We start from the raw sequence: 140,929 nt of genomic DNA, 5'->3' as shown, positions 1-140,929 counted from the left end.
CATATTGGGATACTCAATATCCCTTTCCCCCATTGCCTCACAAGAAAAAGTCTAACGGGGTCAAATCGCACGATCTCGATGGCTAGTTCACGTCATCTACACGTGATATGACCATGCCCTCAAATCGCTCATGCAGAATATCCAATATGGCATGAGCTATGTAGCACGTAGCGCCGTCTTGTTCGAACCACATGTCGTTGGTGTCCAGATCGTCCAATTCAGGCCAAAAGAAATAGACCCATAGTGTTCGCCCTTGACAGTGATGGCCTGGCCAACGTCGTTTCAAAGAAATATGGACCGATGACGCCGCCAGCCCAAAATCCACAACAAACAGGGACTGTTTCGAGATGCATTGGACGCTCTTGGGTCTTATGTCGATTGAAATCGTACTAAATTCAATAAATTTGTTTGTTCACATACCCATTCATTCAGAAATGGGCCTCACTGCTAAAGATGGTTTATCGACGAAAATTAGGGTCAGTTGCCAACTGCTCCAGATACATTCAGCGAACATACATCGTTGTCTATGGTCGTTTACCTACTGTTCCTGGGCCAGTTGGGTTCTGTACGGGTGCAGGCCCAAGTCACGATGCAAAGTTCGCCGAATTGTAGTGGTCTGCAAAAGGCCGTTGAGAAGGATATCGTGCTGTTGTAATGTAATTTCTCATTATTATCATTATTATTTCCTTGTTTCATTACTAAGAATCTAGTTCACGATTTATTTATGTTCATCTTGTAATTACTTGGTTGAGTTTAGAAATGTATGAATTATATTTTTGCTGACAATACTTTATGAAGTTCGTTGTCGTTAACACCTCATTCAACTTGTTTAATTTTTATTGGCTAGAATATGAAACGTAAAACAGTAATTAGCGTCTATGATCACGTGACAAGGAACTTCATAAAAAGCGAGCGTTTTATTGTTTTGGGGACACTTGCACGAACATTTTAGAACAGACAACATGTAAATTGTTTATCAAAACCTGTACTCTATTTTATCAATTCCGGCGACTTGTTGTGTTTTTATGGTTAATAGAAACGTTTTTTTGCATTGAAGTTTTTCATTCTAATCATCTCCAACAGTGCCACTTAGCTGAAGATGTAATTTTATATTCCAACTTGAATTTTCATGGTTTCATTCGAAATTCTCAACTAGAATCCACATTATATTGTTTTTCGACAACCGTCCGGAAGTACCCATTTTCCGGATCCTTTTTTTTTTCGAAAAGTTTTCCGGCCTAGTCCTGGAAGTACCTACTACTTACATCGTTGTTGGCATCGTTAATATGAAAATCTTGGTAGGTATGGTTTCAATCAGCGAAATAATGACTATCAGTTATTCGACATAAAATTGGTTGAAAATTCGATTTTTGAAAGTTTGTGTAGTTTTTTCGCAATTATTTCAATAAACTATGGAAAGCAGCAGCGATAGTGAGTTTTAAATTTTCAATGCAGCAATTGCTACTATAGCATAATTATTGCCCGAAAAGTCAGAATCCAAATACGAAAACGTTCATGATTTGTTCTCGAAATGAATGGATATGAAGAAATGCAAAACTACTACGGACATAATTTTTTGTTCGATTCATTTTGTAGAATTCCATATTGAATACAGGGTAAAGAAAATAACTTTTGTATAATTTCTACCGTTTTTTTTATAACGTCCAGTTTCGTTTTGTAAACTGGTCGTAACAAGTTGAAAACTCAGTAGAAATCAGACAAAAGTTATTTTCTTCATCCTATATTATTACAAACGATATAATTTTGGCTTAGTAGGCGCTAAAATCTAGAATTGTCGAATCCCCTACCTTGTGACGCTTGTACTCTTTGTTGAAAAAGAAAAACGTAAACATAATCTCTTTCCCAAAGGTTATCGCATGTTGGTAGAGTAAAGAAATGGAAAGTCTTCATCAGCGAGCAGATCAACAAATTCATTAGGAAAGCAAATAATAAAACATATCTAATACTGTAGGTAATTTTGAACATTATATTATGATTGCAGGATATGAAAGTATTAACTTATTTTGCTTTATTTTCAGGTAGCAACAGTTATTGGGCTAGTCGGTTCGTGTAGACGGAAAGAACAAAAATGTCAATTCATCTGATGAATGAAAAGACAGACAAGTTGCTTTTTCACCAGATTCCAGAACACAGACTGAGATAACTTTTGCTGTAATTGGACAAGAAAACCTGCTGTTGTATAGGTAATATTTACCTTAACAGCCATCCCATACTGAACATAATTGATTATATGTATAATTGTGAATTATAGAAAAAAAATCGATGCAGTCTGTTTGTATCCACAGTTTTGGGAATCTCGGATTAAGAATCGCAGAATTTTCAAAGTAACCCAATCCTAGAAATTAGCGACGTTATTTGCTGATAATAGTGAAAACATCATAAATTTGAAGAGACACGGTGGCTGGAAGTCTACTAATGTCGCTGAAGGTTATATAGATAATTCACCTACAAAAAAAATTCAAATTGCCCGGACCATTCAAAAGATATCAGATGAAAAAAATCTGTGTGAATCGAAAAATTCACCTTCTTGTTCTGACTTCAACAAGAGGCATTTATATATACACCAAACGTTTCAAACAAATCGTGAAATGCGTCTCATTGATTTGTTATTCTCCACGGTTGCTGAAAAATAGTTTGTTGGACTCGCGTATAGCTCGTCCTAGAATGTTGTCTACTCGTCCTGAAAGTGCAGTATTTTCCTAACTTTTTGGGGAAGAAAGTTTTTGGCTTCTTACTACTCCATCTTGATACAAAAAAAATGAGAGAATCTTCCAAAGAAAGGAAGGAAGTAATCCATATAAAAATAAGTAACTCTATACATGGATGTGTAGATGATGCAAAAAAGTAACTTTCAGACACAAACTGAAAGAAAGTCCTCCTGATACAGCTACTTTCATATAAACATTGAATTACACGAAAGAAAAAAAAATCTTTCGAAACAGATACTTCTATATGAACACTGAATTATACAGAAGATACTTTTCTCTACTCAGTTTGTATTTCAAACATTCGTTGTGGAATAAAATCAGATATCATTCACATAAGTTCTACTTTGGTAACAATTGCACTCACATGGAACATTGTCATCCTCACTGGTATATATCAATGTTTCGCCATAAGACACTTGCCCAAAGGCTCTTCCATACCAACTTGGATAACATTATAGAAAATACACACTTGTTACATAAACTACTATTTATTGTTGCAAATCAAATAGGTATGCTTTCAAATTCCAAACTTACAAACAAAAGAAAAGTGTCATCTACTGTTATCCATATGTGACCAGGTTTAGGCTTACAGATAATTGAATTCATGGGAATAAAAAACTAGAGTTTATCAAACTCAATATGAAATGATTATCTACTAAATACAAGCTGAAAAGGAGCATACATTTTAACAACAGACACAAAATGATGCACAATAACATAAATTTTGAAGTTTCATAATACCGATTCTATTACAGCTGCACACTTCTCTGCCATCTACATGTCACTTCTCAAACTTGAATATAGTCGTCGGTACCTTTTATGTGAGTGTAGATTTCTTGAAATAGTTCAGCGTCATGTCGTTGGCGCTGTCAGTCGATGGTTATCCTTGCTGTTTCGTCAGGAAAATATGAGAGGGACAACTGTAGCGCCCCATATTTCAATAAAGAACCCTTCTCGATGTAAAAAAATGGTCGTTCCAGATGCGCTGATGATATATTTGTTATTATTTTAAATAGATGTCTTTGTTAGCGGACTTGAACAGTGAGAGCTATTTTTATTCATAATAATAGTATATCATTCAACAAGCGTATAATTATTATGACTATTGTTTACGAGAGTAAATTACTGCTGTTTCAAAAACGTAGCAATATCTTCTAATAACATATAAACAGAAAATTAATTGTTACATGAGTGAGGCATTTCTTGATTTTTTAGTTAGTTTTTTCTTGGTTTATTGTATGTATCTCACAATAGAGAAGTGTAACAAATGGGAAACGAAGTTTTTGGCTTTCTACTATTCCATCTTGAAACAAAAAAATGTGGGAATCATCCAAAGAAAGAATTTTTCTTTCGTGTAATTCAATGTTTATAAGAAAGTAACTGTTTCAGGAGGGCTCTTCCAGTTTGTGTTTGAAAGTTACTTCTTTGCATGATCTACACATCTATGTATAGAGTTTCTTCTTTAAAATTAGGCTTTCTTCCTTTATTTGAAAGATCCCACATTTTTAGTTTCAAGATTCAATTTATTAAATTCAAATTTAGTAACGAATGTACAATATAAAATGAATGTCTATAAATATTAAAATAATTGTTAGTACACGCATAATGTTTTAACACAGTCTGTTAAGTGTTTGACTTTAGCCAAAACTTCCTTCTAAAAATATAACCCTTTCAATTTAAAGTGTAACTTACTTTTAAAATAATGTCTTTCACGTAACATTGACCTTTTCGTGTATGTGCAGAATAATAAAAATAACATTGCAGGTGTAGAAAAGAAATGTTTCAAATTTACTCTCAAAAATCACTGCATCAACATGAAAATCTTTTTCAAAAAAAGTGTATCTATACTTGATTAAGTGAACTTGATTAAGTTATATTTTTAGGAGTGATTAATTTTTGGGAAAGAAAGTTTTTGGCTTTGTGAATGATATCTGATTCTTATTCCTCAACAAATGTTTGATATACAAACTGAATAGAGAAAAGTATCTTCTGTATAATTCAGTGTTCATATAGAAGTATTTGTTTCGAAAGAATTTTTTTTCTTTCGTGTAATTCAATGTTTATATGAAAGTAGCTGTTTCAGGAGGACTTTCTTTTAGTTTGTGTCTGAAAGTTACTTCTTTGCATGATCTACACATCCATGTATAGCGTTACTTATTTTCAAATTGATTACTTCCTTCCTTTCTTTGGAAGATTCTCTCATCCATTTTTTTGTATCAGATGGAGTAGTAGAAAGCCAAAAACGTTCTTTCCCAAAAATTAATCACTTCTAAAAATATAACCCCTTTCAATTCAAATAAGATTCCTCATGGCTGGGATTAAATCAAATAGGTGAATGAATGTCATTACGATGTCATCGATGACATAAGCAGATCAAGCTTATTCCGTGACATTTAAAATCGTAATTCATGAATGAAGTGTGTGTATTGTCTATAATGTTATCTAATTTGGTACTGAAGAGCCTTAGGGCAAGTGTCTTAAGGCGAAACACCGGTGTATATCAGTTAGGGTGACAGTGTTCCATGTGAGTACAATTTATTACCATTTATTCAAAGTAGAACTCATGTGAATGATATCTGATTCTTATTCCTCAACAAATGTTTGATATACAAACTGAATAGAGAAAAGTATCTTCTGTATAATTCAGTGTTCATATAGAAGTATTTGTTTCGAAAGAATGTTTTTCTTTTGTGTAATTCAATGTTTACATGAAAGTAGCTGTTTCAGGAGGACTTTCTTTCAGTTTGTGTCTGAAAGTTACTTCTTTGCATGATCTACACATCCATGTATAGCGTTACTTATTTTCAAATTGATTACTTCCTTCCTTTCTTTGGAAGATTTTCTCATCCATTTTTTTTGTATCAGATGGAGTAGTAGAAAGCCAAAAACTTTCTTTCCCAAAAACTTGATTGAGTATTGTGGTGAACCAGAACTTTTTCTATGTTTTTATAAAGTTCACGATCATGATAAAGATTTTGTCTGTCTGTGGAAGGTAAAGATATTCAAAGAAGTCATAAAATCTATATCTCCTGAAAAAATATTTCTGTTATAACTTATTTCCTTCATTTTAATAATGAAATATTTGCACAGAGCAGAATTCAATGATATATTCACTATTTTTCCATCGAATTTCCTGACGATTTTCACTTTTCACAGTATGCAATTTAGACATATAGTCAGTGGGCATACTTGAAGACTGGCTTCACATTAGGTTAATGGACTGACACCCATCAGAAAACAACTACTCCCCTGGTTAATACCAGGAAGGGCGTTGAATTATATCCGACAGGTGTCAGTGCAGGATTCTTCACAGAAGTTATTCCTGCATATGCTGTTGGCGATACAACTCCCGCAATAGATTTTCAATTATTGGAACACACTTGCAGACCGGTTTCGGGCTGTTTGCCACTCGTCAGTGCAAGGTAGTGTCTATCATCAACATGAAGTCGATGATTTCCAATAATTGAAAATCAAATTCCTTCAGAGTATCATTCTGTGTAGGGAGTTGAGACTAGCCTGAACGAATTGTTCTTTTAGATGATTTGGTATACATTTTACGTTTGATTTTCACAATCCTGAAGATTGAAGCAGATTTAGCCTCTGAAACGTTGAGATAAGGGTAAACGCACAAAATAAATCATTTACAAAGAGAGGACATAAATCTGTTAAAATCTGTTGTTATTTCAATCAGCTGTCACCTCTACACGAACGATAATCCTCAGAAGTCGAATCTAGGTATGCAGGAAAAATCCCAAATAACATATTGGAACTCAAATCAACTTTCACATAGCGGTTGATTGAATGTGTAGAATAAAAACGCTCTTGCTGATCAACCGGCTATCGACCGACAATCTGCTCAGAATAACCGTACTTCTAGATATATTGATCTACATAATAATTTAACAATTTTCAAGAAATGCAATAATGTTATCAGTTAAATATTCTAGTAATTCGAATGACTGATATTTAGAAAGGTTTGTTGAGCAACAGGATCAAACTATTTCAGAAAAACAATTGTTTTCTTTCCAACGTTTCGAATTTTATTCAAATTATTCTTCAGTGATCGAAAAGGAGTTTTTCCATGTTGAAACTATTCATATTTCGAAAACGGTGACAGATAGGTATAGGAAAATATCAGGTAAAGTCGAGTAATTATTGTAGATTCCAAAAATAATATAATACACAGGGTAAACTATCTGAAAAATCAAAGTTGCTGCTACTACTTTCTAATAGAAGTAGCAACACCGCAGGGTCGAAAATATTTCAGTTAGGTAAAGAATGTCCAAAAATGCTCTGCGTTGGATTTCAAATGTAACCCGTTTTCTGGTTCACCAGAAACGTCTAATGTCCAATCCACCGTGAATCAGCCTGTACATGATTAATTAAAAACACTGTAGCGAACAAATATTTAAAACCAACACAACATAATGACATGAAGCCAACAAACCTTTCTAAATTTATTAACATAACATTCATATGTTTTCTTTGAAAGTTTAAGAAAAACTGAAAGTACTGAAATTGGTAGACCGTTGTTATGTCACCTTTCTTACTATCTTCATGAGTTGGTGAATTCTCTCCCACATTCAACATTTCATAGAAAACATTCTGAATCAAATGACACATACAATCAATATGCGATTCAAAATTTGAATAGTTTGAGTCTTTTCTCTTTGTCTTCTCTATACGTTTAGATGGCCAGATATTCAGATCCATATAACCCAATATTTATATTCAAATGAAAGGTTACTTAGCTATAGCTTCACAGAATGTCAAACCACACATTTCAGAGAATTTGAAAATTGATGATGAAAACATGAACTACATTAGTAACAGTTATCAATTAGCAGATATAACGTCTAAGGCTCTCTATTCCAGTGAATTTCAAAACTTTTTCGAAAGGTTATTTATAGTATTTATATTTATGAGGAAGAGAAAAAATAACCAGAATGAAAACTAATTGTCCACCAGTAAATTAAAAGTTTCTTTCAGATACAAACTCAATTTCGAAAGACAGAGTAGAGAAAATGAGATCCCGCGCAGGGACGAAGTAAAAGAAATCGAAAACCAGGTCGAAGAGAAGTACGCAGAGGGTACGAATGATAAGACGACAACGAAGGAACAACGCGCAACCCCTGGCACCAACATCTCACAAGGAAGTGAAAGGCTTCGTAAGAGGCCTAGCCACTCGGAAAATCCCAGGCCTGGACAATATTCCAAACCGTCTCCAAGGCGTTCAACAGAGTTTGGCACGACGGACTACTAGCAAAAATGATCAATTTTGACTACTCGAAACAAATGGTGAGACTAATCGAATGCCGCTGCAAAGTAGGACAATAAATCTCCATCATGCGACTTCTGGAAGCAGGGGTCCCACAAGGTGCAGTCCTTTCTTCACACCTATTTTCGGTATATACAGCAGACGTGCCTAGGCCAGAGAACAATTTTAACAAGTTGGCACTCTACGCGGATGACACAGCTCTACTGGCGAGATCAAATAGCCACGCGCAAGTTACTAGATACTTGCAACAGCAAGATTAGAGAAATGGGCCAACCTTTGGGAAATCAGTATGAACCCTGTTCATCCGGATGCTGGTACACCTGTAAGGAAACGTCATCTTCAACGGACAAGAGATTCCGTGGCGAAGCGAAATACCTGGGGGTCACCCTCGATAGGAGACTGACGCTTAGGACCCACATACGGCAGAGACTAGGGCTGGCGAGAGCCGCCCGACAAAACGGATCGGATCATAGATCGCATAAGTAACATAGGACTCCACGTAAAATTGCTACTAATCAAGATTGTTACACTGTCAATCATTCTGTATGCTCGCACTGCCTGGGGCCAGTGCGCAGCGACATACAGACGCAATATCCTGACGTTTATGAACGCTTGCGTGAGAGCTGCCTAACAGATTCAGCTACCGGGACCTGGACCTTAACATCCACTACGTAGACGCATACATGAGAGAGTACGCCGAAAACTTATTCGAAAGAAGGTGAACACACGCCAGTCCAGCGCTGCGTCATCTAAATGAAACGCTCAACAAGGAGGACCCCAGATTTCGCGGAAGGGACAAATAACACATGACGCCCACAAAACAGAACCAACGACAACATCCGAGATTCGTTGTCAGGCGGCTCCGATAAGTATAAAAACTTTATAAAGAGATTACTAACATACACTTTTTTCAGATACACAAACAACAAATAATTTGCGATCAAAAGACACTTGTCTCCAGTTAGTTTTAGGGAGCCCCATGCAAAAATTAGTTACACTAAAGTGACGATAAATAAAAACAACAGAAGCCGAAACTTCCGACCGCAGTAGGTCAGATGTCAATCTTGCTGAAGTGCCCATCAGTAGGTTTAGGTCCATTCAGAAATGAGTGGGGGTGGATGGATGAGTAACCGTGTGGATTCTATCTCAGGGCACTCAACCCAGGGGGCATGGGGGGGTCAGATGCAAAATGAAAGATATAACCTTCTGAAACAACTACTTTCACATGAACATTTATGCACACAAAAGAAAAAGTACTTTCATACGAACTTTTTCCATTCAGTTTGTACTACAAACATCCGTAATCAAATAGAAATGAAAATAATTTATGTGAACGCTAAACTATGTAATTTATTCAAAAGAGTATTTATATGAAATGTCATTCAGAGGAAACACTACCAATCTCAGCGGGCAACTTCGAAGTTTAGGGACTCAGTAACGTTTTGGATAATATCACAAGAGCAATTCATCTCTCTTGAAATTTCCTTATTCAATTCATATATATGTATGTTCTGTATCTTTTTGTCATTTTCATGTACTTGTGCAATGATCTTATTTTTTTGAGTTCAAACGTTGTTGAAAAAAAACTATGGCAGAACAGGGGGATTATCTATAACAGCGTGTCCTATCTTTCTGACTTTCCAAAATGAACATCGTTGTTTATCATTTTTATGATATACGTAGAAAAGAACGATCCAGGAATAAAATCGATAGTAATAACATTTTTAGGTCTTCATAACCCAAACACAAATTATCCCAAGTCTTTACCGACAGTAAAATCTCTCCTTTTTATGAAGCCGTTAGAAATGTTTTATGAACCCACATTTTTATGGTTTCATTCCCTACATAGGAACCGTGTTGAATACCAAAACAAAATAGGTGCTATTCAAAATAAGCTTATTAGGATTTCTGAATCAACAATTTGAAAATTTTCTGTGTACGTGCGTTTTGGCACGTATATGTGATCATATTTACAATTCCTTCTTGAATGGATCATTAATTTGTAATTTGCAACGTTTCAGATCCAAGCTGTCCAACTGAAGTATTTTGAAGGAAAGCAAAAAATTGGAATTTTTCAGTTCTCGGTATTTTTCTTGGGTTCTACGTATTCTACGTATTTGTTTCTTTTATGCGAATCATTCAAGGGGTTGTTTTTCAATATCTGTTGAATGAAGTTATATGTGATAACTAATGAAAAAAATGTATTCGAAATTTTTATGAAAAGTTATTTGAGAAACCTTATATTTTTTTTGCAAATCGATTAATAACTTTAAGAAACACAGATCTTTTTTGAGCCGTAGAAATACCGGTAAATAACACAAACCTGGATGTGTTCAAATGATTTCTATGTATTTAGGTTTTCTGAAGACTGAAAAGTACTCCGAAAATTTCAGAACGTTGGGTTATTTTTGGGGCTAACTTGAAGTCATAAATGAGTAGGTACAATTTCATGTCTATTACTGTTTTCCAATGTAGACAGGCTATAACTATCATTACTTTCCTAATAAAGAACGCCCTCTGCCCTACTTTGCCCAAGAGGACGAATTGGTTTATTCTATCAATATTGAAGGTTAGATGGATAAATTTAATATCTCATATGACCCAGCTCAGTGACATCCCAACTAGCAATTTCGTATTTTATAATAGCTGCGGAAACGTTTCGGAGAAAAAAATTACAAAACTATATTTCTCCCAGAAATGTTTTCAATGTGTTCATAAAACTGCTATAAATAGGAAATTGGCTAAATTGGCACCATTTTATAAAACATTATAGTTATTATCAATATTTTGTAAGGCCTTTTACAAACACTACAAAACAGTTTTATAAACATTTTGGCAGTTACTATAAAATTTGTCTAACACTCTTAAAAAGTAGTTTTGTAAAGACTTCCCTCACTGCACTTTTGCAACATATTTAAGCGATACCTATAAAATAATCAGAAGACAGTTTTATAAGAGTTTTTTAGTAGTTCCAAGTAGGCGTTATAAAATATAATACAGCCGAAAACGATAACAATAAAATAAAAAAGTGTTAAAAATGTTTTCTTGAAGACGCAAGAAGTAATTTTGTATTGGACACTAGGAAAATATGATTGATATGTCACCAGCTGAAAACTAAGAAACAGAAAGGTTGAAGTCATTTTAAAATTTCACTTCTGCACTCATAAAACTGTTAAAAACATTGTTTGTGTTTCGAAGATTGATATTTTTACTGCAAATGAAATTTTATTGACAAATATATAGCCTATTATTAGCAAAATTTAGGCGCGCCACGCATTTATGAATGTTTTCGGTAAAATTATTAATTATACAAAACTTCACTGAGTCGACGTATTAATTTTCTAGTCACAAACTTAACTCCCTTTAATCTAAATAATATGTTATAATATTCATGTACTTTTCAGCTGTAAATATCACTATATGTGCGGTATTTCATATTTTCAACTCATCTAATTTCAGTATCCCGGATCGTTATCATTTAAAATGGCGTCGTTCTATAAAATAAATTGGTATCAGTAACAAGCAATTCAACGCAGCTACTATGTTACCCCTATAAAACTGTTAAGAAACACTTAGTTCTGGGAGTGATGGTATTGCGGCAGAGTCGGACTACTTTTGAAGCTGTAGGTTTCTACAAAAGTGCTTGTATGAATGAAAAATTTCTCACATACAGTTTGGATAAATATTATCTGTCGGGGTGTTTGGCTAAAAAGTTTCTTTCATCGATTATAAAGGCAAAACGACGGGTTTTAACCATTATAATAACCTTTTCCTGTTTTTCGCAAAAAAAAATTGAAGCACTAGGTTAGGTGGGACAGTTTCAAGTGTTTTTTTAGTATTTCCAATGTACAGAGAGACTCAAAGCTTCCAGAAAGTTTTTTTATGGAACACCAAGTCATTTCTTCGTCTATTTGAAGCACTTCGAACTGAATCTAAAACTATTATATACCCATCAATAAATGTTCAAAATGGCCGCCATTGAGTTATTATTTATTTTTATTTATATATTCGGGATATAAACAGAAAAATTCACTACAGTATCCACTCAATGGAATTATTATCAAATTGAGAGTATAACATATATATACACACACATATATGCATATCATAGTGTCTAAAATCAAGGATGAATTAAAAATATTGAATTTACTTATGGGGTGCTTATACTCAATAAAAATCAAATATTTAGAAGTGGCTGAAGAACTAATTTCCACCACAATATCGATGGTGTCCCAGTTGAATAACTAAACAAAAATATTCTTACTAAACATAACTAAAATTCTGAAGAATTTTTCAAAGCTGTGATTAGGAATCGATGTCAGCTGGTTGTTCTCAAATGCTGCATTTTATTCTTGGTGACAGCAAATATATATTAGCAAAAGCAATTTGATTTTATAACAGTTATATTAGTGTATCATTGAAGTGACAATATGGTAATGAAAATAAAATAGTATCTGAAAGCATTCCAATAAAATAATTTCATTAAAGCTACAGGAAAGAGTTATAAAATAAGCTTAAAATAGTTTTATAACTATCATAAAATATCGCAGAAAATTGTTATAAAACTGCTACATAACAATTTACTTTTATAGGAAAATAAGTTTTATAAGTTAGTTGCAAAAACGTTTCTGTGATAATTTCCTGACTATTTTATAATGTTTTTTTAATTTTATTTCATAAACGTTTCTATGACAAATTCATATAACACTTTTATTGCCTACAATTGTATTGTGTTCCCAATCATCTAATATAATCAATTAGCATTTTGGAAGTAATTATAAAATACTAATGAAATAAAACTGTTGCAACACCATGAAACTATAAAACAACTTTGCTGGTTGGGATATTTTCATTGATGCTTAAAAATAAGCCTCATAACAGTTCTGCTTCTAAATGGTGGTTTCTCCATTTCTATCGGTCACTCCGCATACCTCAAGAAAACTTACAAGAACCTAGGATTAGGTTTTTGTATAGAAAAGTATATCCTGCATGAAACTTCAGTGGTACCTCATGAAATTCTTCTACCACTGCTTCACATGTAGCTAGAATCAACGGATCAATTTGTGAAGTCGCTTCCAAGAAATGGAAATGGCTTCAATACTCAATATCAAAGTTTCCTGGCCTCTCAGAGGCAAAGTTGAAGGAAGGTGTTTTCGTTGGACCAGATATTAGATGGCTTATGACTGATCCAATTCATCTCAACCGTGACGGATCTTCGAAAAGAAAGGTGGATTGCCTCTAAAGAAACAACAAAGAAATTTTTAAGCAACAAAAAAAATCTAACTACAAACAAGTCGTCAAAAGGAACAAGATATTTGAACAAATCATTCACAAATTTCACAGCGTTTCACCAAACAGCTTCATAACGACCCTATGGAAGATATTGAACCTATCACTATCTAATTTGAATGTTTCACAACAAAGATACAAGCAAGAAAAATCTATAGTACCACCTGAATTTATTTTGGAACAAAACTGCACAATTTCTTACCAGAGGACAAGAAAACTTTCGGCATGCTATTACAACTTACTGAAAATTCTTATCCTTTATTTTGCAGAACAGAATAAAATAATTTTATGAAATATTTTTTTTACACATAAAGGATGTCCCAAAATCGAGAGTGTCCATTGGGATCTTGGAAACCATGTGAGAAACAGGACTGGTTGAATCAAGGCAAAGTTGTGTAATTGGGTACTCTTCAAAGTCACGTTTTGAAATGTAAAATTTCGAAAACCTTCGGAGATACCTTGAAAAAACTGAAAGTCTGCGATTCCGTTCGTTTTGTTCTACAGCTTGCAGTGAGCCCCTCCTCATTGGTCACAGCTGAGTTGAATTAAAGGTTCCCAAAAAAGTGGATTGAATAGGAATCTGCGAAATGGCCTGCTAGAAGTCCAGACCTGAAACCTCCGGATTATTATCTATGGGTTTACCAAAAATATTGTCTATACTATGAGATACTAGATGATATCAATCAATTAAGGCACAAATCAGGTCAACTTCCGTCAGGTTAATTCAATTTTCTATATTAAAATTAGCTCGGCTGAGTGCAAAATGTATCGAAGCAGTAGGTTTATAGTTTGAGATATTTCACAAATAAGTGTTGATGATTTGTTATTACAAATTGTAATGGAGAACTTCATACACGTGTAGGAAGGGCAAACTTTTTAGCCTACACCGATAAGTTTCTGCGAAAACTCAAAGTATTTTTCACAAAAAGAAATGTGCTGTTTATGAGTCCTAACATGTATTTAATAATTCTGCCTACCAAAAAAAAGAGCTAAGAAATGATACAATCCCTATCTAAACGCTTCGGAGGCTAAAATCTGCTTCCGTCTTCAGAAATGGACTAAGTCTATACGCAGCTCTTCCTTTGCTGATTATTTTCATTTCTCAACTTCTTCCACAGATGTCAAAAAACTTTTGAAACGCGAATAATGTCAGTGTCGCTGATTCAATGTAGAAAATTTGTTCTCTGAGATCACTTTGTTTCTAATTTGCCACTATCCATATTTTTCTTCAAGACGGGTACCAAGTACGATCCATTTCCAAGGAGGTGTTCGAAATACACTTCTCTCGAGATATGAGAATATACGCTGATTCTTTTAGTATACGTTTCTTAGAGTGAGGTTCATTAGCAATCACTTTCGCCTTGTTCCATTCAATTTGATGGTCACCAATGTTCAAAATGTGTTCTGACAATTTTGATCTTGTAAATTGTCTATTTATAATGTGAACTCGATGTTCAATCTCACGCAATTTCAATGGTCTTAAAGTTTCACCAATATAACTTGTACCACAAGAACCAGGTATCTCATTAATGCAATTTTTTGATTCCTTTTCTGTTTTGTTGGGTTTTGTATATATGAGTACAGATCTCATTGTATTTTTTGTTCTAACATCATATCGCCAAGTAAATGAATATAGAAATTTGAGAAAATTCATTTCCAGCAGTCTATATTTCTATTTTCTATCAAAACGATCCGAACAATTCCAACGGTCCTCATTATGTAAGTCTGAATACGTTTTTTATATGACAACGTCGTTTTTTCAACATAAAAATATGTAAATTCCCGTAATATCGTAATCAAATGTATATCGATTTCAAACTTGTATTGTCTCTACCGAACAGGCAGAACTTTCTGGAACTCTAACCCATAATAGTAATACGGCCATTATAAAAAAGGCGGCGTTAAATTTGATCCCTTGACAGGTCAGGATCTGGACCGGGATCACTTTTGACAGCTGCTTGAAAGATCATGTAGTGACGTCATCGTAAAACTGTTCACTGAATTGTTTGTTAGGGGAGGATAGTTTGTACATCAAAGCGTTCTAAACTGAAGAGACGTATGAAGGGGTGATCAAATATAGCGAAAAAATTAGGGTTGTTTATAAACTAAAGTCTAACTGCATATGAAGCTACAACTTCAACTATTCTGCTGTCATGAATAAATTTCAGGCCAAAGGAACTTAAGTTCGAAGAATTTAACCTTAACCCTAATTTGTACGGCGAAAATGATCTACGTTATGGTGAAAAATCGTGATGGGATTTAGTGTTTTCAACAAAATTGTTAATATGCAGTGTCATCCCCAAAGTATGCACCATATGGAAAACTTATTTATTAAGTGATTTTCGACAAAAAGTTATTCTTGATAAAAGTTTGTGTGTCAACTACAAAAACCAAGATAAATACATCTCCTTTTCATACCACCAATATACGAAGAACTTTGGAAAGATTTTCAAGGAACTAGGTATGAAGGTGGTTTTTAAAACAAGTCATACACTGCAGAGCCTTTGGGGAAGTCCAAAAGACAAAGTCGAGAATTCGGAAAAGTCTGGAATTTATGAAATCGAAAGTAAGGACTGCGATGCAAAATATTATGGACAGACAAAAAGATCTATTAAAGTGAGATATAAGGAACACATAGCACACTTAAAATATGGAAGACCTGAAAATTCATCAGTCGCCCCATAAACTTCAGTTCTTTAAGATTAGTTAGACAAGTTAACAACAGCAGGCAACTAGATGCCTATGAGAGTGTAGAAATAAGTAAACATAATAATATTATGAATAACGATAACGGACCAATACCAAATAGCATACTATATAGCTTGTTGGAATAATATTGTTGGGTTTATTGGTTACTACAAAAAGACAATATAAATATATTTAGATAGGCAATATTGTGAAACTAATTTTGTATAGCTGAAAATTGTTCTATATATAGCTGTAACATTTAAACATACATAAGGACATATTGTAAAATAATAGAAAGGCCAATTGTAAAATTAATTTAGGGTGGTACACTTGTATGGGTGGTATTACTGATTACCTACCTGTATGATGTACCTCAATAACATAAATAGCTTTAGTTTTGAGTAGTTTCTAGTTTTATCTTCCTCTTGAAGATGATCACTTGGTGATCGAAACACGTGTCGTGGTGTAAAAATAACGATTTGGTGTTGGGAAAAAACTCCAGTAATATTGTCCCCTAAAACTAAACATGCACTTACAAAATACAGTAAAACACACGTAATATACGAGGAGCCTTCAAATATTTTATTTTGAGACAAACGAATAAAGTACTTCTATTTTGAAAAATCTCCGGAGATGTAATTCAGAAACGTTGTTCAGCTATTAAAAAATACATTTAGATTTAAAGTCATGTCCGTCTAAGTGGAGTTTTATTTTTTTACCCATTTTTTTTTAAATGGGGACTACGAAAACAAAATTTGCTAAGACGAATGATAGACAGCAATATTATAAATTACTCAACTATGGTGTTACCCACGGTAAATTTTTTTGAAAAGTAAAATAATTTTTGAAATTTTTGGTGCAAAGTTATTATTTTTTGTGAACATCAAAAATTACTCAAAATTATACTGTATTGTAACAAGAAATTAATATTCAATAATATCAAATCACAAAACATCACAAAATCAAAGAGTCACTTTGCTGTTTTCATCTTCCATGAATCCTCGAAGAGCTCTATTACTGCTTCTCTTTCAAAAATATGTCTTTTCGAAGATATGGAGCAATGAAATTTCCAACATAGACTTTCAGAAAAATGCGAAAATAGCCGCGGCAGGAAAAGTGGCTTCATTTTTTTTATTAAACTAGGTGTTGAAATTGCATATAGAATAGATGATACATTGGAAAAGTTAGTTAAAAATAATAAAGACAAACCATCAAAATTCAAGAAATCAAATTGTGGAACTTGTCCAAAGGTATACAGTGGTCAAACCGGCAGAAAATTTAGGAATCGTATCCAGGAACATTATATGAGCTATATGAATAAGAAAACAAATCCAACTTGTTAAAATCATCATTTAACGGAGATTTTGAAATTTCATACAGAGAAAGTAATAGTTTGAAGCAATGGAAATAATTAAACTCAAAAATTCAAACAGATCACTGAATGACCAACTGTATTTTGAATAGATCACCATCACTGAACTTGTTTTCTTAGAAACCGATATCATCCTTAGTCTTGGTAGACATATTATCCATAAATCCAAATCCAAATGATATCGTCCAAAGATTCCCACATTTTTTTCTGTATCAAGATGGAGTAGTAAAAATCTAAAAACTCACTTTCCCAAAAATTAGTCACTCCTGAAAATGAAACCCTTTCAAATTGAACAAGATTTCTTTTGGTTGGAATTTAATCAAAAAGGTGAATGAACGTCATTACAATGTCATCGAAGACATAACTAGATCAAACTTATTCCGTGACATAGAAGTCGTAATTTATGACCGAAATGTGTGTTTTTCTTTTAACATTATCTAAATTGGTACTGAAGAGCCCTAAAGCAAATGTCTTACGGCGAAACATCGATGTCTACCAGGGAGCAAGACATGTAAGTAAAATTTTTATTTTCATTTAGCACATTGTGTAGAAACCCTATGAATGATATCTGATTTCATTTCATAAGGAATGTTTGGAATATAAACTGAGTAGGAAAGAGTATACTCTATGGGAAAGAAAGTTTTTGGCTTTCTACTACTCCATCTTGATACCATAAAAGGGATGAGGGAATCTTCCAAAGAAAGGAAGAAAATAACCAATTTGAAAATAAGTAACTCTATACATGGATGTGTAGATCATGCAAAGAAGTAACTTTCAGACACAAACTGAAAGAAAGTATATTCTATTTCGAAAGAATGTTTCTTTCGTGTAATTCAATGTTTATATGAAAGTAGCTGTTTTAGGTAGGCTTTTCTTCCAGAGTTTTGCCTGAAAGTTACTTCTTTGCATGATCTATACTGTTACTTCTTTTAAAATTGATTACTTCCTTCATTTCTTTGGAAGATTCCCACATTTTTCTGTATCAGATGGAGTAGTAGAAAGCCAAAAACTTTCTTTCCCAAAAGTTAGTTACTCCTAAAAATAAAACCCTTCCAAATTATGTCGTAATATTTTCGAAAATAAAGTTTGTGAAGATTAGATTACCACTTCTAGGAAACTATTTGAGATAATCTAACACAATGTGATTTTCTGAAAGAATCATTGACCATTGAATTCACAGAATCTCAAATTAGCAACGTGAACATAAAAAAACAATGTGAATTTGTCAACAGAAAAAAAGTTTGGGGAGGATAATGACGATATTTTTTTGAAAAATTTTTAGATTCAGTAAATCAAATAAATCTAAATTGACCTGAAAATATATTTGTTCTGCAGTTTGATTTCAGTTTACTCAATGTTGTATTTTGTAATGTAATGCTTGATTTTTCATCAATATGTTTCAATAAATTGATACTACGTGGTAGGAAATCATAACGAAGAAAAGAGAAATTATACTTTTTATGTTTTTTACCACTTTTATTTGTTACTAACGTTACTGCAGTTTTATCCTATACGGACATTTTCAAACTTATACAATTATTTCTTGCATTATTGCTTTTCACTCCCCTGAAATACAAAAAATTCGAAATTTTACAATTGATTACAATTTTCAGAGCTTTCTTCAGAGCTTTAAAAAATGAAACTGAAGTATTTGGTTTCCTTAAGCCATTCATAGCTTTTTCATATTTCTGGTTTGAAATGTATATGCAAACTTTATAATAGAAAGTGTTACTATTGAGTGAATTCCAGTTTTTGTTCTCCAACTATGGTTTATTTCAATTAGTTTTCATTTCAAGGTTTACGATAACAACTTTCAATCTTCAATCCGAATTAGACATTGTCCATACTTAAAAATTCGATATTCGATTTACCGAAGAAATAAATATCTGAATGCAACGCTACTGAATATTAGTCCAAAACTAACTCGAAATTTTCACAAACCGATTCTCCAGGTAAAATAATCGTTTTTTGTATAACATTCCCAAATATTTCTGCAGAAAATAGCACAGAGACCCGTCGAAAAGACCCTAGATTTCAAAGCCCCGGAAGGTTTATGACCCAATATTCACTGTCTCCTAATAATTTATGTTAATGGCTTTCGAACCAGCTTGCTCTCAACTCAGAGTAGGGAACTGAGAACGAACAGTTGGTAATGAAACACTGTGAAATGTAGTGGTGCCGCGCATAGGTATAACAGCGGACCGTTGAATTCTCTAAAAATCGAGCAATTTTCAAGAAGCGAATTTGAAACGATCCTGAAACGCCATCTTTGAGGTTAGTTCTTCCATTAGTTGATTTCTTTGTTTTATTTTGAAAGAAATATCTTGAATTTTGTTATTCAGAGGAAGTATTACATACATTTTTGGGTAACAGAATTAAAATTGATTAGAAATAAACGAAAATTTCTGAACTTGGTTCAACTTTTTTATTCGTTGGTTCATCCATTGCTTTCGTTATCAATTACTTATTCTACAATCTCTAATTTTGTTTATTATCTAGAAGAGGGGTTGATTTTGGAGAAATATCATCGATTGGCGCCATAATGGCCCATTGTTTACAGTTTTTGACGCGCGCAAATTTCATAAAACGCATGTGCTGTGATTTCCGGTAATCAATACTGTGGATTTGCATCTGCATTTTTTATACATGCATTTAGCCTTGCGATTGGGAGAGCATTATTCAGTTCTCCTCTGAAATACCGGCATATGAACATTATTTTTTAACGTTAATTTTGTTGATTCGTTAGTTTTAGAAATGTTTTTTCATGTTGTACTTTAGTTTCGAAAGGAACGGAAAATTAAAAAATTCTGGATTTCAAGGAGCATTTGGAATACGATCACAATGGACCATTATTTATGGTGAAAACCAAATTTTGCTTAACAGATCAGCACTTGATATAAAGTATGTAAGTGTCCAGCATATTTGGCCAATCCCTTTCATCATTCAGTAAAACCAAATATTAAATTAATTTAGCCTCTCTACTTTACTATCACGGCTAATTTAGCTTTGGCCAGTCCCATTCATTATTTAGTAGAACAAAATCTAAAGTTAAATCAGCCTCTCTATTTTACTATCACGGCTAATCTAGCTTTGGCCAGTTCCTTTCATCATTCAATAGAACCAAATAGTAAGTCGAATCAGCCTCTCTACTTTACTATCATGACTACAACATTTGGTAGGACCAAAAATTGAGTTAAATTAGCCTCTTTACTTTACTATCACTAATCTAGCTTTGACCAGTCTCTTTCATCATTCAATAGAACCAAATATTAATTTGAATCGGCCTCTCTACTTTACTATCACGGCTAATCTAGCTTTGACCAGTCTCTTTCATCATTTAGTAGAACCAAATATTCAGTTAAATTATTCTCTCTACTTTACCATCACGTCTAATCTAGCTTTGTCCCTTTCACCATTTAATAGAACCAGATATTAAGTTGCCAGTCCGTTTCATCATTTAGTAGAACCAAATATCAAGTTAGGTAAATCAGACTCTTTACTTTACTATTACGGCTAATCTAGCTTTGGCCAGTCCCATGCATTATTTAGTAGAACCAAATATTAAGTTAAATCAGTCTTTCTACTTCACTATGACGGCTAATCTAGAAAATATTAAGGTGCCAGTTTGTTTCATCATTTAGTAGAACCAAATATTAAGTTAAATCAGCCTCTCTACTTTACCATCACGACTAATCTAACTTTAGCCAGTCTCATTCATTATTTATTAGAACCAAATATTAAGTTGCCAGTCTGTTTCATCATTTAGTAGAACCAAATACTAAGTTAAATCAGCCTCTCTACTTAACTATCACGACTAATCTATCTATGGCCAATCCCTTTCATAATTTAGTAGAACCAAATATTAAGATAAATCAGCCTCTCTACAATCACGGCTGATCTAGCTTTGGCCAGTTCCTTTCATCATTTAATAGAACCAAATATTAAGTTAAATCAGCCCCTCTACTTTCCTATCACGGCTAATCTAGCTTTGGCCAGTCTCTTTAATAATTTAATAGAACCAAATATCAAGTTACCAGTCCGTTTCATCATTAAGTAGAACCAAATATTAAGTTAAATCAGCCTCTCTACTTTACTGTCACGGCCAGTCTAGCTTTTAGTATCCTATGTCTTACCTTCCATTTTATAATTTTATTTGATCACTACATCACTGATATCACTGTCGCGTCTGTGTGTCTGTAGCAATTCATTGGAACTACTTAACTGATTTTCAAACGGTTTTTGCCAAAAGGCAAAGTGATTCAAAAAGAAGGTTTATGTGTTTGAATTATTAATATTTTGGGTTAATTGGTTGAGAAAAGATGATGGTATCCATTGGAAGTTGAGTAGTGGTGCTACCCGGGAAGCTTTCCCGAAAAATGCTACGTAATTCTAAAATAATTCTCTTTTTATAGGTCTACAAAAACGTCCATGATGGCATATGTCTCTGTTCTTAGAGTAGCTCACTTAACTCATTTCAATGTTTGAAATCTTGGTTACAAATATCTAAGGAGTTATACCTAAATTAGTGAAATAAACTGTTGCACAAGAAAATAAATTCAAGTGGCCTCAAAAACACGGCTCGCGTTATAAAAAAGGGTTGCATTTGGGTTGATTTTCTTAAGTAGTGAATCACTCTGAAGGTTGAGGTCGGATCTTTTTATTGTGTTGTCTGCAAGTAGATAGTTACGAGTATCTAAAGTGTCCATTACCAAAATAAACTCATGAAGTCGGCTTCAGACTGTTGATACAGTTCCAAGATAAGTGTATTTGTGTCATAATAGAGCAAAACAGATTTGAATAATAAAATTTTCAGTGGATGCTAGACCAAAGATATGGAAGTTAATAGACTGATACTGAAATGATATGAAAAATGATCTGCATGAAATCAGTTTTTCCATGAAAAATTTTGAATCGACTAGGCAAATTCTAAAAAGTACCAAGCAATTTTCCGTATTGAGTGAGTTCATTAATGAAATTCAAAACTGTAACCTCTGGCGTAGAAAAGATTTAAAACAAGCCCCTTTTCCAATCGCCAGAAATGCAATACTCTTCTCGCAGGCGTTTCGTCAACCAAGTTAGCTTCTCATCTCCAGTTGAGGTGTTTGGGAAAACTGCTTGTTTTGGAAGTGGTTCGTTGATTAAACCACTTAAATTTATTGACACAACCACCAGCACATTTCATGAAGGCTGAATTTTTTTTATAAAATTGCGGCAGGGTGGATTATACTCAAATAAGTCTGATGACTATATCGTAAAAAAAACAAATGTATTGAAAAAGTTAATATGTAACTATCTACAATAATTTGTAGCTTTCTTCCATTCAATAGTTTATTCAGAAGAGAAATCGGATTTCAGTAGTTATTGGAGCTGTCGATTACAAAAATAGACAACGCCTCAGGCATCAGAAAGTCCTGCTTCTCAGTAGAGTGAGGCCAGGTTACAAGTAAATTGGAGGAAATAAGGAAGCTGATATACTCGTGAAGGTGGGAGAAATTACCCATTTCACTTGAAACTCCCTATTGAATAGCCACATAAAATCCTTCAATGGTAGATAGGTACGTAGATCCAAAATGGGTGGGGCTCCACCCCACTTAATATGGCTCACACTTATTCGAACTAGATCAAATGCATCCAGATTTTCAACGAAGCCAATTATTTCATTTTGTCAGGTCACCTGATTATAGTAAGATACTACTTGATCAGGTCTGCAGCAGGCGTAGAGCGGCCCTGCTATCAGGGTCTGAATTTTCTTGGATATCATAGGTAGAAAAATAGACCCCAAGTTTGATCATGGTACATTTTTCTCAGTCTAATGAAAACCTCATCGGCGATAAGTCTGCGATTACATTTGTCAGGAAAGTAAACAACACAACTTCTTGCCTTGGGTAGTAGATCTTCTATTACACATTTCGGGGAGACACCTTCTTATGGCTGCAGTGTACTAACTACACTCACCAGCTAGAAGACGCTCTTCTGATCCTCTCAGGCAATCTGTAGCCACCCAATCCGGTATGTGCTGTTCTGGAATCGTACCTGGACCTTTTCGAATATTCTCCAGCCATAATGTCGAACTGGAGAGATTCTAGTTTTGTGTTTGATATTGAGGTTGTTGAATAATAACGGTGCAAGGCTCCGGTCTAAAGGACCGCTGAAACCTTCCTATGAAAGCATTTGTGAGGTTTGGGAGAATCATCGTTTGAGTGTGGTTGCTGCTCTGCTCAGGGGGAGTTCGTTTTTCTTCCGATGCAGAGTCTGCTTCTGCTGATCGAGAATTTGGTGCAGATATTCTGCTGTAGAGCAGGGGAACTGAGAAACTACTCTTGATCCGCTGTTTAAGGGTAGGTAGGTCAAAGAAGCCCAGTTTCTTAACGAAGCCGATTAGTTTGTATGGTGAGTGGTCTTTCAGGTCAGATGATGAGAGTACGGATCTGCCGAACTCAAAGAACCTGATTCAGTCCCCAGCGGGGCAGGCACAAAGTATATGCTCTGCAGTTTCATAATTTTCCAGACAGAGGCGACACACACTGTCTTCCGACAGTCCAAGTCTCTGGATGTGATGATTCAAATGACAGTGACAGTAAGAAGGCCTGTTAGACATCGTAGTTCGTCCCTACTGTAGTCCAACAACTGTTTGGAATCAAGCTTCGGAGGGTGAATAAATGCCTTGGAGTGAGTCAATCCTGGAAGATTCTGCCAGAAGTCCATAACTCTTCTTGCCATTCAGGTGTTCAGTGTTTGTTTGGCGTTGCCAATGACAGGTTCTGGTCCGATGAAGCCGCTTGCAGCACCCTCCATTGCAAGAGAGTCAGTAGCTTCATTGCCTTCCAGGCCAGTATGGCCAGGAATCCAGACCAGAGACAATCTGTTTAGTCTTCCTATCGAGGAGAGTCTTTTATAGCGGTTTGCTACCAATTTAGACGTTGCTCAGTAGGACCCACGAGCTTCCAACGCCGCTTGACTGTCTGAGAATATTTTTATTGACTTGTGAGTGAGGTTGGATTTATCCAATCTCTCCGCACACAATTCAATAGCGTAAATTTCCGCTTGAAATACAGTCGCATAAGTTCCTAGGCAGGTAGATAACTCTGTCCTGGGTCTGCGACTGAAAACACCTGCACCAGAACCGGAATGTGTTTTTGATCCATCTGTGAACCAACAACTATCTGCTCTTAATATTTCCTTCTCCCGCAGGATCCAGTCCTCTCTACTCGGGAATAGTACTTTATAAGGCAGTTCGTAGCTGACAGTTGGAGGCATAAAGTCACAGGTCATTTCCAGAATGCTGTGACTTCCAATGTCAACCAACAGTCTGTTGCACTCTGCATTGAATTGATTTGTTCAATTGGCAATGTGCACAACTCTGTATGCAGTCCATCTATCCTCTCTTTCCAGAAAAATGTGGAGAGGAGTTAGATCTGGAAGGATCTCCATGGCCGCTGACGGTATGGTACTGATGGCATCACTGATAGCCAGACAAGCCTGTCTCTGTAAGCCAGAGAGCTTCGCTTGGGCCGTTTTCTGTAAAGCCTTCGGCCACCAAGCAATTGCACCATAAGTGATCATTGGTCTGACAATCATCACATAAATCCAATGGATTTGTTCGGGACCTAAACCACAAGTTTTACCACAAATCCTTCGACATGTCCATAGAGACAGTCTGGCTTTGTGTAAAACTTTTTCCAAGTGAGCGTTCCAGGACAATGCCAAGATATTTCACCTCCGTTCCAAATGGAATGACCACACCACTGAGGGAAAGTGACGTTAGATCGTCCAATTTCCTTCTCTTGGTGAAGGGAATCACCACAGTTTTGCTAAGGTTCACAGACATCTGCTCTCTCAGGCACCAACTGTGAACAACGTCCAACGCGCTTTGGAGGATATTACAAGACGTGGACCTTGCCGGGATGGCAAGGTCATCTGCATAAGCTTGCAGATCAACTTTTCTACTCTAGAGGGCATCAAGCAGACTATCCACCAAGAGCGACCACAGAAGGGGAAATAGTACCCCGGGTGACCCTGAACCTGATAGCCTCGCCTTGAAAAGTCGTAGTTGCAGTTCTGTTTACTAGCATGGCATAGATTCAGCCAGTTATGGTCGATTCTATACCCTTTCTAGCCAGAGACAATCCTATAGATTTAGGTAGTGCATTGTCAAATGCTCCTTCAATATCAGCAACCGCAATCTCCTTGTTGTCAAGGAATTGGGACATTTCCTCAACGAGGTTGTTTAATGCTGAATCTGTCGATTTGCCGGTTTGATGAGCATACTGGTGGTTATTCAGGGGGGATGCATATAATGCTACCCTCCTGATATGTTTGTCCAGTATCCTCTCAAGTCCTTTCAGCAGGAAGGATGTAAGGCTGATTGGTCGTACCGATTTGGGGTGTGGGTTTCTCCGGCCCACTTTGGGCATATATACCACCCTTGCTGCCAACCAACTGGGTGGTATATAGTTCCACGCCAGACTAGCTCTTTATAATTTTGTGAGAATAGGTAAAATTATTTCCACTCCGTTTTGAAGAAGAGCTGGAAATATACCATCCTCTCCGGGAGATTCGAAGGGCTGGAAAGACTTGATAGCCAATTCAACTGCAGGTGCTGTGATAACATTTTTGCGACATCCCAGTCGAAGGTGGGCGGTTTGTTGTTATCAAGAGTCAGATTTCAAGGAAAGTGGTTTTCTATCAAAAGCTCTGACGTTTCTTTACTAGAGGTCGTAAATGTTCCATCGGGTCGTTTAAGCGACCCAATTTCAGTAGTCGGGTCTCCAGAGAGAATCTTGTGAATTCTTGCACTGCGAGGTAAATCAGAACTTCCTCTAAGACTCCCGGATGTTTAAGGGACACCTGAGAGAGTTCAAATAAATTAGTACCAAGTACCAAAGATCTTATAGGGCGCAGTACAGGACCTTGCAATCCATCACAGTGGTGTAGAATCCAAAATACTATTGTTGATATCGTTGAATTTATTAGCTTCAAATAAAACACTCTGTACACTTGCTTGTCTATTATGACCTAATTCACTTTATTATTTTCGTTTAACTGAAGTTGAAATCAAGCGACAATGATTTTTGTAGGTGGTGACATATTTTATACGATTTAAATTGTTATTTATCTTCTTGCCAAATACTTAGACTATGATGTCAGTTTTATTTTTGTGGGTGTGCTCTGGAATACATTCGTCGCGGCAAGTGTCAACTTCATTGTTTTAAATAAGACTGGCGACGGCACAGTTTTACTGAAAAAAATTGACGGAGAACCCGGCTAGTTGGAAGTATTTTAATTCGCGAATATAGCGAGAGTTATTTATAGAGAAGGTTACTTAACCTAATTGTAATATTATCACAGTTTCCATTTCATTTCGAGTACCTACAGCATAAGTCAATTAGGAAAACACATTATTCTGTGCTAGCATGTTAAATAGAAATTTACAGAAAAAAATCGATAAGGTTTCGTGGTAATGTGCAAATTGGCATGTTGGTTTTTCATTTGAGTGGCTTGGCAAAACGAAGCCACACCTGGTGAATATTTTATTTGCAAAATATCAGTAATTTGATGGTGATTAAAATATCTGATTTAGGGTCTTCCAACAGAAACTTCCGAAATTTGACAATTACAAAGACCATCTTTTTGAAGCTACATCTGTCAAATTAGTTGTCATTCAATCAGTTTGTTTTGCCAAATCACCATGGGCGGAAATATCATTCAACAACACGTGCAACTAATAAAATTGTTTTATCAAAATGGGTGTTCTGTTCGAGCAACTTACCGCGCGCTTCGCCCATTTAAAGGTAACCTTAATCGTCCTACCGAGAGAAATGTGGTGGATACATTTAGGTCCACTGGTTCAGTAAACGATCGACTAACCTCCGTACGTCGACGAAACGCAAGATCTGCCTAAAACATAACCGCTGTCTCCCGACAATTGGGAGGCCGCAGACTTTTGAGTTTGGAGTGTCTACATGACAGAATGGTACTGGATACAGCCTGTAAAGTCGTCAGGAGTTCGGATCTCCTTCTCTGCTTGGTCCGTGACCATGAGAGAGCAGGAATTGGAGCATTTCTCTTCAGGGCAGCTGCCCGAGCAGCTGATGAACTCGGTGTAGTTTTCGACACTGAACGAGGTGACCACAACTCTGTCACCGAGTTGGAACCCGTTCAGCAAAAAGCTCATATAAAAGCCGCAGAGGTCACCTCACTTCTGCGGAAACACAAGGATAAGACAATGCATGGGGTCTTCTTCAATAACATTGAAGACCTTGGCTTATCAAAGCGCCTGACATTCGCTTTCCGCAGGTCGAGTGGGCTGAAGTCGGAAACTGAGGGGTTCATTATGGCTAGCCAGAATGGTGTCCTGGCTTGGCGCGGCAAGCCGGTATGATTATGAGATTCGAGAGTAGAGATTGCATCATTCCACCAAGGACTCCAATAATCAGAACAACCATCTTGACAAAGTGGTCTGGATAGATTATGTGGAGTTTGTTTTTCCTCCTCTTTTTGGACGATATTCGCCAGGAACTGAAAACTCACCGACAAATATCGTCTTGCTCTGGTGGTCGAGAAGTACTACATCATACTTATTAGCTTGTATAAGAATGGGGGTGGGGAACGAATAGTTCTAATAAATTCGGCACTTCTCGTTCCCCACAACGGATTCAATATCCCCCGGAGCGTAGGGCAACACCGGTATCTCGTCAATACCGTAAGAGTGCCGTAGATGGTAATTTAGCATTCTCAGGGCCGCGTTATGTCGATGGATATAGTCCTAGACCGCATATGCTGGACATGCTGATAGCAAGTGCATTAGGGTCCCGGGCGCCTTGCGGCAGGCACTGCACCTTGTGTCTGGAACCTCTTTACCCACCACGCGAATGCGGTAGACTGAATATCATTATTATTATTTTTTTTCCGAAGTACGCGCTGGTCAGGCCCTATCTCTCGAAGCCCCGATACCTTCAGGAGGGCGCGCCAGCATTATCAACTAACGACTACTCCTCACACCGTGGGGTAAGTGATCATTGGGTCTGATAAACATGTGCCTTGAGCACATTATTATTATTATCAGAAAAATTGGACGTTTAGGCTGCGCTCCACCCAGAGTAGCCGTGGCGGACATTTAAAGGATATTCCACACATTATGGCGTCAATAAGTCTTTCAAACGATTAAAAAAATTCAATGATATCTCAGACATACTCTGTTTTATTTCAATTTATATATAGGAATTGCTTAATGAAAGATTCTATATATGAAACAAAGTCACAAATTTGTGTTAGTTACATCACTCATAATTCGAGAATGGCTGGAACAAGTTTTATTGATTTTTGACGTCTTGGATTTGTCTCTGTCCGTAAGAGCAGAATAACTATTGAAGTATTTGATAAATTTTGAAAAACAATTCAAGTTCGAATATATTGACGACGTTCGGTTTGTAAGGTTATGACAGTTCTCATAGTGCGCACAAATATAATTGAGGTTATGACATTTTTGAGTGTCATAATCGAAACAAAGCCTGTAATATTGATGACAGTGTTATCTACAATGCCATGAGCGAGAAGTTTGAATTCCTTACATAGAAGCCGTAATGTACTCAGACTGCGAAATCAATCCACTGCAGATGAAAAAGAAGTAGCACAAAAGGAGCGCTCTGTTCAGTGTTGTCAGTTTTACTGATTTCGACTACAAACTCAAACTTACGAGATTAAGGTCGAAATTCAGAGTTCAGAGTGGATTTTTCAAGATTGAAGTCGAGTTTAAAAATAGTAATTTTAAACAAACAAATAATAAAAACATATCGTGGTTCTGCGCTCCTGTAATAACATGGATTGAAATTGAAATATTTCTGTACTGAAAATATCGCGAAAGCCAACGAAAATATTTTTTGTGGGCCAAACTAATCATGAACATTTTTATAATGCCATTTGAGAATTCTATTATCGCGACTGCATATGAAAATGTGTTGTCGTTTCTTAAAAAAAGTTGCTCGTGTTTTTAGCAACGAGCACGAGCAACTCGTTAATGCTTTATGTGAGCCAATTTTAATTTTACACCCCCATTAAAGTTTCATACCCTTCATCAACGGTGTCGCGATGCTTTTAACACACAATATGTTATGATAAACAGCTGTGGAAATAATTTGTCGCAACACCATGTATCAACGTATAACCAGGATGAATTTCACATGCCGAAAGAAGTGTGAATAATTCTTTCAACGTTTTGTTTGTAATTCTTTATATTTCGACGGTTTGGTGCCCATACAAATGAAGTGACATCATAATACTGTTATCGTTAATCCGTAATTCCGGTCCACGTCTTGAATATATTATAGAAATTAATTGGATAAACAGCTGTTACTTTTGTACTAGTTGACGCTTTGTAGGACATTAATGCTAACAGTGTAAATTATCCGTCTAGTCTAGTCTATCGGTGTATGTGTAACCAAATTGTGTTGTTCAGTAAAATGACTAAAATCAGGGTAGAAAAGAAGATCATCTTTATAAGGCTTTATTTACTTTTTCATTAATATTCTAGCCCAGTTGAATTAGCTCAGAAAAATGGCCAGCAGCACAAACAATTTTACTGGCCATTTTTTTTTCATTTGGAATCCTTTGGGGGGTTAGGTTGTGTTAGGTGAAAAGTGAGTGGGTCTATTCGACCCTCTGCCGCAACCCGCAAGAGTTTATTATGGCTCACACCTATTCACAATCGATCAAATAAACCCAGCTTCTTAACGAAACTGATTAGTTTGTATGGTGAGTGGTCTTTCAGTTCAGATTCTAAGAGTACGACAGAGCCAACACACACTGTCTTCCGAAAGTCCAAGTATTTGCATATGATGACTCAAATGGCAGTGACCTGTGAGAAGGCCTGTTAGAGATCGTAGTTCATCCCTACTGTAGCCAAACAACTGTTTGGTATCAAGCTTCGAAGAGTGACTAAATGCCTTGGAGTGAGCCAATCCTGGAAGATTCTACCAGAATCATATAATTCTTCTTGTCATTCAGGTGTTTGATGTTAGTGTTTGGCAAAGCTCAAAGCGATGGCAATGACAGGTTCTGGTCTAATGAAGCTGCTTGCAAGACCCTCCTTTGCAAGGGAGTCAGCAGCCTCATTACCTTCCAGGCCAGTATGGCCAGAAATCCAGACCAGAGATAACCTGTTTAGTCTTCCTATCAATGAGAGTGGGTTTGTGGCTATATGTTACCGATTTAGACGTTGCTCGGTAGGAGCCAAGAGCTTCCAACGTCACTTGACTGTTCGAGAATCATTTTATTGACTTGTGTATGAGGTTACATTCTTTCAATCTTTCCGCACATAATTCAATAGCGTATATTTCCGCATGAAATACGGTCGCATAGGTTCCTAGGTTCCTGGATTTGCAACTGAAAACACCTGCACCAGAACCTTGAGGTGTTTTTGGTCCATCTGTGAACCAACAACTATCTGCTCTTAATATTTTCAGTTCTCTCTACTCGGGAACAGTACTTTATAAGCAGTTCATAGTCGACAGTTGGAGGCATGAAGTCGGAGGTCATTTTCAGAATGCTGTGACTTTAAGTGTCAAACAGCAGCCTATTGCAGCCTGCATTAAATTTATTTGTGCAACTGGCAATGTGCACAAGTCTATATGCAGTCTACAAAGCCGCTCCAAAAGAGGAACTGTATTTATTATGTCAGATCAAAAACTCTGCAAATGATAAATTACTTTTCAAAATCACCTGAGCTGACCATCTTGTATTGCTGTCAATCTCGCTGAACTTTCTCGAGATATCGATAGTATCCAATCCCATCGAGGCACCTTGACGTAGCCAAAAGTAAAAGTCTTCTAATATCAGATTAAAACCTCTGCAAAAATAAATTACTTTTCAAAATTACCTAAGCCAGTCATCCTGTACTTGCATCAATCACGCTGAACTTAGTCATAGAAACTTAGTCATAGAGAGTATTTCCTTGACACACTTTGACCTACCCAAAAGTTGAATTCTTCTGCACAAAATGAATTACTTTGTAACGTGTTTTAATGAATTATAAAAGGTTTTAAAATACTAGGGTACCGCCGCGAAACAACACTCGGTATGTATAGTGAATTTCCTCACACATGCGAATTCATTTATTTCGTTCGCCGGTCAAAATGAGCGATTTCAATTGGGAATGCGAATTTTATGGGAAAAAAAAGTAGGTACGGAAAAAAAAAACCGTATCGGATGTTTCGGTCGACCGAACAGTGACTGTGTGTATTTTGGATAGATTGGATGAATAGTGCATATTATGTATCGTTATTAACGGATTTTTCACTATTGCATTCCAAATTGGCGAAGTTCGTTTTGGATTATAGTATTTTCTGGATATCGCCGAATTTTCTTTAGTAATAGAGGATAAGTCTATAGAATATTAATATTCAACGTCTCAGGGTTGCGTCGGGTTTTTGCACATGAGGCGTTTTATGATACTGTTTCAACTTGTATTTCCAATTCTCCCGAGGAATAGGATTTTGTGGTAGTCTTCGAGGTGATAAAAGGATTGGATAATTTTTCCTTTGTCTGGGATCAAACATAAGACAGCTGATACGGGAACGGAGGAAGTCTCACCCTATCTCGTGGAACGTCCCGATAGAATTCGCTTGAGGATCCATTGATAAGTACCACCCAGTGGATGTTTCTTTATTTTTTGTCTATTCGCGCACATAAGGAAAACACTTGCTGTGTGGGAACAAGCCGAGTATTTTTTCTTAAAGCCTCCTAGAATTTATATATATATATGTATATATACCTATATTTGGTTACCTTGATTTAGTTTTACGAATAAGTAGTTGCGTTCTGAAATAAAGGTTGATTTTTATCGACTTTATTCTGGAACCTTTCTCTCGAGAGTTTTTTTTGGCCTTTAACCTCTAAATTTTGTATAATTTGTGTTACAAAATATTTACTGTGCTATTATAGAGACATATTTATACCATTCACCTATTTTTATTTCAACTAACATATAGGTTGGCAAGTAAGCCAATTGGATTTAGTGATTTCAACTCTAAGAGAGGTGTATGTTATATTTTTTCAAATCACTTGGCGCCCTCTCATACCATTTTTTGTGTCTAATACTAATAATAAGACCCACACCCGACTCCACTGAGATATTAGTCGGTGCATACACCTAAACTGTTTTATCGCTTACTAAGAAAAGCCAAAAATCACGTAACAGTTTTATTGGCGCTCAACTTTGGGGGCCCGATTTTTGAGTTCTGTATTGAATTAATTTCTAGTGAATTTTATGTTAGTTGAATTTTTGGAATATTTCATGAATTGTATTTGAAATCATTTTTTTATTTTTTTCGAAACTGTATATGATATATCGACTGTATTTTGTAGGTTGGGAAAAAAAAACTTGGCACATTTTCAATTTTTTTCCGAGTTTCTATCAGCCTTCAGCTTGTTTTTGTCCACAAAGCATTTTTATTTATCGAGAATCGGGATAATAGTAATAATATTTAGTAAAATTTAAGGACACTCACATTTTATATTGTTTTACGGTTATAGTTATAGTCATTTTGTTCAATATTTAGTTCACATAATGGATCCTTATCGTTTGGCTAGGGATGAGTTGATTTACGAACTCAAGGTTAGGGGTTTGGTGAATACTCAGGCTCTCACGGTTGAGGTTATGAGGAAAAAACTAAAAGAGAACCTGAACAATGAAACTTGGGGAGACTTGGTCACTGATGAGAATTTGACTTTAGATCCTGTTTCTGAAGTAGATTGTTGTAATAGAAAGGTTGTCAATTTATTGGAATATTTTGAGGAAAAAAATATTTCAGTTGGGAGCACAGAACAGAAATATGTCAATACTAAGTTACTTCACTTGTACGGCAGGTTAACGAGATTAACTAATGTAGGAGGAACCAATGATACAATTAGAAGTTCTATTACTAATTTGTTCGAACAATTAAATGAGTTGGAAACAAAATTAGATGATAAAATTTTTATTAGCAAACCTCAGGGTGATAGTACTAGTAGACAGAATAATGATAATAACTTAGTGATTACGCCATCTTCATCCACTAGTTTAAGTAATAATCAAACTACTCACAGAGCATATGTTCCGGTACACAAATGGGGGATTCAGTTTAGTGGAAATTCAAAAGATAAATTAGGTTTGGGAGTGAATGCTTTTCTTGAGAGGGTGGAAGAATACAAGATATCACGAGGAGTGTCGGAGGAGGAACTGAAATACTCTATTACAGATTTACTCTTTGGGGATGCATTAATTTGGTATCGTTTAGTGAAAGATAATGTTAATTCTTGGTCTGATTTTGTTAAACTTTTGAAAGAAGAATTTTTGCCATTTTCATTCGAAGGAGATCTCAAAGAGGAGATTCGTACTAGTGTACAGGGAGCTATCGAAGGGGTTGGTACTTATTTTGCTCGAATGATGAATTTATTCAAGAGACTGCCACATTCTCCAACTGAATCGGAAAAATTGGAAATTTTGCGTCAAAATATAGATTTTTATTATATTCACGGTTTAGGTTCACGTCTACACGATATCAATTCGGTTGATTCTTTATTACAAGAATGTAAAAAATTAGAGAAAACTAAACACTTAGCCGAAAGTCGTCCTGTACCCAATCGAAGGTTATGTGTCCTTGAAACCGATTTGGCCGGTCCTAGTTCAAGACCATTGCTTTCAATAAATAATATTTCCAGTACTAATGTTGCCAACTTGACGTGTTGGAATTGCAAAGAGGTAGGACATAGTTTTTCTAAATGTTCAAAATCTCGTTCGCGAAAATTTTGCTTTCGCTGCGGAAAACCGAATGTAACTAAGTTTCAATGTACTTGTAATCCTCGGGGAAACGGCTCAGGAGGTCATTAAGTATCCGGTCTTCTAGGACCTCCTCATTGAATAAACCGGAAAACGATTCTTGGGGGGCATGGTTAAATTTTATAAGTGTTCAATATCGGAAAAGTAAAATAGATGCAATATTTTGTACATCTAAAGATGATCCCCGTCCATATATTAATGTGAAGATCCATGGAATCAATTTTTATGGACTTTTAGATACAGGGGCAGCGCAAACGATTATAGGTAATAAAGGCTGGCCTAAATTATTGAAGTTAGGCAATCTTGTTAGGTTAGAAAAAAATAATTTTAAAGTCAGGGTTGCGAATGGAGACGAATGTAAAGTTTTGGGGTCTATCCTACTTCCAATAGACTTAGAAGGTAAAGTAAGAATTATTAGAGCTTTAGTCGTAGAAGATATTGAGGTTGATATCATTTTAGGAATAGATTTTTGTAAACAGATGGACATTGTCGGTTCTTTTTCAAATAATTCGTGGGAATTTGGGGATAATGGAAATCTGTTAGGTTTATGTCTGGTTGGAGTGGAGGACAGGTCGAAGTTAAATGAGCTAGTTACCGATTTTTTCAGTAAAATGAAAAGCGATTTAGGTTGTGCCAAGGGAGTTTGTCATGTGATCGATACAGGGGATGCTCTACCTATAAAGCAGCGATATTATCCAGTTTCTCCGTATATTCAGGAATTGATAAATAAGGAGGTTGATAAATTGTTACAGCTTGGGGTTATTGAGCCTTCAAAGTCTGCTTGGTCCAGTCCAGTGGTGATGGTGAAAAAACCGAACAATGAATATCGTTTTTGTATAGATTTCAGGAAGGTCAATCAGGTATCAAAAAAAGATGCTTATCCACTTCCGTACATCAATAGTATACTCGATAAATTACGAGATGCTAGGGTTTTGAGTTCAATTGATCTGAACAGTGCATATCATCAAATTTTGTTGGATCCTTCCAGTAAAGAAAAAACCGCGTTCACAGTTCCAGGAAAGGGTTTATTTCATTTCAATAGAATGCCTTTCGGGCTTCATAATGCTCCTGCAACTATGCAACGTTTTGTAGATACTATTTTTGGGGCCGAATTGGAAAACTCAGTTTTTGTTTATATGGATGATATCATTGTAGCTACCAAGGATTTCTCTTCACATCTTGAAGTTTTACGAAAAGTTTTTGATAAACTTTTACAAGCGGGGTTGACAGTTAACAGAAACAAATGTGAGTTTGTGAAGAGTCAGTTGAGATTTTTGGGATATCTTGTCGACGAACATGGTCTCCGAACAGATCCGCAGAAAGTTGAGTCGATGCTGAACTATCCAACTCCGAAGACAGTCAAAGAGGTTCGTCGTTTTATTGGAATGGTCAGTTGGTACAGGCGGTTTATTCCAAATTTCGCTTCTCTAGTTTCGCCCATCAGTCAACTAACTCGCAAACACCAAAAATTTGTCTGGTCTGAGGAAGCCGATTCTGCTTTCTTGAGAATTAAGGAGTTGCTGATTTCTACGCCCATACTCAGTTGTCCGGATTTTTCGAAGGAATTCATTTTGCAGTGTGACGCTTCACAGGTGGGAATAGGTTGCGTGTTGACACAGAATTTGGAGGACGGTGAACACGTGATTGCTTATGCCAGCAGAGCCTTGACTTCTCAGGAATCCAAATTTTCAACCACGGAACTGGAATGTTTAGCAGTCTTATGGGGAATTCAGAAGCACCGTTGTTACGTTGAAGGAGTTAAATTCAAGGTCATTACGGATCACTTTTCACTTCTATGGCTTCATAAACTTCAAAATCCTTCAGGTCGCTTAGCTAGGTGGTCTCTCCAATTACAGAATTTTGATTTTGAAATAATTCATCGTAAGGGTAAATTGAACGTGGTACCCGATGCCTTATCAAGAGCGGTAGCGTATATTGACGTTACTCAAGATGATTATGATCCATGGTATGAAAAACTTCTATACAAAATCCGTTCCGTGCCAGAAAAATATGTTAAGTGGTGTGAACGGGAGGGAAAACTTTACAAGCTGGTGAAGTCGACTTCATCTTCTGATCCTGACCATGATTGGAAATTACTGGTACCCAAATCTCTTCGGAAGAAAGTTTTCATGGAATGTCATGATGCTCCAACTTCAGGACACCTAGGGTATTTCAAAACAAAAAATCGAGTTGCATCATTATATTACTGGCCTAAACTGAACGTTGATATAGCAAAATATATAAAGAATTGTCAAGTCTGCAAGTCTCAGAAGCCTGAGCAAAAACTACCATTTGGTCAAATGAGTGCCCGAGTAGTATCTCGTCCATGGGAAGTAATCTGCTCTGATCTTATAGGTCCACTTCCACTCAGTAAGAAGAAAAATCGTTTCATTTTTGTTGTGGCAGATTTATTTACCAAATATGTTTTACTTTTTCCTATCAAGTCCGCTACTAGTCAAGCCATAGTAAATCATATGGAAAAAGATATTTTCATGATATATGGTGTACCTGAGCGAATAATTTGCGATAACGGTCGCCAATACGTAAGTAATCATTTTAAAAAGCTAGTTTCCTCTTACGACTCTCACATACAGTTCAATGCTCATTACCATCCGCAAGCAAATCCAACTGAAAGAGTTAACCGTGTTGTGAAAACCATGATCAGGTCATTTATAAAGGATAATCATCGCACTTGGGATGAAGATCTTCACAAATTCGGATTTGCTTTACGAACCGCAGTGCACGAAGTCACGAAATATAGTCCTGCTTACTTAAATTTTGGACGTGAGTTATATCTTTCGGGAAAAGTTCATAATAAATTGGGTCCAAATATCGAAAATACCGAATTTGAATTTGCAGATAGGCAATGTTTAGCTGACCATGTCAAAGGTTTAAGGGAAATTAATGATTTAGTCAAGTCCCGGTTAACTAGTGCCTACGAAAAGAGTGCGAATCGTTATAATTTCAGGAGACGACCACTCAATTTGGAAATTGGTCAAATAGTTTGGAAGAAAAACTATCAATTGTCCGATAAGGCGGCTTATTTTGCGTCAAAATTAGCGCCTAAGTTTATAAAGTGCAAGGTAGCCCGGAAAGTTTCTCCTAATGTATATTCACTGACTGATTTTGTATCGGGTGCTTTTTTAGGTAATTGGCATATTAAAGATATCAAGTTAGATTAAAAAAAAAAAAAAAAAAAAAAAAAAAAAAAAAAAAAAAAGAAAAAGAGTATATATGTAAATATATTTTTTTTTTTTTTTGGGGAAGTAAAAGGGGAGTTTGTAACGTGTTTTAATGAATTATAAAAGGTTTTAAAATACTAGGGTACCGCCGCGAAACAACACTCGGTATGTATAGTGAATTTCCTCACACATGCGAATTCATTTATTTCGTTCGCCGGTCAAAATGAGCGATTTCAATTGGGAATGCGAATTTTATGGGAAAAAAAAGTAGGTACGGAAAAAAAAAACCGTATCGGATGTTTCGGTCGACCGAACAGTGACTGTGTGTATTTTGGATAGATTGGATGAATAGTGCATATTATGTATCGTTATTAACGGATTTTTCACTATTGCATTCCAAATTGGCGAAGTTCGTTTTGGATTATAGTATTTTCTGGATATCGCCGAATTTTCTTTAGTAATAGAGGATAAGTCTATAGAATATTAATATTCAACGTCTCAGGGTTGCGTCGGGTTTTTGCACATGAGGCGTTTTATGATACTGTTTCAACTTGTATTTCCAATTCTCCCGAGGAATAGGATTTTGTGGTAGTCTTCGAGGTGATAAAAGGATTGGATAATTTTTCCTTTGTCTGGGATCAAACATAAGACAGCTGATACGGGAACGGAGGAAGTCTCACCCTATCTCGTGGAACGTCCCGATAGAATTCGCTTAAGGATCCATTGATAAGTACCACCCAGTGGATGTTTCTTTATTTTTTGTCTATTCGCGCACATAAGGAAAACACTTGCTGTGTGGGAACAAGCCGAGTATTTTTTCTTAAAGCCTCCTAGAATTTATATATATATATATGTATATATACCTATATTTGGTTACCTTGATTTAGTTTTACGAATAAGTAGTTGCGTTCTGAAATAAAGGTTGATTTTTATCGACTTTATTCTGGAACCTTTCTCTCGAGAGTTTTTTTTGGCCTTTAACCTCTAAATTTTGTATAATTTGTGTTACAAAATATTTACTGTGCTATTATAGAGACATATTTATACCATTCACCTATTTTTATTTCAACTAACATATAGGTTGGCAAGTAAGCCAATTGGATTTAGTGATTTCAACTCTAAGAGAGGTGTATGTTATATTTTTTCAAATCACTTGGCGCCCTCTCATACCATTTTTTGTGTCTAATACTAATAATAAGACCCACACCCGACTCCACTGAGATATTAGTCGGTGCATACACCTAAACTGTTTTATCGCTTACTAAGAAAAGCCAAAAATCACGTAACAACTTTTTGAAAATATCTGAGTCGATCATCCAAAGAATCTCATTGAGATACTTCGACTTAGTCAAAAGAGGAACTGTCTTTCTAATGTCAGATCAAAACCTCTTCAAAAAGTAAATTACTTTTTAAAATTACCTGAGCCATTCAATCACGCAGAACTTTCTCGAGACATCGAAAGTGTCCCCTCGAGACACCTTGACCTATCCAAAAGTGGAATTGTGCCTGTAATAGAACACAGATAGTGCATGTCATGACACAGCGCAATTCCAATCTTGACCTACCTTACCAACCCGCTAAGATTAATGACATTGCGTTTCCTAAACACAAATATACTTCACACCGTAGCTCCGTAGTGTCTTCATGTAAATCGTAAACACCGTTGAAATCGATTAAATCTTTCAGTCAATGTACTCCTTGTTGTTGTAGCCATTCACGTTCATCTCAAACGGCTTTCTATATTTTTATTACTCAATCTGGGTCAGTCTGGTTTATGACTTGCTGAGTTGAGGAGGAAGTTTGGTTCATTTTGAATTTCATTGTCACTCAATTTTTAAATTGGTATTGTCCTGCAAGAAGAGTTTGGTGGCGAATTTTCAATTCAAGTTTTCATATGGCGAAAGTATATGATATGAGATTCTTCTATGTTGAGTCTGAACTATAGTAGTAAATATAATACATGAAAGCTCTGAAATGGCGACGTGTCATTTTTGAAGCCTAATGGTATGCGATAAAAGTTCTTGTCAATTTTTGTGAATTTCTGACAAGAAAATCAAGCGCGCTGTCTTGGAATTTCCAAGTCAAAAATGATGAAACTAATACTTTCAGGAATAGCTAGTAGATGAAAAAAATAGTAATCCATGTATAACACGGCAGTATTTGAGCATATATGGTATACGTAATATATTTTAGTCGATCACGGGACGAGATTACGTCTAATTCCCAAGTGATCTATTATGTCCTTACGGCATAACTCAAATGTTTATTAATTTTTATGGTGAACATTTTTATCGAATCAATTAGGGATTTTACCTTTTCAAGAAGGTTCCTCAGCCCCTAAATTTCTGAAGCTACGTCCAAACATCGATCATAACCTGAAATAAGTTTTCCCAACAGTGTGTATTTTAATATTTTTCTAAACTATGATTTGAAATTGATATGTCCGAACCTAAATAGTATAGCACAATATTTCAAAAGTTATATTCAGAGATCAATGTGAGCACCTTCTTGAATTCTGAACATATTTATGCCAAATCATCGATTTACAGGTTGAATTAGGCTGAAACAATTTTACCGTTTCTGTCGATGAAAAATTCTTATAATAGAAAGCATGTTCTTAAAAATCGCTTTCACCGGTATATCCTATTTTATTGAAGTTTTGTACCGCTTCTTTAATTTGCATAAGTTACGACTTTCAGCCATCAGAATCTTCCTTGAATACTCAAGATTGTTAACCTTCAAACAATGCAAAACAAGAAATGTCAACGTACCATTTATTAACAATTCTGCCATAGCGCTGCACAATTCTATCTGTATGAAGACAGTGGATGAGATATTTTGAAATGAAAGAGATAGCGAAGGTTGACTACTTTTTTGTGATTTGAGAAGTGAAAAAATCAGTTCAGACTTTTGAGAAATACATTTGATTTTTGAGAATGTCAAAGAGGAATAGAAATGATGATTAAAAAAAAACGTTCTTTAATATTCACATTTAGTAGCAAAACAAAATTGTTAATCAACAAATGCATTTTTGAGCAAAAACATTTTTTTTAGAAATCATAATATTCATTACTGATAAAAATTCCCTCAAAAAAATTACAAATATATTTATAACAATTTTTCAAACAGATAGAGCTGAAAATTATAAAAAATCATTTTTATGTATCTTCAAATAATAAGAATACGAATAAATTTGAATATTAGGAAAAAAAAATTTTTATTGCTTCAATTGAAGTTTTAATTCTGAAACGTTTTTGATTAATAATAACAGAGTAGAAAATAATTTTTTTTTATTTTTTCAACGGAAATCTTTTTTGAAGGCTTTCAAAAAAGCTCCAAGAAGTGAACAAAATTTGAGGTATTCAGTTTAAAAATTTTCAGGGTTTTTATGTAAATATAAAAGTTGTAAAAATTAGTTAATTGACTAAAGTATATCTACTTAAATAATCACGGGAAAAATGTTTTTCCATGGATTTCCGTTTATTAAAGTATCTTGAAGGTATGAGAATTTTTTTTCTCAATAATGATATTTTATGGGTTAAAATATAATAATTTTAATAATTTCAATTGTTCAAAGGTCCGTATCAGTCAGCGATTGCAGGACGCGCATCGCCCGCTTTTAGCCCTATTTTCGCCTCTAAATTAAAATTATAAATATTGGTGATAGAGTTCCGGAAGGTGGGACTTTTTTTTTTTAAATTTCCTCGTCTTTGAGGATCTCTTTTCAAATTTCCGATATTTTCAATATATTTCGAGATATTTGCAAAAAAACCACACCCTCATTTTTTTTACTAAATTTTTTCATAACTTTTGTAATTTTCTCGAGCCCCTCTTGAAATTTTTCAAAATGTTGCTAGAGGTCATTCCGAATCGAATGAGCGCTAGATAATAATTTTCAGTGCCTTTGGGCAGAAGTTTCAAAACCAAACAGTTGACGTAATATAGAAATTTATGCTTACACTTCTGGCGTCAATATTTTGATCGGTTCCAGGGTTATGCCATGGTCTTCTTTAGTAATAATCTCCAAATGTTTCAACTGCAACTGCAGCGGTTATCTTCAGTGGCGTGCTCAAAGTACTCTTCTTACGTTACAGTTGACACGTCCTCACCACCTGTGAGGTAGAGTCTGGAGGCGCGTTTTTTGCGTGGTACCCCCCTTAATCTACGAACAATTTCTAGGCGAGATAATATTGAGCATAATTATATTCTTAAAATGTTGTTTTCCAGCCATTAAATTAATATTACTGGAGTTTTTTTCCAACACCAAACCGTTATTTCAACACCTCGACACGTTTTTCGATCACCAAGTGATCATCTTCAAGAGGAAGATGAAACTAAACATACTTACAAAGTTATCCTGATTCATACCACAGACACCTCTTCTGAGTACCTGCGTCTGAAGTGTCTTGAAATAATTTCACAATATTGCCTTATTAATTAGTCTCCAATTAATTTTACAGCCATTGCTTTTTCATTTTTTTTTTTGATGGTCCAGGCTGCGGTGCAGGATCTAATTCAGTATCGAAGGTGAATGTTTGCGGAATTACGGGAGTTATAATTGTCATCATTATGGGTAATTTATCTTCGATTTAATTTTCTTCTTCGATTATTTTGATATTTTCAAAATTACTGCAGGTTTCACCAGAACAATTGAGGCACACAACAGAACATTTGAGATCTGCTTTCCGGCAACCACACATACTTCCACAGTTTCCCTCGCATCTGCAGAAAATAATTTCAGAAGATCGGGTGGTGCTGGAGGCCTGGAAGTTTGGATTAGTATCCGAATTTTTCAATGCATTTGCAGGCCCAATCTTCAAGATCATAGTGTTAACCGAGCCACGACTGAACCTGAAGATGCACTCAGAGACTGTGGAAACGGGCTGCATCTTCTGTTGGAGGGAGCGATGATAAGTTGAATATATTTTTGTTTACTGTCTTGGCTAATCGTTTGTATTTCATGCTGTCCAGAAAATATCTTTATTTCCAACATATAAAGAGACAAGGAAACATCGTTCTCCACCGATAGTGAGCAACCCGGCTTTCTCACTGAGGAATAATACTTACTCAGAAAGTTTCTGCAAAATTTTGATCAATTTAAAATTGCCTGTATTATAAGCTGGTGATGTTGTGTCGCATCCTGAAAAAGTATGGAGAAACAGCAAATTCTCTGCAATGACGTTCCAGTAAATAAAATCTGGATATTGGGACTGAAAAAAGCATGGAAAAACTTGGATTTCAATCCAAACTTCCAAGCCTCCAGCACCCCCCAAACTTCTAGAATTAACTTTCTGCAGATGCAAGGGAAACTGTGGAAGTATGTGTGGTTTCCAAAAAGCACCCCTTTTTCCAAGATGGCAGTCAGGGGACAAGAGTTGCAACCCCACACACTTGAACTTGAGCCTTATTAATCCCCCCACACATAAAAAATAATGAGTCCTCCAAAAAACGGAACCCTAAATGTAACTATTCAATGAACTGATTGTAAGACACAGCTGTCAATATTTATCTCACTCTTCTCGAACAAATATGTTTGTTAGACATGTAAGTCTCATACACATGTGTTCTTTATGAGACAGTCATCTTCTAGTTAGAATCTAATCTAAGTTGTGAGTAAAAGAGAATACAAATGATCAACATTGAATAATTGCCATTCTGCTTAGATCTCCCAAACGAAAGTATATTTCTCATGACCTTTTCGTTGATATGACTCCGAGAATTTTTGCAATTTGATATTGAATTTTGTCACTATTATATCATTTGAGATCTCGAAACCTCACCACTTTCGAATTTTAAGAGTATCTGCTACTTTGGTCACCTCAAACTCTGCTTACCTACTAACTATTTTGATTAATTTCGACGCTGTTTTTTCTGTAGCATATGAACCAATTTTGTTTTTTCATATTTCATGTTTACTCCACTCCAGGTATTGAACTAGCTATACCTCTAACCTCTGTTTTATTTACAGCCGAATTTCACACCGATCATTGCGGCCAACCTTGATGTCATGATCGGGCCGATATCGGACAGAGGACCAGACGGTGCCAAACTGGTTTCAGATTCAATTTGACTTGACCGAAGAAGAATCCAACACATCCGGCCAATGTATGCTGTCCACCTAATCCAAATAAGGTTTGGCGAATTCATTCAATATACTAGCGTATGAAATCTAATGCAGAAATTTTAAATATGTAGGGTGATTCACGTGAGCTGTTCTGGCACTCCTATAAGTTTTTTATTTTCTAGAAGGAGTGGTTTCAATAATTTCTTGTGAAATCAACTACTGCAATGTGTATACCATTCAAAGGCGTTTGAAATCTTTTAAATGTGTCGCCCCCGGTGAAATTCTGCATTGCCAATGCAGCTATATGAAGTGATACAAGATGCTTGCTATTTTGCTATATATAATTACTAGTTGAGCCTGCAAACGTTGTTCTGTTATCTACATTATTTCTATGCGATATCAAATTTGATGCCAGATAAAAAAAAACTAAAAAGAAAATCTGAATAGGGACACTCTAATCACCTAGCGGTGATCAATGCTCATGCCTTCAAAATAAAAACAAAATATTTCATAAAAATCGTTTTGGAGTGCGACCACAAACATCGCAATACGAGATTTTTTATATATTATGTATTAGATTTATATGATGGTGCTGGGAAATGTATATGACTTTGGGTTTCAAATGAATGAAAATTGTTCAATTGTTATAAAATTCGAGTCAACCTTCTTCAGGAAAATGTCGTAATGAAGAAATTGACATTATTTCCTTAGTTTTGTCGGGACTGGTGATGGGTGAATTATTAATCAGACGGACACAGCATTTATAAATAATAAAATTTGTTAATAACACCAACAAAACGACAAACAGAAAAATAACAGTGTAACTTCGTGGCGAGGAGATTGAGAATTCGAATTAGTTCCCGGCCGAACTCTCAGAACAGAATGAATGCCTGCATCAGCTAAATAAAATATCTTCCCAGTAACTCTTGAAAAATCACCACTGGTCGGGGTCATAAATAGTCAAAAGGGCCAACCACTTGTGCCCGAATTCTTTGTCTAACTTGATAAGAGTGTTAACGTTTAGTACCTACTCAAAAAATCGGAAATGTTTTGGTTCTAAATATTCATCTGTTTTTCGGCAATAAGCTATCGTCTGGTGAGAAAAAAACATTCCAATGATATGTGATGAAAAAAAATACGAAACTGATAAGTGAAAATGAAAATAAAAGAATTAACATAAAAACCCTAGCAGATGGATATTTTGTACGACTGCTCGATAATTCAAGTATAGAAAGTTAATTTTCTAACAAAAAATTATAATACAGAATTAAAAATCATTAACGAAATAAAATGTTTCGAAAGTAAATAGTTGTAGAAAAAATCCTACATTTTTTTGAGTTTGTAATGAAGGAAAAGAAAAACTATTACATTATAGTTGATTTGTTTTACTCGTAGTTGTTCAGAAACTACACCTACAGTAAGTGGGTATACTTGAAGACTGGATGTGAATCGAATCAACTAAAAAAAATTCGAGAGGCCAAATAGCCCGAAACCGGTCTGCAAGTGTGCCCGTTCCAATAATTGATAATCGATTCCGGCAGTCGTATCGCCAGAAACATAAAGTGCATAAATCCTGCACTGACACCTGTCGGATATAATCCAACGCCCTTCGTGGTATTAGCCAGGGAAGTAGTTGCTTTCTGATAGGTGTCAGTCCATGAACCTACTGTGTAGGAAATGAAAGACTGGCCTGAACGAATTGTTCCTTTAGGTGATTCAGATCAGAAATTAGTAAATAATCAGTAGTTATTATTAATGTAATTCAAGGATAGCAAAAGCGGACAAAGGAACCTTCTGGGATAGATGCTTGGCTAATGAATGAGAACCTGACTTATGGAAACGTTAATATGAGAAACCAAATAAATGCCGATGGATAAACCGAACTGAAAATTAGTGAGAACGTTTTTATATACTTTTTGGGCTTTAAGGACTTCCATTTTTTCAGTCTTTGTTACGATAAAATTTTGCTTTGTTATAAATTAAACAATTTATTCATACTTTTAATAATCGGTTAGTTTATTCATTTCCACATGCGAATTTATGTATATTTAAACCTTTCTAACCCGCCTATGACACCGACTAGGTCGGTAAATAGGTTGTGTTCCTTTTTTTCTCACACCCAAGGACATAAAGATAAGGACGGAAATTTTGGCGAAAAGATATTTTTCGATTGTGAATTGCTGAATGAACTGATTGCCTGGTTAAATTATTTCGCTCGTTAACTACCTAGAAGGGATTTTCGAATTTTCAGCCAACTGTGGTTCCTTTTTGATATTGTGAAGTTTGGAGTATTTTGGGACAGTATCGGAAACCACCGCTGCAAAAGCAGGATTTTTATAAAAAGGGCAAATAGTCAGTATTTTCTCTCAATTCTCAGAGGACGATCTTTGTCTGTTTTGTGTTGGAAACACCCTCGATTATTAGGAGGTTAGTACAGTATTTTCAAACAACCTTGTTCAACTCAGCTATGGAACTCATAATAAATTTTGTCCTTATTTTTCTTACCTTTTGATTACGATGTTGTCATGAGAATATTTTTCTTCAGGGTGTTAGAATATTCCTAAGAAAGGCTTATTTGCATCAGCTTGAATTTGGGAAATTGAAATCGATTGCCAGATCAGTCTTTTGAAGAAGTTTCCTGATCGTTACCTTTACTAATAATTACCACTGGGAATATTAACAGATTCCTACTACATCCGTATCCACCGATACTGCCGGATCAGTATTCATTCCCTGGCAGCTTACGAAAAAGGAGCACCCAAAAAGCAGCTAAGTTTAGACTAAGTTGTTTGAATAAAGAACCCGGTGTTTATTTATTTCCTATAATAAAATGTACAAGTTACCTCATTGAGATGAGTGGTGTAAGCTTTTACGTGACATCACATATTAGCACATATTAGCGAATGTATTATGATAGTAGTAATCTAGCAATTGAAGTGAGGAATTGGCAAACAGAGGGGTCACTGTATTTCTTTTTTTTATTATTGTAATAAACTTCCTTAGTAATTGCAAATAGAATTATTACTTTCATGAGAAGTTAAATATTTCAATAGTGTGCTTCCCTAATAACTGGGCAGTTTTCCGGTTTTTAACTGGCCAACAAAAATTGGTGGCGCTTCCCCATTTAGTTAAAAATCATTGTTTTTTTTAATTAGTTGCACCCACGACTTTGTGCAAACCACTGACCTAGTCGGGCATGTTAGTGGTGTTTTTGATTTTCGGCAACCCTATTGTAAATTTAATTATCTTGTTCAAAAACATCGCGTAGCATCTTGTTCTGTGTACTAGTTTGAACAGGATCTTTGTTGAATATTTGGATACAGATTGTTCATAAATTGCTAACCACCTGTGATCTAGTACCTCACATTCACCTAAGATAGATTAGATTGAATAAATACTTCATTATATTGACAAGTTTTGGTGATCAATCTGCCCTACTCAAATAGTTTGGAAAGAAGAGGCAGTTAACTAATAGGCATTAGGTGTGATAATTCTGATACTTTGTCATATTTTAGCATTGTTAGAACAATTCGGATAGTTTATATTCATGAAATGAGAATCTATGGAATTAATGGTACATAATGGTGCTGGAAGGATTGAATTTAGTTTGGAATTCGTAGTTTCATCCCACAGTTGCCGAATTTCTAAGGAATAATTATTCCAGATAATCTGAAATTTTGATAGAGCCAATAGAAACGAAGCAGTATTACCACTTTGTGATGTTAACCTCTTGACTTATTAGTCAGTTACAGAGATGAGTTGGAAAGCTTGTTAACTCAGCAATAATGAGTGCCATTCAACTAACCACTTCACCAAAATGCTGTTTTAAAATTTCCATACTACACCTCAATGTGAGACAAGAGATGTACTTTCAGCTAGACGGAGCTTCCGTTCAAAGTTTTCGGATGGTTCGAGAGTGGTTGAACGAACATTTTTCATTACGTTGGATTGGTAGACATAGCCCAAATGAACAATGGCCCCCTCACTCTCCTGAAGTAACTCCGATGGAATTTTACTTCTGGGGAACTGTCAATAATATGATTCACAAGTCTAGGCCACGAAATTGACAGGAACTTTCTGAGAGAATACGGCAAGCCTGTCATGAAATAAGTATTCCAAAACATGGGAGAGTGGCCAATAATAATAGAAAAAGAATAGAAAAATGCATTAGAATTGAAAGCGGGTCAGTTGAGACAGGAAATATTTGAAACTGACTTTCGATGTTAATGTTTATTTCATTTCCTTTTGAATTGGCTTCAATAATTTCGGCCGATGTCTGTGTGGCTTTTTAGTAGCTAGTAATCAAAATTTAAATTTTTTGAAATGAATATAAGGTTTTTTATTCCCAATCTTACACAACCAATTAATTATAGCTTTCATCTGGTCTGGACTCCTGGCCACACTGGCCTGGAAAGCATTGAGGCTGCTGACTCCCTTGCAAAGGAGGGTGCTGCAAGCAGCTTCATTGGACCAGAACTTGTCATTGCTATCGCTTTAGGTTTGGCCAAACAAAAATTGAACACCTGGATGGCAAGAAGATTTAAGGACTGATGGCAAGAAAATTTAATGACTGCTGGCAAAATCTTCCAGGACTGGCTCACTTCAAGACGTCCATTCCCCCTTCGGAGCTTGAAACCAAACAGTTGTTGGACAACAGAAGGGATGAACTACGGTATCTAACAGGCCTACTCTCAGGTCACTGTCGTCTGAATCATCATATGCAGTCTCGTACTATCGGAAGACAGTGTGTGTCGCCTCTGTTTGGAACATGATGGAACAGCAGAGCATATACTTTGTGCCTGCTCCGCTGCAAACCGTATCAGGTTTTCAGAGTCTGGCAGAACCACACTCTTACCTGTGGCCCGAGCCACAATAAATCCTAGTGTTTATTTTATTTCCTGTTGAATTCGCTTCAATAAATGTTATTTAATTTCGACCGATGATCTGTGGCGAATTGATTATTTTCGTAGTTCCTTATTCAGAACCATTAATTGAAAATCGGACTTGAATATTGCGTTAAAATTTGGTATGAAGGGTCAAAATCGATTTCTAAGCAACTTTTTCGAAAGACTTGTTTCGGTGTCATCTATACGAAGCAAAATATCGAGAATTTGGACTTTATACAGGAACGCAGTAGGCTGGGTTTGAGAACATCACTCGAGCTAAGTATTGCCAAAAGTGCGGCCCATGCCTGTACCAAAAATCAGAAATCTGCCTTCACAAATTACTAAAATACAGGGTTGTCTTCATTTCAAGTGTTTTAACACTATATATTTTCTATATCTATTTTGCTTGTGTTTTTTTTCTGATATATTTTGTATCAAGTCTTATTTGAGAAATATTCAGAAATCATTGAGTATACAGTCATTTTGCCTAACATTCCGTTCACTCTAGCTCTCCTCAATTTCCACAAGATATACGGCCAATTTGAATATATCAAGTTCAGCTCATCAGTTTCAGTTTTCATTTCCATAACTTCCATTTCTCGCTTCAACCACTTCCGAACTCATAAAGTCGGTGCTATCGTCACCCCTGTTTCGTTCCTATGCGACGCAGGAATTGAGGAAGAACACTCTCAAGGGACGCAGAATAAGGAACTCTCAGAGGACGGTTCGTATTCTCCAGAATCCAGGGTTTCAGGAAATTCAGAATAGAGGAGAATGAGCTCCTATTAAAATTAACTTTGAATTACGAAATATTCGGTATGCATGTGTGATTGTCCTTCAATGTACGGGGTACCCAATATAAAGGTATCTTTTCATGGTATGAGTTTTACCATTTTGTAACTCCAGAACGGCTGCATCCATTTTCATGTCTTTTGAGCTGTTGGGAATAGCAGAATAACTAACAAAACATTGAAACATAATTATTTACATTGCCGCTAGCAGGAAGATCTAATCTTTCACAACAAAGCCGTGATGCAAGTAGACTGCGAAATATTGCGAATCAACCAACTGCTGACGAAGAATAAATTTATACTGCAGGAGCGCCGTTTTCAGTGTCAACTGTCTTTGCAGTAGTTTGGGAGGTAAATCCATTGATAATTCAGTTTACTTCATATGATGATTATTTAATGAATGTAAATAGTGAAAAATATCAAGTTTTGATAACAATTCAATGAAGTGAATTATGTATCATTGTAAATCCAAAATGGCCGCAGCTACAAAATGGCAGATTACATATTGTTTTACAACTACATCAAAATGGGTTCCAATAGCTTGACTAGTAGAATAGTAGTATAGTTGAAGAAAGATGTAAATTCAAGATGGCAGCAGCTACAAAATGGCAGATTACATATTGTTTTACAACTACATCAAAATGGGTTCCATTGGCTTGACTAGTAGAATAGTAGTATAGTTGAAGAAAGATGTAAATTCAAGATGGTAGCAGCTACAAAATGGCAGATTACATATTGTTTTACAACTACATCAAAATGGGTTCCAATGGCTTGACTAGTAGAATAGTAGTATAGTTGAAGAAAGATGTAAATTCAAGATGGCAGCAGCTACAAAATGGCGGATTACATATTTCCTGTGATATCGAGGCACTTAATGAAACGAACAGAATTAGAAGAATTGTGTAACAAAATCAGAAACTGAATACTTAAAAACAAAATGGGTAGAAAATTATATTAAACGTTTTTATTGAAAAAAAAAGATAATAATGATATAGATACTGTACTTAAAATTGAAAAATAATTCGGAAGGTTGTAGGTAGCAGTTTTCTCACCACTCTTCTCAGCAATCTATGGTATTGATCAGATGAAAAAATGATAAAATTGTTGAGCATAGTATTTACATATTAACCAAGGTTAGAATTACTGAAAATTGTATTTATTTATGTTTTAATAATCCAACGGGTATGATCTACTTACATGAGGAAATCACTATACAAATATCATATATTTATAGCTTGAATACAAAAAAGTTACACCAGTGTAATAAGAGAATTCGGACATTAATAATGTATTATTTGAGACGTTCAACATCATTACTACTGGGGTACCTTAAGTCGTGGTAACTGATAGAATGAAAAAAAAGGGCTGTAATTTTATTTAGGTTTCTTCTTGTTATCAAACTTCGTAAATGGGAACTGTTGAGATGATTATTGTATATTTTATAACACATTGTTATTTCAACGTCCTATTCCCTGAGATTATGAGTTTTCACATGAAATTATAATCTGGGTAGACTCCACATTTCTAAGAATATTATAAAAGCCATTGTATTCCATTTTGATTTTTTTCAAGTTATTTTTATATATAACAGTGGCAGATCCAGCCAGGGATCATGGAGGCGCTTCTTCGTTGGACACAGAAAATTTTTAATTATGAGGAAATAGTGTTGTTGTTGAATTACAGAAAAATCACTTTTTCCATTCAGTTTGTACTCCAAAACATTCATTATTGAACTGAAACAGATATCATTCTTTCCGAAAAAACTAATATCTGTTAAAAATATTCCATTTTCGAATTGAATGAAATTCCCATAGCCGATATTGAATCATCTAACCATATGATTGAGGGCTTTGTTTTGTAATGTCATCCATAACGATGCTAGTGAGGTGATTATACAAGTGTCTTGTCCCGAAACTTCGTAGTACACCATTGCGTACATGTTACTTTGTTTAAGTCAATGTTCATGTGGAAGTAGTTGTTTCTGAGGGACTTTTTTTGTTACTATTCAATGTCAGTGTGAAAGTAGATGTTTACAGATTGTGTCTGAAAGAAACTGTTGTGTATGATCTACAAATTTTTATAAACAGTTTATTGTAGTTATTTTTTTTTCCTTTTTTGGAAGTTTCCCACGTTTGTTGTGTGCAGATAGAGAAGTAGAAAGCCAAAGAACTTTTTCCCAAACTTAGTATCTTTCCTAAAAACATTCCCCTTTCAATTTGTATGATGAACTAATAGTATTTGACAACGCCTATCAGTTTGTCAACTTAACAAAAAAAAAAGTGATTTATTTCCAACAGGAGTACCCAGTTACAGGAAATGCTATTATTACCGAATATATATGGAAAAATTTAAAAAATAATGGAATATAGAAATGTATAGAAGTAAATGGTGAAACAAAGTATACAGGGTGTCCCTGGACTTCCTCTTTTCCTCTCGGGAATGTATAGATGGGGTCAAAATATCACCAGTACTTCATATAACTTTTTTTCCTAAAATCCTTCGTTACCAAGTAACGGGCCCTCGAAGTTACAAAATGAAAAATGTTTTTCTTTGATAACTTTTCAAGTGAATATTCAAAATCATCCAAATTTTGGTAATTGACTGAACAAATGAATTCCTTCGATGAGCTTTCATGCAGGAGTCAGTTGTTTTGCTACAAAGTCAGGAACGGACTACCCCCGATGGTCCACACCCCAAAACTTTGAAATGACAGATATTTTTCAATATTTTTCAACAAATTAAGGTTACTTGGAACATTTTAATGAATAAAAGTACTCGTGTGGAAAGTCGATCGGAGCAACGAGTCTTGATAAAAATGTAGTTTCACTCGACGACATCAAACCCGCTCGTCCACCATTATTTGAAATGAATAATTATCAAAGAAGAAATAATAATGATAACGTTAATTCAACAACATTTATCCTGAGATGTCTACCATTACTCGAAAATATTAGTTTTTAAGGAAAATGGAAATGATAGGTAAAATGTTCATAACGAATTTTTATAATGCAAACACGTTTAACTAACGAAACTCAAGAGCCTCAAAAGCAAACAGAAATGAAAAATCCGCTACATAAACTGCTCGATATGACCACCTTCTCTCTCTATACATTTTCTTAGTCTGCGAAGACACCCTCTCTGTACTTGAAGTAGCATTCCAGGGTCGTTTCGTATGGCTTCACAATGTAATGTTATTCTATTCAACAATGCATCTCTTGTGTGAATAGGTGTAGCGTAAACAAGGCTTTTTAGATGCCCCCACAGAAAGAAATCCAATGGATTTAAATCCGGAGACCGCGATGGCCATGAATATGGCCCACTTCTACCAATCCATCTATTGTGGAAAATATGGTTCAGATGGTCACGCACAATCAAACTAAAATGAGGAGGAGCGCCATCATGCATAAACCACATATCTCTTCGGGTTTGCAATGGAACATGTTCCAAAAGTCCATTCAAATCGTTCTGAATGAACTCCAAATAACGTTCTCCATTCAATCGGTCCTGTAGAACGAATGGTCCTATAAGATGGTTTCCTATGATACCAGCCCAAACATTCACGTTGAATTTCCGTTGGTGTTTGTTTTGCAATATCCCATGGGGATTTTCTTCGGCCCATATATGGAGATTATGAGAGTTGATAACTCCATCTCTACTGAAACCTGCTTCATCAGTGAATAAAACTCGATTAATAAAAGTCATATCCTCTCTTTGCCTATCCATGAACCAATTGGCATATTCCAGTCGTGCTGGAAAATCTTGAGGTGTCATGGCGTGTACCTTCTGGATGTGAAATGGGTGGAGCAGTTGTTCCCTAATTATTCTATGAATAGTGGACTTGGATGTATGGAACTGTTCTGATAGATTTCTGATGCTCATTGAAGGATCATCAGCGACGGCTTCCAAAATATTTTCCTCCAATACAACGGTACGTACAGTCCTAGGAGCGCCCTCACCACCTCGTTTTGGCAAAACTGTACCTACAATAATATCGAAATAAAACAACGTGCTCAAATTAATTATCAATTATTACATACCTGTCTCCCTCAAGCTGCGATCGACACGCTCGAATGTTTCTGTTGACGGTACCGTTCGATTGGGAAAATGCTCGGAATACAGACGACGAGATTCTGCAGCATTACAAAATGCTCGTCCATAAAATACATGCATATCTGCATATTCATTGAATGTAAACTGTTCGGCCATATCAAAAAAATTCAAAATATCCTATAGAATATTGACAATACAATGATAGTCATATGACAACGCACCACTCAACAAAACAAAATCGCATTCAAGTTTCTCATTTTTTATCAAAACTTTCTAAAAGGTTTTTTTGTCAACATCTGTGAAAGAAATGGAACATAATTATTCCCTGGATATTTTTCACCTGATCATGTGCAGCCGTTTTTGTAGTTCATTCGTTTGCTTTTTATTAGTATAGTAAATATATTTTCCGATGTGCGTTTTTTCAGCTAAATTTAGATTCGTGTTAAAGAATTTCTCCCATAAAATTATAATTATCAGTGAAACTCCTCAACAGTTTAGCTGTGAAGAAGAATTTGAAACATTCGAATGTTGAGTTTCATGAGATTCAGATAACTGATCAACACGAAACGTGATTATTCCACACGTATTATGTACATACAAAATATGGAATGAATTCGATATTTCATAGTAGAGTAGCTTGTTAGTTTAAAAACACCACGAATCTACAGAACTTGATATTTCTTTTGAAAAAATATCTGCTATCACAATTGTGACTTAAACTTCCATATAGGTACTGTACTTTTTGTTTACGACTTCATTTTAGCATACTTTGTATTATTCCTGTTATAAAATGTTGTTGAATTAACGTTATCATTATTATTTCTGCTTTGATAATTATTCATTTCAAATAATGGTGGACGAGCGGGTTTGATGTCGTCGAGTAGAACTACATTTTTATCAAGACTCGTTGCTTCGATCGACTTTCCACACGAGTACTTTTATTCATAAAATTGTCCAAGTAACCTTATTTTGTTGAAAAATATTGAAAAATATCCATCGGGGGTAGTCCGTTCCTGACTTTGTAGCAAAACAACTGACTCCTGCATGAAAGCTCATCGACGGAATTCATTTGTTTATTCAATTACCAAAATTTGGATGATTTTGAATATTCACTTGAAAAGTTATCAAAGAAAAACATTTTTCATTTTGTAACTTCGAGGGCCCGTAACTTGGTTACGAAGACTTTTAGGAAAAAAAGTTATATGAAGTACTGGTGATATTTTGACCCCATCTATACATTCCCGAGAGGAAAAGAGGAAGTCCAGGGACACCCTGTATATAAAATATTCATATACGTAGAATTTCAAAAGAGGAATGAAAAATTGAGTACATAACACAAGTTACAAATCATGCAATGTAGCAGTACTGACACGAATGTTATTTATAGTATTATTAAAAGTGATTGTGGATACATGATACCAACAGAGATTCGAAATGAATATCACAATGTTGACAGATTTTATTGAAGCTACTGCACATAAAATTCAATGGTGATCGTAGCATAACATTTATGCGTGATGCTTCGCAATAAAATTTCAAATTGTGTCGACCTTCACTTCTTGGTACTAAGAAATTGATCTCGGGTAATAGAACTGTACTATCAATATTGTTGTTAAGTAATTTATGCAAGAATTTTATATCAAGGATAACTCTCCTATTTTCCAAAGATGTCATATCAAATCGTGTCAACAAAATGTTAAGATCGATGCCTCTCGTGGGGTATTGTCCATCAACTTTTAGACATAAATATTCAGGAACTTCATCTGCACACTCACAATTGATTTTTTTTGGTAGTCGTATACTGGATTCCATAACACAGAGCCATACTCTAACTTAGATCTGGCATACGCAAAATTTAGCAATTTTAAGGTGGCAATACTTTTGAAGTTTTTACATTTCTGTTAAGGAATCCAAGCATCCTATTTGCATCAGCAGTCATATTCCTTATATGTGTTGTATATCTAATTCATGTTGTACACGTTGGCAGTCAGTAATGTCGTCGATTTTATAATATAGTTTCAGGTCGTCTGCAAATAGTAGGCTAGGAATATTCAAAGAGGTTGCCAAATCATTATTAGAAAATAAAAACAAAAGAGGTCCAAGATTAGAACCTTGTGGTACCCTAGATGTAATAATGTACTGAGTCGATTTGAAAGATTCATATTCAACGAATTGTTTTCTGTTGACTATAGTCCGTTCATAATTTGTTGATAGCTCACTGCAAGTTTGACCCTCATTAGAGAACTGAAATACAGAGAGGACAGCTAATATGATATAATAACAAAAACCAAACTAAAACTCTTGTATCTGAAGAAATACAATACAGCTATAAAACTTTTAATCCGAGTATGTAGGTATTTTGAGTGGAAATGAGTGACCAGTGTCGTAGAGTATATGATTAAAACATTAGTTACTTTAAATAAATAAATATATTAATATTCTTAAACTGTAGGTACTGTAAACTGTATTTTTATTAAAAAAAATTTCTTTATTTTATTCAAAAATAATAAGTTACTTGCAATTTGTAAAAGATACATTTATTTAATAAATACCTATTTTTAAATGATATAAACTACGATTACTTACAAAACTATTCAAATTCAAAATAAACAGGATCATCTTCGGAATCCGAGTCGTCTTGCAGGTTAATAATTAGCGGTTGTGTCTCTACAGTCGCATCAATTATATTGTCAAGATCCCACATTTTTTGTTCTTCTTATATTGCATGTCTTACTGCATCTCGCCAATTTTGTTCTGTAATATGTTGTAAAGACTCATATAACAATTCACGTACAGCTTGTATTTTATATGACTTATTTTTTCTAGCCACATAGCTTTTCATTTGTGCCCAAATGAGTTCAATTGGATTTAATTCGCAGTGGTAGGGTGGAAGTCTAAGGACTGTGATGTTTCGTCTTTCCGCCATTTTGTCAACTACGTATTTCTTGAACTTAGATTTGTGTTGCCGGGCAATTTTTAAAAGTTCTGCTTTAACCATTCCATCTTCGTAAGGCAGGGACTTATTCCGCAGCCAGTCGATGATATCCTGTTTCTTCCACGCAGTCGTTGGAAGTCTTTCAACTAGTCGTGAATGATAAGGTGCATTATCTAATACTATAATTGAGTTTGGTGGTATATGTTCAATCATCTGCTCAAAATACTCTTCGAAAACATCAGCTGTCATCTCCTCGTGATAGTCTTTTCTGCTTTTGGATTCAAATTCCAACAAACCATGCTTAGCAAATCCTTTTTCACTGTCAATGTGAGAAACTATTAATGTACTGCCTACACCAGAGGGTGGGGAAATACCAGTAGACCAACCTTCCATAAAGGCTTGCCTGGAGCTTGATATATTTTTATCTGTCTAAATTTTTGTGAGAGTATGACCTGCGTTTACCCACGTTTCGTCCTGATAGTAAATTGGCCTTCCTTCAGCCCGAAATTTTCGTATAGATCTTAGATACTTTCTTCTCCAACATATTATATCTTCTCGGTCAATCAAAAGTGATTTTCGGTCTGATTTCTCCCACCGGAAATTTAATTCTTTTAAAACTTGCCACAATTCGGTTCGTCCGACATGAGGCAAATCCGGGTCGTCTCTAACTTCTTGAAAAATTTTGTTTAAGTTGGGTATTTCTTTTTTGTAAAAAAATTCGTGAATTTTCCTTCGAATACCATTTTTGGCAAATTCATCAATTTCAATAGGTTTTCTCCCCCTCTTTAAGTATTCGTTTGTATTTGGGTTAGCTATACCTTTTTTTTTTCTTTCTGATACCTATATATTGTTGACTCCCCTACGCCCGTCATGTTGGCACAACTCTTGATTATGTTCTGAACAGTGTTTGTTGGATTCTGAGAAACCAGAGCATCGTGAACGTTCAAAACAATAGTCTTCTCTCTTGGTGAATAGACAGACTTACTGACTGTACGCAACAGTACCGGTGTAAAACTTGATGATGTTGATGTTGATGACGAAGCCATCGCAAGCAATCAAACAAAACAAGCAGGAACGAAAGGTACGTATATGTTTGTAGGAATATGAAAAAAAGTTACTCACGCACTGCACAAAATTCGCAAAATAAATATTAGAGACGTTAATTACTGTTGTAGACGCCGAAACACCAACGAGCCGTAAATTAAATGCGATTAAAAAATGTACTAAACCAAAAATTATTTTCGTTCGTAACAACTTCACCCTTTCAAGGCAAGTTTCGAATATAAACTGAAGCTTTATATTTAATGAATAAACACCTCAGGAACCTCCGCCTATGATTTTACGAGTTTTACGACCGTTTTATGACTTGGGCCCTCATTTTGTGCTATCGACAAATTATGAACGGACTATAGATATGATTCAATTAGAGTAAGCAGTTGGTTAGAGAGTCCCAATTTTGTCAATTTGCTGAGAAGAACATAATGGTCTATTTGATCGAAGGCTTTTTGAAAGTTTGAATAAACAACATCGACTCGTTTTTTCTTGTCCAGGAACGTACGTACATTATGTTTACGATTCAATTAGATGTTAATCAAGAAGGGGATGATGATACTATACGCATAACAATATAAATTCATTATATCCGTTGTTCAATCCCCATCAATCTCTAATAACTATTTATAAACGCGACCATTTCCAGAATACAAACGAGAAGACAGTTTCAATTTTCATTTGCGTTCTCAATCTTCGCCTTAATAACGTCGAAATCATAAAATTCCAGCCACCGTCTCTCATCCGACGAAAACGAGGAAGCCGCCGGCACCAGGAAGGGGAAAATAAAGGATTCTCAAAGGAGCATTCAGATTGTCCAGACTCCAAGGACTAGGGCATGTCGCCTCTCTATCGCGCACCATTCACAAGTGCGCGGGAAAACAGGGCGTGAGAGAGGATCGATCGAGCATCAGGGGTGGATTCCCCCACCCTCTATCATCCCTCTGCCGACTTGTCTCAACCTCAGCTTGCTGTCACAAGGCTCGCCATCGTCCTCTGTCAACAGGATGCGCGTTGTTGAAAGTGTCGTCTTTGTGTTCTTTCGATAGACAAGCGGTAAGCAAACTTTTTGGTGCATACTTCTATTTCACAGGAGGATAACCTCATTGTTTGAAATTTCGTAGCTACCAAGCCAATTATTTTATACATCCTAGAAGTTGTCAGAAAAAGTGATGTTCATTTTCTAGGCATCCTGTACTTCATATTTTATCATTTTCACATTTTCATATATAATTTAAGACTCTAGGATATGAAATACTTGAGCCAAATTTTTTTCAATAACAATGTATGAAGTCAGGTAGATTACAAATACTGTAGTCAAGATTAAACTTACTGTCAGCTATACAAGCCTTCTTGAGATTATGGTGGCCATTTTTGAATTAATATAAGCTTATATTACAAACATATTCAAAATTGGTCCGATTTTAGTTCCCAAAACTCTACGATTTATTCTGAAAACATACAATGAAAAGTGTTTATTATTTTTAAAGTGAACACCATTGAATTATATGACATATAGGATTCTTTTTCAATTGAGAGACGAATATAAAATTGTACTTTGACATTCATTGTTATGCTTTAAATAATAATAACATCTTTGAGACTATAATATAATGAACAAATAGTAAAAAAACCGTTTTGAAAACAAACTTTCATTCACTTGCTCTGAAAGGAAGAGAAAAGTAAACTTTAATATGAATGAAACCAATCAATTCATTACTTCGGTTACTGTACATATCCCGAAATAAATCAAATCCAAATTTTAATTTGACTTTCGTCATCCCTATTTTCAATCCCTTTCGAATGACAGGTACAAACCCCCCAATTTTCTAAATGGGAAGTACAGGTATGAAAGGTCACTTAATTCTCTTTTCAGAAATATTATCGCTTACAATTTTATTGCAACAATTGAGATAAAATAAATTAAAATCATTTGGTTACCGAAATTCGATAAATTACTCTCAAAAAAATAAAATGTAATGCAAAACGTAATGAAATGTAGAATACAAAAAAACTATCGATGTTAAAGAAGCAGATATTCAAAATGTTCACCACGAACCTCTTGGCAACATCCTACTCTCAGATAAAACTGTCTTCTAACATTATTTAACATATCAGGCGTGACCGACCTAATCGCAAGCGTTATTCGTTCTTTTAAGTCATTCAAATCTGAAGGTTTAGTTCTGTACACATTGCCTTTTACATATCCCGATAAAAAGAACTCTAATGATGAAAGATCAGGTGATCGCGTTGGCCATTCAATCGATTCCCGCCTCCCTATCCACCGATTGGGAAATGTTGTATCGAGGTATTGCCGGACATTAACTCAGTAATGTGATGGTGCTCCATCCTGATGAAACCATATCGTATTCACTGGAACTTGTGGGTTTCCTAGATCAGGATACAAATTTGCTAAATTTAGAATGACATCATTATGAAGTAGTGCCAAATAATTATCGCCATTCAAGTTGCCCAGGGACCAATGATATGGTTACCAACAATCCCTACCCTTTTGAGGGTTTTGCGTGTATTCTTCTCTCATCCAATGAGGATTCTCCGTTGACCACTAGCGACAATTTTGCCGATTAGCATGACCGTTAAGAGACAAAGTACACTCATCAGAAAACATATTGTCTTCTAATTGGATGATAATGTTATTCAACATGTCCATCATTTGCTCATAAAAATAAGTTCTTCTATCAAAATCGTCTTCCATGAGCTCCTGAGTAGGTATCATTCTATAGGTATGCATTTAATTTTCTTTCAATATGTTTACTATCGATGTATGGCTAACATTGAATGTAGTCAATGCCTGTCTACTGGACGTATGTGGGTTTTCCTCAAACTCAGGCATCACATCAACTTTGAGTTCATCACTCATTGCATTGGCAATTGCTTTTCTTATCTGCCCCACATGACCAAGCTCGCGAAACTGCTTCACTATTTTGCTTACTGTTCCTTGAGATATGGGCGGTAAATTTCTCATGAAATAGGCGTAACTAATCATTTGTAAAACTGTTATTTTATGCATTTTCTTTTAATCTAACCATTTGTCAGACTTGAAGTTAACGAAATTTAAACTCGAATTGTAATACTGACAACTAATATTGTAACAAATTGCCAAAGCGTTTTAAACTAACGTTGCCACGGAAATTATTTACAGGTCTTCAAATGATACCATCTGAAAGAACATTGCTATGGTTTTTGCTTACTTTTTTATTATCAATACCCCAACATGAAATAAGTTTTGAGTATATTGCAATAAGTTTACAGCGTATTTTATCGAATTTCGGTAACCATATGATTTGAATTTATTTATATTAATTGTTGCAATAAACTTGAAAGAGATAACATGAATAGAAAATGAAGAGACCTTTCAAACGATATATCACTAGTCTACACTTCCTATTTAAAAAATGGATGGTTGTACCTGCCATTCAACGGGGGGTTTAGGTAGGGGTAGCATTTTTTCGTTGAAGTATGTCAAATTATAATTTAAAATTGACGTGTTTTGAAATTTTGTTAAAATATGTACCGTAACCGAAATAATGAATTTATTCCATTTGGCTTTTAGACACTGTATTTGACGGGTTCCACTAAAAGACTAACCTCTTCACTTTTGTATTATCATCTTAAACATCATGGAGATATATTTCGTATTAGAAAATGAATCGACATACTATTTATTTTATATTCTTTATCAATTTTCAATTATCATGAAAATAGATAGCAGTAATGTGGAGAAGATGTGTAAATTCGAATAAGAAATTGAAATACATTAAGGAAAATAAACGCTACTATCACATAGTGGCAACCTTTCCATACTTAATGAGATGTATGTTATTTGAAATGACCGGATACGCTTTTTGTGTTTAACAATTTCGACTCACGATTTGATTTCATGTAGAAAAAATATATTAGTCAACAAGCGAGAAATGTGTTTATTACTGATGGAAAGACTTATGTCGATATGGGCTGAAAGCGAGCGTCACAAATCATTCGAGCGAGGAATTCGTGAGTAGAATACTATACTTTTTCTATGACATGTAACATAAATATTTCAAACGAAAATTCGTTTGTGGAGAACTTGACGAATGGGAAAAATACCATAAAATTTCATAATGAGGAGCAACATAGTTCAAAAATGTTTAAAGTCCAACGTTAAGTTAGACCTTCGTGTGTTGAACCATTGATCTGATTTCTTTTATGGACCGCTGAGAATATGTGACAATCTCTTAAGATTTTTTATTCTATATTTTGTAAGGGCCAACTAGTTATTCAATTCGAAATTATTTTTTGTTGTAACCAACTCTTTCGATTTTATATGAGTTTTTTATGAACTTATATTTTGCGCAAAATAACCTTCATTTAAAAGTCAATTGAAATAATTTTCCGCCAATTAACAGTCTTGGGTAATAGCTTCTGTTTTTTGTAAGAGTTATGTAATGAACAACTTTTTCTACTATGGATACTCACTTAATTTTTTTATAAAAACACTATAAATGAATTGAAACTAAACCTTTAATGACTAGTTCAATTTCTAATGATGAATAAATTAGCAGTAAAAGTACTTGACCGCTAAAATTTATCAGTAAATAGCAAGTTTACGAACTGCCACGAAACATCTGTTGAACTATTTTATACAGCTTAGTTACTGTGCCATAAACATTATAATAAACATAAACATGAAAAGGTCATAAACATCATTTTTAAAAGCTGTCGGTATTTGTCGAGAACAACCCTCTGTAACAGCCTTGGCAATTACGATGGAAAATCAGTGGCGTACTCTGAAAAAACTTTTAGGGTACCTGTCGTTATTTATACAGGGCAGACGTAGAAAGTACCCTTCTTGAATTTCGGGTGGCGCATGATAACAAGACTGCATGCACAAAGTTTACGAAAGAAGACATGATTTATAGTAAATTTCAGTAAGGAAAACAAACTAGTAACTTTAATTTCAACCACAAGTTGAATAATCAATGAAAAAAAAATTATAATCCTAACTTGCTTTAGATGGTTAACGTTTGGAAAAATAGTCCTTTTTAAAACCCAAAAAGGCACTTCTGAAAATTCTCAAAAGAGAAATGAGTATATTTCTAGGACTATAAACGAGCATTCGAAGCAATTGATATCGATATCCTGTTGAATAAACTGCAGTATTATGGAATTTATGGGATAGTTCTAAAATGTTTTGAGAATTACCTAAAAGGTCGTTCTCAAATAACTAAGGTGAATGATGTATTCTCTCTAAAATGTTACCAGCGGCGTTCCCCAGGGCAGTGTCCTAGGACCCTTGCTATTCATTCTTTATTTGAATGGTATCAATTTTGTTCAAGACCATGAGTTCATTAATTTATTTGCTTATTATACTCTCGTAGCTGACAACAGTCTCAAACTGGATGAGACCATAGAGAAAATGAACAAACGTTTGTGAATTATCACTACTTTTTTAATATTAATACCATGATAATAACTTCAAAATACAAATATAGCCAAATCAACGTAAATAATATAAATATTTATTTTTTTATTTCATACAATATTCTACAGGATGAACCCAATTACAGAATAGGAACAGTGGCATTTACAAATATGTACTTACATAATATAATTTGTGAATCTATATAAAAAAAATTAAAAACAGAACTGTCAGTTAGCTAAGAAATGTCTTTTGATTTGTATAATCTGGCAGTTGAATATATCTAGGATATGACTAACAGAATTAGAGGTATCGCACATTGTTTAAATTGGAGATTTTTTCATTACATTTGTAAGCGGAGTGTTGAGATAAAATGTGACACTATTCCTAGATGACCGTCTAGGAACCCAAAAATTCAACATATGTAACAGTTGAGAGTAGGAGATGATATTATTTATGACCTTGAGACTACAAAAATTGTGAGTTACAAGCAATTCTGGTAGGATACGTGCCTTCAAGTTTAAAATACATATTTTAGGAAGCGCCTCTGTAGGGATTCTAGTTGATTTATATGAACCTGATAGTAGGGACTCCACACGACCGATGCATATTCCAGCCTAGATCGAACAAAAGTGAAATAAAGTAATTTCAATGTTGAAGCTTTTTCATAGTCTTTTGTATTTATTACTAAGAATACATACATGCGATAAGCTGCTGTTAGAGTAGTGTCAATATGTTTATTGAGAGAGAGGGATGAATCAAAAGTAACACCTAGATCAGTGAGTGTGTCAGGACGCTCCAGAACTTGATTATTTATGACGTAGTTGTATAAATTCAAGTTCGTTTTCAGTGAGTAAGACATTACATTACATTTGGATATGTTGAGAGATAGCTTATTCTTCCGACACCATGTAGCAACGCGATTTAAATTCAGGGCGAGACTTCGCAATCATTCGAACATGTTATATTGTGATAGAGTTTCAAGTCTTCTGCGTGTAAAAGGAAATTGACATCAATCTCAGCTTCGATATCATTGATGAACATATTGAACGGTAGGGGTTCTAGATTTGTGTACCTTGTGGTACACCAGATGTGGCTATATATTCGATAGACTTGATGCCATTGAGTTGGACATACTGCTAACGTTTGTAAAAATAATTCATTGGATAACCCAAAAGTCGAAAGCTTGTTGAGCAGGATAATATAGTCAAGTTTGTCGATATATAATGAAAACATTGAAATAGTGCAAGAAGTAAAATATCTTGGCTTCAAAATAGATAACTTTATCACTTTCAAAAGTCATTTCAATTACTTTCATAGCAAAATAAGTAAAAAATATTCTTTCTTTTACGAATACGCCAACAATTATCGTTTTCAACATCTATAACGGTCTATAAAACCATAATCCAACCTCACTTCGAATATTGTCCAAGTTTGCTGTCGTTACTAGATTCTAGCAGTATCGCTGCCTTACAAAAATTTGCAAAATAGAGCAATGCGAATCATTCTGAAATGCAAGAAGTCCACTTCTCTTGACACAATGTTAGATGTACTGAACTGGACTCCATTAAAAACCAGATTATATTATCTTTCAATGATTTTTATTTATAAAATATTAAAAGGATAGGAACCTTCATATTTTAATCAATTTATCACATTCAATAATCAAATTCACAATTACCAGACCAGAGAAAGTTCAAACTTTCATGTGAACGGAACCAATGTATTATTGTTTCACAAACTATTGTATTTAGTAACATCAGATGATTTTCATATATTTAATCAAATACTTATGCAATCGTTAGTATTAAATTTTTGTATATTATTTCTATTTCAAATAAAGATTGTTTTTTCTACAAATATAATTACAATGAAATATCCAGATATCATATTCGAGAGAACAGATATGTTTTCTGAGCTAAGTATATAAATTCCATCTCATCATTCTTTGGTGGTTTATATTATGCAATCTTATTGGATATATTTTCAAACAAACTATTTCCAATGCGAAGTTGACTTTCATTGGTTCATTTTACATAAGGCTTTGGAAATTTATTTCAGCAAAACAGATTCATTTGAATTATCCGACTGCGAATTAAAATAATATGCCGGAGAGGCAATAATTCAGTAGGTACCAAAAAGTACAGCCAGAGAAAATTTTCCCTATAAGAAGAAAACAAACGTTCGGTTCTTGCTTGAGATTACTATACATTTTTATATCGTCAAATAATCACTTTACAGTTATCCTCCAGAAAGAAGCTTCTTCACGTACGAACATATCAATATTCATGTTGCATACCAGCCGAGGACTTTCATAGTCTTAATGTTTCTGTTTAATATTCTAGTCACCGGCATTTATACTAACTGCAGAAAATAATAAGATTTCTTGTCACTTTGAACAAGCTGATTAGCTCAGTCGTTATATACGGGATAATAAAAAATTGTTGCCAACAACTGTTTGTGCTAATGAATAGAACTCCAGTTAATTAGAGACATTCTTCGTTTTATAGAGGATAGTACAAACATGATAAAGTTGTGCAATCATCTCAACAAGTGCCGAATGTTTTGAGAAGTAAATGTCAATAATCTGTCTTCCTTGTTCCGAGACCTTTTGGTGGACTTTGAAGTCCATCAAAAGTCCACGAAAAAGAAGCTTTTACTTTGGCTAATGCCAGGATACATATTGTTTTCTGTTTGGGTAATGCTAGATCTGTCTATTTTTTCTATGCCTCCAGAAAAAATAGTATAGTCTGATAATTTCATCAATTTGGACTTCCATTGTCTAATATGATATACGTTGATTTGAAATCCCTGAAAGAATATGTAAAAAATAAAAAGATCAGCTGAAAAAACAATTATATTAAGCAAAAAAACTGATTCTACAATTGAAAAACTACAAGCAACAACAAAAAATAAAAAAATTGAACAATAAAAATTAAAAATTGAAAGATTCAAAGCCAAGTTACTTCACGACGATTCGATTGTCAGTATCCACAATCGTCGTCGGGTGATGACTGAACTTATTCCTTCGAGATCTGACTATTTATAAGTCATTCGAGTTTGGTGGGAGTCTTGTTCCGCTTGATTATAGGTTTCCATATGTTACGTATCTCTACGCTAGCTTGTCTAAATGCGTTGTTGGATAACAACAACAGGGTTAAGTGGAAGAACAACAGAGTAGCACTCTCCGCTTCCGAGTCGAGCTTTGCCCTTTATTTTCTTAAATATATTTTGAAGCATTATTTTTATTTAAATGTATTGAAAGAGGAAATAATAAAGACGTTATTATTATTATTATATATGCGGCTTCTCTGAATTTTCTCCTAAAGCAGTGTTCCTTATCTTAGGTGATTTCAGCTTGAGCCCACTTGATGTTATGTTGATGAGTCCAAACATACTCTGCTATTTCTGATTTACTGGTTTCTCCTCGCTGTGTGTGTTTCTTGTGCTCGGCAATGCGAACTTTCAATGGCCTCTTACTTTCACCGATGTATAATTCTCCGCACTCGCAGGGTATTCGGTAAATGTAATTCTCAGAATCGCAGTCCGCGTTTGGTGGCCTGGTTTTCGTGAGGCTGCTACGGATAGTGTTTCCAGATCTGAAGCAGGTTGTGATGTAATACTTGGACCTAATTCTTCTTATCCTTTCCGACAATTCTCTGATGTAGGAAAGTACAAGTACTGGTTGTGGCGGCTTCTCTTCCTTGTGAGGCTCTTGCTGTCTTCTAGCTAAAGTCTGTTCCACCATCATTTTAGAGTAACCACTCCGTTGAAGGTCATTTTTGATGATGCCTAGTTCCTTTTCGAGAGCTTTCTTTGTGTTACCCCCAAAGCACGGTCTACTAGAGTTTTGATGATTTCTCTCTTAGTCGATTGATGGTAAATGGATTTCTGGTTCAGATAATGTCCCGTGTGAGTGAGTTCTCGATATACAGATGTTTCCCATTTGGTGTCGATCATCTTCACCAATACGTCTAAGAATGGCAATTCGTTGTGGACTTCCTTCTCCATTGTGAAAATGATGGAAGAACTTGTTGATTTGCTTCAGGAAGGTGTGCTGCATTCTCATGGTTCCATATTACGAAGGTGTCGTCCGCGTATCTCAACCAGACTTGAGGTTTCTTCAATGACCAATGAGCCATATATATTTTGACTATAACCGGTGAGAGTGGCGATCCCATTGGCAATCCCTTCCACCACCTTCAAACAAATAGTCTGATGAGTTTATTGCGTTATCTTTCCAACAAAGTCATTGCTTATACAGGGTTGTACATTTTACGTTGCAGCTATTGATGAGGATGGCCTGAAGTAAACGAAAAATCGTTCCTTCTCAAATCAATCAAACCATACAGCAACATTCAATGTTCAAAATGAATACTACATTTTTCACTTTTGAGCCAACTCAGTTATGTACGCTCATGGAATAGCGACTTAAAAATGATTCATTGCTTTACTGCTTGTGGAAAAAGACTATAAACTCTGTCCATCAAAGCGACGTGGTTTTTAAAAACATTATCATGCATTGTGCACGTGGTTTCCCAGACAAGGCTGCTCGTACAGAGTCGTAGTAAGGAACGACCGATTTTTTTTAATAATATGCAGCTGGGCCTACGAAAATTATTCAAAGTTCAACTGATGAAGAAAACAAAAACAATTTTGTGTATTCAACATTGATTGAAAATGGGGTCATTTTATTTCAGCAGGAGAAACGGATCAACAGTTTTTGATTTCAAAGACGTTTCAGCGTATACATTAAAAAAAATGATAAATCTTTTTTATCATTTTAGACCGATTAGTCAAATGCTGAAGAACTGCTACTAGAAGAATCCTCATTGAGATTAACTACCAATGGATTTTTGTCAACTAAATCATGCATTAGATGGTCTTATCTTAACATTTCCATTCCTACTTAATCTCTCACATGCTCTACGCAATTATTGCATTGAATTAAATGAAACTAAAAACTAAAAACTAAAAATATTTTTGAGATCACAAAATTCACATGTATTATTTTTTTTGTCAACATAGCTTTTATGTCTGCCCAATAAGCTCTATTGGGTTGACCTCGTAGTGGTAAGGGGGAAGATGTAATACTATTATTATGTGCTTTAGCAATTTCGTCAACAATGTATTTATTATATTTGGTTTTATGTTCATTCACCATCCTTAAAAGTTCTGTTTTTGCAATGTTATCCTCGAATGGTATACTTTTCAAACGCATCCAGTCTTGAATCACAGCTTTTTTTCTGGCTGTAGTATGAATTTTTTCAGCTTTTCTGAAATGGTGAAGAGCGTTCTCATCAACAATTATCTTCTAGTTTCAGAATTATGTTCCTAAACTGATTCTCAAAAGATATGACGTCCATTTCCTCATTATAGTCGCCCATTTTCTTCGACTGGAAGGCCCACACGGCATCCGGGACAAAACCGGTTTCGCTTCCTATGTGACATAATATCAACCTTTTGCCTTTTCCTGAAAAAGGATTCATTTTGTTTTAGTTGAAACAGCAGAAGCATTTCTTTCAATACCAATAACATCATATAACAGTAACAAGTTATCTTGTTCACAAACATATGCGATTTCTTGAGGCTCAGGATGTGGACTGTTTTTCAAATCACTAAGCCTAAGGATTCAGTGGGGAATGGGAAGAAATACCAGCGTGGTACGAACAGAATTAGCTGGTATCTCAATCGCCACAAAAGAAATAACCAGGAAAGGAATTTATCTGCACTGACAGCAGACAAGCCCTATTAGCATTGAACAGACAACGTATAACCTCAGGGCTAGTACTACAGTGTCACCAAGATTTAGCCAAAGCCTCGGTAGATAATAACATCATCCTGTGGTGGGTTGAAGGGAACGACAGGAGTAAAGGTAATCGCATTGCCGACTCTTTAGCCAAGGAATCGGCTGGACTAAGAATTTTAGAACTAGCCAAATGTTACACCCATGCTCAATCCTTAGAGAGATGGGATGGAATCAAAGGATGCAATTTTGCCAGGATCACCTTGGGCACCCTTGGAAGCTGGCGCCGAAGAAATGACTGGCAATGACCAGGAAAAATCTACGCTCAACAGTAGGATTTCTGACTGGCCATTGTCAACTGAGGAAACACTTCCATAATATGGGGCTAGTGGACACACCTCTATGCAGGATGTGTGAACAGTTGAAATGTCGACCATTTGAAATTTGGTAGATCAGCATTCATCGTTTACAACTTTCAGAACTGAATCTATTGTTTGCATTTCTTTTAGAAAAAAAAAATGATGTACTTTTCTTCTAATAGCGTTTAAATCAAAATCTTCTACCTTTTCTATAATTTCCTTTCGTGAGGGATATGGTTTTAGAGCCAATAAAGAATGTTTTTGTTTATATTCTCTCATAACTTCATAGCCTCTTGAAGTAGACATTCCTGCAATGTTTCCTACTTTTGTCATGATTTCATCAAAGGACAAGAAAGGAAAGGAAAGAATTTGCTTCAGTATGATATTGGTAAATGTTCACATTTACATTGTTTTCATTAATATTAAGTTGTGAATTTTTAATCTTTTTCAAGTGGAGGGGAGGAATACAAATAATCAGTTTCTTCAACCGCATCAGTACTTGACATACGTAGCGATACCTGAAACAATAAATTCCGCCAGCCGATTGCAGTTAAATCTGATTGGCCAGCGTAAGGAGGCTTATTTATTTCACCCAACAGATGCAAATGTGCGTGGTAATCATGCTCTGATCACGAATCTATTGTTGTTTGGTTTGCTTTATTTGCTGGACAGATATAGTTTAGAAGGAAACCCATCACACCATATTCTCAAAGTGAAGTTTCAAGCTCTCAATGGATAGGTTTTTGTTCTTCCCATAGTTCACACTTTAAATCAGTCCATTTCTCTCAATCTACCGTCCACAATAATCTCGGAATATATGACATCCGGTACCTACTTATTGTATTCCACATACCCCAATGAACACAATGAACTAGGGAGTTGGAATTACAACCGTCAGGAATGAATAGACATGGTCCACCTATGTTAGGTTTATATTCGGGAGAGAGTGAGATGAAACACCACTCAGTGATGGGGTCGTCAATATGAGGGGATAATCCCTGTCAAGCATGTCACTCACTCGTCGGCAATTTCTAGTAGAGAACGGAATGGCCGATAGTTTGAATAATGAAACGGTTGATGTTTTTTACAGGCGCGGCCAAAAAACGAGTTTTTCAGCTATAATAATAATAGTGATAAAAATATTTATTCAAGTAGATGAAAGGGTTACATTCGATAAAGTCGACGAAGGCCGTTTTTCTCTGATCCTGATTGGCGGAGGTTCTACCGGTGAGAAAGTCATCGAAGTGCTTGAAATGATGATTTTCGGTTGGCGAGAGGTCTAGGCTGTATGATGGCGAAGCAGAACTTCAACGCTCAGCTCGCTCAATTCTCAAACGATGATTTGTCGAGCGTAGTCTGCCCTCTTATGTTAACGAGAACATGCTGCTTACACAATTTTTGGTGAATTTTGTTGATGGTGTAGTAAATCTGAAACGGTTTTCCTATTATACATATTCCACCCTAGTCACCATTGTAACCCTTGTTGAACCTCTCGCTAATTTTCGTGTTAATTCTATTTAAATAAAATTTTGCAGCTGCTGTCACCAGATGCGCATTTCTCCACATGAAATTTTGGATGGGCAGTTCCAAAAAGAGGAGGTCTTTTGTTGTAGAGGAAAAGATCTTGAGAATTCGTAGACACTTCCTTCCAAGAGGTAACTTTAGTAGATTTTGAAATAAAAGCCTGCTTGAAACCTTTAAAAGATAACTATATGCAATGATGAAGAAAATAAAGGAAAAATATATAACAAAATAGACAAAGAAAAACATCCAAAAATTGAAGAAAATTGCCATAACCAAATCTCGAAAATAAAACTTAAAGTGACAAAATACTCTAGCTTGGCCAGTGATTTCTGACTGCTACATAACTATGACGCAATTATTAGGTCCACTCTGTATACAAACTTATTATAGCTAACTCCTTCCCAAAATCAGAAAACGGTTAGTACCTACACATGTACATTCAACTCACCGCTGCCTTTTTCAAGCTCGTCTCTTATGTAAATTTTCGCACTACCCCGCTCGATTTTCGCACGAATCTCACACGCTGTTTTATTCCTACGTCAGACTATCCAAAATCGTGCAAACCGCCTGTTTTCCAACATATTTAAAAACAATTCAAAGATTCAATCCAGGAAAACTCTCCCAAAACAAAATACCGCCTTTGACCGATCGTCGAGAAAACTCTTCAAGCTCCAAGTTTTTTTTTTGAACCATCCTCAAAGTTCTAGAAAATTTTCGGCACCACTCTGAGACCGCTGCCTCATGCAAAGATCTCCCAGAACTCTCTGCCTTTTTCCTAAAAGCCAGAAAAAAATCACGGGTGCCTCGTTCCCCCCCCCCGTTTTTCTAACCGTTCTTCGTAACAGTAGCACACGTGCGATGGAGGTCAACAGATAACCTATTCTGCTGAGTTACTCTCCATTTCAAGGCTGGGAAATTGATGTGCCATATCTACATTCTGGGCGATTTGAGCTTCGTGACAAATATATCTGACTCTGCATTTTTCCAAAAGACGTCGATAAATTTTGTTTATATAAACACTCCCTCGGTCTTGCCATGATGTCACATTGTATGAGACACAGAACCGGCGTTTGAAAAAATGCTGAATTGAAGAAATATGTCTCTTCCCGAAGCTAGAATGTATATCAACATACATAGCTTTTGCTAGGTATTACGTCGGTTTCGCCAGGTTGCAGAAAGTTATAGTGAATTGCACTAGTCGCTGACCACTATACAGACCCTATATATGGCCCTTTTTCGTGGGTTTTCGCCTTTAGGAAGTGCCTGTGTGGCTCATCGCTGTCCAACCACTGACCTGAACGTCTGTTTCTTGAATTGTCATCAAGCAATGGCCAATTCCGTCACATATTTTTTGATATCATTCAACCTTTTTGGTGTTTTGACAACTCTAATTAATGCTCACTCATTATTTTTCAGAAATCTATACAATTATTCAATAAATTACGAGGATGGAATGAATCGTTGAGGATGAATCAATGGAAATAAGCAGTTTGATAACAATTCCGGAGTTAGAAGTTGCTACTCGTTTGCAGAAAACTGAGGACTGAAGAAAATAATTGTGGAATCATGTGGGAAACATTCAAATACTTATTATTGTTCGGTCAGCAGACGAAAATGTATGTAGTACACCGGATAAGTCATGAACATTTACTGGATAGTAAGTATCAATATTTCACCATTTCTGAGGTTGAACATCCAATTACTTAATGGTTCGATATAAATGTATTTGTTTTTTCAAGGTGATAGTTTTTGTGGGGTTCATCTTTCTTATATCCTGTGAAATTTATCGAATTTAAATTCAATATTTTCGATGAAGAAATGTTTACTTCAGAGGAAAGTAATGAACACGTTTGAAAAATTTATTCAAATTCAGTTTTTCAGTAGTTATTAATTTGAAATTATTCGTACCAAGTCTTTGTGTCCTTTCTTTGCAAAAATTAGAATATAACTGAGGCGATTCTCTTGTTATATTTATAACTTGTCTCACGCATAAGCAAACATGTCGTTGAATTTTCACTCTTGGAGTGCCTTTGCTATTAAAATTTCTTTATCAGACTTTTTCAATTATTTGTTCCTTATTGTTCTTTCAACTCAAATTGAAAGGAGTATATTTCTAGAAGCGATTGATTTTTGAGAAAGAAAGATTTTGGCTTTCTACTACACATCTTTGTGAAGACATTATTTTTGAAATTAATTACTTCTTTCTTTCTTTGGAACACTCCCATATTTTCTACTATAAGGAAAGGAGAAAACTTTTTTTTTCATGTTATTTCTCTTCTCCTTCATCGACTTGTTTTACCGGCTATTAGGTTGGTAAAACACGTTTTCCATTGTTTCCAGCTGAGCGAACCAAATTATCAATGTATCGGTTAATAATGTTCAAAAATGGACTCACTCGCAATGTTTAATAAAAAAAATAACTTTGAATCGTCTCATTTTTTTACATTTTTGCTGTCCCTTCGATCGATGTCAAACTGAAAAAATGATATGAAGCTTCAATATTCAATTTCGAGGAGAGGTTCTTTTGAAAAGAATCACGAGTTCAAGACGGATTCAACAGAGTTTTTCAATTTTTTTTCAATACAGATTATTAAAGCTCTAGCGAAATGGAACAAAACTGTGAAAGAATCATAAAAGTATCTCTATAAATGGAAAATTCATGGACTGTTACAGGAACGATTTCGTCCGGCAAGTGACGTTTACTGACCCAGAAGGCGATTTTCATTTTTGCTTAATTGTTAGATTAGGTCCTAAGTGAGTGGGTCTATTCGACCCTCCACCGCTACCCGCAAGGGTTTATTGTGGCTCACACCTATTCACACTCGGCCAAATAATCACAGCTTCTTAACGAAGCCGATTTGTTTATATGGTGAGTGGTCTTTCAGGTCAGATGGTAAGAGTACGGCTCTGCTGAAATCTAAAAACGTGATTCGCTCTCCAGCGAGGCAGGCACAAAGTATATTCTCTGTTGTTTCATCGTTAATGAGGTAGTCGGATAGTCAAGGTGCAAGATTCCCACTTCGACACCCGCGACAACCTTCACATATGAGGGTTTTTGCACGTCAGCAACAGCTGACGATGCCTTAGATTCAACCATGCAGGGCTTTTTCGCCTCTAGTTTTGGTGAATCATCACTTGAGCGCAAACGTTTTCTAATTTGCCCATGGGGGGTTTGTTCATCCACCCGAGACAGATTCTGCGAACGCCGCTCAAAAATTTGGTGCAAGGCGGTTTCATAAGGTACCCCGCTCTTGAGGAGACGACTCAGTAGTTTCCTGACTGCACCACCAAACCTTTTTTTTAGGTTCAGTTATTGCATCAGAAGTTGGAGAGTTGAGAAGCTCTCGCTCCTGATCTAAATTTACAGGGAGGTCAGTTGGAGTCGTAATCACGACATCCATCTCCTCTGTAGACTCAGCGTCAGAAAGAATTTTTAAATTTACACGACATCCATCTCCTCTGTAGACTCAGCGTCAGAAAAAATTTTTAAATTTACTATGTCCCACGAGTAGCTAGGGAAAGAAGGTCAATCACGGCAGAGCTCCGCATTACCGTGACAAGGCGATGCTACGACGAGAGGGCGCCCGGTATCTCGAAGGTTCTGTAGAGACAGCCGATAGGCTCATCCTCTCGACACGGATACACATGCCTTAGGATTAAGCCATCGTTGGGATGCCATTCAGTTATGGAATAACAGAACCACGAGTGATTCTATCATACCCGTATCCAACGGGGCAACGTGGAAGCAGGCATGCGATGGCCGGTTTGCTCAACCTCCACATCCCAAGCCATGCACTCGTCAAAAACAGCATGCACAGTGGTTCAGGCAGTGAAAGATGAACAAGGACAGCTTAGTTGTACCTACTTCAAGTTCTGTACTTACTTCTTTCGTTCGTGTTATATCTCATTCATCACGATGGCTGAAAGAAAAACACTAACAAGGATCTATTTCTCAGTACATTTATTGATGATTTTTTTAAATTCTTCCGCAGACTCCACTGTTTTGTTATATATTTCAAATTCAATTACGCTAATTTTGAATTAACAATATCGTGAAACTTTCCCGTTGGTGAGATGGAAAACAGGTTGTTCTTTTGATGCAACCAACTGATCTTCAACCTTACCCATTTCATCACATTTCATGTACTATTATCGTATTTGTATCACTCTGGAAATTAAGACCTATCATTAAAATTACTACATTTTCATTTTGCTTGTGAAACTAAATATTTAAAATGCAAACAGCGCGAATATCACATAGAACTTCACACATCCGGTGATAAATATATTCCCGTTTCCAATTAACTGAATTAACCTTGCCGTAAATCCACCACATGTTCTATGAACTGCTCGAAAATGACACTATCTCGACCGTAATTATAATACCGAGTTTAAACTTTTTCACGCATCCTAATTAAAACTGGTTAAAGTTCAAATGCTGCATTGTAATTCTATGCGTGACTTCTCTAGCGTGACACAGCCAAAGTTAATTGGATTAGATCATTTAATTAAGGCGAATTGAGGACTAACAGTCAACGTTTAGCGGCGAATAAGTCGGACCGTTAGTTAGTTTGGGCCTCTGAAGAAAATATGATCCTTTGATGGTGAATGTGGGGGTTTCGGGTTGGAAAATGATCCGTCGTTTGTGAAAATTCAAATAGTTGTGGCCGTTTTGCTCTCAGGGAAAGCAACCATTTCCCAACCATTTTTTTAAAAATTCTTTCAGTTTTCTCAATGAATAAAACAGAAAACATAACGTTAATTGTGAACTCGTTCAAGTGTATAAACAGTGGTTACGTTCTATATAGAGGGATGGATATCTATATCTTAGTGATATAAAACTAGGTGAGCTGAATTCGAAAACTTAACATAGCAGGCTTCGGATGAAAGTTTTCAATATTTGTCACTCTGGATCTACGACTCTTCAGTAACTGTGAAAGAAGATAGTGAAAAATTCTTGTTTGATGTTAATTTTTGGTATTCGTGAATCTGGGGTGAGAGGTCCCGCTTTTTTGGTATATAAGCTTCAGTCCATTGGAATGTTTAATGTTCTTGACCTCAATGTTCGCTTCTCAGACGACAAAACTTCATAGTTTATGTTTAGGGCTGTTAGTATAAGCCTAAGTTCAAGTTTGTGGGGTTGTAACTCTTCTCTGGTCGTCATCATGGAAAAAGTGGTGCGAAGGGTTTTCGCGCTGTTTCGTGAACTAGCAACCCTACAGTATATTTTATAGGATATTATTTGTAGTAAACCAAATTGTCTGCAACTTCGTTTCAATAATTTTTTCTTGTGAAATGGAAAACACAAAAAAAAGGAACAAAAATATCTGAAAATGGGAATGAAAATTGTTAGCCAGTTATTTTTACATAAACATTGAATTACACGAAAGAAAAATAGTTTCGCAACAGATACTTCAATATGGGCGCTGACTTACAAGAAAAACACATATCTATTCTGTTTGTATTCCAAACATTCATAATGGGATTGAATCAGATATTATTCATAGGATTCCTACACAATATAATTGATGAGAGAAGTGAAATTTCACTTACATGGAACCCTCTCGTCCCCACTAATAGAAATCCGTTGTTTCGCGGTAAGACACTTACCTTTGGAAGAAGGAAATATTAAGAGAAGATAGTTGTTGGTTTACAGATGGATCAAAAACACCGTCAGATTCTGGTGCAGGTGTTTTCAGTCGCAGATCCAGGTTAGAGATACCAACCTACCTGGGAACCTATGCAATTGTATTTGAAGCGGGAATTTACGCTATTGGATTGTGTGTGGAGATATTGGAAGAAGCCAACCTCATACACAAGTCAAACAAAATATTCTCGGGCAGTCAAGCGGCGTTGAAAGCTCTTGCCTCCTACCGAGCAACGTCTAAATTGGTAGCAAAAACGACTCTCCTCGATAGGACGAACTAATAGATTGTCTCTGGTCTGAATTCCTGGCCAAACTGGACAGAACCTGTCATTGGCATCGTTTTAGGCTATGCCAAACAAAGATTGAATACCTGGATGGCAAACTGATTTATGGACTTCTGACAGAATCCTCCAGGATAGGCTCACTCCAAGGCGTTTATTCGCCTTGTGTAACAGACCATTTCACAGGTCACTGTCAATTGAATTATCATATGCAGAGACTCGGACTGTCGAGAGCCAGTGTGTGTCGCCTCTGTTTGGAAAATGATAAAACAGCAGAGCACATAGTTTGTGCCTGCCCCACTGGGGCCCGAATCAGGTTTCAAGAATTTGGCAGAGCCGTACTCTTACCATCTGACCTGAAAGACCACTCACCATACAAACCAATCGGCTTCCTTGAGAAGCTGTGATTATTTGGTCGAGTGTGAATAGACTTGAGCCACAATAAACCCTTGTGAGGTGCAGTGAAGTGAAATTTCACTTCTTCCATTAATTACATTGTGTACAAATCCAGTAAGTGATATCTGATTCAATCTCAATACGAATGTTAGGAAAACAAACGGAATAGAATTGTTTTTCGTATTATTCAGCATTCACATATAAAGTATTTGTTTCAAAAGTATTTTTCTTTCGTTTAATTCGATGTACATATGAAAATAGTTGTTTCGAAAGTGCTTTTTCCTTCCAGTTTGTGTCTGGAAGTTACTTTTCTGCATGACCTATACATCTTTGTATACTGAAATTGATTGCTTCCCTTCTTTCTTTGGAAGATCTCCACATTTTTTCTATCAAGATGAAGAAGTAGAAGGCCAAAACATTTATTTCCCAAAAATTAATCCTTCCTAAAAATATACAGTTTCACTTTGAACAAGACAAAAGTCTATTATGACAATTCCTACGCCTTTTTAGGTTACATATCTGTGAGAGAAAATTTCAACTGTGAAAATGAGATCGATCGTTGTAGAGATCAGAGTAGGTTACGTTTGTGTCGAATTCAACTTAGGTTAGGTTTTCTTTTCCGAGAATAATTTTGAAGTCGGTCTTGTGGCTTGGAGTGAAACTTCACCGTTATTATTGTTCAAGCAGTTGCAGTTTCGTAAGAATTTATCATCTCTCCCACCAAGCGATTTCCTGGAGTCTTTGAAATCCACTAGATACTCGTTAGGACAGCAAGAGGATTGCTCCGAATTCTTGGGGTTGTTGTTGAATACTCTTCTTGAGCAAAAAATAGCAGAATTAGTACTCCTGATCGCTCTAGATTCAATGATTCCGTACAGTCTATCTCGTCTTGTGTTTGTAGATCTTTTGCTGGAAAAATACTCACTTGTTTACTTTGCTGCTATCTTTTTGGCAACACTGTTTTTGGCAGATGACGCGTGAATCGTGTCTTGTGTCATTGTCAAACTTGTTCAGTTTGGTCTTTAATTTAACCATGAATCGACTCACAAATGACAACGCTAGGCAGTTTCGTCGGCCTACTCGAGGATCTATTCGAAAGCTTGTGACTAAATTTCGAACCCAGCTTACATTATGGGACATTAAACCACCACCACACATACGCAGAGTGAGAAACGGAGAAAATATTGCGGCTGTATCCGCCAATGTTCGTGATGTCCGTGAAATGTCGATTCGCCGTCGTTCGTAGCAATTGGGCCTCTGTTACTCCACTACGTGGAAAATTTTGACAAATGATTTGGGTGTAAAGATTCAGCTGGTGCAAGAATTGAAGCCAAATGACCTCCAGCAACGTCTAACATTTAGAGAATGGGCCCTGACAAAGTTTTAGGAAGATCCACATTTCTATCGAAAAATTGTGTTCAGCGAACAAGCTCATTTCCGGTTGAATGGATACGTTAACAAACAGAATTGCCGCATCTGGTGTGAAGACCAGCCACAAGCATTGCAAGAGCTATCGATGCATCCCGAAAAAGTCACTGTTTGGTGTGGATTATGGGTCGGTGGCATCATCGGGCCGTACTTCTTCAAAGACGACAATGGCCGGAACGTTACTGTGAATGGCGAGCGCTACCGCGTGACGATTGACGACTTTTTGTTGCCCAAAATGGAAGAATTGGACATGCCTGACATGTGGTTTTAATAAGACGGTGCCACACGGCACGCGAAACAATGGCCCAATTAAGAGCCACCTTCGATAAACAGTTTATCTCACGTTTGGGGCCCGTCAATTGGCTGCCTAGATCGTATGTTTCAGCGCCTTTATTGATTTTATCAATTTTTTGAAATGTTTTGAAATAGGTGATGATCAACTGTATTGCAAAACATGCGCCAAACTGAGGCACCAGTCAACCTAATAATAACACTGATGATCTTCAAACATGACTCAACCTCTGACGGAAGCACCAAACTCTTACAAAGTTTCGAAATGAACACTTAATTCTAGCAGATCACTATCATAATATTCATACAGTATTTGTTCACTGTGGTTCTGATGTTAAATCTAGTCATTATTACGCATTGGTCAAAGACGAAACGGACTAGTTTTTAGTTTGACGATAGTCATGTCACGAAGTGTTCTGGCGATGTCTTGAATTCATTGAAGCCTCTGGAGATACCCTACATTTTGTTTCACGAAAGAGAGGACGTTGGCAAATCAAGATCTTCATATGGATGTGGTGCTGCAGGTTTTTCCGAGTTTTCCTGCAGCTGAAAAAGCAAATGCGCCAATCGAATCAATGAAGTCGCTCCGGGGCGCCAAGTGACTTTTGTAGTTTCATAATTTTATGATTCCTATTACTTTCTTCATAAATATATACCTCATTTTGATAAAATAACGACCAAAAGTGTGTTATTCAGCTTGGCAAAACAATAGTTTCTTTGAAAATTTACTTACCAGTTTACTTTGCCAGTTTACTTCAAACTATTCAGTCAAGTTTGTTTTAAGTATATCTATGTTCCAGGTATTCGACATCCAGTCAACTTCGCTTCCTTCACGTTAATGCTCTACATCTACCCTGTAGATCCGAATTTGTTTGATATCAGGCGACAAATTCGGTTCTAGAGAGGTTTGTGTGGTGCATACAAAGCAACGTGACTTGCCAAAAACTTCGAATCTCTTTTCAACGACGCAACGGGATATCAAGAGGTAGCATTGGGATAGACACAGACGCCTTTTAGAGATGTACCAATATCTGTACATCGAATTCAAATTGATTGAAATTTATTTTGATAGTTGTAAGGAATGTCTGGAATTAGCAAAAAGTAGAGTTGGAAATAAATTATAATGGGTTGTTTCAAAAGTCTTGTCCGTTTTGATGTGAAGTGTTTCGTATCGTGGTGTATAAGTACCTATCGATAGCAGAATTTTGAACTCTATATATTGATGCTGTTCATTTTTCCGAATTTTAATTTTTTGCCCTTTTTCAGCCCATTACAGAATCAAAAAAATATAAAATAGGTTACTGAGATACCTATACAAAAGTCAGATCAATGGATCTGAGGCAGCATTTCGAAGTATCATCTCTTTATATTAGACGATATGTAACACAAATAATGTTTTTATACACGGTGATAAACAACAGTATTACTGATATAAAAAAACTCATAGATTTTAATATTCCTCAGTAACCTACAAGAAGTCCAATCCTATTTAAACTACCCAAGGCAAGTAGAAAAATAAATGCCCCAAGCTGATTAACCAAAAAACAGATTTTAAAACAGATTTTTTTCAAACAGTCCTCTCTCAACCATGCTTCGTAAAGCAAATGAAATTAATGTTTTAAAAATTTAGATTTTATTCTCAATTCTCCTTCTCAGCTTTCAGATATGATGTTAATAATTATTCATTAGAAACATAAATGGGATCGTAGAGAATGAGTTTGAAAATATTTCAGTGTATATGTATACAATAGTGAGCACCATATGTAACGGATAAATTTATTTTCTACGTTATTAGCCTTTTCAAGGAAAACTCTGAAACAAATCGAATTATGTATTGGAAAAGACACTCCGTGACATAAAAAAATCCCCCCTTCATCACCCTCCTCAACGTGACAGCCACCCTCAAATTTTTTAAATGCAAAAGGAGGGTCAAGTGATACCTCATTTTGAAAGGTATTCAATTTTCTCTGCAGCAATATCTTTATTTTTTAATTTTGTGCATGCGTCATAAAGAAACAAGAAATTCAAAGTGTTGAAAGATATCACGTAGATATATGAATTCCACGAAGACGATCCAAATCGCAGCACAGAGTTTTGCGAAACAATGGAAACCAGATGTCTGCGGGATCCTTCGTTTAAGAAAATAATATTATTTTCCAACGAGTCAACTTTTTTTTATGGAACCGTTAAGAGACAGAACTGTCGATATTGGAGCCGAGAAAATCCCCATCGGATGATGGAGGCCTACACTCAATATCCCAGAAAAGGAAATGTTTGGGTAGGGATTATAAATAATCGTATAATTGGACCATATTTTTTTGACGAAACATCAACCGGTGAACGTTACTTGGAGTTTTTGACTAATTTGTTAGTTCCAACGCTGAAGATTTTTTCCAGATAATGATAATCTGAATCAAATAGAAATCAAATAGCTGAAATTCGTGCATATCTGAATGAAGTTTTTCCCAACAGATAGATTGGTAGACGAGGTGCCATTGAGTGGCCAGCCCGTTCTCCCGACATGACACCGCTTAACTACTTTTTGTGGGGTTACCCAAAATCCACCAAACAATATTGAAAGTTTGCAAATCAGTTTGCACTCCTGAAACCATTGACGATGTTGTTGATAACTCTCAGCAAAGCCTTTATTATTGTCAAGAAACTAATGACTGTCAGTTTTACCATTTGATCTGGAGACTTCCATTAGCTGCACATTGATTATTATCGCTTTAATAAATTATTTAGATAACACAATTTATTCAATTGTTTTTTTGACGCATGCACGAAATTAAAAAATAAAGATATGGCTGTACAGAAAATTGAATACCCTTCAAAATGAGGTAACACTTGACCCCCTATTGCATTTGAGAAAATTTAGGGGTGGCTGTCACGTTGAGGGGGGTGGAGGAGGGGGGAATTTTTTTTATGTCACAGAGTGTTGTCACATTCGTATGGAATCGAGTCAGATATCGTTCACAGGAATCCTACACAATCATGAAAACTGAAAAATAAATTATAAATTCTTTGAATATCAACACCATCCATGATGATCATGATATCCATGCTTTTCATAATACGTTTATTGTGAAAATTCTAATATTAATATCCTGGATATCAGGTACTTCGGGTCATTGATTATCTTGGATGTATTACCCCAAATAAACAATTCGAAAAAAAAAGAACAGACTCTGAATGAATTATGACTAAAATTGTGCCAGACTCCTAACAATACAGTAAAAGAAATCAAAATCAGTTTGGTGTGTCAGGTACGACTAAGTTGTTGCATACCGACATATCAAGAAAATTATTATTTCGAAACATTCACCTACCCCTACGTTCCTACACAGTAAGATATGGCAAATAACTGCTGGAACATAACTGCTTTTGTAGCTAATACCACGACAGATGTTAAATTTTTCACGTTTCTTCACAGAGGAAACTCTCACAGATGCGTGTCGTTCTTTCAGCAGCAGCAGCACCTCACTGAAATCAACTGAGTGATCATTTACTGGCCCGTTTCGGAGTGTTACTCCGAATACTCACATAGAAAATTTGTGTGGATGCTTCTGCATCCTCGATATTGTATATCCTACTAGAAAGAGACATTGTTTCGAAATTTCAATTCAAAATATTCATTTTCGCAAAATATGAAAATCACATCTATTGAAGTAGTTGAGACACATTCTGTCGAATAAAATCATATTTCAAATATACTCCGTTTGAGCAGACGTCATCTCTGAAGTCAACAAAACAATCTGCAATGCAAGAATTGCTAGAGAATTAGATTTCAGTGGTTAGTTTTTCAGTGAACATTTTTATGAAATATTGACGAACAAAAAGCAGCAGAGTGAAACTTCATACCGACGTGAGCTATTCAAGCTCACCTACGAAGATTCCATCTATGGAATCCATAAAAAAGTTCATCACCCCATGTTGCTAAGTTCCAAAGCTAAACTTCGACATTGACCGCTGATGAAATTCATCCTCTGTCTTCCTCTGCAAATTCCACTGCAAGACAACTAGTCAAAACCATATTCCAAAGAAAACGTTTTCGTAGTCCAACATAAGATTGCGCTGTTTCGACCCGCCTGAGTTGCTTCAGTGGTGCTAGGCTGAACCACAAATACATTGCTGGACTAGCAACATTGATGAGCAGACAGCACTACAAATTAGCCCCATAGCAATGTCTGGTGTGTATCACAAATATGTTGTGTTTGGGCTCTAGTTTCGACTAGTTGCCTTGCAATGAAAGCTGCAGAGGAGGACAGGACAAATCTTGTCGGAGGTTTTGATGTCCAATGCCTGTCTTTTATGGATAGTTGGGTTCAACAATGTATTGTGTTTGGGTATTGGTTTTGTCTTGGGTCGTTTATTCGATTTTTTCTATTGTAAAGAGTGTCTCTAATTTTGATTCAGAAAAGGGTCTACACGTGGTTTTTGCGTTTTGGGTTGCATATAGTTCATCTTTTTCCCCAACAATACCGTTTTGTGTTGAAACGATGACACTTCTTCAAATGTGATGCTTTTCAAAAAAGTTTATTCTATAAAAGCAATGAACAAATGACATTGAGTAATAATCGGTTATCTTCAGAGATAGGTTTTGAATCCACAAAGACAATTTTCAGCGGGTCCTAAAGTCTAATCTGGAATGTGGGGAGAAGCTCAGTTTTCGAAATGAGGTTTCAGATTTCACTCCTAAGAAGAAAGCAGTAAGAGCTGTGAGTTCCTAGAGCCCAACGTAATTTATATATTTTTACACGCGTTATGTTAGCTTCACCTGTATGTAGGTATGTATGTTTGTGTGTATGTTTGTTTGTAACTCTGAAGCTCGGGATCTATATTGACAGAACTATCGGCATTATTGCTTGATCTATTCACGGGCAGATGGCGCCATACGTAATCTCCTTGATAGGTTGTTCAAAATAAATCAAAACACAAACATATTTTAAGAATTATAAGTGTTAGCGAAATTTTGTACTTCAGATGGAATATTTAAATATTTACAATTACCCGTCATTCAGTACAAAAAAAAGTTTTGAACGAAACGGGAGATACATTTTAAAATCTAATTCGGTTATTTGAAAGCAAACCAGAACACGGATTTCAGCATTGAAAACTTTATCGTAAATTATACACCTAAAAAATTGAGTTACTTAAATATTTCCAAAAATCGAAAAATTAGAATGAAGGTGATATCAAATCAAAAGATTGATTTGAAAAATAAAATTATTCACTGAAAAAATATTTTTAGTTTATCAGTATTTTAAATGAAACTTGAAATCAAAACATCAAGACTGAATTGTTTTTTGAAATTATTACCGCAAATTTTCTCTTTACTTTGAAACAAATTTTACAACTGCCCGCCTTTTGTTGGAGACTTACAGCATCTCAGTATTACTTTAGAATTTGAGACCTCAACCTTATTATGTTGTTTGAGAGGAATTTTACATTCGTGCGCCGTCTGTTGAAGATTTATAATACTAGTGACTAGAACTTGAAAAAAAAAATTTTGACAATAAATCGTTCTAAAAAGTGAAAAATAAATATACTTTAAAGAAACTAAAAAACACGCTTTTAAAGAACCTCGAACTGAAAAGTTGAAAATATTTTTTTTAAATAAGCTTCACACAATAACGAACGAAAAATACTAGTATTTTTGTGAAAAAAGCGTGGGCGCTTTGTGCCATATTTTTGTATATCAGGTGCCCGTCGCTTTTTCCACAATAAGACTAGTATTTTTCGTTCGTTATTGTTTCAACTTTTTAGTTCGATGTTCTTTGAAAATCGTATTTTAAGTTTTTTCAAACTATATTCATTGTTGAATGAGTTTAGGCATGTAGGATCACAGTAAATGGTCAAAGTTTGTCTAAAATAGGTGACCTAGATGCAAAATCAACAACTACCGTTGACTACAGAAAAATCACCACGTTTATGAGACTGACGAATTGTTTCAGACTATCATTTATGACGGTTGTCAAATTCCAATACAGTTCAAACTATTCCACATTGAAACCATAAAAGATTTTGTATACTATGTATACTATACTATTTCACTTATAACGCTATTTAGCATTCTCCATGAACAAATTCCATTCCATAATTATTGTTTGTCCCTTTCCTTCATACAATAATGGAGAAACATATAGAAAGTTTTTGTGAAAATTTTCTTCAGATCAGAATTTTTTTTCAAACTGGTTAATCGAAAATTCAAAAAAGTTATAGACAATTCATAAATTGCTTTTCAGTCTCTGCAAATTATCACCTGATAGCATGTGCAAAAATCAATTAGGTATCTATACTTTATTGAATACATCTCAAAATCATCAGAATAAAAAAAGATAAGAATTTCACAGTCAGGATATTCTGTATTATGTAAGATAGTATGTTCATTCCAATGACAGACTAGCAGTTTGATATGTAAGAGGCAAAGTATTTACTGGTTTTTGTTTTCCACCTTCCGGCAGAGCTGTGAACAAAGTACATTAAATTATTTCACATTTCGTCCTCTAGATGGTGTCATTAGGCATTTTTGTGGATTTGTAAGTCGCTGGATATCAGTATTATCAGTACAGTGTAGGTAATGGGCACAGAATACCTCAAGAGAAGAGCTACTCAGACCGAACAACCATGTGCTCTTTTTTGATAAACGAAAATCTTGAGTGTTTGCTGGACAAACTTCGAAGCTATGACCTTGTCGGATAATTTTTGTGTATGGCTCTCCAACTTCCTGAAAAAACGTTTCCTCCAAGTGGCCGTCAATGGACATCTCTCTAATACTTTCACCATCAACGCTGGTGTTCCCCAGAATCCCTTTTTCTGTTGTATATCAAACGACTTATTGGGTATATATCAAGTAAGGTTTCATTTGAGTTGAATTTCAATTAATTATGAACTAGAACTGTTTTTCCTAGCGTATATTCCATACTGGTCAATAAAAAGTTTAATATTCGCTATATAAGAAAGATGAAAAACTTGATATTGTCAAATAAGGAAAGTAATCATGAAATAATTCAAATTCATTCAAGCGAATATATGTATTGAAAGATGTTCCAAACTCAACTTCAATATTCTAAAACAAAAACACTCAGCATTCAGAATTCCATCTTTTAATATTCCAAGTTCAGAGATAAACAAAATTTATACGATCACAAGATATAGAAATGTAAAACAATCTCCAAATACGCAAACTTTGCACAGATTGCATACTGAGCTTTGTACCTTAGTAGAGTAACCGGATTAAAGTTGCAATATCAGCTTATGAATCTTCATAAATATTGAGGGAGGTCAAGATAAAAAACAGACAGTATTGAGAAATTAATTCAATATCTATTGATCTTCAGAAAAGGTTCCAGCAATGCAGCATATCTTCTTTGCTTCAATCTTGCTGGATGGCAGTATAATGTAAGTTTTTGGATATTTATTGTACTTTTGATTAACATTTTAGTGTAAGTTCATTCCTGAAGGATTTTTCTCCGTTTCCTTACAATAAATATTAAATTAAGTTTTATATGAGTTCTTTCATTATTTGGATGAATGATCAATAGATGAAATAGAGAATAAATTCCTCTCGTTAAATAGCCAAGTCTGTACTTAGTTTAGTGACCGACCGAAATTTCGGTTTCGGTCGAGTTTTGGCAAAAAATATTAAGTACCTATTGTGCTATTAGGTTATAACTTGAATAAGTAATTTTATGTTTAATAATTTTGAAAAACCTACTCAAATAAACACCTCAGCTATTTTGAGTATTTTTAAGATGCAATTAATAGTTTTTTTTAAATAATGCGTTGTTATGTTGATTATTTGATAAAATAATAAAGACTGGCTGATGATAATAACATTTTCTTAATTTTTCCCCCGAAACATAATCCTTGTAAGGAAGTTTCGGTTTCGGCGGAAACTGAGACCGTTGCTGAAATTTGGTTTCGGTCGTATTAAACCAGTTTCGGTTGATACTAACTTAGTGCAACACGTGGTGGAGGCGCCGGGAATAATAAAAGATGGAATTCTGAATACTGAGTGTTTTTGTTTTACAATATTGAAGTTGAGGTTGGAACATCTTTCAATTCATGTATTTGCCTAAATGAATTCGAATTATTTCATGATTATTTTCCATATTTGACAATATCAACAAATAAAATCATAGTGCTGTAAGAGATTAATAACTTCTATTCACTAGATACCATTTTCAGCGCAATATCCAGGAGCATATAAAGTGAATTTCCTCAAACAAATTACTTCACTTGCAAGAAATGAGTAAGTAGCTTGCCACTATTCACCTACTGATTTATTAAATGAGAATTAATGATTTGCCACTACTTTTTTCTGTTTGTCAGTATAACTATCCTGCTAAATTACTACTGTTTCTTTATTAGTTACCTGTAACTAAATGAGTTAGTGAGTACCTACTACTCATTTGATTTTCGGTCATGACTGACAAAGTGATTAATGAAAAACAATATAGATGGGTACATTTAGATGGATACATTCATTTTGTGTACCGTACTTTCGCATTACAGGTGGAACACATGAAACTATTCGACTCTTAATGAAACACATGCTGAATAGTGAGATCAGTTTCCATTATATTTATCATTTTTGGAAGTTTTTCATTTGTCATTCTGGGTGTGTTTTTCAAATGTGTGAATTAATGACAGAGAGTGCATTCATTAACTATCTGAATATGAATACCTGAACTTTCATTAGAAAGTAAGCATACAAGCAGCTAATATGTGAGAGTATAAAATAGTTATAGTTGTAATTTAGAAGTAACTTTTAGTTTACGTTTGAGGAAGCTATTGTATAGCGAAACACAGATGAAAATCATACAATGAACCATAATAATTAGTTTTAATATGGATTTTCATCAAGTATCGGCCAGTTTTATTCAATTATACCCCGAATAAGGTTCTAATCTATGAGAACACTCGGTTGCGCAGTCAATCTCGTAGATCGTAGAGGCAATGAATTTCAGATTAACAATGAATTCCAAGATAAACATTTGTTTGAAAGTATAATTATCAGACACAATGTTCGAATATGTGAACAGAGTACGTCAATGACTAAACTTGTATTTTTCAACAATGGGACTTCATTGTTGAAATCTATCGTGCCTTGACATGACCACAGAGCCGGCAGCTAGATGCATTAAGTGTACTTTGAAATTGCTACTATTCAGTACAACGTTTTGATTCGAATCAAAAACAAACTACAGATACGTGTTTTGGGTTTTTGGTCAATCATCAGAAAGTTGAAGCCAAGTGAAAGGATGCGTTGCCAAAAGAAGAGAAGTACAATTGCACGGAGCCATCACCAGAAGCCAAAATCCTGAAACTCGTATCTATTGTTTTTGAGTGCTATGTCCTATATAACTATCTCTTGAATCCACTTGAAGACACTTGGTATTCTTCACATCTGAATGATTTTCCAGACCAATATGTCATGCAGATAGCAATAGCTGTCTCCGTCGTTATTTTAGAAGTATTCTTGTGAGAAGTATTCAGCATGACTTCAGAGAGTGGTGCAGTAGCTGATGTTATTTCAAAATTGAAGCATGCCTTAGAGTCTTTATATAGATTTGAGAAAGGCCCTTGACACTTTGAGCCATGAAATTTTACTGGATATACTAGAAAATGTAGGCATAGATGGAGTTGTCTAAGATCTCTTTGAAGGACAAATAGGAAACAGAGAGTGAAGATTAACGATGCAGTGAGTAATGAGAGGAGTTTAATTTGTGGTGTCCCGCAGGGTACAGTACTTGGACCTATACTTTTAAATATCTATCGAAATCAACTGTTCGTACTATAATATCGTTCGCTGATGATACACTTGTCATCCATGAGGGCAAAACCAGATGGACGTGGGAGATGTAGCAGAAAGGAAATTGAAACAGATACTGGATTGGTTTGATGAGAACTTACTCACAGTGAATCTCACTATAACTAATTTAGTTATACAATTGTCAGAACTCTTGAAAATGCACAAAAACAAGTCCTGAATATAATATGTCGTAAACCTTCTCGTTTTCCTTCTGATGCATTATTCAAATTCTACAAATTCTTGATATCAGGCAGTTATCCTTTGATTCGATTATACTGTTCATTCTTCAACAAAAAATACACCATGAAACTGAATCATGCTTGCAATACAAGGGTCTTAATATCTGCCGATCTTGTTATACCTAAGGCGAATAAAGCAGTGGGTTAATTTTTTACATATTTAGGGCCAAGATTATATAATATAATAACAGATTCACTTGGATTGAAAAGAGAACTCTAATAATGGCCACTTTTAGAAAATAAACAGATTTTCCATGAACTATGATAGTCTAAACTGATTCATCCTCTTTTCTAGAGGGCAAACTGGAGGCATAAAGTCAGAGGTCATTTCCAGAATTCTCTGACTTCCAGTGTCAAACAACAGTCTGTTGCACTCTGCCTTAAATTGATTTGTGCAATTGGCCATGTGCACAAATCTATACGCAGTTCATCTAGCATCTCTCTTCAGAAAAATGTGGAAAGGAAGTAGATCTAGTAGGATCTCCATGGCCGCTGACGGTGTGGCACTGAAGGCATCACTGATGGCCAGACAAGCCTCTCTCTGTAAGCCAGAGAGCTTCGCTTGGGCCTTTTCTGTAAGTCTTCGGCCATTAGGCAATTGCACCATAAGTGATTATTGGTCTGACAATCATCACATAAATCCAATGGATCTGTTTGGGACCTGAACCCCAAGTTCAACCACGAATCCTCACTGTTTCCAAGTGAGCGTTCCAGGTTTTTTATCAAGGACAATGCCAAGATATTTCACCTCCGTTCCAAATGGAATGACCTCACCATTGAAGGAAAGTGGCATTAGATCGTCCAATTTTCTCCTCTTGCTGAAGAGGATCATCACAGTTTTGCTGGGGTTGACATACATCTGCTCCTTCAGGCGTCAAGTATGAATAACATCCATCGTGCTTTGGAGAATATTACAAGCTATCCTTCCCGACATGGACCTTGCCAAGATGACAGGGTCATCTGCATAAGTTTGCAGATCTACTTTTCTTCTGTCGAGGGCATCAAGCTGACTATTCATCAGGAGCGACCACAGAAGAGGAAATAGTACTCCACCTTGGGGCAGCCTCTGGCGACCCTGAACCTGATGGCCTCGCCTTGAAGAGTCGTAGTTGCAGTTCTGTTTACCAGCATGGCATAGATCCATCCAGTTATTGTCGATTCTATACCTTTTCTAGCCAGAGACGATCCTATAGATTTCGGAAGTGCATTGTCAAATGCTCCTCCAATATCAAGGAATATAGCAACCGGAATCTCCTTGTTGCCAAGAGATTGTTGAATTTTCTCTACAAATTTTCTCTAAATCTGTCGATTTGCTGATTTGATAAGCATACTGGTGGTTATTCAGGGGGATGCATATAATGCCACATATGTCAGTCCAGTATCCTCTCAAGTGCTTTCAACAGGAAGGATGTAAGGCTGATTGGTCGTACCGATTTGGGGTGTGGGTGTTTCCGTCCCACTTTACGTATATATACCACCCTTGCTGATAACCAACTGGGTGGTATATAGTTCCTCGCTAGACTAACTCCATACAATTGCATAAGTAGGAATATATCTATATAATCAACAACGAAATTATTTTGAAAAGTTGAACTGGGGTATAAACAGTGTATACTTCTTCAGGTAGTGATTCATTGTTGTACTATTCATATATGTTCAAGTACACCTACGGACAGTATTTTCAACATATTTTTCAACATTCTACTATCTCCTATTCTTCATACTAGTGAAAAAGTGATCTTCGTCTTTGATACAATTACATTTTGGCAAGATTGCCCTTGCCATATTCATGTGCTCTGCTTGGGAGCTGAACTTGAAGTTTTATCTTTTTTCGGAAGAAGCATTTCATCGTTGTAAAACTCTGTTCCGAAGGCCAAGCCTTCAATTTTTGCGTCATAATATTGCATTGAAGGAAATGCACGATTCCATTCTATCTCTATAGAGATAGAATGCTTTGGAAAACAGTCACATGTCGTGACTGTTTTCCAAAGCCATAAAAACACAGGCGATGCAATCTTCTCTTTTCTGGATATATTGGTTTAAATAATAAAGAGTCTATTGGGGCAGTATTCTGTGATTTCTCAAAAGCGTTCGACTACGTGAATCATGAAACTCTATTATTTAAACTTCAGTGCTATAGCTTTAGAAGATTGTCATATATATGGCTTTACAGTTATCTAACAGGCAGGAAGATGTTAGTAAAACTACAAGGAAATTCATCACATATTGAGAATAATTCTTCAAGTGTACCACAAGGTTCGGTTCGGGGTCCTATCTTTCTTCTGCTTTATCTGAATGGTCTGGTAACCATTGATATTAAAGGAAAGCTCACACTTTTTGCGGATGACACCACGATCCTTTGGCGTGGGACAAATGAACATACTCTCAGAGACATCATAATCCTGGATCTCTATAGGGTTAAATACTGGTGCGATTCAAACTCCTTATGTTTTAACATAAATAAAACAAATATAGTTTGCTTCAAACTCAATTTTGACGACTTACTTATAGAAAATCACGCTATAGTTAACAAAACACACACAAAATTTTAGGGGTATTTATAGATGATAAATTAAAATTTGATGAGCATATAACAAATTTATGCAAAAAAATAGCATCTGGCTGCTATGCAGTTCGAGTTGTTTCTAACGAACGCAATCAATCCTCAGTCAGAACTGTGTATTTTTCCTTGGTAGAGTCGCACTTGAGATATGGAATTGCCTTTTGGGGCTTTTGTAGGCAGCAACTATTAAATTCAGTATTCGTTCTAGAAAAACGGGCTGTCAGATACATATGTAGGTCAAAATCACAAGACCACTGCAAACACTTTTAATCAGTCACAAAATTCTTACTGTACCTTGTTTATTCCTGTTAGAATCCGTTTGCTTGATTCACTAAACGCACTCCAACTCAGCAGTAAATAATGAAAGACTTTAGTTACCACACGAGAGGAAGTCGGGATTTACCCTTGCCAATCCCAAAATCAGCAATTACAAAATTTTCTTTGATATATGAGAGCAAGAAAATATACAACCACCTTCCAATGTGCTATAGAGCAATAGCAGATTTAAAAACATTCAGATAATTGGTTAAAGGAGTACTTCTGCAAAAAGCCTACTATGACTGGAGGGAATATTACGATGATGTATTTTAACTCGTAGTATTTCAGATGCTTACATATCTGTAATGATTTATTTATTTATTATCTTCGTATTTATTATTCGTATATGTACCTTTTTTAAACTTATAATGATTGTTCACTGTATATCATAATTATAATATTTTTTTAAAAAACTTCAGAATTGTTGACTTCATAAAGTGTCACTAGCTTTGCCAATAAGGATTTCTTGGACAATAAAGCATGATTGATTGATTGACTTGTGTCTCACTCTCAATACAATTCATGTTTTCAATATTGGAAATATACATTATTACTGGCTATTTTCCTAAAGTGTTGTATTGTGCTAAGTAAATACAAACTGTTTCTAATATCTTTTTATGTCCTTTTTTGTTACATATACATATATTCAGTATCTACTTGAAATTGTATAACTATATATATATATATATATATATATATATATATATATATATATATATATATATATAAATAGATGTTTGTTGGTTGGTTGGTAAGTGTTGAACTTCTACATCGCTCAACCAATCGTGATGAAACTTGGCATGTATAAGGTTTTTATGCTATCAATTTTTTTGTAACTCGCCACTAGATAGCGCTGCGCACACCTAAGTTCGTTGATTCTGATTATATCAAAACATTGGAACAGCAGCGATACAGCAACATAGTACTAGTTATTGTACAATTTATGGTTTTATATGACTAAGTAGCGATAGCTTATGTGTATAATTGTGTTTGTTTGTTTTTTTTTCAATTATTTCAAATGAGCTTTGTCAACGAGATATGAATCTTTAGACAATAAAGTATATTTTGATTTGATTTGATTTGATACAATTGTCTCAATAAATGATTTTCTTAGGACATTTTATCCACGATATTTTTTTCCTTAATAATTCATATGCAGTTTTCTCAGTGTATATAACGTTACGGTTCAATAGCTTTCCTGCCTTGTATTCATATCTCCGAACTGAATTAGTTTCAAGATGATTATAAACGATAAGCAACATCATCAATTACCTCAAAAACCGACATCGCAAACCCTTTTCGTGCAGATTATTAACAGAAAAAATCTCTCGCCGAACCTGTTTTTTACCTAAAGGGTACACAGGCACACCTCAAACAAAACTTACTAAAGATACAGGGACTGAGGCAGAGGCTGAGACTTTCGTGTCACTTTTGAATCTTTGGGCCGACAGTCATTAATCTTGTGTCTCCGAAGAATAGTCACCGCTGGTTGCTTATCTCTAACCCCTACAACGGTAGATCCAACAAGCTAGCTGTTTAATGCACTTAATTAATAAAAAAGATATGTTGGACCTCACGTCCGCAACTTCTTAGGCGACACGATCGTGGATCCCGATAATTATTTATCTGATTAAGGAGATTAGTCACGAAGTTCATTGTTTGTATCCACTGTAGGATATTATATGGGTTCGTTGAATATGACATATCTCATGAAATGTTAGTATGAGAGGAATACTATTCAAGTACTAGTTTTGTTTTTCATAATATTCATCAACCATTCACTTTGGTCACTCAAAATTAACTACTGGAATTTTTTCCCAACACCAAATCGTTATTTTCAACGTAAGATTTAATCTTAAAATCTTCCTTTTGAGGATGATCCCTTGGTGATCGAAACACGTGTCGAGGTGTTAAAAATAACAATTTGATGCTGGGAAAAAACTCCAGTAATATTCATGTGGCTACATGATGAAAGAGTTATACAGGGAAAACCAAAAATGCTATCTTTCGTTTATTTCGAATGGAATTGTTAGAATATTAAAAAATGGAAAGTAAAAATGTTATTGTTTTAGAAGTATACTATGACGATGAAATAATAAATATTCGATAAAACGTTTCGTGTCAACATGGCCACCATCAATAAAGCGATAAATTCACAATCCAAGGGTATATCACATTTAATATTTTAATATTTTTATAGCGTTTCATTTCGTTTTGGAAATTTTTGTATTGCCTTAATTCTTCTTTCAAAGCTTATTTCTCCCTAATTAATTATAATTCGTAATATTTTTATAATTCTCAATCCTGTAGGTAACGAAAATATCAGTTTTTGGTCAAAATTCGATTATTATATAATTTGGTATGATCAAATAACATCTCAATTTATTTACCATCTTAAACGAGTAGGCTCTGCTTGGTTTCTGTGGCAGGAAAAATGAATGCGTTGTTGATATCTGGCAAGGAATATGTATGTTGAGCTATACTTGAATTGTCGTATTCCGAACATCCAAATGTTTAGACTACCACATAAAAATTTACACATGGAAAACATCATTGTTTTCAATTCAGTTTGGCCAGTCACAAAAATTATGCTAACCATGATTGTTTTTCACGAGAAATTGTGCATGAAATGGGTAAAAAAATTGTAAAAAAATAATATAGACGGACGAATCAAAATTCACCAAGAATGGTTGGTTTAACAGAAATATAAATTATAGGTGGAATAATACAAATGAACATGGGCGAATTCAATTTCTGAGAAAGGTTCGGAATAAAAGTTTGGTTGGGAAATGTGGGAACAAACATCCTTGGCGCTTTCTTTTACGAAGAGCATTTGAATAGTGAAATGCATCTCCATTTTCTATTCAATGAATTCAATGGCTCTTCAGATGAATTGCCACTGAATATCCGCCATGAAATACAATAATTTAAACAGGATGGCGCTCCCTCCTATAATGCAGCAATAGTAAAGTAACATTCAGATGCAGTTTTTTCAAGAAAATGGATTGGAAACAATGGACCAATTAACTGGCCAGCTCATTCCCCAGATCTTACTCTTTTAGATTTTTTTGTCCGGGGATACATGAAAGATAAAGTTTCTTCAACACAAAGTACAGAATCGACCATCTCAAACAAAAAATTAGAGATGCATGTATTAGTAGGTATTACATCTATCATGCATGAATATTGCATTGCATATGCATTCAACAAAGAGGTCGTCACAACATTTTTCTTTTCTATTTTTTGACATTCCAACATATCCATTCGAAAAAACCGAAAAGAGCATTTTTGGTTTTTCCCTTATAACTCGAAAAGGACCAGAGTCCCCGTGAATTTTCTTCGTATTGTATTGTTCCAGATGACAGTTACCTTTTTTCCCTTCCAATCGTCTTCGTAACTGTTACGTTTTAGAATATAGCAATGTTACCACATGATAAAAGAAACGGCCTGTATATAAATTCATTTTAATTCAATGAACTACTACTTAAAAGTTTGGAGTGGAATTCTAGAAAGTTCTGGTTTGAAACAATCATTCTGAAGATAAAAAATCAGTACACTTACTAAACAACTATAGATACGTTGTGACCCCACCTTCAAATAAAAAAATTATAGAACAATACCACTTATAATACCACTAATTAAACTAATTTATAAAATGATCTTGAGTTACTAAAATGAATAAAACTTTCCTTGGACAAGTCGTTATGTTTTTGACTCACGACTGAGAGAAATGCAGAATTGAAGAAAACGATAAATAAATCTATAGACAAAAACAAATATTGCGTATATTTGAAAATTTGGTGAAGGCGTCTGACGCCTGACTAACTAATCTGCCAAGATTACTAATAAAAACAATATTTGAAAGACATTTTTTTGTGAAGGACTCAGTAATTTCTATTGTTTTTCAGGTATATAACACCTCACAATCTGAAAAATTGAAGCTAAATCAGTAGAGAATCTGCTGAAGTGTAATAAATGGCAAAGTGAAAAGTTTATCCCGAAAAGTTACAGCGTAATATAAACCACTGAAGAGTCCAATAAGTCACTAACTTGTCGAATTCATAAATTTTGCTTACAAACTGAAAAAATCAACTCGATGTTCGATGTTCGATGTTCTTTGAAAGCGTGTTTTTAGTTTTTCAAACTATACAGGGTGTAACTGAATAAGTGTAAAACATTTAAGGAGGTGATTCCTCATCGAAAAAAGATAGGATCTTTCATATAAAGAAATTTTATTGGATCATCCCTTGTTAAGATACATCCCCTTAAAGGGGGTGCATAAAATTTGTATGACAATTTTTTTCACAAGCACTGAAAAAGTTACAATATTGAAATTAACCTGACGTTTTGTACTACCAAAAAACACTTAGCCAGTAATTTATTTGGTTTACCTCATGGTTGTACGGGGTGGAAAACGCAACCCCTAAAATTTATTTCCAATGTATGTTTACCATTTAAGAACTTATTTCCGATAGCCTGTTTCATTCTAAACAAAAAATGTCTCTTGGGTTTTTTGCCCAAAATAAATCAGTTCAATTATTTTACGAACAACTACAGAGATACATCGTCATAAATGCGAACTGGACTTATTGTTATTCTGTAGTTAGTACCTGCATCAAACGATTAAAGGGTAATAAACAAAACTAATGTATAAATAAGAAAACACACAACATGTAGAAATCATAGTAAATGTTCAATATGTCTACCTTCAGACATTACGCATGCTTCTAGACATCGGCGCATTGAGCCATGTATTCGCTCAAATATTCCTGGAGTCTCTCTGATTACCCTGCACGCATCGATGATGCGGTTTCTTAAGTCCTCTACATCGCGAACAGGAGTACGATAAACCAAATGCTGTAAATGGCCCCAAATAGAGAAATCGAGAGGATTGAGATCCGGGGATCGAGCGGGCCAGTTCTGTGGTCCTCCTCGACCTATTCACTGATTTGAATATGTTTCAATTAAATGCTGACGTGCTATTTGACTAAAATGGGCAGGAGCCCCATCATGCATAAAAATCATATCCCTTCTGACGCCCAAAGAAACTTTCTCCAGCAGTACTGGATGCACTTCTCTTGAAAATTGAGCGTATGCCTCACCATTTAATCGAGGAGGTAGAAAATGAGGCCCAATTAAATCATCCCCAATATCTCCGAGCCACACGTTAAGAGAAACTGTTCTTGATGGTTAGTTTCGACAATAGCGTGATGGTTTTCATCAGCCCATTGGTGGTAATTATGGAAATTAATAATCTTGTCCCGAGAAAAACTATGAACCATATTCTCGTAATCGTTGATGAAGTCGAGCAAATATTATATGTGAAGGATGCTGCCATTGAGGATACATTTCAGCATATCTTCTAGAAGCTTCTAACTCATTCCCCTGTGACAGACCGTAAACGTAATGCATATCAGCCATTTCCTCATTTGTGTATGCCATTTTGATAACAAGTGAATTATTGAAGTAACAAATTAAGAACAGAACAACAACATACAATCAGTATTAATTCAATTTCGAATATTCACAAACTGACAGCGTCATACCAATTTGATTGTAACTATCACTAATAGCGACCTACTAGATAGATTAGTTTCGTATTTTCGCATTTATGACGATGTATCTCTGTAGTTGTTCCTAAAATAATTTTTTGCTGCGAACTGGTTTATTTTGGGCAAAAAATCCAAGAGATATTTTTTGTCAAGAATGAAACAGGCTATCGTAAATACATTTTTAAATGGTAAACAAAAACTTACATTGGAAATAAATTTTACGGGTTGCGTTTTCCATCCCTTACAACCATGGGGTAAACCAAATAAATTTCTGGCTAAGTATCTTTTTGGTAGCACAAAACTTCAGGTCAATTTCGAAATTGTAACTTTTTTAGTGCTTGTGAAAAAAATTGTTATACAAATTTTATGTACCCTCTTTAAGGGGCTGTATCTTAACAAGGGATGCTCCAATGCAATTTCATTATATGGAAGATCCTATCTCTTTTTCGATGAGGAATCACGTCCTTGAATGTTTTACACTTATTTAGTTACACCCTGTATTTATTTTTCAGTTTCGCATGCTATGAAATCGTGTTTTTTAGTCTTTTTTGAACTATATTTATTTTATTCAAACTTTGGGATCAATCAGTTGTATATTGTTTAGAAAAATGACCATTGATATTTTCCGATTCCGGAGAGGGAGCCTGAAAATCAGCTACCAAGTCCAAGGAAGGCAGCAGGCACGCAAAGGAGGGTTACAAATAAGGCAGCAGGCGCGCGTGTTAATAAATTTTTTTCCAAATGAATAAATACATGTAAAGTGAGTTCAAATTATATCAAGGAGGTTACAGCGCCCTCTGCCCGAGAATAGATCTAGCAATACTGTCGATAATTCTGTCAAATACAGATCCCGAGCTTGAGAGTTACAAACAAACATACATACATACATACAGGTGAAGCTAATAAAAGCGTGTTAAAAAAAGCCCTTTGTAAATATAATAATTTCGGAACAAATACTTCTATATGAACACTGAGTTATACAAAAAACACGTTTCTTTATTCAGTTTGTATTTTTGTTTATAAAGATGGAAATGTAGAAATCCATAACAGTTTTTCAAATATTTATTTAGATTCTTCCAAAATATCATTCGTTAGTAACAAATACACATAACTAAGGACATATTTGAACCAGATATCTGTAAAATATCAATGGAATTTCTTGAATTGTTGGTAAAATATGCATCGTAAAGGGTGTTGCAGTTTGGTGTGAAGGAGCAGTATTTATTTTGGAACTTTGTAACTGCCGAACTGCTATTATCGTTAGTATGAAAAAGCGAAAAATATTTGCATACTATCCACAATTCCCCACTTCAGTAGCCCTATCCTTATTGTCATGGAGATATAAAAGAAACCAATCTATATTCAAATTGTATGACCGAAAACTTGTGAAATCAAGCGAAAAATTAACATTAATTTATTACCCACTCTATCATCGAGTGTGTAGCCTTTTTTATAAAAATGAAACCAGATATACGATACGATAACATACATATGTAATTTGTGGTATTAATAACTTCGCCATCATTAATCACCAGTCGTTTCGAGTTAATTTCAGTATTCTTTCTGCTGGTGCTCCTGCGGCGACTATGACACAATTATTGTTGCAGTGGTGCGGGTTTCTGTTTTGCAGGAAACATTGGTATTACCTTAATTGCTTTTTGAAGCGAGAAAATATGGGGAGGTGTGACGGCGATTTCGATATCCTATTAATTATTAGTGATCTCGACCAATTAGTTAAAATCAACGACTTACGTTAATACCATCATAAAAATTTATTTATTATCGAGTTATTCGTTCAATGCAAGGCGATATCCTTTGTCTGAACTCGAAAGCATTAAAGTTACTGGAAGAATACAATTAAAATTTATTGATTTGGAGAAAGAAGGCGAATTTAGACTCCTTCCTTAACAAAAAGACAAATCGATAGATTCAGCATTGAACAACCTTGTAAAGGGAATTTCCCAATCTCTTGACAAAAAGGAGAGTGCGGTTGCTGTATTTCTTGATATTGAAGGAGCTATTGACAATGCAGTACCTAAATCAATAGGATCATCCCAGGCTGCAAAAGGAATAAAATCGACCATAACTGGTTGGATCTATGCCATGCTGGTAAACAGAACTGCAACTACAACTCTTCAAGGCGAGGTCATGATGTTCTGAGTCATCGGGGAATATCGTCGAAGTGGGGTACTATCTCCCCTTCTGTGGTCGCTCCTGATGCCCTCAACATAAGAGAAGTATATCTGCAAGCTTATGCAGATGACCCAGTCATCTTGGCAAGAGAAGAATAGTTTGTGGTATCCTCTGAAGTACAGTAAACATTGTTCACAGTTGGTTCCAGATGGAGCAGATGTCTGTAAACCACGACGAAACTGTAATGAGCTCCTTCATCAGAAGAAAAAAATTGGACGAATTATCGTCACTTTTCCTTAATGGTGAGGTTTGGAACAATGGTGGAATATCTTGGCATCGTCCTTGATAAAAAACTCACCTGCAAAGTTTACTGGGAAAAAGTTTTACACAAAGCCGAACTGTCCCTATGGACTTTTCGAAGAATTTTGATAAAAATTGAGGTTTAGGTCCCGAACAAATCCATTGGATTCGAGCTATGATTGTCAGACTAATAATTACCTATGGATCAATTGCCTGGTGGTCGGAGGCTTTACAGAAAACAGCTCAGACGAAGTTCTCTGGCTTACAGAGACAGGCTTGTTTGGCTATCTGTGATTAGTATCACAGTTAGCTGTATACACACAATATCACAAATACAGCGGTTGCTGTATTTCTTGATATTGAAGGAGCATTTGACAATGCACTACCTAAATTTATAGGATTGCCTCTGGCTAGAAAGGGTATAGAATCGACCATAACTGGCTGAGTCTATGCTGGATCTATGCTAGTAGCTATAGAACTGTAACTACGACTCTATAAGGCGAGGCTATCACGTTCAGGGTCACCAGGGGCTGCCTTCAAGGTGGGATACTATCTCCCCTTCTGTGGTAGCTCCTGGTGGATAGTTTGCTTGATGCCCTCGACAGAAGAAAAGTTGATCTGCAAGCTTATGCAGATGACCTTGTCATCCTGGCAAGGTCCACGTCGGAAAGGGTAGCTTGTAATATCCTCCAAAACGCATTGGACATAGTTGGTGCCTGAGGGAGCAGATGTCAGCAAAACCATGTTAATCCTCTTCACCAAGAGAAGGAAATTGGACGATCTAACACTACTTTCCCTCAATGGTGTGGTCATTCCATTTGGAACGGAGGTGAAATATATTGGCATTGTCCTTTATAAAAGACTCACCTGAAACGCTCACTTGGAAAAAGTTTTACACACAGCCAGACTGTCTCTATGGACATGTCGAAGTATTTGTGGTAAAACTTGGGGTTTAGGACCCAAACAAGTCCATTGGATTTATGTGATGATTGTCAGACCAATGATCACGTATGGTGCAATTGCTTGGTGGCCGAAGGCTTTACAGAAAACGGCCCAAGCGAAGCTCTCTGGCTTACAGAAACAGGCTTGTCTGGCTATCAGTGGTGCCATCAGTACCACACCGTCAGCGGTCATGGAGATCCTCCTACATCTACCTCCTCTCCACATTTTCCTGGATAGAGAGGCTGGATAGACTGTATAAAGAATTGGGCACAAAGCCAATTTCACAAATTGATATAACGCATAGCACAATAGATTGCTGGTTGACATTGGAAGTCACAGCAATCTTGTAATGACCCATGACATTATGCCTTAACTGTCAACTACGAACTACCTCATAGAGTACTGTTTCCAGGTGGATCAAACACACATTCCAATACTGGTGTAGCTATTTACAGTCGCAGACCCAGGTCAGAGATATTAACCTGCCTAGGAACCTATGCGACTGTATTTCAAGCAGAAATCTATGCTATTGAATTGTGTGAGGAGAGATTGGTAGCATCTAATCTCCTACAGAAGTCAATAAATATATTCTTGTACAGTAAAGTGGCGTTGGAAGATTCTTGCTCCTAGCGAGCAACGTGTAAATTGGTAGAAAATTGTCAAAAACGACGGTCTGGATTCTCAGCCATACTGGCCTGGAAGACAATGGAGCTGCTGACTCCTTCCATTCACCTCTAGAAGCTTGAAAGCATACAGCTGTTGAACCACATTTGGTCGAGTTTGAATAGATGTGTGTCACAATAAACCTTTGCGGGTTGCGGTAAAGGTTCGAATAGATCCAATCACTTTCGAGAAAACCTAATCTAACATAACATAACAAAAATGTCTGGGGAAATAGTTCAAAGTACAAGTGAAAGCGAATTTTCACATATATTTTTGTTATAGGGATATTAGCCCGATGGTAATTTTGATTCTGTTTCACTCACAATTCAATTCAGCTTCTTACTAAGACCCGTTTCACAAAAGGCCGATAATCAGTGCTAAGGATCTGTCTCAGCCATTGTTCTATATGTAAAATAGTGAAACTGAAACTATTTGACACTCATTCCAGAATCATTTCATTGTGAAATTTTCACAGGATAGTTTATAAAACCTCAACAAGTGTTGAGCTTCCTCACAATAAAGTTACTTAAATATGCCATGGATTTTCATCAAGTATTGGCCAATTCTATCACATAGCGAACCGTTGTTCTAAGTTTAAACGAAATGAAATGAAGGAAATTCCCATTATTATTAGTGACAGCTGTCAAGCTGACACATTACTTCCTGTTACTAGGGTAAGACCTGGATTCATATCTACATGAGCGATCGAAAAAATCTAAATCGAATTAAAAACAGAAATACCTTTCACTGGCAAATATTGCTAAATATAAGCTGAATTTTCATTTTTCTCAATTTCTATTCTGTCCCCTTTTTTCTTCCATGGGTCTCTCCAATCTGGGGATCAGAAAAAAGTCATAGAGGAACAAATCTGGTGAATACGATGGCTGAAGCATGGTGGCGGTATTGTTTATGACCAAAAAATTACGAACAAGCAATGCCAAGTTATGACCCTTTTAAGCAAATCTGGATCGCCGTTGACGTCATTCACCAATTCTGGAGCGATGCTCACGTTACGGTTCCTTTCATAGCAAAGGAATTCGATTCTTGAAATGAAAAATAATCGACTACATGTTGATGGTGGACACTATCTTGCACTGACGAGGATCCAAATAGGTCGAAACCGTTCTGCAAGATTGTCGGTTTCAATAATTGAAAATCGATTCCTGAAGTTGTATCGCAAACAGTTGTAAGATATAATCCAAAGCTCTCAGTGGTATTAGCCAGGGGAATAGTTGTTTTCTGATGGGAGTCAGTCCGTTAACCCACAGTGTAGGTGAGTTGAGGCTGGCTCGAATGAATTATTCTTTCAGATAACTAAATTACAGCCAGTATTCAAGCATGCCTCTACACTATGCCTCCTTTGGATATGCTGTTGATTACCTCGTTCACGGGTAGACGATGCGATGACAAATATGTTGTTTGTCGTCGCTTTAGTTTAGTTCGAAGAATGAAGTTCTGAAAAGAATTCAATTTTTGATTTTGGGAAACTATCGTGCCCTCTAACTATATGTAAAATTGGCTTTTTAATCAAAAAGTACAATTATTCATTCACATAATTTGATTTACAGCCAGTCTTCAAGAATGCCTCCTTACTATATATGATTTTTTTTCCTTACACGAGGAATTTGGGCATTTTGGATATGCTGTCGGTTATCTCGTTCACAGGTAGATGGGGCGATGACAAATATGTCATATGCCAAGTTCCAGGAATGAAGCTTTGAAAAGAATTCGATTTTTAACTAAGAGAAATCATCTTGTCCCTTTACTATATGTGAAATTGGATTTTTAATCAAAAAGTACTAGAAGTGATTTCTTTTTCATATATTTTTTTCCAAATTTGATCTTTTTGAGAGAGGGAAGTGTCTGTTTGCATCCGCACTGTATATTTCACGACAGTTATCAATCTCATTTTTGGTTTCAATTTTTCTACATTCTACAATTACTTCAAAAAAATTTTGTTTTATATAGATTGGGTGAAAGAATGAAACTAAGTATCTGTCGTGTCTCTACCGAAAGTAAAGCTCGAACGAATGAAAAAACTCCGTCGAAACAATCAATTACTTTTCAATCTGAGAAATAGTCTCCAGCGGCCATCGCCTCGACGACAAACAATCTAATTACGCTAAAACAAATATCTTATTGTGGAAACGGATTGCCGCGTCATCGGGTCGAAGAGCAGTGTTGCCAATGTGATTCAGTAAATTACCCACCTGTCTCACTGAAATTACTCGAAATTACCCGTGAAACAAACGTGTTTCATTCGTCAAGAGAGAAAGCATTTAGTATTGTACTATTGGCTACTCCATTTTGATGACTTTAAATTTCTAAAATACAATTCTAGTGCTATTCAGAACTGACTAAATTGATTAGCATTATCAGATAATGCGCGTCGGGACACAGTATTTTTGGTTCTGGACTCGGAAAAGTATGCTCAATAGATTCATTTTTCGCCGGAGGTTTCAAATCTTAACAAATTGTCATTATGTTTGACGTAAAATTAGTCCTTTTTTTCCACTTGCTGAGATTTGGAAATAATTTTGCCCTCCTTGTTACAGGAGGCTATGTGAGACGCTAGATGGATGCAGCAAGGAATCAACTTTGTCGCCTCCTCAGCTGAAACATAATCCGCCTCAGGAAAGGAAACAAACTTTCTCTGAGCAGGTTAGCAAACTCCCACTCTTAAACGATGATTCACCGAAACAAGAGGAAAATGGTCCCGAATCTAATATATAGTCAGGTATAGCTAACTTAAAGATATCCTGGTTGGAAGAAAAAGCAATATCAACCTTGATTTATCATGTGCAGATGTTGAATTCTGCCATTTGTTAGGTTGGGTTAGTATCTCTTGTGTTGAGTAAGCATTTATTATTATTGTTATTATTATATGGAAGGAAGCTTCAGTTATCAGGGTGGAAATCTTACACCATGAACATCCAACAACTCCATATCGACCAATCAACTGCCGTTATGGCTGTAGTACACTATATTCCAGAACACTGTTTTCAGGCAGTTGTAGACCATGTTAGGCAGCTGCACATTGCGGCCCGAAAAGCTACAGGTCACTCGAGAGGATCAGAAGGGCTTCTCCTGGCTGTTGGGTGCAGCTAATCTCGCTTGCACATTGTGGCCACTCGAGAGGTTCAGAAAGGCTTCTTCTGGCTGTTGGGTGCAGCTGATCTCGCTTGCACATTGCGGCCTGTAAAGCTACAGGTCACTCGACAGGACCAGAAGGGCTTCTCCTGGCTGTTGTGTGCGACTAATCTTGCTTGCACATTGCGACCTGTAGCTTCTTGCTGTTGGGTTTAGCTTGCCCATTGCGGCATTTAAAGCTACAGGTCACTTGAGAGGATCAGGAGGACTTCTTCTGGCTGTTGAGTGCAGCTAATCTCGCTTGCTCATTGCGGCCTGGGAAGCTACAGGTCACTCGAGAGGATCAGAAGGGCTTCTTCTTGCTGTTGGGTGTAGCTTGCACATTGTGGCATTCAAAGCTACAGGTCACTTGAGAGGATCAAAAGGGCTTCTGCTGGCTGTTGGGTGCAGCTAATCACGCTTGCTTATTGCGGCCTGGAAAGCTACAGGTCACTCGAGAGGATCAAAAAGGCTTCTCGTGGCTGTTTTTGCAGTTGATTTCGCTTGCTTATTGCGGCCTGTAAAGCTACAGGTCACTGGAGATAATCAAAATGGCTTCTCCTGGGTGTTTGTTGCAGTTGATTTCACTTGCACATTGCGGCCTGGAAAGATACAGGTCACTCAAGTTGATCAGAAGGGCTTCTCCTGGCTGTTGGGTGCAGCCAGGCCGCTTGCACATTGCGGCCTGGAAAGCTACAGGTCACTCGAGAGTGTCAGAATGGTTTCTCCTGGTTGTTGGGTGCAGCTTGCATATTGCAGCCTGGAAAGCTATAGGTCACACGACAGGTTCAGGAATTCTTCTGGCTGTTGAATGCAGCTGATCTCGCTTGCACATTGCGGCCTGGAAGGCCACAGGTCACTCGAGAGGATCGGAAAGGCTTCTCCTGGATGTTGGGTGCAACTAATCTCGCTTGCTTATTACGGCCTGGAAAGCTACAGGTCACTCAAGATGATCGAAAGGGCTTCTCATGACTGTTGGGGGCAGCTGATCTCGCTTGCACATTATGGGAAGCTACAGGTCACTCGAGAGGATCTGAAGAGCTTTTCCTGGCTGTTAGGTGCAGCTAATCTCGCTTGAGGTGTAAGAGCTACCAGGATCGATACCCGGCACCTCCATCAATCACGTGAAATATGTCAACATGTCATATTGAGAGCAAATTAATAGCGACCTGATGGGGATTTGGTGATTGAAAACGTCGATAGAGAAAAAATATTTATCAAATGAAAAAGCAAACAATACACTCACACTTGAATACCGAACAACTAGGTCTGCAGAGAAAGTGAAACCGTTTATCGCGATTAATTCTGCTGTTCACTACTCCTGACCTCAAACGGTGAAATAATAGATCATCACTCTTTCAGTGCTTAATATAATTGATATTTTTAGCTAATCAATTTAATTTTATTTGTTCTTTCAAAGATTTCGAACCAGATTAGACTCATAGTAGACAATGGAAATCCAAACTAGTTAAATTCATTACTCACTTTTTGGCGAGATGAGCATCAAATTGCCCCTAAATCAGGAATTTGCCCCAAATTGGCATCCCTGTTGAAGAGCCCCTTTTATTCGAGAGTTCATCGGCGCACTCGAGATGTTGCAATTTTCTGAAAGCTCCCCGGAGTTCTTTGAGACGGGAAGGGGCCGCTGCCGACTGTTCCCAGACGTCACTCACCCGCTCTGAAACTTTGGCCATGATTAATGGTCGCTCCGCGCACAGCTTCAAACAACAAACTTTTCCCAGAGAAAAAATATTGTGTATAAGAACGAACGTCGGAAAAGAGTCTTTCTGTATCTACCCTTCAAGATTTCGTTTTGCCCTGCAGCCGGAGAGGGGGCCATTCGGCATCGGCTTGACACTTCTCCAACTTTCTTTATTTTGAAAGCCTGTTCTGATCCGTTATCAGTTTCATTTATTCCATGTATTCACTTCTTTAGGGAGGATCAATTTTGTTCAAGATAAATTACATAAATTACTAACGGTTAACTTGGAAAAAACCAATTATCTACCTATCAGTTGCAATAATGTAAACATATCCCATTTTTATAATCTTGAAACCGTTACTTCACAAAACCAAAGTTTCTCAATATTACCTGTTAAAGAAATCAAATAATTATAATAATAATAATAATTGCTTTTATTGACAAAATTCAGTACAACATATAGTAGATATAAATAAAAAACAGGCAGTTCTTAAATGATATCCTACATTTTTGTCAAAAGGCAGAATTCAGGTTCTGATCTTTTCATTTGAGAAACGCAATCAGAACTTGCTCTTCCATTCAACCGTCTTCATAACAATAATTACAAATGAATTCTAATCATTAATATCCTTATTTCGTTCAATGAACGACAATGAAAAAACAATAAAAAAAAATAGAAAAATGTTAACTAATAATTCGCCTACAAAACGATAATGAAAACTAGTAAAGAAACAGAAAAATGTTGGCTAATTATTTTACCTAGAAACAGATATTTGCATGTATATACACATAGGCATTCATATACAGAAATGTATAAGTGGATCATTATTTACAGCTAGACAATAAATTTGGTAGAATAAATTCATTTAAAAGTAAATCATCTTTCAGCTTTTTTCTAAATTTTGCAAGCGACAGTGACTTCAATGAGTCAGGGAGTCGATTATACAGCCGAGACATATTATATGAAAAGGAGCAACGAAATAATGAAGTTTTATAGGATGGAATGGCTAAATGATGTTTAAATCTCAAGTTCAGGTGATGAACATCGGTGCGGAAGCTGATCTTTCCATAAAGATAACTCGGTACTTTCGTAGGGATTATATTATGAAATGAAATGCAAGAGTGGAATATCCTTCGGGCCTCCATATTCAGCCATCCTAGACTACTCAAATGATGAGAAATAGGTTGTCGCCTTTTTGTTCCAGTGATAAGTCTTAAACAAGAATTCTGCAAAGTTTGTAGTCTTCTTTTGTCAGACTGTAACAAACTTGGGCCATATACAGTATCCGCGTAGTTTGCGTGAGATAGTACCAAAGCATCACACAGCAATTTCTTGGACTGTCTATTGAGAATCTCCCTATTCGAATATATAGTTTTCAAGCTGCAATATCCCCTCTTCAGGATTAGTGAAACATGAGGTGAAAATCTGAGAGACTGATCTATGGTGAGACCAAGATTTTTAGTGCTCTCAGGCAAACTTAGATTAACATTATCAAGAAGAATCGAAACTTAGGTGTAACCTAGGTGTAACCATTGAGAGTGATTTTAAATGGAAAAGTCATATTCTGTTTGTCATCAATAAACTACAGAACATCCTTTATAAATTCAGATACCTCATGGAAATTATGTCGTTCAAGCATATGAAAACACTAGACTCTGCTTTAGTAGAAAGTCACTTACGTTACAGCATAGTAGGTTGGGGTGGAGCCCTACGTACACACATCAAACCACATTCTTGAAGTTGATTTTTGAAAAATCCCACCGACCACCGATATTCTACAGATCTTTTATATAAGGAATGCGGGATACTGAATTTGAGGCAACTATATTGTTTGAATGTTATATTGGATTTTAAAAGAATAAAAAATCACAACAGTTTACCTACGCAAGTTACGTGGAAACAGATATCAAGAAACGTGCCTTATCTACAGGAGCCCGAGACTTTGCAAACTCATTATATTTCAAATCTTTTAATAATTGTCTTAATAAAGATTAATTCTTTGTACTGCTCTCGAAGAGAATAAACACTTTTTTGAGTCTTATGTGAAATCGATTTTCTTTTTAAAAACTAAGTTCTCGATTTCCAATACATAATCGGCGCAGTCGGTAGGATTCTCGCAAGACGTTTTTCGCCTTGAATTGGAATCGCGATGCTTCTGCCGAAGGATATTGGCACTATTGTGTTTAATGGTAACCCATATTTCTTGCTAGCTTTATAAGCATTAATACGTTTACCTTTAATCTCCCTAATAGCTTCTTCTAGCGATTCTCTCGAATGATCACCCCTGTTGGTTTTCCTAACATAATTCTGGACCATGGCAACCCTAGAATAAAAACAATAATACATTGCAAAAAATCAAAATAAAGTTAATAAACAAAAAAAATCCAAATGCAGTCCCTATCAAAATTCTTGGTAATATCAACGAGGCAATAGCAGACTAATGATTTTTGAGTAGACTTATGAAAAAAGTTAATATTTCTATGTCTAAAAGAGAATTCAAACTACACACATCGGAAAAGTCGAGGGATATTTTTAAAAATGGCAATAATTTTTTTTAGATCGTTTTAGGGAAAAAAAGTTGACGGGTGATTATTAAACGAATGTAACTTACAACAAAATGTATTAAATGGTCAAAAATACTGAGTGCGCATATAAGCAAAACTAAAAAAAAATATGGCTATTCTTTGGCACCCCGAAAAAAAATCATAATACAGAAAAAAGTGGAATCAGTACAAAGTATGGCCTCCACGCTGGTTTATTACGGCCCTACATCTATCGTTCATCGACAAAATGAGATTGTCAATGTCTTGTTGAGGTACATTTGCCCATTCAGCGATTAAAAGCTCTCTCAATTGAAACATTGTGTGAATGTTCCCCATATGCGGAGTAATTCTTCGTTGAAGCATGTCTCACACATGCTCGATGGGATTCAGGTCCGGTGATTGTGCTGGCCATGGCAATACATCAACTCCTTCGTTGGTGAGCCAGTCAGTCACTAGACGCGCGACATGTGGACGAGCATTATCGTGCATTAAGTGGAAGTTTTCACCAACAGCACCAGCAAACGGACGGACGATAGGTAGAAGAATGGTGTCGAGGTACTGTCGAGCTGTGAGGGAGCGATTTGGAAAAACGAGATCGGTTTTCCACCTCTGTATGTGTGGACTTCTTGGACGTGTCTCAAACGTTCGTTATTTCCAGGTCATCTCCACAGTCTTACTCGACGAGAATCTGGATGAAATCCAAATCTGGATTCGTCTGTAAACAGTTTTGATGTTCTTGACACCACTCTAATCTTCTACCGCGATTGCCTCTCGACAAAGGTGGACATCTAAGTGTTGTGGAGATCTGCTTCATGCAGTCGATTTCTGACAGTATCACGACCTATGGTTACCTGGTGCGTCTGCTGCAACACGTTAACCAACTCAGGTGCTGTGATTGTCGGTTGTCTTCTTGCGGTTAAGACCAAAAATCGGTCTTGAACTGCAGTTGTAGCGCGTCCTCGCCCTGGATGTTGTTCGGCTTGACTGCCAGTTTCACGGAAACCCCGCCACAATCGACTGATAACACTTTGGGAGACCCCCAAACGAAGAGCTACATCATTTTGTCGCATGCCACCTTGAAGAAGCCCTACAGTTCTATTCATCTCAGCCAATGGTAAGTGATGGCGTTCCATGTTAAAGCACAATATTTCCAGTTTAATTGCTGAGCAAGAACTGCATAGAATGTACAAACTGGACACTTTCAGATTATTCATTTCAGCCGAAAACCTACAGTTTGTAAAAAACTTGATAAAAGATTAGTTACCGTTTGTGCAGGCTTTGTTCAACCCATAGAAATCTACAGGGTGGTCGAGTGTACCAATTTAATCGAAATTAAACGACCTCATGCATTTATTTTTATGATATTTAGTATGTTATAAAAATATCCCTAGACTTTTCCGATGTGTGTATATTCTACTGTACTTACCAAAATTCACAGCCTTCTACATAATATTGTCCAATTAATAAAATAACTGAAACAGCAATCACAACTTGACATTCGCCAACTAGTAGCAAAATTTCAAGAAACTGGTACTGTCACAAATAGAAAAAGGATCAACCAAGAATACTGGACGAAGCAACGCAAATTGAAGTACTCGGACAATTTGTAATGAATCATACTACAGCAACCAGATTATCCCCGCGAATCTGTAAGAAAAGTACTGAAGTTACATAATTTTCATCCATAATAAATGTAAATCCCTTAAGAACTTGGTGGCGGTGATCCCGACAAAAGAATTGAAGAGAGAATCAGAGAGACATACACGGCAATTTATCTTCTGAAGAAAATTTATTACATTTTCAACAGGATGGGGCACCTCCTCATTATGTAATCTCAGTTAGAGTAGAAGTTTATTTAACCACATTACACTTTACATGTTTGTAGCGAGTCATGACAAATTTGTTACATATGCTTACGCACAGCAAAAGTAATTTCAGATCAGATGAGTATAAAATATAATTTAAGATTAAAAGTAGACCAACATAAAGATTAACATTAAAAACATGAAAGAACAACATGCTATAGCATATTTACGGTAGTCAGATGAGTATGTTGCTTGTATGTTGAGACTTAGGAGCGATTTTTGAAATACCCCAGGTAATTAGAGACAGAGTAAAAGCAGCCCTCCAATAGTAGTTGTTTAATGGATTGTTTGAATTTGTTCATACTAAGATCTTTCAGCTTGACTGGTAAACAGTTATAGTCCAAAGAACAGTTGTAATCTAAAGAATTTTTTTGTGATTTAGCTAGGCGATATCGATTTGTACAGATCTTTTCAGCGTTTCTCGTACGGTACTGATGAATATTAGAATGATTAGGTAAGGTACACGCAATTCTGTGGTCTCCAGCAAAACATGAAAAATGAATAACGTTGGTACAGGCATAATACCTAGACAGTGGTTAGATGATAATTATGCACTTCGAATGAATTCGATTTTCAAATATCGGAATTTATCGACTTTATGTTGATGATAGACACTACCTTGCACTGATGATTGACCAAACAGCCCGAAACCGGTCTGCAAGTGTGTTCTAATAATTGAAAATCGATTGCGGCAGTTTTATCGCCAGCAGTATATGCAGGAATAATTTCAGTGAAGAATCCTGCACTGTCGGATATATTCCAACGCCCTTCGTGGTATTGGCCAGGGAAATAGTTGTTTTCTGAACGGTGTCAGTCCATTAACCTGTAGGTAATTTGGGACCGACCTGAACGAATTGTTCTTTTAGATAATTTCATCATCATTTACTGTTATAACAATCTGAAACTGTATTCTGTTTGTAAAAAAGACTTTTTCAGATCTCTAGTGAACATTGAGTAAGTGTTCACAAGTATTATGATAATGACTGTGGACATTCATGACTGGTATATCAACAATACAGGGTATTTCATGATAAGGATTGAAAAATTGAACCAGGGATTTTTCTTGAAGATTAAATAACCCTTTCCATAAGCGTTCTTCGTGAAGTAAGTTGCTGTTTTGAATATAAAAATATTATTTTGCCATAACTGTTTCTAAGCGTCAACATATGGTATCTCAGCAACAGACAGTCATATAAAAAAATTTAATCCACCGATATTTTTACAGAAATTTTGAGTGACTGTCTCGCAATCCACTATTTCAAATAAGTAATAAATAAATAAGTTATATCTTTTAAAGATAAAATCAATTATTCATTGAAGAATATTATAATTTCCATTCATACAAAAATATTCAGACTGATAAATATGATAAATATTTCTATTCATATAGATCAAATTCATATCTTGAGAATTACAAAGAAGTACCTACTTGATTTACAGAAGAAAGAAACTATGATTTCTCCAAGTAAAATGATTCTCAAAGTGAATTGATGGATGTAGCCGTTACTACGTGGTAGGAAATCATAATGAAGAAAAGGGATCGAAACTTTCTAGTTACGTCCTATACTTTAATGTATAATTTTGAAAATGTCCTTGGAGGACGAAACTGTAGTAATGTTAGTTACAAATAAAAGTGGTAAAAAACATAAAAAGTTTTCAATTCTCTTTTCTTCACGATTCTCAAAGTCGTAATTTCGAAATTGTACTCAAGATTTTGAGATTAAAGTCCAAATCTTGAGTCGTAATTTCGAGGTTGATGTAGAAAATTCCACTTCAAAGCGGTAATTTCCAGTTAAAAGTCAAAATTTCGAGACTAAAGTAGAAATTTCCAGTTCAAAATCCGTTAATTTCCAGGAAACAATAAAAATATGTGGCATTTCTGTCTTCTATAAGAATTTATTGATTTTCGTGTTATAATTGATACAAGTTGGGTTATATTTTCTAATTTCCCAAAATGAGGATAATATTTTGAAGCTACACCCTCTCGATGGTATTTTTTTCAAATTGACACTCAACATCAATCACTTTCCTTCAGAACATTTCTCCAACCCTTTTCAAGTTTTAATAAGAGAAATTGTGATAAGGTCGTATGATTTATCCGAAGATAAATGTATTTTAATTAAGAGTACATTTGAGGGTGTCAATCATTTTCACCCTAACTCGTTTGAAACTTACGGGTTGCTAGGATCGAAATTGTGATTGTATTGATATTCTTATTAAAATTAGGTTAGGATGACGAAACACTCGTTCATTTTCTGCGGAACGAAATTCATCCATGTCAGCTTTTTCAACAGTAATTGTTATAAAGTTATTGAAAAGGAAGATTATCTCTCCAGGTTAGATTTGGAAAACGATCACTTCATTCAAAAGAACATGTTCTTGACGTTTTTTGGTTCATAATCTACCATAATCTGAAAAATGATCAATTATAAATCAACAGAAACTCTACGAATGAACAAGAAAGTGTGAAGTTCACCCTGGAAAGTAACTGCGTAATATGAACCTATGATAGTCGATAAAAAACTCTAAAATATTGTACAGCAGACTGCTTCTCTTTCAAAACCTCTGGACAACTCATTTTGTGATCATCAGTTGATTTCAAAATATACTCTGCTATCCTCTGTCCTGTTATATGCCCTTTATATGTTCAAGATGTTGCTAAAATGAATGCTTTGAGGCAGTTTAAAAATCATAATTTTTTTTGGGGTGGAAGGGATGAAAACCCACAAAAAGTCGAAACTCATGTATCGTCCCAAATATCATTCAGACAATACCAACTAACTTTAGAGACACTTCATTACTCTTTTATTAAAACACTATAAAGTGTTACTTTCGTATTGAAGTATGAACACAACTGAAGAAGCAATTGTTGAGTGAAACAAGTGTTGTTTAAAATCTGTTTTTCCGTTAATCAGCTGTCGCCCCCATACGAATGACAACTCTCAGAAGTTGAGAAACTTGTGCGAGCTAAGAAGTAACGAGATCTTACCTTTTAACGTGTGATTCTTAACGTGTGGTTCTGTAAACGGTTTAGTGAAAATCTCACAATAAAGTAAATACGTTACTTATGTATTTTCATCAAGTATCGACCAAATCCAACATATATGATAATTTTATATCAAGTAAAGTAACTATTACTGAATAATTCAATATGAAAACTATGTTTGACAACCGTCCTTGAAAAACCCACTTCACGGACACTTTTTCTCTGAGAAAATAATATTTTTCCAGCCGAGAAGAATCACATCGTTGTTGTCATTGCAAATATGACAATCTTTGTAGGTATGATTTTGATGAATGTAGTTGATTTTCACCATAGCAGCAAAATAACGAGACTATTCGACATGAAATTATTTGACATTCTGATTATGTTCAATTTAAACTGTTAGTTGGTATCCACAGTGTTAGAAATCTGGGATTGAGAATCGCAAAATTTTCAAATGAAAATTGCATAGGCCATAGCATTCGTCAAACGTTATTAGGTTATAATGGTGAAAATATCACAAATTTGAAAAGTCACAGTGGCTGGAAATCTACCAATGTCGCTGAAGGATATATTGACAATTCTCTTACGAACAAAATCAAAATTGCCAAGACCATTCAAAAATTATCAGATGAAAACAATCAATGTGGAACGGAAACTTTACATTGTTGTTCTGATTTCTATTAAAGGCTTTCAAATATACCAAGCATTTCGAACAAACTGAAGCTCCTCAATATTTGTAATCGTTGGAATTTTCATAAAAATTCAGTTTTGGTGTATTTTAACCTATTCATTTTTATTTTTATTCATATTTATTTTATTGCAATGTACTATTTTACCTTCCAATTGACAATTCCAATGCACGTAAGACATGTCGAAAAATGGAAATAAAAATTGATTCAATTGAAATGTTTAAAATGGTTTTCTATTGAATATAATAAAGAAATGCGTCTCATTGATTTGTTATTCTACACGGTTGCCAAAAAAATAGTGTATGCAACACGTCAAAAAATTTTAAGGACTAGAAGACTTCCAGAACTCCCTACGGGTCCTAGAATTTTGTCTACTCATCAAAAAAACAGTATTTTCTGGACTTGTTACGTAAATTACGGTTCTTAACAATTTCCTGACAAAATTCGCAAAATTTTGGTGTTTTAACAAAGATTCATTGATGATCACAATATGGTTTATCAAACATGTGGCTTTCCTGGTTCGAACCGTTTTCAATTTCAGCCATCTTCGTGGGAAATAATGAATTTTGTGAAAAAGATGCCGAACCTATCCATTAGGGCGTCTGTGTTATTTCTGACCCACCCTCGAGAAACCCTCCTAGAGTTCGTACCCTTATCCAATAGAAACTATTTATACAATTTTCACGCTTCATTAGACGTTCCTTTGTAGCTTTTGTTATTCAAAAAATTTGGATTATGTATCATTTTGCGATTCGATACATTCGGCTTAAAAAAGTACTGAAAAGGCAGATTTCTACGGAATGATTAATTGTTTTCAGGTTTTGCAATTTGAAAAGACTGCAGATTTTTTAACATTCGAGTTGGTGAGGCATCACAAATCGGGTTTTGCGCAAATGTCAGTATTAATGATCAGAAACATGTCGCGTATACTATCAACTTCGATTTGTAAATACTGAGGTTTAAATATACAGGGTGGAGTAATAAACTAGTGGTCCGTAGAATAGGTAAAATACATCCAAGTGCATGATTATCTTCGTTTGAAATTTAGTGTCATACAAATAACCAGAAGTAATATATTACCTCAAAATGTATTCATTCGTGGAAGTATTATAGTGGAAAACAAACCTCAGAGTATTCAATAAATATCACATTCATTCGTAGATGCCAGAACATTTTATTTTCAAGTTTCCACTTCAGTGGATAACGTCGGATATTCCAGTAGTCTGCTGATCCGAAAAATTATTCTAGAATGATAGAGATGTGCAGGGCTTGGTCTAGGATTATCAGCGAAGAAGGGTTTCATCTTGGAGCCTCCCTCCATCAAGAGAGCCAATCTATCAAAACGGCTAGTGCTATGTGAGTTTAAGAAAAAAACTTACGGTGTTTTTCTAATCAAATAATAATTGTATCACAGAACTTGTTTCAGAAAGTACCATAGATGAATAATTATTCACTTGTTTATGTTTCAATATGTTTCTAAAGTATCATGTTCGCATTTTCAGCTGAAGAAAAACCCGTAGAAAGCTGCAGTGCCACATCATTTGAAGATCTTGATCTGCCAATATCCTCTCTTTCATAGAATAAAATGTAGGGTGTCTCCAGAGGCTCCAATAAACTCAAAACATCGCCAGAACACTTAGTGACACAACTATTGTTAAAGTTAAACCAGTCCGGTTCGTCTTTGTCCAATGCCTACTAATGACCAGATTCCACGCCAGAACCACAGCGAACAATGACTGCATGAAGATCATAATAGTGTTCTGCTTGATTGTTCATCTATTTCGAACCTTCTTAGCAGTTTGGTGCTTCCGTCAGAGGTTGAGTCATGTTTAAAGATCATCAGTGTTATCATTAGATAGACTGGTGCCTCAGATAAACTTGTTATCTTATAATAGTCAGTTAGTTTGGCATATGTTTGGCAATACAGTTGATCATCACCCGTCAGAAGTTCCATTTACAGATGATTCAACAATAAGCTTTGCACGGAGTGGTTATCAGTCATATTAGTTGAAGTTCTAGAAAGTCACATACGTTTTTGCTACCTCTTGAACATGTACTACAAATCAAACTAGTGAAGATTTGTCCAGCAAAGAATCCACTAACATTATTTAAACATTGAAATCATAGCTTTTTAGCCTTCTTGCCTGCAAAACTGTCAATTATGTTACCAAAGGAAATCTAAGGAGCCCTTTCATGTTGAGTAGAAACGATACTCAAATTCGTAAGTCGTTGCTGTTTCATAGCACCACACAAGTAAAATGATAAACAATATCGGATTTGACAGAAAGACATCACGGCATCGCACAACAAAATGATATACAATCTAGGATCTGATAGAAAGACATTAGAGGTCAAAAATCATCAAACTAGCTCGATTGAAGGGCATGGATAGAGACTAGAAATAGACTATATCCTTTGATTATCAACCGGACTACCATTCATTCATTTTCTTGTTGTGTGCAGGTGTCACTATGTCCATCTCTAATGATTCTTGATTAATGGAAAATAATTTTTGGTAAGCCGTTACCTTGGTTTTGGAGCTCATATCTATCTATGGAAACGAACATCAACCTGCTGTCCGAAAGTCAGACCCATCTTCAGCTTTCTGCTATCAGAAGCTCTCTCAGCCTTCGTTTGAAAATCCTCAGGGATTTTATTTCTTCCAATGGCTTGGATTATTTATTGTAGAAATAGCTTCCAGGCACAATTGCCGATTTTTTATAAAATAAATGTTCACATTTACTTATCCATAAATTATCATTATTTCTGGTGTTATGATCATGCTCATCGCTATGTTTATTGAAGTTTTCCCTGTTTGTTAAAGTATATGTGAATAACTTCATTAGTTGTATACACGTAACCGTCATTAAATTATTTTTTTGAAGCTGTCTCTGCAGGAGATCTGGTAGAAAAGATTGTAAATGCGCCGTATGATTCTGTTTTGAAGAATGAAAATTCCTTGAATATCCTGAGCTTGTCCTCATATCACTATGCCATACGAAATAATCAAAAGCATAATACAAGTTTAGAAGGGATTCGTGATCTAGAGCATCCTTCAAAGAGCCTATTGGGTGGAATATTTTATCAAATTTGACATAAAAATTGTTTTTTTTCTTTATACCAAGAGAGATGTTGATCAAGAACTGTACCCAGAAAATTTGTGTGACGCGATATGTTAATATATTGCCCCTCAAACGATATAACTGTATTTGAAGATGTTTTATACTTGTGATACTCTACACAGGCAGTCATTTTACTATTTTTAATTAGACTATTATTGAAGCACCAGCTTTTGAATTCCTCAGGAATAATTTGTATTTTTTGTTTTAGTTTATTTACGGTTTTTTGTAGGTAAGTTTTAAAAAACAAGTAATTTATAACTGGTAATTCTCGGTTGATTTCATGAAAAATAATTTATTGAGGGTGAATGATTGACTTCTCTTCTAGTCAGAAAAGGAAATTTGGTTGTTTTCGTTTATTGATTTCCAGGGATTTCGGCAGGTTTAATTTTTGTCCTTCATTTTCTGTATGTAATACGTCGTAGTTCAAGTAGAGATAATGACATCTTACATGCTTATGATACACTAACTTGTAAAATAAGGTAACTTATCATGAAAAATAAATTCTTTTTCCGCCCTTATCATTGCACCTCATATCCTACATTGAAACTCCTGCAACCCAATAAAATATAAATTACATCACAATTTTAACTTAGATATGTACTTGTTGAAAATTCAATTTAGTCGCTGCTCTAAATTTGAACTATATACCTACACGTTTTTTTTGTACATGAGTGGGTAAGAAAATATTGTACATACTCACTTATGATTAGCAATCTAGTTCATTTTTATGTTTCTGAAATTTTTACTTTACGTCTCCTTCATATTTAACATTCAATATAAACGTGAGCTCACAATATTAAAATTTTGATGACTAACGATGACAAGCAAAATATTCACTGTTGTTTTCATTCAGGGTCGATAATGACTGGCGCTTTGAATCGAATGCAAAGCTATTGACAAAAGTAGTTTATTGTGTCACGAAGCAAATTGGAGTTTGAATCAGATGTTTAATTTTTTAGTCATAAAAAATAGTTGAGATCGGTGTTGTAATTGACCTTCCTTCGGCGTCACTTTGTTAATTTTGAATTCGCAAACTGTATAGAACCACTTACCTCTCAATTAAAAGTTTATTCCATTTCAAATTTGCAAAAAAGTTGTTTTCTGTAATGGAGATCAGAATTTTTCTATCAAATTTCCTGGGGATTTTCACCTTCCACATTCTGAAACGAAGCAAAGGAGAAAACTACAAGTAATTTTTTTTTCATTTTGAAAACGGAGGAAGATTTTGGCCTCCAAAACTTTGAAGTAAGTATTTGTTTTTAGCTCACTCAAAATTATCAAACAAGACAAGTAAGGTTTTCCATCATACTTTTCATTTTTTAACAAATTGTGGAAGGTGCAAATCGCCAGGCAGGTCAACAATATATAATGTTTTTTTATCCTGTTCAAGTCTTGGTTCCAGCCAGTCTGAGATCTACTATCTGTTCAAAATAATAAACCACCCTCGATAGTTGTATCCCTTCACCTGGGAATTTTCAATGTCCCTTTCAACTATCTTGTACGTCTTCATGAATGTTACTTACGGTCGACTTGGATGGGCTTGAATAGTTGAGCCGTTTTTAGCGGTTTATCTTGTTGAAATATCCAGGGCCTTCTGCCTTAATTTGCAATATGAATAGAATGACTAAGTCGTCTGCATAACCCAGTAAGTTGATTATGATCCAGAAGTTGGAGTCAAATGAGGCAGTTTCTCGACGAGCATTTCGCTAACTCATTTAATATCAAGCTATCACTTAAATGCTATGAAGTCATAGCATCATGAGGACATGACTTACAACTAACTGACTTGGTAAGCGAAAGACACGCCTAGAGACAGTGCTATAGTTTTGTTATGAGAAAAGTGTTTTCATCAGATCATTTTCAAGCCACGGGTCCTTGATAACAACAGACCTCGCATTTTCGAGGGCGCTAAACGCCAAAAAAAATACGATTGGGAGGTCGCTAAGAAGGTTATCACAGCACCGACAGTTGAATGAACTATCAAGTCGTTTCAGCCCTTCAAATCTCCTGGAGAGGATGGTATATTTCCAGTTCTTCTTCAAAACGGACTGGAAATAATTTCACCTATTCTAACAAAATTGTATAGAGCTAGTCAGGCGTGGAACTATATACTACCCAGTTGGTTGGCAGCAAGAGTGATATATATATATATATATATATATATATATATATATATATATATATATATATATATATATAGTCTGCTTGATGCCCTCAACAGAAGAAAAGTAGAACTGCAAGCTTATGCAGACCTTGTCATCTTGGCAAGGGTGGCTTGTAATATACTGCAAAGCACGTTGAACGTTGTTCACAGTTGGTGCCTGAAAGAGCAGATGTCTGTCAACCCCAGCAGTGGGATTTAGGTGCCAAACATCCAAGGGATTTATGTGATGATGGTCCGACCAATATTCACTTATGGTGGCAAAGCTCACTGGCTTATAGAGACAGGTTTGTCTGACCATCATTAGTGCCATCAGTACCACACCGTCAGCGGTCATTGGGATTCTTCTAGATCTACCTCTACTCCACATTTTTCTGGAGAGAGAGGTTAGATGGACTGCATACAGACTTGTGCATACTGCCAATTGCACAAATCAATTTAATGCAGAATGCAACAGACTGGTGATTGACACTGGAAGTCACAGCATTTGGAAAATGACATCTGACTTCATGCCTCCAATTGTCAACAACGAACTGCCTTAAAAAGTACTCTTCCCGAGTAGAGAGAACTGGACCCTCTGGGAGAAGGAAATATTGAGAGCAGATAGGTGTTGGTTCTCAGATGGATCAATGACACCTTCCGGTTCTGGTGCAGGTGTTTTTAGTCGCAGACCCAGGACAGATATATCTACCTGCCTAGGAACCTATGCGACTGTATTTCAAGTGGAAGTTTACGCTATTGAATTGTGTTCGGAGAGACAATTAAGCGACGTTAGAAGCTCTAGACTCCTATCGAGCAACGTGTAAATTGGTAGCAAATTGCCCAAATCGACTCTCCTCGATATGAAGCCTTAACAGATTGTCTCTGGTCTGGATTCCTGGCCATAGTGGCCGGGAAGGCAATGAGGCTGCTGACTTCGATTCAAACGAGGGTACTGTAAGCAGTTTCATCGGACCAGAATCTGGCATTGGCATCGCTTTAGGCTTTGCCAAACAAACATTGAACATCTGGATGGCAAAAAGATTCATGGACTTCTGGCAGAATCTTCCACGATTGGCTCACTCCGAATCGTTCATTCACCCTTCGAAGCTGGATGCCAAGCAGTTGTTCTAACAGGCGTTCTTACAGGTCACTGTCATTTGAATCATCATATGTAGAGACTTGGACTGTCGGAAGACAGTGTGTGTCGCCTCTGTTTGGAAAATTATAAAACAGCAGATCATATACTTTGTGCTTGCCCCGCTGGGGATCGAATCAGGTTTTTTGAGTTCGGAATTATCATATTACTCTAACATTAAGCAAATATGGGTCTTATTCTACACTATGAAAGATAATGATCGTCCATATTATAGAGAGATTGATACTGCCAAACACTTTCTTTTACTGTTTCAGTTGAAAAAAAAAGATGCAAGGCAGGGTTAGGCTGAATCCAGAATACCTGATACCCAGCATAACCATGAGTAAAAAGAAGTAGAGAATCATCTCTACATTCCTAAGATTGATTTTGAAAATAAAAAAAGTATATAGATATAGAAGATAGCTTCAGAACTAGTAAAGTGACAGAAAATATGAAATACATATAAAGAGAGGGGTTTCACAAGTTTAACAGTTTTTTTTGTAGGTTCACTTATATGTCATGCTGTTTCAATCTACCGTTGAGGAAAACAATATGTGACCCCTGTCCCAACGGGATATCCCTTTTTGAAACCGCTGGCTCTTTATAGAGCATGTTCTGAAGTTAGCCTGAGGGTCACCTCAACCATTATAAGGTTTCAAAATAGAACGGATTATCCCACTTTTCCTTCGAGAACAATTGATTGCTACTCATTCAGACGTACATTCTCAACTTGCAAATCATTAATGTTTCTTCTCGACGCTTGAACAATTAATTCTACGGAAAAATTAGAAGACTTAGTTATTTGAATAACATAAGTTTTCATCCTCCATACAGAAATGTTCGTTGGCGATATACTAATGGATATTTTCCACTGGAATAACCGTTCAATACCATACATAAAGTGAGTCGGTAAATGTGGGAGCGGCTGATGTAAGCAATTTCACCCGTCTTATTCCCTACCAAACTATCAATAGCTCGTCAGCAAAGGAAATCCAATAAAGGAATTTACATACTGCTTCGCTCGTCAACAATCTTTTATGAGATTTTCATTCGATATGAGAAAATACGGAGGAGTTCGAAGGAAAGGCAATCATCAATGCAAGAGTCTTCTTATGGAAAGATAGGAGAAATACTACTTGAACTACTCAAAAGTATTAGACACATTCATCTTGAAATTACTGAATCTACAGTAATGATTCTGCATCTGTATCTGTAGAGTAGGGAGGATGAGTGTAGGCCCACATCACTTGTGCCACATGTGCTGTACATCATTGTACATCCTCCCAAAGTGTTGTCCTCCTACGTCATCGCCCATCCTGTCCTTTCCAGGAAGGTGGATAGGTCTCTGGGATACATCCCCTTTATATCGCCAGGTGTAGGCCAAGTTTCACCGCAAACACACTCTCTTATTGACGTTAACTCCGGACATTCGCACTGGACTTACCTGACAGTTTCATCTTCCTGTTCACACATCCTGCATAGAGGTGTGTCCACTAGCCCCATATTGTGGAAATGTTTCCTTAGTAGACAGTGGCCAGTCAAAAATCCTAGTGTTTCCTGGTCATCGCCAGATATTTCTTCGGCGCCAGCTTTCCAGGGTCACCAAGGGTGATCCTGGCAAGATTGCATCTTTTGATATCATACCTTCTCTTTAGGGATTGTGCATGTGTGTGACGTTTTGCTAGTTCCGCAATTATCGAAGTCATCCGGCCATAGGTGCCACTGGGTCCTAAAATTCTTAGTCCAGCCGCTCTCTTGGCTAAAGAGTCGGCAATGCAGTTCAATTGAAACCCTGGTTGCCTGCAGTAGAGTTTCCCGCCATAGGCTCAGCCTCAATTGCCCATTACTACTTTGAGGTTCACACCAGTCGTGCGCAATCGTAAAATGGCCACTAACGCAACCTCCTTAACGTACATGTCCAAAGGGGTCAGACCAGTAATTAATTCCATTGCCGCGGTTGGTGTTGTTTTCATGGCTCCTGTGATGTTCAAACAAGCGAATTGCTGAATTTTATATAAATTTTGGATGACCGTTGCTTGTAGAACTTTCAGTCCCTATGCAATAGCTCCGTACGTCTTATAGGTATTATTATTGCAGTATAGATCAAGGTGACCACACGGGGTGAAAGACCCCATGCGCGTCCCACTTTCCTCCGACGTTGCTCATAAGCCACATATGCTCTTCTCTGCTCTACTCTTTAGGTGAGAGTTCCATGTTAGCTTCCTGTCGAGGATAGTACCAAGGTATTTCACCTCTTCAGAGATGTAATGATTTTACCATTAACTAATTTCTGATTTACTCCACTGATATTGTAGTGTTCTTAAAAGTCTGTGAATAATATTTGATTTAGATATGAAGAATATTGAGTGACTTGATATTGAACATAGTAATGAAAAATGCAAGGATGGGCAACACTTGGATGCCAAAAGAAGTGCAAATGCACGAAGCCATCAGCAGAAGCCAGCCACACATTTGTGGTTTCGGTTGATAGATCTTATGTTCACAAGAATACTACTTAAATCACCATGGAGGCAGCTATAGCTACCTGCGTGACATCCGAGACCAGGAAATCATACAGAGATAAATCCAAGAGATAATTTTATTGGACATAGCACTCAAAGAAGGGCAAACCATAGACATGTGTTTCAGGCTCTTGGTACATCATCAGTATGGTGCAGCCAAGTGCAAGGATGGGCAACACTTCATTGCCAAAAAAGTACAAATGCAAGGAGCCATCAGTAGTCTCATGTCCAATAAAATTATCCCTTCGATATATATCAAGATTATGAAGTATTTAGGTATCCTTTTCTTTATTTATGTTTTCTGCGTCCTGCGGAAGTCTAAATTTTGAGAAGGAGGTTTGACTATATTCATACTGGAGTATGTGTGCTGTTTACAGTTATTTTTGACTGATACTGTTATCCTGTGTTACTAGTGTACTACCTATGTCGCTAAAACTACTCATAGACGATTCAAAGTTGAAACAGATAATAAGCTCCTTCAATGAATTAATGTTCTGCAAAGGTTCGTGCAGAGCTATTTGTGACAGAGAGTTACACATCCCAACAAAGAGCTGGAAAAATACTACAAAAATATACACTCCCAACAACAATTACAACAGTTACAGCATGTAACCTTCGGAATCTACTATTTTTGGTAATGATGCTTATCTTTAAGGGTCCCATTTGTTTGTGGATCGATAATGGTGTGTGGGGAAATAATAGTCAATAGTACATACCTTGTAGTCACCCACAATGAATCCCTGACCGCCCAAAAGTATGTTAGTGAGGTACTGGATATTCAGATATATCACAGAACAGAAGCAGGAGGTTACATTTTTATTTTTATACATGATGGGACCCATTCCCACGCTGCAGAGATCGTGCATCAGTTCCTACAAGCCCACAAAATGACCACTTTCTGGTGGCCCGCTTGCAGCCCGGACCTGAATCCCATCGAATATGTCTGGGATCAACTGAGAAGAAGCATCCGAAGCCGTCAAAACCAACCCACTACTTTGGATGAGCTGAAAATCGCTCTTCGAGAAGAATGGGAGTGTTTGTCTCAAGAAAGCCTCAGGAGGCTCATAAAATCATGCCCCTGGCGAATCCGCGCTGTGATTTTTGTCCGAGGAGAAAATACAAGTAATCAATTGTAATACAAAAAAAACTTCTTGCTTACTCTTGATGTCTAATTTCAAAGGGTTTTCATTTTGACTTTAGTGGTTCTTTAATTTTATCACGTATACCCAATACAACACAAAAAATTATTCAATAATCCAGCAATAATTTGAAAGCCATTAACATTGCCTTTGAAAATGATGTAACAAGGTTTTTTACTGTTGAAAAAATTATAAGTTCATAAAGAAGTGATCCTTTCATTTTTTTGGGGAGTTTATGAGTATTGTCATATTGTTATACAAATTGTTGAAACGATATGAATGATTCTTTCCCCGCTTCAAAAGGTTTCTGATTTCAAATAATATCGAAAAAACAAAAATTTAAAATAAACTTAAAACACGCTTTCAAAGAACATCGAACTAAAAGGTTAAAAATATTTTTTTAATTAAGCTTCAAACAATAACGAACGAAAAATACTAGTATTGTTGTGCAAAAAGCGACAGGCGCTTGATATACAAAAAATATGGCCCAAAGGGCCATATTGTTCGTTATTGTTTTGAGCTTATTAAAAAAAAATATTTTTAACTTTTCAGTTCGATGCCCTTTAAAAGCGTGTTTTTTAGTCTTTTTGAACTATTTTTTTTTCTAAACTTTGGGATCAATCAGCCGTATAGATCAAGCAATAATGTCGATATATCAAGGAGGATAAGTACAGCGTCATCAGCCCGCCAATAGATATAGCAATAATGTCGATAATTCTCTCAAATACAGTTCCCGAGCTTGGGAGTTACAAACAAACAAACATACATACAAACAGGTGAAGCTAATAAAAACGTGTTGAAAATGACATTCAAACTCTGAACTGTTTCTGAGAACTTCGTGAGGATTTTGTTGATTCGACTTATTATGCATCTCCGATCCCCTCTACAATTCTTACGATTCAATACATTGGGTTGAGAATTGATATCATTTCTAGGTGTTTATTCATTATCCCTCCAGTTCAGCGACATATTTACCCTTCATTACAAAACGCTTTCAAAACATCTCAGTATATACATTCAAAAATAATTAGCTATTCCCAACCCAAAAAATATAATCCGACAATGAAGTTGTCTGAACGGTTCACCCAATTTTCTTATCAATCATAATCAAGTCAGTGGAGCGCATTTCTTGGTTAAATTGCTGGAAGAGTTGTGGCAAGTTTTATCTCCAGGAAGGGAGTTTCCGCTTCGGTATCAGAACATCTCATTCAGTTCTTCTGATTGCTGTAGCTCCTTCCTTGTATTTCGTTTGATTGATTGATTCTCAATGATTATGGAATCGTTCCTATTCCAGTCTGAATTTAAATGTGGTGCGATTAGCTCATTTCGCAGGGGAGATGAAGTAGAACTGAATTGATGGAGTATCAAAGCTTGAGAGATGAAGATTTTTCATAAAGATAATATCATATAATCATGAGTATGCTGTATATACAGTGTGACATACTTTTTATTTTTTTAGGGAAAAAATACAAGCACTACAGAAGAATCCTTAAGGCGCTCTAAGAGCGGTGCCCATGCGAAAGTAGCAATTCGAATTGGATATGAATCGGAGATTAAATCCATTCGGAAGAAACTTTCTCAGTAAGTTTATCCCAAACGAACGCGGTTATCTCAATGAAAAAGTTTTCAAACACGTAAAACCTGGAATGCTCTTTCTAACCTCAATGTTTGTTCAAAAAAACAATAGTCACTACCCAATCACCTCTCGAATCCCGATGAAATAAAAAACTATTTTGCCCAATTCGTACAAAATGTTTCAAATAATTGTGATACAAATATTGAATTTTATAGCAATAATCATTCAATCAGGAAAGATAACTTCTCATTTCGATTCGCTACTGGAGAAGCTATTCATGAAATCCTGAATGATATTGAAAGTCAAGCTTCAGGGGTTGAAAATATTTCATTCAGAATGTTGAAACTTTGTAGCCCGTTTATAGATAAATATATTACACATATCATCAATTGTTGTTTTGAACGTTCATATTTTCCAGATAATTCTGATAATTCTGATCTCAGAATTATCAGTATTCTCCCAACCATGAGTAAAATTTTTGAAAGAGTTATTTAAGTATTTACAAATTAATGAATATTTCAATACCAATAATCTGTTATCACCATCGCAATATGGTTTTAGGCAGGAGTTTAGTACGGCTACAGCTTTTGCTACTGTTACACAAGACATTGTTGTGGGATTTGATAAGGGGATGATTAACACTCTGGTACTACTAGATTTTTCAAAAGCATTCAATACCATCAATCATGAGCTGATTTGCATGAAAATCAAATATCATGGTTTTGATAGTGCTGCCTTATTTCTCATCTGGTCTTATTTACTTGGTCGATCTCAAAAAGTTGTTGTTGATGGTCATCACTCCTTACCCCTTGATATTCTATCGGGAGTACCACAGGGTTCCATTTTGGGACCTTTATTGTTCATTATTTATACTACTGACATTATCTCGTCCATCAAGAAATGTAAAATACAGGCGTATACTGATGACATACAATTATACATGCACTTTAAAATCGATGAGTATGCTGAGGCACAAAATTTCTTCAACACTGATCTTGATTTGATCAATGGGTAATCAATGGAACATGATTTGAGAATTGATCCTAATAAAACAATTATGATGACTTTTGGATCGCAGAAGAATCGTAAATTTGCAGAAAACAATTTCCATTCCAAACTAGGTTATACTATCTTGACTCTTGTCAATACAGCTGAAAACTTAGGGGTGATGCTTGACGCTGATCTTAAATTTACTAGTCATCTTGAAAATTTAATGAAAAAAGCTTATATGTCATTAAAACTGCCATTAATACTGTAATCGTTTTATTTTGAGCCATCCTCTGAAAATAATGCTCTGTGATAGTTTGGTGCTGAGCCATTTCAACTACTTCATATATGAGCCATACTTCTATGATTCAGATAAAAGAGAATACAAGGAGTGCAAAATTATTGTTGCCGCCTTTATGGACTTCGTAAGTATGATTCAATTTCTGAAGCCTTTGAAAACTCCCGCTGGCTCAGTATGAAACACCGTATGATCCATCATTTGGGTTGTTTTATTCATACATTGGTTACCCTTTCCCATTCTCCTCTTTCAATACAAAAACTAATTATGGTTGAAAATATTCATTCAAGAAACATTAGACATGAAAACAAATCAACTATGCCACAACATCGCACTGCACAGTTTCAGAGATCATTGCCAAGTTATTTGCCAAGTATCTAAATGAAAATGTTTATGAAATTCAAAACTCGCTTGAAGTCCATGAATTCATCTATTCATTCAGAAAGTTCAACTACGGCAGATGTGTTTATATAATTGAGCTAACTTTTTTCAATTCATCAGTACAGTACCTTTCTCAACCCGCCGTACATGACAAACGGGGATAATGGCTCACAGTTTGAATAAGTCCTCGGCTACAAAAATAAATCCAGGTCGAACGCAATACAAACACTGGATGAGAAATGATCCGACGAAGAGACTCAGCATCCGGACCCTCTTTCAGACGACGTTAAAATTCCTCTTTCGAGCCACCCTACGCGTTTCAGAAATACACATTTTGACATTTCGATTCATATTTCACGAATGCCCAAACGAATAAAAGATGCCTAGATATGGGATGCACGTTCGATGACATTATCGTGACGTCACAGTTTCGGAGATGATGAATTTGTTTTAGTACTTCGACAACTGAGATGTCATCACGCCCTATCGATTTGGAATAATGTAGTTTTACAGTTAAGGTCACTAGTCGATTGGGCCATTACAATTTTTTCGACAAATGATCGGGTGGTATTGTGATGACTTAGGCCATTGCTTACAATAGAAAAGTTATCTTGCTGAAGATACAGAGTTAAATTCAATTTGGGTCGTTATCATGAATGTGGTCCTAATATTGAATATATCATTAGTTATTTTGACAAAAAAAATATGTTCACCTGTTTGGTCCCGACAATTTCAATTGTCCATATATCACTGAAAGTGTTTAAACATGTTTGATAAAAAATTTTAATTTGACACAAATGATTACCAATCTGAAGTGAAAATATGTAAATCTAAGCTATGTTCTGAGACACGAAACTTCGAGTATTGGACATTTTAATATAGCCCAAGAAATATTACATATTATTCTTACAAACACATACCTACCTATACTTTTTTCACAATAACGAAATAATCCTTTTTTCAAAAATGACCATTAAGACTTTTCTAAGCATCCTTTTTTCTTCATACAATCCATGAAAAAGCATATAATGCCGTTGAAAAAGTCATAGAGAATGCATTTTAGATACAATGACAATCTATATTGAAGAAATGAAACGAATAGGCTTGGTGACAGTAAGTGAAAGTCACTGAAATTATGTATTTTTATTTAATGAAATCCTGTTAATGGATAACAAACCAGGCATTTATGGAATTATTAGGAGGGAGATTATTAATATTATTGTTATTTTTAAATATTAAAACTATAAAATACGGCAGGTCGCACTGATATCTTGAACGCCAATCAGAGTGATTCACGTCACGTTTGAGTAAACAAACGAATATGACATCTTGTATAATACAACAGTAAAACTGTACCATAGTTTTTTCTGATTTTTTTCCGACTTAATATTGTTCTCAAAATCAATAATAAATTGATACGAATGCTGATTCATTCAGAACTTGTCTTAAGTGCCTCAACTAATAACGATATCTATTCAAATTATTAACAATTTCATCACAATGAGTAGTGAATTCAAGTTAACATATATGCCTAAAAGTTTTACACTACTATATATTTCTAAAACCTCATTGGCAATATTGATTCATTAATATGTTTTCTCTTCTGAGCAGTTCTGAAGATAACTGATTTTGTATTACAGACTTTTAGATATAATAAATTGTCTGAGAACCATTATACAGGCGATCCAAATTCACATCAATTTCATTTCGAAGTTGGGCCAAATCCTCAGACTTAAGTAAAAAAGACACCTCATTTCTGTACAGGCAGATAAAGCAGTCATGTGAAGCAGGTGATATAATATGAAACGGATCGGTCCCAATACCAATCCTTGAGGCACACCAATGTTATTCAGTAGTCGTTCAGAAATAGTGAAATCATGTCGGCAGCTATCTGAGTATTGTATTTGTGCCCCGTGTGGGATAAAAAATATGTAGATATTTCAAATAAAGAAGATTCCAAAGTTAGTTTATCACGAATTCATCTCCATATTTGAGTTAAGTCTAATGACTTGGGAACTATTCCTGAGGTGATTCCTATACAAGAGTTCTGAAATGAACTGCGCTTGTGTTTCGTACAATTCAGATGTCACGTATGCTTTAAAAAAAATATCCAGAGGCGACATATCACCTGATATGGCACTTTGAGATTTTTATCAGGATCGTGAAATGTGAAGTATAAGTTATACATCTGCAGTCTATTCCATAGCTCATAGTATAAAAAAATGAATTTGTGAATAAACTTCATTACTATCAAGATGTTCCTAAAGTTCTGTATAATTTTTTTGACAGTATTTGGTGATGGTTTTTTTTTCAGGAAATCGAGTCGCAAATGTATTATATTATGTCCTTGAAATAACTTTAAAAAGTGGGTTCTTCTTGATTCACATATTACCATCTTCAATTCTACGTCAATGTTGGTTGGTCTCCTGCTTTCTATTCTACAAATATACAATTGACAATTGATTCATTTAGTCACTTACAATTTCGAATTGTTCTATTCTCTGTTCATATTTTAATGAACAATATATTAGTTTGCAGTTACACTCTGTAATTTTTTCTTTTTAAATAGTTTTTTTATACTTGATTTACGTGTCTTGTTTTTTTTCGTTTTTTCTGTATCAGTACATACGTTAAAAATTATAAAAAGCTTAATAGTCTTCCTTAAAACTGTTTTCTTTTCTGTTTTGGAAACTAGGTATTCTAAACTGATATCATCAATGTGGAAATATATTTATTGCAAAGCTTGTTTTGTGAATCTGGAGAATCTTTGTCCATTTTTGATATTTTTCTTTCCTTTATTCTCTTCATGTTTCAAAATTCAAATGAAATGCAGTAAAATGTAATGAAACAAACTACCAAAATTCATTTACACTGCATATTCAAAATGGTAATTATTTTCAAAGAATCACTCTACCTTCTCCCTGAGAAAAACAATGAATTTGTTCTTGTTCAATTCATCATATGCAAATGTAATTATGTCATCTTGAAGTTTTTATATGTAACACCTGATTATTAATGGGGATAAAGAAAATAATTCTGTGTCTATATCACATTCCAATTTTTTTCATTAAAGTTATTTTATTCACGTTAGAAATATCACACTGCATACAATTTTATTAAACAAATATTCATTACGCTAAAAATGATTTACAAACAAAACTTCGTGAGTATTGAAAATAATCGTCCTTTTGGCACTTTTCCATTATTTACTTCTTTGATGATGCACCCGCTAATAATTAGAGAGAGGGGTTTTGAGAAACCCATGAAATGTTTTGAATAGCCTCGCACCTGTTTCCCAGATAAATTCAATTTGGGCTTGTCTATGTTCTGGATCAATATAAATGAGTTCAGTGGGACACCTTTTGTTCCTTTACAAAGCCACAACTTGAACAAGTGATATTAGAAAGATAAACTACTTCAGTGAGCGATTCATTAGTCATTGTGTTTCCGATTTAAAATATACTGAATATTTTGAAAACAGATTGCACCTTGAAAAGATTATTTGATTTGGAGATGAGTTTTGTTGAGACTTAAATCAAATATATTCAATAATTTCATTATTGAATATATTTCACAAGTTTCGACTTCTGAGGGTTGTCATTCGTAGGGGTGCGATAGCTGTTTATCGGAAAAAACATATTTTAAACATATCTCCATATTTTAATATCCAATCCAGTATTGTTTCTTTTGGTTTTCATATGTTATACAGTTTTGATATCTATTATATAACCTTTTGTAATATCTACATCTATAAATAATTGAGCTGGATGTAGATGTGTTGCGACTTTGTAGAAGTAATCAACTCTAAACACTAAATTCCATTTTTAATTCAGGGTCCAATGAGATTCAGTTGATTACTGAAAAAATAAAAATATTTTTTGTACAACTGTCATTGAAAGTGGCATTTTTAATGGTTCTCAAGAGTATTAAAAATGATGTTTATAAAGTAGCGTGTTGAAAATATTTTCAATACTGGTGTTGAGAATATTTTTAACACGATTTTTTTCAACCAAATAGCAATAAACAAAACATAATCATTCAATTTTCAAAGAAGTTTCACTATGAACAATAGATATAGATACAATTAAATTCTGTTACAAATGTATCATATACATTATTATTATTATTTATGAGCATTAATATACTTATGATGTACTGTTTGGAACCTCTGGTGTAGTAATGAATATTACTGAAGTTTTTTCCCAACACCAAATCATTATTTTTAACACCTCGACACGTGTTTCGATCACCAAGTGATCATTTTCGAAAGGAAGATAAAACCACTTCCTTTCGAAGATGATTACTTGGTTATCGAAACACGTGTCGAGGTGTTAAAAATAACGATTTGGTGTTGGAAAAAAACTCCAGAAGTAAGCATTAATATGAAAAGTACAATTAGAACAACTATTGATAATATTACCATGCGATGTTGGAGGGCCTTGTAATATATTTGAACTATCTGAGTTGACAATTTCATGGGCATTAAAATTCAATTTTTGAAGTGAAGAGGACGATACTTTAACGCTGGGGGTAGCTGTTGGGATTATTCTTTCAGCAATAGCCTTTTTATGAGAAATAGATTGATCGATGTAACCCTCAGCTACTGTTGTAGACATCCATCCTCCATGCTTCTTAATATCCATTATATTTGCTTCTGATTCTGCTAGCAAAGAAGCAGAAGACCTTGTGAAACAGTGACCTATATATTCCCTTGGTTCCGGGAGGTTCAGAAACTCAGCGTTGGTAGAGAGCATTTTCCTAAACATGTTTATACCAACTGGGTTGGCACTGCATTTATAATTTGAGTATTTCAAAAAAAAACGTTGATGATTGATAACAGAAGGGCGTAATGCAACGTATTTATTAAAATAGTTAATGTTTTTTCCAACAATATAAAAAGAACGATCTATTTTCGTTCTTGTATTTGGAATTTGAAAAATCAATGATTCATCCATTGATGTACTGTCTTCTATTAATAAATGGCACAGTTCTTCACGCCGGCAGGCTCCATATATTCCGAAAATAGTAGCAACTTTCATCATCAAATATTTTTCATCTGGCGCCTCATTTATAAACCTCTGGACTGGTTCAAACGTAAGAGTTTTTGATTTTTAAGACCTATGACTTCAATTTTTCCGCTTTAAGAATGCTATCACCACTATGAAATATTTGCTTGTATCACCATCATTTTCAACGAGCGACTTCATTATTGAAAACTTGCTCCACAAAGTTGACGAGTTCCATATATTTGATTTCTCTTCTAGATAGGCTAAAAAGACAGTTTCGCTGAAATTTCTTTCGAAGTTTTCAAGACTACACTAGCTAAGAACATTAGAATATGCGATGTCGTACTGCTGAGCCTATTTTTTGGGTAACGCATTTTTTGCAGCCTCTTTAATATCGTCAGGAACACACAATTCCTCACAATTGTTCTTCATCATGCAAGACATTAAACACTAGCAAGAACTGTGACTTTAAATAAAACGCGTGAGCTGTAAACAATACTGTTTGTTGGTAACCAAGTGATTCGGCGTCACCTGACACGGCCACTTCACAGCAAATGCGATAACATGACAAAATGTGTTTTTATAGAAATATTAAATTTATCTATTTTATCATGAAAATAGGACAGTTGTACAAAAACTTTGTATGATAATTGTGTGAAATTGATAAAAAATCACAAAATAAAACCTTGTTTCTAACACTCATATCATAAATAGCTTTTAATCCACCCCTGCAGTTTGAAAATCATTTTCATAATCACTTTTGTGCAAAAACTGCTATGAGAAAGAGTACATCACGAATATTTTATGATTACATTTCCAATATCTCAAGTGTAGATGCAATTTCCCATTTCATAATTATAATAACAGTGTCAACAGTCGTTCCATTACACTTTGTCCAAGGTACTAAAACGTTATTGAAAGAAAAACTAATGACGCAAATTATTTTTCACACTGTCAAGCTGTGATGCAACGCTGTGTTGTTTTTTACGAATGCAAATGCTTTTCTAACTCATAACAGTACCGTGACAGTGATCAATTGTTAATCATATATTCATGTTCGAAAGCATTTTTTCTCCGTAGTCGTTGGTAAGGTCCTAAGACAAGTTGAAGTTGAAATGTGCCACGTGTTTGAGAATGAAGAATAATATCGTGGAATTACAAATGATACATCTTTGTGTCATCCATTCATTACATTATCCGCAACGTTATAATGTGGTATCAAACTTCAAAAAAGAAAGTGTTTCTAGTGGGTTCAGGGCTGACATCTTCTCAGTTTTGTTACAAAAAGATCAGCTTGTAGATTGAAAATAATAATAATAATACCTTGATACCGGTCTGTAGGTGATATACTTGAAAAATTTCAGCATGGTCCTACTGCTGGATGAACGAGAAACATACAACTTCGACAGATCTGGTCATCGGAACTGTCGGGGAAGAACAAAGTTGCTGCAAATATGCTTGCCGTTCCAATCTTATTCTACTCGTTTGTAGTAGTGAAGTGGACTCGGGAAGAGCTGTATCAACTCGACGTAAAGACCCGAAAAATGATGCATCTTTATAGGGGTTTGCATCCCAAATCATCCGTTCCTCGGTTGTACTTCCCCCAACAACAGGGAGGCCATGGACTTTTGAGTTTGGGGTGTTTACATGACAGAATAGTACTGGATATAGCCTGTAAAGTCGTCAGGAGTTCGGATCCCCTTCTATGCATGTTCCGTGACCATGAGAGAGCAGACATTGGAGCATATCTCTTCAGGGCAGCTGCCGGAGCAGTTGAAGTCGGTTTAGTTTTTGACACTAAACGAGGTGACCACAACTCTATCGCCTTGTCGGAACCCGTTCAGCAAAAAGCTCATATAAAAGCTGCAGAGATAAACACACTTCTGCGGAAACACAAGGATAAGCCAGTGCATGGGGTCTTCTTCAATAACATCGGAGACCTTGGCTTATCAAAGCGCCTGACTTTTGCTTTTCTCAGGTCGAGTGGGCTGAAGTTGGAAACTGAGGGGTTCTGGCTTGCCAGGATGGTGTCTTCAACACCTTAGTCTACCGCAGTCACGTGATGGGAAAGAGGATTCTGACACATGGTGCAGGGCCTGCCGCGAGGCACCCGAGGCCCTAATGCACTTGCTCTCAGCATTTCCAGCATATGCGGCCTCAGCCTAGATTCATCGACATAACGCGGCCCTAAGAGTGCTGTATTACCATCTACGGCACTCTTACGGTATTGACGAGACACCGGTGTTGCACTACGTTCCGGGGGATATTGAATCCGTTGTGGGGAACGAGAAGTGCCGAATTTATTGGAACTATTCGTTCCCCACCCTCAGGCTCATACAAGCTAATAAGCCTAATGTAGTCCTTCTCGACCACCAGAGCAAAACGATATTTGTCGTGTAGTTTTCAGCTCCTGGCGAGACGAATATCGTTCGAAAAGAGAAGGAAAAACGGATAAGATATCGAGATTTTCTCTTCGAACTCTATCCAGACCACTCTGTCAACATGGTTGTTCTGATTATTGAAGTCCTTGGTGGAATAATGACCTCCCTACTCTCGAGTCTTAAAACCTTACCGGCCTGCCGCACTCAGGCAGAAATCTTAGTCGGACAGATGCAGAAGGCTGTCATTTTTGGCTTACTGCGCTTGCTCAGGGCACATGATTCTCGGAGCCAATTATCAGTTACCCCACAATGTGGGGAGGTGGTCGTTGGTTGATAATGATGGCGCGCCCTCCTGAATGTGTCGGGGCTTCGGGGGATAGGGCTTGACCAGCGCAAACTACGGTAATAATAATAATAATAATAATACCTCGATACCGGTTTGTAGGTAATATACTTGAATAATTTCAGCATGGTCCTGCTGCTGGATCAACGAGAAACATCTGCATCCTCTGTGAAGAATCTTGTTGTTTTTTAGCAGGAATTCTCCAGAATCTACGGTGATGATAGTTGGGATAAATGAATATTTCGAGATTTCATTTCATTTCATAATATACTAAATATGAATATATTTATCTTTCAACACATTTTCAAAAATGTGGTAATTTTTTGATTTTTGACTGCCAGTACCATTTGACATTTTACCTTATATTTACCTTTTTTTCACTTCTTTCTGTCTGTTTGAAAAATCTGTTTTTCCGTAAATCAGCTGTCGGCCCCATACGAACGACAACTCTAAGAAGTTGAGAAACTTGTGCAAGCTAAGGACTAACGAGGTCTTACCTTTTAACGTGTGATTCCTAACACGGTTGCAGAATCATTCCAGCTTCAACCAGATACATTTTCTCGAGAAAAATATCTGGTCGAGGCGGGAATCGAACCCACGGTCTTCCGATCGTGAGTCGGGCGCACTACCACCGCGGCCAATTCCACAACACTTCTTACTTACTTACTTCTTATTATTACGTAAGAGAGTGAACAGTTGTTATCTATGGAGTGTTGAGTAAAATTTGACTTCTTTGGCATACGAAACCAAATATGTGAAACATGTCTGGGGGGGTATGGTGGGTGAGGCAGAGCTTTGATGCTCAATTCGTTCAATTTTCGAACGGTGTTTTGTGAAACATGCTAATGGGAGTTATTGTGGAGCAGGTTTGGACCTCTTCTGTTGACCAGTTCTCGCTAGTGATGACGCAATTTTCGGTACATTTCATCGATTTCCATACTAATATACTCTACGGTGATGGTTTGGCCCGGTTGAGAAAGTTACAGTGAATCACATCAGCCGTTGACCATCATACGGTAACTATGGCCTCTTTCTGATGGATTTTCGCCTTTAGGAAGTGTCTGGGTAGCTCATCGATGTCCAAGCACTGCCCTGAACGTCTCTTGTCGTAGAGGATCCATTTTTCATCGAACGTGATGATACGATGCAAAAAAGGATCGTTTTGGTTGCTCAAAAGCAAAGAAGAACAGACCTCAAAATGTGACAGTTTCTATCGATCATTCAAATCGTGAGGCGTACACTTTTACAGCTTTTTAACTTTTCCAATAAGTTATAAACCATCAAAAACCACATGGAAAGTGAAGCCAAATTCTTCCGCCATCCCATGCACCATTTGTAATGGGTCAGTCTCCACCAGGGTCCTCAAATCCTCGTCCTAGATTACTGTAGGTTGACGACTTAGTAGCTCATTGTCGAGACTGAAATCCCCAGGAAGATATTTCGCAAACCAACATCGAACCGTGCATTCATTAATACTAGCATTGCCAAATGAGCTGAAAAGAGGCGGATAATTGAAATTAAGAAAAAATTAACAGCATCAACGTGTAGAGTACAATTTTTTTTTATCGATCAGTATATAACACGATACAGTGTAACAAATATTCATTGAGATATGGAGGTACAAAAACAACCCGATATTATTGACTTCAATATTTCAAATTTTCGTCAAAAAAGTACTTTGCATCTATCGCCCTGAAGCAGGAGGCATTAAAATACTCCTACCAGGTGGCATATCATTCTGAAGTGTATATATCCATGGCGCCACTCAATGTCACTAACGGAATTTCTGTCGTGAAAAATCTTGTTGGGGCAGAGCCCCAATGAACTCTCTTTCCCTAGCTACTTTCAGGATCCTTCATGGACCATAAAATAACCAAAAATCCGAAGCTGGGTCTACAAAGGTGATGGAGATCAGCTGAACAACCACAATGGTCCTCCCAATAACATCTGATTAAGTTCAGGAGCTTCTCAGTTCTCCAACGTTTGAACAAATTAACGAATCTAGGAGGCTAGATGGTGCAGCCTTGAAGCGGCATATTGTCTCCTCAAGAGTCGGACATCTAGTGGCACCAAATGCTTGAGCAGTTAAAGTAGAATCTGCATCATGAGAGGAGATAATCTTCCCTGAGCAGGTTCGCAAACTGATATGCTCGAACTATGATTCAATCAAATCAAAGGCGAGAACCCCTGGTTTGAGGAATAGCTGACGTACACATGTTCTCATACGGAAAGATGTCTGCAGGCATCAAGGTGGGGATCTTGCACCTTGAACATACAACAACCTCAATGTCAAATAATCAACATACGTCATTAAGGCTGCTGTAGACGATATTCCACAGGTATGATTCCAGAGCTGAACTTTCTGGTCTGGATGACTTCAGGCTACCTGAGAAGTTCGGGCTGGTGGTTGGCGTTAGTACTCTGCAGCCATTGGAGTCGATCTCTCTGAGTCACAGGAGTCCCACTTCCCAAGCCACATGTTTGTGTTGCTATCCTACTCAACGAATATTGTGGAAACTGTATCATCGTCTGTCAACCTTAGAGGTCCTTGCAACAGAGCACGTACTTCGTGTAAACCCCATCGTGGACTGGGTCAGGTTTACACCTTTTGACAGAGTCTCATTTTTGCCAGTCTCACTCACCAACTAAAGTAATCGGCTTCGTTGAGAAGATCAAATAGACCTTGCATCGAACGGTACCTTGGAAAGATGCAATATTGTCATCATTACATATTATATATGAAAATGTTCCCCGTTACACTTGTCTGCCTGTTTGTATGCGACAAACTCAGAAACTACCAAGAGGTTTTTCAAACTGTTTTCTCCAAAAATTGTTTGAATGAAAAGTACACTACAACCTCTGGTGTTTTCTTTATCTCCTGAAGACGCCAACACAGTTGGTGAAACGCGCGTCGAGAATAGTGTTGCATTTCTGTTGTTCGGGAAAAGTGGTTGTTTTTGGAAATATTGTTTTTTATGAACTGGTTAAATATGACTTTGATGCGCGTGTGAAGCCTGGACAAAGCGCTAGCGTGCTAAATTCCAGCACGATAATAATAACGAGAAATTAGAGAGTGGAACCGATAGCTAGTTAAATATTTTCATCACACTAACGACAAATTCCAATCTGAAGCACAGATGAAATGATACACAGAAATATTTGCAGACTAAAACAAGTTCCAGAACGAAACAAACACTTTTTTACACACACAGTTTCGGTATATGAGGATTGAACAAACATTTTTGTAATGCTTTTGCCAAAGTAATGCAAAGAAATGACGACAGGATATCTTGGCAACAACTAGAGCATCTAGTCTAGAGATACTATTAGCAGAACCGTACTGGAAAGTTTTTTGTTAGATAATGTTAGTATTTATCATCAATTACATCATTACTATAAAACAAGGGATCACTAAATGAATAATATTTTTTTATTTCTTGTGTCAATATCTAGTATGGAGGTGTATGATGTTATAATTATAGATAATGGTGTTTGAAACAATTCACAATGTTCTATAAGTGATAATAGCTTCATAAAAAATCCCTTCCAGTTTCCCTTATTCCTGTGGTAGAACCCAATTCTGGGAGAGTTTTAAGAAAATCTGTTTTGAAGAACGACCATACGAACGACAGAAGTTGAGAAACTTGTGCGAGCTAAGGCCTAACGAGGGCTTACATTTTAACGTGTGATTCCTAGCACGGATTATTGTCGAAATTACTAGAAAACTCATTGGATATTTGTATTATCAAGTAATTTCATGACAACATGGTTGGTTAGAGGGCCAAAGTAATTTTGATATTTTTGCAGTTGCAGTTTGCATATGTTGTGAAATGTCAAATGCGTCTATTACTTTTTTCAACCTAGCATATTAGAAAAAATATTTACATTTTACTATAACTCGTTCAATGTGCAAAATTATCATTAAGTTGTATACGTTTTTAATTTCCAAAGAGAAGAGACTGAAATCGAGATAGAGACTTGAGACAAGGACATTCATAACTGAATTGGATTTTAATTTTAGTAATATCCCAAAAGACAAATACTCAAAAGCAATTTTACAAACTGCACTGAAATGATTTGATCTTCACGAACTTTATTTTTGAAAATATCACGACATATTTTGCTATCATAATAGCCTTTTCATAACGAATAAAATACCAAAAACTAATCCTTCTCTCTCATATTCCCCCGCGTAATCACCAAGGAGAACTACCTGCTCAGTCATAAATACATAGAGCAAATATTATTTCCACATCTAGTCATTTTTTATATACTTCAGGTACAAGATCATAAATTGCTTCTACATACATAATATGTCTACAAAGACTAAGATAACATCGGTTTCTGAGAAAACAAGTTCAGTAATTATGATGTACTCTTTGGAACCTTTGGTAAATGAACTCCAGTAATGAATATTACTGGAGTTTTTTCCCGACACCAAATCGTTATTTTCAACACCTCGACACGTGTTTCGATCACCAAGTGATCATCTTCAAGAGGAAGATAAAACATGTGTGGAGGTATTAAAAATAACGATTTGGTGTCGGGAAAAAACTCCAGTAATATTAATTTTAAGTTCAGTAATGGTGATCTATTTAAATCCAGTTGGCCATTCATTAAAGTGTTTGAATTTTAAAGTTGATTAATTTCCAATGCGTTCCGTATGATTTAGCTTCAAACCTTCATTTTCAATGTGAAAATTTTTGAAATCTCTCCCAGAGATATAATTTTCTTCTAAAAGATGATTTGAATATGTTGATTTTTTTTTTATTTACGTAGCTCATATGATGTTCCCGGATAGGATTCCTAAATGTTCTGCCGGTTTGACCAATATATACCTTAGGGCAAGTTTCACGATTTAATGTATACACTACTGATTTCTCAAATTTGAATATTCTGTCATTTTTATTTTGAACTAACTTTCCCAACATATCATCTGTTCTATAGGCAAGTTTAATATCTTGTTTATTCAAAAATGCCGCCACTTTTTCCCTTGTTTCTCCAAAATATATTGAATCTCTATAATTTTGATTTTGATTATCTGACTTATCAATAGGAAAAACTTGCTGAATCGCTTTTGCGTATACTTTTTTAGAAAGTACGTCAATCAGAAAACTCAACGCGATATTTCTCATCATCTGGATATTGATAATGAACTAGATGCCGGCCCTGCTTGGTTGAAAGAGCGTATTATTTATAGCAGAAAGGAAGTGAACTACGCTCCCAGTCTCGCTGTATGCCCACCAAGAAACTAGAAAGCATCGGAAGCACGTCCCAGGAAAGAGGACTTTAAATATTCAACAACACATCGCAAAAGTGTTCAAAAACAGAACTCCGTCCCGAGAATCGGGCATCATTTATCAGACTTGTCGTGTGGTCCAGCGACTCCCACCATATTGAATATCGGGCACAACTGACATTTACAAATGAATAATAATTGTGTTCTTTTACTTTCGACAATAGCTCGATGCGGCTTTATGCATGCAGTAGGCTCTGTCGTTCCAGCTCAGGTCCGATCGTCGATTGTTACTTATATGCTTGTGATATCGGCAAACGACTGCTAGGACACAGGGTCCTGGCAGTCCTGACAAAGAGAAAACGGATGGAAAATTTGGTTTGGAATTGTTTTCAAAAATATAGACATTTGTCTTTCAACTTAAGTCAATTGACAATTTGATATCACCTTTTTTTAAGGACAAAACGCAAGCACTACAGGAAAATCCTTAAGACGCTCTTAGAGCAGTGCCTGTGCGAAAGTAGCGATTGACGTTGAATTTGAATCGCTGGAGATTGAATTCATTTGAAAAACGTTCTCAAACAGTTTATTCCACATAAACGCAGTTCTCCAGATGAAAAAGTCCTCAAACAGTGATGTCCTGTAATGAAAATAAGAACCTCCAACACAGACTGCACCGAATAATAACTTTGTGATGGTTAAATAAACTTAAGATTGAGACTTACCCATTTCTCGTTTCGACTGTTTTGATCCAAACTGCTTCCGGCAAAAATAATGTTGAAAACTAGGATGGGATCAAGGGGGAAAAGGAGAAGCAGTGCTAGTAAAGAAACGTCTTTCAATTCAAATAACAATTCACTCTTTACCCGATACGATAACACCACCGGCGAGCACCATCTCTATGTGTTTTTCTTTTCCGATTCCATTCCGAACTATAATGCGTACTACTTTCAACTACTTTAACCTATATATTCAAAACCCCCAGCGGTGTTGTCGAAAC

General features: G+C 35.8%; 1 long non-coding RNA gene across 1 annotated transcript; it reads left to right on the top strand.

The window, feature by feature from the left end:
* The first annotated feature begins 19,494 nt into the window (after positions 1-19,494).
* On the top strand, positions 19,495-79,357 carry LOC111507397 (uncharacterized). The gene is made up of 6 exons (XR_012467965.1): positions 19,495-19,630; positions 43,320-43,483; positions 57,858-58,183; positions 70,187-70,306; positions 71,592-71,832; positions 79,019-79,357. It is a non-coding gene; the product is annotated as an uncharacterized lncRNA (long non-coding RNA).
* The last annotated feature ends 61,572 nt before the right edge of the window (positions 79,358-140,929 follow it).

This window comes from Leptinotarsa decemlineata, unplaced genomic scaffold, assembly GCF_025532065.1.
Source record: "Leptinotarsa decemlineata unplaced genomic scaffold, Ldec_3_MD MMD2_tig00026361_RagTag_RagTag, whole genome shotgun sequence".
Classification (NCBI taxonomy): domain Eukaryota; kingdom Metazoa; phylum Arthropoda; class Insecta; order Coleoptera; family Chrysomelidae; genus Leptinotarsa; species Leptinotarsa decemlineata.
Note: the sequence above shows the minus strand (reverse complement) of the source record. Positions and strands in the feature narration are given on the sequence as shown.